The sequence below is a fragment of the Lepus europaeus genome, chromosome 19 (assembly GCF_033115175.1).
Source record: "Lepus europaeus isolate LE1 chromosome 19, mLepTim1.pri, whole genome shotgun sequence".
Classification (NCBI taxonomy): domain Eukaryota; kingdom Metazoa; phylum Chordata; class Mammalia; order Lagomorpha; family Leporidae; genus Lepus; species Lepus europaeus.
This window is the reverse complement of record NC_084845.1, coordinates 61,051,420-61,192,966: the sequence shown is the minus strand read 5'-3', so window position 1 is coordinate 61,192,966 and position 141,547 is coordinate 61,051,420. Positions and strand designations below refer to the sequence as shown.

At 46.6% G+C, this 141,547-nt stretch overlaps 4 protein-coding genes and 1 pseudogene across 17 annotated transcripts; 3 read left to right on the top strand and 2 right to left on the bottom strand.

Annotated features, from left to right (window-relative positions):
• Positions 1–46,705: 46,705 nt before the first annotated feature.
• On the bottom strand, positions 46,706–54,630 carry TERF2IP (TERF2 interacting protein). The gene is made up of 3 exons (XM_062176735.1): positions 53,831–54,630; positions 48,896–49,020; positions 46,706–47,901 (listed from the first exon to the last, which is right to left on the bottom strand). Exons 1-3 carry the CDS (start codon positions 54,501–54,503, stop codon positions 47,506–47,508), a joined length of 1,194 nt encoding a protein of 397 aa, XP_062032719.1. The 5' UTR covers positions 54,504–54,630; the 3' UTR covers positions 46,706–47,505.
• On the top strand, positions 48,068–48,293 carry LOC133748928 (U2 spliceosomal RNA; annotated as a pseudogene).
• An 81-nt stretch (positions 54,631–54,711) lies between the features above and the next one.
• KARS1 (lysyl-tRNA synthetase 1) lies at positions 54,712–71,086 on the top strand. 3 transcript variants are annotated; one of them, XM_062176680.1, is made up of 15 exons: positions 54,717–54,804; positions 57,052–57,228; positions 59,922–60,081; positions 60,875–61,040; positions 63,883–63,976; positions 64,325–64,511; positions 64,621–64,746; positions 66,311–66,430; positions 67,711–67,873; positions 67,976–68,149; positions 68,289–68,374; positions 68,664–68,749; positions 69,346–69,472; positions 70,119–70,262; positions 70,799–71,086. In XM_062176680.1, exons 2-15 carry the CDS (start codon positions 57,086–57,088, stop codon positions 70,895–70,897), a joined length of 1,875 nt encoding a protein of 624 aa, XP_062032664.1. In that variant the 5' UTR covers positions 54,717–54,804; positions 57,052–57,085; the 3' UTR covers positions 70,898–71,086. The 3 variants fall into 3 exon arrangements, with proteins under 3 accessions (XP_062032665.1, XP_062032664.1, XP_062032666.1); XM_062176681.1 differs by lacking the exon at positions 57,052–57,228 and having other exon boundaries at positions 54,712–54,804; XM_062176682.1 differs by lacking the exons at positions 57,052–57,228; positions 59,922–60,081; positions 60,875–61,040 and having other exon boundaries at positions 54,790–54,804.
• A 3,751-nt stretch (positions 71,087–74,837) lies between these two features.
• Positions 74,838–127,032, top strand: ADAT1 (adenosine deaminase tRNA specific 1). Of its 12 annotated transcripts, none has more exons than XM_062177412.1 (10): positions 74,838–74,916; positions 77,531–77,750; positions 78,011–78,079; positions 78,986–79,040; positions 79,468–79,598; positions 84,459–85,068; positions 87,852–87,997; positions 88,471–88,570; positions 99,158–99,244; positions 126,014–126,335. In XM_062177412.1, exons 2-10 carry the CDS (start codon positions 77,582–77,584, stop codon positions 126,258–126,260), a joined length of 1,614 nt encoding a protein of 537 aa, XP_062033396.1. In that variant the 5' UTR covers positions 74,838–74,916; positions 77,531–77,581; the 3' UTR covers positions 126,261–126,335. The 12 variants fall into 12 exon arrangements, 11 of the variants coding, with proteins under 11 accessions (XP_062033396.1, XP_062033398.1, XP_062033394.1 ...); XM_062177410.1 differs by lacking the exon at positions 74,838–74,916 and adding an exon at positions 75,146–75,353 and having other exon boundaries at positions 77,387–77,750; XM_062177411.1 differs by lacking the exon at positions 74,838–74,916 and adding an exon at positions 75,146–75,582.
• GABARAPL2 (GABA type A receptor associated protein like 2) lies at positions 122,853–135,340 on the bottom strand. Its single transcript, XM_062177421.1, has 4 exons — positions 135,200–135,340; positions 134,811–134,866; positions 133,586–133,758; positions 122,853–123,459 (listed from the first exon to the last, which is right to left on the bottom strand). The coding sequence occupies exons 1-4, from the start codon at positions 135,231–135,233 to the stop codon at positions 123,369–123,371; spliced, it is 354 nt and encodes a 117-aa protein (XP_062033405.1). The 5' UTR covers positions 135,234–135,340; the 3' UTR covers positions 122,853–123,368.
• Between the last annotated feature and the right edge of the window lie 6,207 nt (positions 135,341–141,547).

Genomic DNA, 141,547 nt, shown 5'->3' with positions numbered 1-141,547 from the left:
TCTCCCACAGGGATGGCAAAGGCCCAAAGACTTGGGCCATCTTCCATTGCCTTCCCAGGTGCATTAGCTGGCAGCTGCATCAGAAGTAGAGCAGCTGGGAACTGAGCCAGTGGTCTGATATGGGTTGCCAGCAATACAAGCAATGGCTTAACCCACTACACCACAATGCTGGCCCTAACAAAACGTTTTAGGATAAAAACTATAATGGACAATAAAAGGATATTTTATAATTATGAAGCACCAATCAATGAAGAAGATAAATAGATTGTAAATATGTACGCTCCTAGCAACACAACCCCAAAATACATGAAGAAATTGGACAGAATTGAAGAGACAGACAATTCAGACTTACTGGTTGGACTCCTCCAGACATGAAATAGAGAATAGAAAGTCAATCTTCAGGGGTACAGCGGTGTCAGCTCTCAAACCTGAGTGTAGGGCAAAAGAGAAAGGAAATGGAACCTGTGGGAAAACAGGAGAACCACGGAGAACCTGAGGGGGCCAAGTAGACAGAGGGAGGAAGCAGTGTTCAGACAATCACGGAGCGCTGGCCATCCTCCTTGGGGCCACTCCATCCTCAGTGTCTTCTGCTGCCTGCCTGACCCTCCTCTCCTTCAACAGGTGTCACTTGCCTTCCTTCTGCCCCTCTCTCCTCCACCCACCGTTGTCTTCTCCCACTTCCACATCAACCAGCTCGGTCCCAACGGCTGCTTCAATATCCATCCCTCAGCCTTCAAAGCCAGACACGCAGAGACTCCCTTACTGCCACAGGCCTCCCAGCAGAGGGCAGAGAAGCAGACAGGGCTGAGCAGTGGCCGCACAGTCTGGCACAGGCTGCTGCCCTGGGGAATATTTGAGGATATTCTGAAGAGGAAATAAAATGAATAAAATAGAGAAATGTCTCTCTGAAAAAAGCATGCTGGGACTCGGAAGGGGAGAGGGAGGAGAAGGAGGGGTGGGAGTATGGTTGGGAGTGCTGGTATGGAGGGAAGAATAACTATATTCCTAAAGTTGTACTTAGGAAATTTTTATTCCTTAAAAATAATTAATTTTTTTAAATCCTGGGGGCTGGCACTGTGTGGCCTGTGGCAACATCCTATTTGGGAGCCTAACTAGTCCTGGCTGCTCCACTTCCAATCCAGCTCTCTGCTGTGGCCTGGGAAAGCAGTAGAAGATGGCCCAAGTCCTTGGGCCCCTGAACCCACATGGAAGACCCATAAGAAGCTCCTGGCTCCTGGCTTCGGGTCAGCGCAGCTCCAGTCATTGCGGCCATCTGGGGAGTGAACCAGCAGATGGAAGGCCTCTCTCTCTCTCTCTACTTCTCTCTGTAACTCTTTCAAATAAATAAATAAATCCTTTAAAAAAAAGCTACATCTTGCATAATAGCACTTTGGACTGGAGACACTGGTTTATTACTTCCATTACTAAAATAACACTATAGATTTATTTTATTAAAATATATCTTATTTTATTACATACTTATTTTGTTATTTAATATTATATTATATGTCCTTATTTACTTATTTTATTAAAATATAACTGACATTTAGGTTCACAGACAAAGCTCTAAATAAGGTATCTGCCAGGAACTGGGAGCATTTTAAAATGGTTTGGCTGGCCTTGCGCTACTATTGTCACCACTACCAAGACAGAGCCACACTACATCCACAGCCACCAGGAGGCGCCAGTGCCCTGAGACTTTCTCACTGAAAAATGTGATCAGAGCAGCAAATCCTGGGGACCGTTAGCCCAGGGTCTGGTACAATTAGAAAACCTGCTGGCCCCTTACAGAGACCAAGAGAAGCACATGTCACAACCCAGAAAAGAGGATGCAGTAGGGGAAATATGGCTTCCTACCTGTCTCTTTTACAGAAGTAAAGATGCCCGATGAAATACCATCATTTCAAAGGGTTTGGGTGTTATTACTACAGTTGTTAGATATCAGTAATACTCTAGTCATTCCGACTTCACTTCAGCTGAAGTCCTTAATAATAAACCAACTGGAAGTAGAATCTGGAGTCTGAAGCTACCTTACTGTTAATGTTACGTCAATACAGAACTGCAAAATTCCTTCAAAACAAAACTGTAGAGACCATTTCGCTGACTGGCCCTTCACATCGAGAACCAGGAAGAATGTCAAAGAACTTCTATGTTTAATGTTTTCACTGTAAGACACTTTGAGTAATTTGCATTATTCCGATAAATCTGGCACCACCTCAAGTGTTAGTTCTAGTCACAAATGCCTCCATGGAATTTAGCACACATTGTGTTACTACTGCTGTCCCTTCAAAGCGGCTGGGGGCAGTTCTTTGCACAGTCCTTGCAACTTTTTCTCTGATCTTAAAATTATTTCCAAAACTTGTTTTAGTTTTTTAAATGACAAACTAGCCTTGTCTTGAGCTACATTTATATGAAAGGCCAACAAAAAAGTTCATCCTTTTGTGGAATAGGCGGCAATGTTATCTTTATTGTTAAATAGGGTTAGCCCCAACCAGTGGGAACTGTAAGTGGTCTATTATAGACAGAATCTGGAATCTCAGACACAGAATCTCCCCTGTGTGTGTGATATCTACCTGGAAGAATCTGCAAATGAGTCTAGCTTTGGAATCTCACCACCTACACCTGCATTAAATGACACAGTCATAAAATCGATCTCCTAGCTGAGCGGTATCAGGTGGCTGTGCTAAGTCTTCTTGCCCATGAGCATGGCAGAAAGAGCTGCTGAGCTGCAGCTCCTCAATTCGAATTTAAAACAGACATGATTCTTCTCCGTGTAAGCCAAGGCATGTGAATCCACAAAACAGTGACATACACTGTGGAAAAAGTAAGAAACATTTATATGTTTATTCCTCTTTCCTGATTCTCTACAAAATAAGCAGCAATCTAATTCTAAAACTGTACTCCTTCCCACCCCACTTCTTACCTGGAGACCTGATGGGACTGCAGTGTTTAGAACTGCAGTGTAGGCCGGCGCCGTGGCTCACTAGGCTAATCCTCTACCTGCGGCACCAGCACCCCGGGTTCTAGTCCCGGTCGGGGCGCCAGATTCTGTCCTGGCTGCTCCTCTTCCAGTTCAGCTCTCTGCTGTGGCCTGGGAGTGCAGTGGAGGATGGCTCAAGTGCTTGGGCCCTGCACCCGCATGGGAGACCAGGAGGAAGCACCTGGCTCCTGGCTCTGGATCAGTGTGGTGCGCCGGCCATAGCGGCCATTGGGGGGTGAACCAACAGCAAAGGAAGACCTTTCTCTCTGTCTCTCTCACTGACCACTCTGCCTGTCAAAAAAAACAGCAGTGTAGACATGGACAAGGGGACGGACTCTTGGCTCTAACCTCACATCTCACAGGCTCTTAGGGAGCACTGGGCTGATAGGTGATGGTCAGTGTTTGGAGACTCAGACACAAGCTGGGCCCCCTGAGCTGCCACCCCCTGCACAGCTGCAGAGGTTCCTCTCCTGTGAGCGTTTCTGAGTCTGCCGTCACTGCCGTCTCCCTCGGTACGGCTGTATTCATTCAGTGTGACTTGTCTTTACATTGAGGTGAAACAGATACCCACCTTGCCGTGGGATTGGAAGTCTGAAGAGAGGGGTGTTCAGTGAGAACCATGAACTGTGGTACATTTAGCTCAAGCCCCAGACGATGAGGTTGCAGTTGAACTTGAGCACGGCAGTACTGGATCTGTAACTGCCCCAGTGTGCTGTGTGCACACAGGAAGCTCTCGTGGGCCTCATGCAACTCTCAACCAGCACGCCGAGTGTAGGCAGCCAATGGACAAGTCAAGGCCAATCTTGGCTCGTGGAATTCCTGGGATAAGAAAGTCACGTACTCCTATGTTGAAGGAGGATGTTGATCAAGAACACTCTGTTAAAATTGTCTGTGTTACAGGAGGCCTGATAAGCTGCTTGCCTATGTTGTTATCTTTTGTGCTGCTTTGAGCTGCAGCTGGTTATGTATAACTTCTACTGTCTGCCCCCAAAACGCCATCAGGTAAACACAGGGGCTAGGAAGAAGGAGCAGAGGCCTCCATCAGCTCTTCTTTTTAAAAATTCTAATTTGTATTCTTTTATTTCACTTGAAAGGCAGAGAAACAGAGACAGACTGAGAAAGGCAGAGATTTTCCACCTGCTGGTTCAATCCCCAAATTCCTGCAACATCCTAAAACTTCATCACGGTCTCCCACATGGGTGACAGAGACCCAGGTACTTGAGCCACCATCTGCTGCCGCCTAGAGTGCACATTAGCAGGAAGTCAGATAGGAAGCAGAGCCAGGATTCAAGCCCAAGCACCCTGATATGGGGTGTGGGCACCCCGAACAATGACTTCACTGCTGGACGAAACACCTGCCCCACCCTGAGCTCCCCTAACTCAGACCACAAAGGGCATCCTGTTTGGGGCTGCCACAGCCATCTCTGGATATCCACTCACATCCCTGTCTCTTATTTATACCTTCTCTTCCTATTTGTCCCTCATTCCCTGTTTCTTTGTCTACCTCTCTCACCTCTCTGACCCCAATACCTGTCTCCCACCCTCACCTCCTCTGTCTCTTCTCCACCACTGAAGTTTCTGGTAAGCATCCCCCAAGCCCCAATCTTAGTCCACTGTGAGCTGCTCTAATAGAACACCAGGGCCGGCACTGTGGCTTAACAGGCTAATCCTCCGCCTTGTGGCGCCGGCACACCGGGTTCTAGTTCCGGTTGGGGCGCCAGATTCTGTCCCGGTTGCCCCTCTTCCAGGCCAGCTCTCTGCTATGGCCCGGGAAGGCAGTGGAGGATGGCTCAAGTCCTTGGGCCCTGCACCTGCATGGGAGACCAGGAGAAGCACCTGGCTCCTGGCTTCGGATCAGCACGATGAGCCTGCTGCAGCGGCCATTGGAAGGTGAACCAACAGCAAAAAGGAAGACCTTTCTCTCTGTCTCTCTCTCACTGTCCACTCTGCCTGTCAAAAAAAAAAAAAAATAGAACACCACAAACTAGGTAATTTATAAAGAAAAGGAAAGTATTTGGCTCACAACTAGGAAGCAGGGAAGTCCAAGAATGAAGAGCTGCACTCAGTGAGGGCCTTCTTGCTGCGTTATCCCATGGCAGAAGGCAGATGGGCAAGGCAACAGGCATCCTAGAGGAAGAGCTGGGGCCACACTCATTGTTTTATAAAGAATGCACACTCACAAACGAACAGAGTTAATCCATTCACCAGAGCGGACTTCACATGACCTAACCCTCTGTAAGGCCCCACCTCTCCACACTGTCACATGAGGATTAAGTTTCCAACACACAAACTTCGGGGGATGCATTCCAACCGCAGCACCTCTCACCCAAGGCCCCTTCTGCAGCTCTTGGTGGCATTAAGTAAGCTTAGACAGGTCTTTTAAACTGTGACAAGTCATCGAAAATTCCCCAAATCGAAGAAATCTTCTAGGGGCCTGGGATGGACCATGGCAATATGGGGAGTGTAGGGGAGTGCTCACCCTGGCATGGACTCTGAGTCCAACCCAGCCTTGCCCGGGGTGCCTGCCATTGAGCTTCAGCAGCCATGGGTGGGTGTCAGGCCAGCTGACTGCCATTGAGCCCTGATCCCCTGCCTTGCTCATAGCCTTCCGTGCTCTCCCCAGCCCAGGGCTCTTTTCCCCTTTGTGGGGCCCTTGTCTTCTCTGGTCCACTTCCCTGGTCCTCTTCTTCGTTCTCTCTGACTTCTTCCATCCCAAGACAAATGTATTTTGTACCTGACCACAAAAGAATTGCCAAATCCAAGAAACTGTTTTCTTAAACATAAACAAAATAAAAAGTATTTGGTGCAGCAGCTAAAACACCCCCAGGACACTGCATACCATGTCAGAGTGCTTGATCTGCATCCCAGCCCCTCCACTCCCAATCTACCTTTCTACTAATGCACACACCGGGAGACAGCAAATGATGACTCATACTTGAGTCCCTGCCACCCACATAGCAAACCTGGACTGAGCTCCAGAGTCCTGGATTCGGTTTGGACCAGCTCTGGCTGTTACAGGCTTTTGGGTAGTGAACCAGAAGATGGAAGATCTTTCTGTCTCTTTGCCTCTTAAACAAAATGAACATATTTTTAAAGAAATGTTTAAGTATAAAGCATGTAGTAGATGCATTAATATGCACTCTATTCAGAATGTGCCAGATGAGCTACCATCACAATTCTCACTCTCTGGAATCCAGCCAGGACCATGTGCTGAGTTTAGTTGTCGGTTCTTGCTTAGTGTCCTGTTTTCTAGAACAGATCCTGCCTTTGTCTTCATGACATTGCCCTTTTTGTAGAGTACTTGTCACTCATTTCCTGGAATTTCCCACAAGTGGCTTTTTTCTGCCCAATTCCCTATGAGGCTCAGGGTGTGTGTTCTCAGTGGCACCGTGCCAGGAAAGACATTGGGTCCTTCTCAGAGCATCCCAGCAGGAAGCCCATGATGTTCATGTCCCACTGCCGCTGGTGTTTAAATTAAAGCTCTGTTTGCTGAGCCATTGTTTGTCCCTGAGTAGAGAGCAAAACAGTGACTTCTCTCCTATCACTCATCTTACACCATACAGTGTTCTGAAACAATGTTTTTCCATCACTCATGTATGTATGTAATAAGACAGAACCTCAGAATCTGTGCAAAGTGGAATTAAAAGATAAATTTATTCTGGTGTAAAACATTGTTGAAATCATGGAAGCTTCTTACATACTGCAAACTTTTCATGAACTTTTCCAAGACCCCTCTCATATGAATGTGATTTGTGTGTATACATTGATTAAAATCATCTACTCCTGGCTTCTTGACTTCTATGCAGAGTACTTTATTGCTGTATAGCTTATGTGATGATGGAAGTTGGCTGAGTAAGTCCCAAATCCAACCCCTCAAGGGAAACCATCAGGCCAAATCCTGAAGAATTTCTTCCCCACAGCCATAGCCAGTTTCGCCTTTCAAATGATGGGCTATAGCCCACCCAGATAATCAGTTGACTAGAAGTGAAGTCTTAAAGTCAACTCATCTATGACATTGGACACACCTACAAAATAACATCACAGAAACACCTAGATTTTTGGTGTCCATATAACCACATTACCAGTGCAATGTGGCCAACAGCCAGGCTCCTGTGTCCTTTTGACAAATTCTAATGTTCTACTGGGATAGCAGTAGAAGATGGCCCTAGTCCTTGGGCCCCTGCACCCGCATGGGAGACGTGAAAGAAGCTCTTGGCTCCTGGCTTTGGATTTGCCCAGCTCCATAGCAGCGATTTGGGAAAGGAACCAGCAGATGGAGGATATTCATTCTCTGTCTCTCTGTCTCTCTCTGTCTCTTTCTCTCTAACTCCCCCTGCCTCTCTCTCTCTCCCCCTGCCTCTCTGCCTTTCAAATAAATTTTAAAAATCTTTAAAAAAGGCCGGCGCCATGGCTCAACAGGCTAATCCTCTGCCTTGCGGCGCCGGCACACCGGTTCTAATCCCAGTCGGGGCGCCGGATTCTGTCCCGGTTGCCCCTCTTCCAGGCCAGCTCTCTGCTGTGGCCCGGGAGTGCAGTGGAGGATGGCCCAAGTGCTTGGGCTCTGCACCCTATGGGAGACCAGGATAAGCACCTGGCTCCTGCCATCGGAACAGCGCGGTGCGCCGGCCGCAACGTGCTACCGCGGCGGCCATTGGAGGGTGAACCAACGGCAAAAGGAAGACCTTTCTCTCTGTCTCTCTCTCACTGTCCACTCTGCCTGTAAAAAAAATAAAAAAAATAATTTAAAAAAAAAAAAAACCTTAGGTCTGTGGGCCAGCACTTGGTACCACAGTTAAGCTATTGGTTGGGAAGCCTGCATCTCATATCAGAGTGCTGGGTTTGAGTCCAAGCTCTGCTCCCAGTTCAAGTTCTCTGCTGATGTGCACCCTAGGATGCAGTTAGTGATGGCTCAAGTGGTTGTGTCTTTGAAACCCATGTAGGAAACTCAGACTGAGTTCTGGGCTCCTGACTTCAGCCTGGACCAGCTCCAGGTATATTGGGCATTTGGGGCATGAACCCTAAATAGGAGTTCCTTATCCATCATTTATCTATCTCTACATCTATATCTCTGCCTTTCAGAGAAATAAAATGAACAAAAAAATTTTAAAATAATTAACTGGAGGGACCAGTGCGGTGGCATAGAAGGAAAAGCCACTGCCTGCAGTGCCAGCATCCCACATGGGTGCCGGTTCAAGACCCAGCTACTGCTCTTCCAATCCAGCTCTCTGCTATGGACTGGGAAAGCAGAAGAAGATGGCCCAAATGCTTGGGCCCCTGCTCCCATGCGGGAGACCCAGAAGAAGCTCTGGCTCCTGGCTTCAGATCAGCACAGCTCCAGCCATTGTGGCCAACTGGGGGGTGAACCAGCAGATGCAAGCCCTCTCTCTCTGCCTCTCCTCTCTGTGTGTGTAACTCTGACTTTCAAATAAATAAATAAATCTTTTAAAAAATAATCTGATAAAAAAAAAGAATTAACTGGGGTCTGTAGCCAGCCAAGTTGACTATATCTGTGCACACTTTGTCAACCTAGAAACTATAAATATCTGAAACCTCGAATAATTTCTAAATAAAGACAATAACAAAGTGATACTTCTGCCTGACATGATCCTGCCTACAACCAGAAATATGCTAACCCTTTCCCCAAAACGGGATACAGCATCCCTAGGTGATGTGCATCCTCCTCTTTTTGATGCTCCTTAAATAGTGTTAGGACCCAGGAAACCCCAAAGATTGGTGCTTTGACAAGATAAGAAACCTCAGAAGCTGACTCAGAATCAAGATCCTCTAACGTTGTCTTGTTTCTCACTCACTCTGAACACAGGAAGGGGCTCTTCTTGGAATCCCTTCTTGGGATCTGCCTTCAGACTGGACCCACCAAAGAGAAAACAATTCCTTCCATATGCTCCCTGTGATCTCATTATCTACCTAAGATCAGAAGACTGAGGGTGTGGGCTTTTGGTACAATAGTTAAGACACGGCGTGGGAACCCCACACTCATGTTGGAGTTCCCAGGTTTGAGATCTGGCTCTGTATCAGATTCGTCTCCTGGAGGCAGCAGAATACTCCTGGAGGTGAGACAAGATAGAAACAGGACTTGCTAAGTCAAGCCCTTCCCAATCTCACATGTATCCTTCTCCTGGCCTAACTAGGGCTCCATCTCTAGCTCCAAACCAAACAGGAGCAAGAAGAGTCCATACCACAACCGTAAAGACTCCCTAGTGCCTTGTTAGGGATTTCCCCGGTATGCTCACACCCCCACAACAGCCCAACACAACAGATGGGTGATCTTGCTGGGGTGGTGGTGACGTGGGCTAGGGAGTATTAATTTTTACTCCAGGCTCTTGTCTCACACAAAGACAAGCATTCTAAGTGCAGACACATATAAGGTGCACAATATAGTAACAAAATTTGTTCAAGAAGTGAGAAAGATTACCCCCACAGAGAAATACCCATTATGAGTGGGCAGTGAACCAGAGGATTATTGAAGGAAAGGAGGTGTGGGAGAGTAGATATGGCACCTGTGCAGCACCTCCAGCCATGGTCCCCAGCAAAAGGAAGGGAGTGTTTCCACCAATCCTCGCTCTTCTATGAGGCAGAGGGTAGGGGTTGGTGCCTCTACAGGCACAAAACCACCTGAGAATTATATGCACCTCCACAAGTTCCCAGTGAAGCTTACTATCCAAGTGTTCAAGACATCTTCCCTAAGACTGGGGGCTTCTCCCTTGGAAAGAGGGCATTTTGATTGACGAGGAGACAAAATTCCAAATGAGAGCTTATAGCAGACTCCCAGCTCACTGAGACCTAAGTTAGATATCCAGCCACACCACATCATTCTCCCACTGCTCAGAGATTTATGACCCTTAATCTTAGGGGTGTGCTGAGGGGTGCATTCTATTTTCTATATCTACTTCCTTCAGATCTGGGTCATGGGCCCAGCCTATCCCAGATCTGAAAACCTCTATCTATCTCATGGATCCATCTCATGAACTGGAAAATATTTATCAGTTACTGACAACAGTTGTGGCCCCCACACTGCTGTCATTACTTTGAGTCTCTGTCAAATTCTAAAGGAAACAAATTTGTCAATCAGAATGAGCATAATTGGGAACAGAGAAATTGTAGGTGGGATCCCTCTTAGGAAAGGAAAAACATATTCTCTTGTTTCCCAAACAGTGGGAGCTAATAGACTTTCTCTGCCCAGATTATAAAACCCTGTAGCCTCGGTATGAAGATTTGTGATGTCTTTTTCAGTGGACATACTGCTGTTATAGTAAATGTGACATGTTTCATTAATGACCGCACATGTTCCATTAGTAGATTCTAAGACTAGTTGGTTGTCCGTGACTACCTTAGCTAGAGCATCTACATTCTTTGAGTTCTTGCTATAAAAGCCAGCCTGAAGTGTGGTGTAGGTTGCCCTGGGCAATAGGCATTTTTTAAAGTGAGGCATAGCAGGATTTTCCCCTATTATGATGGAAGAACTGCCTATGGAGTTTTCACGCCAATAAGCTTTCTGAGAGAATCGGGAACAGAGGCAGGTAAAACATGCCTGCTGTAAAGTACAACCACCTTAACATGACAAAAGCAAAGACATTACTTACTTTGTGATTTTTAAAGAGATATTTGAGGTCTTCAATTGGCTCACAGAGTAGACAGACTTATCCTGCGCATGCACATGTGAAGACTCAAGAGGTAAGTTTAATTCCTTTTTTATTTTATTATTTTTTTGACAGGCAGAGTTAGACAGTGAAAGAGAGAGAGACAGAGAGAAAGGTCTTCCTTTTCCGTTGGTTTACCCCCCAAATGGCTGCTAAGGCCGGCGCACTGAGCTGATCCGAAGCCAGGAGCCAGGTGCTTCCTCCTGGTTTCCCATGCGGGTGCAGGGCCCAAGCACTTGGGCCATCCTCCACTGCACTCCCAGGCCATAGCAGAGAGCTGGACTGGAAGAGGAGCAACCAGGACAGAATCCAGCGCCCCAACCGGGACTAGAACGCAGTGTGCCGGCGCCGCAGGCAGAGGATTAGCCTAGTGAGCCGTGGCGCCGGCCGTAAGTTTAATTCTTGACAAATTTGAATGCCCTGTAATTGAATTGCAGTGGTAGTACCCAGTAGAATCAGTAGGGCCCCTTCCATTTAGCTGGTAATTGGTCAGAGGCAGAGCCTTCTTTCCAAGTTCTCCTGGCAAGATAGATAGGTTGTTCATTACTTTTGGGATCCGGCATTTGCAGAATATTGTTACCATACTCCCTCAGAACCTCTTGTACCTAACTTGATGGAAAATATACTTTATCTGATCCTGAGTTTTTGAATCAGAGAGGATGTCAGAGGTGAGGAAGGGTCTTCAATGTATCATTTCAATAGACCAAGTTTTAAAGCAGCCTTAGGTGCCATTCTCACCCTGAGGAGAGCAACAGGCAATAACGTAAGCCATGATTCCAAGGTTCCTTGGCAAAGCTTAGCCAGAATTCTTTTAAGACTCTGATTAGCTTTTTTTACTTTACCTGACGACTGAGGTCTCCAAAAGGCATGGAGATGAGACCCCCTAGAGCAGTGGCTAACTGCTTAATTACTTTAGACATAGAAGGGGATCCACTGTCACTTTGGAGTGACTCTGGGAGAAAGGGAGGGAGGATTTCTTTTTGCAAGGTTCTAGACACCTCTTGTGCCTTTTCTGTTCCAGCTGAAAAATTTCTATCTACCCTGTGAAAAGTTAAATAAAGACTAATGGATATCTGTGATTATCTGCTGAGGGCATGTTAGTGAAGTCTGTTTGCCAGTCTCCACCTGGCCTTGTTCCACGCCTTTGTACAGCAGTATGAAGGGTGATGTGAAGTAACCACTAGAGCGCTTTTGTAAACAGAGGGAACTGGACCGAGACACTCCCCTTATGACAACATCCAGTCCCTTCCCTCAAAAGAACCAAGAAACTGTTTGCACTGAAACTCCTCTTCCCAGATGGGTAGCATCATGCACTTCCTTAATAATAGTCCACTGAGAAGCCACTGGGAGCATGACCCTGTGAGTTAAGTCCACCATCTATTGGCATCTTTAGTGCAGTCTCATTGCTGAGCCCATTCTCTCAGTCACTGTGTAGTCACGATTTCCAGTGAGCTCTACAGACTGAGGTATGAGAGCCATTTCTAAATCTACTGTGCAGCAGCTCTTTTTGCTGCCTTGTCTGCTAATGCATTTCCTTTGCTGACTGGCTATCTTCCCTCTGGTGTCCCCGGCAGCTTATTCCAGCCACTTCCAGAGGTTTCAGCACTGCCTGAAGGAGATCTACTATCTCTTTCCAACTTGTAATGGGAGCATTCTTTGCAGTCAGTAGGGCTCTTCCTCTCCAGACTGCTGTATGTGCGTATACACAAGGAAGGCATATTTGGAGTCTGTGTAAATATTAACTCTTGGAACTTTTCCTAATTTTAAGGTCCTTGAGAGCAAGATTTACCATTGACTCTCGTAACTGCACAACTTTCTGAAGATTGGGTCCTGCATGGGAAGTTAGTACAGAGACTCCTGTGTCAATGTAACAAATTAACACTCTCACCCATGACATGAGCCATCACCTGGATCTCTTGACATGAGATGCCTATGCCCTACAAGCCTTCTGCATCCTCAGACACCATCAGTCTCCAGACAAGGCCACGAACAAAGTGGGAGTCTTCTCCTCCCATCAGAAGAGGGGACAGTCCCTCTTCTAGTGACCACTTCACTTGTACTAGGGCATGGACCACAAGTCCTTCATGGAGAGCCAGTCCTTGAGCCACAGCCTCAGTTCTCCACACCTGAGGTACCCTCCTGTGGGCTTTTCAGCCAGACCAGAGTGCATCTGGGGCTGATGCTGAGGTTGCTGAGTGTTAGTTACAGTAGCTGCCGTTGTATGAGCCTCCTGTCAACCGCTTCCCACGCTGCAGTACCCTTTCCTCTGCACCCCTCCTTCCTCTATGACTATACACTTAAAATGCTGTTTTTACCATTTGACTAATGGAACTTTAGGGTCTCATGGCAGTTTCTCAACTGTACCCTTAGAAGTGAGTCTATAGGAATGCCTACAGAGCCACCCACAGTTGAAAAGTCTCTGTAGAACCTGGGAAGACAAAAGTAAACACAGCTGTCTGCAGGCCCAGTTATGCTTACACATATGACCTGAATCCCCCATATTAGCAGAGATCTGGCATCCCAATATCTCTGTGCAACCCAGTGTGGGATTTATTAGTCCAGCCCATCTCGGGACATCCTGCAGGTTGGTACTAGATCTGAGGCTTTCTCCTAGACCTGAAACAACTGCCCAGCACCCCCAAATATTTTGGGGGTCCTTTACCACTTCACCAGGGCATCTAGTCTTTCTTAAGTGTGTCTTGTGCCACCCCAAAGGTTCCAGCAAACCAGAGGAGACATTTGACCCATGCCTAAGATGCATTACTCTGGACTTTTGCTGGCACCCCAAATATTTTTGAGAACCTGAACCACCAGACCTGGGGCATTTCACCTCTATGGGGAATTGAACCCCATGCCTGGAGTCTGCTCCAGGATGACATCAGCCTGTAAAACGTGTTTGAATCTTAAGCCAGGAATCAGAGCTCAGCTGGAACACTGAAGCTGCGCCCCAAACATTTTCCAGGGTTTGCACTCTGCAGCTAGAGCCCTTGACATCTAATAAACATTGAGCCTCATGCTTGGAACCATGCTCCAGAGTGATACCAGCATTGAGCTCAAAGAAAAAAGACAAAGAAAGCACTACATTTGTTGATCAGGCATGATATGGGGGGAACAATCCACCCAACTTCCACCAAAAGAGGATGTCCCACCCTCCGTGGCTGCATGGGGAACTCCTGCCATAGTTGAAGGTCTTGCTTCCTGGGGCCGGGTGTGGTAACTAAGAAACAGAGCCAGTTTGTCCCCCTACTCCCTCCCTCCATACAAAGGGATAGAGTAAACAAGCCACACACTGATTTGAGTCAGAACCTGAAGTGAAAACTGGATCAGGCATGTGGAGTCCATCTGTGATGGCCTAGTGCTAAGAGCTGAGACACTAACTCCAGAAACATACTGTAGGCAGATTGTGGGCAACCATAAACTATAAGCAGATGGCCAGGAGCCAGCCTTCTCTCTCCCTGTGGTATGGTCAGAATTCTCTTAACGGTAACAGCCTGCCATGACTGACCTCCATCTACCATAAGTACGAACAAAAGCACCCAGATTTGCACTTCAGAATGCCTACCTGAAACTCCTAAGACAGTGAGAAGGGGAGAGAGTTTAGAATTTTTTGTAACAAGCAGCTAGGCATCACATGTAACTGAGAGAGAATCAAATTCACTCACCTGCAGCCACTTCTAGGGCCACAGTTGAACGTTCTCAAACTCCTGTCTGGCTTGCCAGTATGATGCAGGCTACCGAATATTAATTTTTACTCCAAACTCTTATCTCCCACAAAGATGAGCATTCCAAGTGCAGATACATATAAGGTGCACAAAGTGGTACAAAATTTTTTCAAGAGGTGACAAAGTGAACACACATACACATATCAGCATGGGTTGCCCCACATGGAGAAATACAGGTCATGAGTGGGCAGTGGGCCAGAGGATTACATGAAGGAGTGTTGTGGGCTAGGTGCAGCCTAACATCCCTATTCCAGGCTCTTGTCTCCCAACTAGAGAAGCATTCTAATTACAGACACAAAAACAATGTACAAAGTGATAAAATTTTTTAAAAGGCGAAGAAAACACATGTGGGCATTGTTCAGGAATACAGGGCCAGGAAGGAAAGATGAGAGAGAGAGAGAGAGACAGACAGAGACAGAGAGAAAGGTGTTTTAGTACATTACATCCTCTGAGTCTATGGGAAGAGAGACAGAGCCCCTCCTCGATGTTGGCCTCTTATGAGGTAGGAAAGGGGAGTGGTTACATGGTACCGCCCCCAAGTCCCAGGTGAGGGGAGGTACATCCTGGGGAAGGGTCATTTGATTTATAGGTGGGCAGATAGGATTAAATAGGGTGAGGGAGGTGTGGCTTCCAGGTGTGACCTTAATCTAGCTACCTGCCTTATCCCATATCTGGAGGAGGGATAAGAGAGCAGATGTGATACTTGTGTAGCACCTCCAGCCATGGTCCCTTGGCAAAAGAAAGGGAAAGCTCTTTTATGAGATGGGGGTAGGAGGTCATCCCTCTACAGGCATGAAGACATCTGGGAATTATATGGTACCTCCACAAGTTCCATGTGGAGCTTAATATCCATATTTTCATGGTGTTCCCCACTTAGATCCTGGATAAAGCAGGCGTATCCCAGGAAAGGGGGTATTTTGATTGACAATAGGAGTACAGAACTACACATGGGGGCTTGCAGGAAGGATTCACTGCACTCAGACCTAAACTGGCTACCCGGGTACACCACTTCAGCGATAGTGAACAACACTGTCATCTTAAGTGTGTTTTGTGCAAATAAATAAACAAAATACAATAAAAATAGCACTTGTACAGAACACAAAGCTGATATCGGACTGCTTATTAATAATTTTCAATATAAATAAGCCTGTGGGCTTTTTTTTTTTTTTTTTTTTTTTGGACAGGCAGAGTGGACAGTGAGAGAGAGGCAGAGAGAAAGGTCTTCCTTTTTCCTTTGGTTCATCCTCCAATGGCCGCTGCAGCTGGTGCACTGCACTGATCCGAAGCCAGGAGCCAGGTGCTTCTCCCGGTCTCCCATGCAGGTGGTGCAGGGTCCAAGACTTGGGCCATCCTCCTCTGCACTCCCGGGCCACAGCAGAGAGCTAGACTGGAAGAGGAGCAACTGGGACGGAATCCAGTGCCCAGACAGGGACTAGAACATGGGGTGCCGGCGCCACAGGCAGAGGATTAGCCTACTGAGCCGTGGCACTGGCCACCTGTGGGCTCTTGCCACATATTCAGAGAATTCTGAATACTGGCTCAAATAGACCAGACAATATGGTAAATTTTTAAGGATTTTATCCAGTCAGAGAAATGTGCAGGAGAGTGAGGACTTTAGGGGAAAAAGAGAAGTCTAGAAACTAAGTTGGGTCCATACCAAGCAGAGAGCAAGCCAGGAGTGAGCCACGTGGAACAAGCATACAGTTATAAGCAGCCATAGGTAGCTTAGCACGAGTAGCGAAGCGAAAGCAGAGATAGCAGGACCATAGACCACGTGTCCCCAACGTCTTCCAGGCCTTTTATCCACTTCCAAAGGGGAGTGGTTACATAGTCTGATTGGCAGGTGGGCATACAGGTGGGGTTAGGTAGGGGCTTGAGGTTACACAGGGGGTGTAGTCTTCCAGATCACAAACCTAATGGACTTTATCTTATCTGCCTGCCTACATCAAAGCCAGGTGCAAACTGAAGTGTCTTGTATCAAGGGGACAAGCCAGAACTCCAAGCCATATGTAGATCAAAATGCCATGTGCTCAGGGGGAAGTACCACATCTTCCCATCTGATTAAAAACCCCTGCCCAGCTTCCCTCACTGAGCACTCGGCAGAACCTCTTCCCACTGTGCTGTCTCCCTGCGTTCAGGATAACCCCCAAGAAACTTCATCTGGGTCCCACATTGGCTTCTTGTCAATTTCCATTGCAAGGGAGTCAGACAACTCAGGGTCAGTGTCTCCTGTGTTCCTGGAACCCACGTGGGAGACCCAAATTGACTTCCAACCTCCTGGCTTCAGCTTGACCCAACCCTGGCTCTTGAAGGAATTTGGGGAATGAAACAGTGTATAGAATTCTTTTTTATCTTTATCTTTGTCTCTATGCCTTTCAAATAAATAAAATAAACATTTTTAAAAATGAAGTGAAAAGAAGACTGAGAAACAGCTACCACACCTGGTTAGACTTTGTCAAAGCTAATATCTGTTTTTCTGGCTCATTCAGATTCTGAGGACAATCATAAGTCAATTTCTGTCCTCCAGAGCTATTCAACGTCCTGGAATAATCATTTACCAGACTTCTAAAACTGCCTCCCTTTGGTCTTTTTTTTTAAGATTTATCTATTTATCTGAAAGGAAGACTCACAGAGAGGCAGAGAAAGAGAAAGAGAGGTCTTCCATCCGATGGTTCACTACCCAGATGGCTGCAACAGCCAGAGCTGTGCCGATCCGAAGGCAGGAGCAAGGAGCCTCTTCTGGGTCTCCCATGGGGGTGCAGGGGCCCAAGGACTTGGGCCATTTTCCACTGCTTTCCCAGGCCATAGCAGAGAGCTGGATCAGAAGTGGAGCAGCCAGGACACGAACTGGTGTCCAGATGGGGTGCCATCATTGCAAGCCCAGCTTTACCTGCTACACCACAGCGCCTGCCCTGGAAAAGCCCCTTTGGGAATAAAGAACAGGATGTTCCTTAATGATGGTGAAACCTGCCATCCATTGACAACACAAAAAACATTGCCCCAAGAAGATGAAAAGACTGATAGGGAACACAATCGGTCCCACACCCATAGGTAACCGTATGAGAAGCTAAGCTCTGGAATTATACCAGAACACACCACAGAGCAGATTGTCTCAGGTGCTAGCAAGTGATCAGATAGGTATAACCTGCCTCAATCATTCAGGTCAACAATATTTCCCAACTGTCTCCTCTCCCAAGTGGCCAACAAGCTAATGTTTATTAACTGGTCAGGAACACAAGAGACATAGAAAAAACAAAGCAGACCCCTGAGGTACTGAAACTCAGGTAGAAGAATTGACCAATCCATATGCACTCCCTATATAAGCTCCCTATACCCAGACCTTGTATAAGGAGCACACAAGACTTGACCTTCTCCAATAGATTCGACAAACCACACCACCCATGACTACACTGCAAGGGGTCTCCCAGGCAAACAAATCAATTAATTCACAAGCTTTTATTGGGATTCCGCTCCTGGGCGAGGTTCCCCGGTCCCAACAGAGCACCAGAGCGGGGGAGGGGAAGTCCACATCAGAGATTGGGAGTGCTCCTTTTATAGATTTCAGGGCATGGGGGTTAAATGTTGAGGCAGGTCTGATCCTCATTGGTTGACCTTTAGGCACCCGCAGGGACCTTGACAAGGACTTTTCTTCCCCGGAAGTACAGATAGGAACTTTCCATTCCCAGAAGTGTAGGCCTTCCCTCCATGCGGATCCCAAAGCTACCATCCACTACCCACCAACAAGAACTGCACACCACCAATAAGGCCACATTGAAGCAAATATAAACCACAAGCAAACCAGGTTCAACAAGACTCTCCAGAGAGCAACAGAGCAAAAGCTCTTCCCCGTATCCTCCGGGTTGACCAGCAGCACTCAGACTTCCCTCGAGAGAGCCTCGCAGCCAGCCCTGCACTCGCCCGATGCCAGGACTCCATTGGCCCTTCCAGACCTGCCTTCTTAGGCCCAGAGGTACCACCCATGCGGACACCTTGAGAATCTGCCCTCTTCAGCTAGGACGCCTAGTGAGGAGCACCGGAGGTACTTTGGGAAACTTGGCCCGGTTGCCCCTCTTCCAGGCCAGCTCTCTGCTGTGGCCAGGGAGTGCAGTGGAGGATGGCCCAAGTCCTTGGGCCCTGCACCCCATGGGAGACCAGGATAAGCTCCTGGCTCCTGCGTTCGGATCAGCGCGGTGTGCCGGCCGCAGCACACCAGCCGCGGCGGCCACTGGAGGGTGAACCAACGGCAAAGGAAGACCTTTCTCTCTGTCTCTCTCTCACTGTCCACTCTGCCTGTAAAAAAAAAAAAAAAAACTTGGGTGGTTGGTTTAACCCAGTGTGTTGTGTGAATAGAAACTGTGATTCTCTATTTGCATAATAAAAGCCTTTATTGGAACCAACACAGCCTCTGTGCCTTTACTACCTCTAGGATACCTTGACGGCCCCTCCCTTGGAGACCACTGCTGGCAAACAAAAGTCTCTGTTTCCCAGTAAAATCTACTTCCACTTGCTTTGCTCTCCCTCCCCACCCCCACCCCCTTTATTGCCTCGGTCGTAGTTCTTCCTTGAATTCTGACTCGGAATTCTTGTAACAATATGATCACAGAATCAAAGTCATCTTTGGAGAGATACCTGGGAAAGATATAAAATCACCCAGGAGAATCTGTCAATGTGATTACTTGTTCAAGTTTCTTTCTACAGCTGCTAAGTATTTAATGAAGTAATTAAGCAGAAGGGTATTTAAGGAAGGGGTGGGTCCTCTGTTCTGGATACATCTTGTTTCTTCCTGGAGGACTGACTCGGTGGCTCCCTGGTCTCTGTGGAATCTGGGTCCTCTTTCCCAAATGGACTTAAACAGTACCGTAAGCGGTGAGTTTCGACCCACTCTGCTCTGCTCTTTGATGACGCCACATGCCTTGTTTATTTTTTAGAGTCTATGGACATGTAAAGCCTGCGCATGATTAGAGAGACAGACCGTTGTTTCACAGGGATGAATGGTTTCAGGGTGTTGATGGATGCTGTGAAGCTGGATTGATTTTCTTTTTTTTTTTTTTTAAGATTTATTTATTTTACTTGAAAGTCAGAGTTACACAGAGAAAGGAGAGGCAGAGAGAGAGAGAGAGAGAGAGAGAGAGGTCTTCCATCCACTGGTTCACTCCCTAGGTGGCCGCAACAGCCGGAGCTGCGTCGATCCGAAGCCAGGAACCAGGAGCTTCCTCCAGGTCTCCAGTCTCGGGTGCAGGAGCCCAAGGACTTCGGCCATCTTCCATTGCTTTCCCAGGCCACAGCAGAGAGCTGGATTGGAAAGGGAGCAGCCGGTTGGCTGGCGCCATGGTTTAACAGGCTAATCCTCCGCCTTGCGGCACCGGCACACCAGGTTCTAGTCCCGGTTGGGGAGCCGGATTCTATCCCTGTTGCCCCTCTTCTAGGCCAGCTATCTGCTATGGCCCGGGAAGGCAGTGGAAGATGGCCCAAGTGCTTGGGCCCTGCACCCGCATGGGAGACCAGGAGAAGCACCTGGCTCCTGGCTTCGGATCAGCGCGATGCGCCAGCCTCAACAGCCATTGGAAGGTGAACCAACGGCAAAAAGGAAGACCTTTCTCTCTGTCTCCCTCTCTCTCTCTCACTATCCACTCTGCCTGTCACCAAAAAAAAAAAAAAAAAAAAGGAAATGGAGCAGTCGGGACTTGAACTGGTGCCCATATGGGATGCCTGCATTGCAGGTGGCAGCTTTACCCACTAAGCCATGGCACCGGTCCCTGGATTGATTTTCAAATGTGACTTTGAGTCCCATGTAGCTAGGTCATCTGCCTAAAGTTTTAAAGTTAACACTTTAAGTGAAGAAAAAAATATATAATATTTTATTAAATAATATATTTTAAATAATATGTAATATTTTATATATAATTTTATTTTATTAAATTTTTTTGAAAGGTAGAGTTTCAGACAGAGAGAAAGGTCTTCCATCTGCTGGCTCACTCCTCAAATGGCTGTAATGGCCAGAGCTGGGCCAATCCAAAGCCAGGAGCCAGGAGTTTCTTCCAGGTCTCCTACATGAGTTTAGGGGTACAAAGAGTTGGACCACCTAATACTGCTTTCCCTGCCATAGCAGAGAGCTGGATCCAAAGAGTAGCAGCCAGGACAGGAACCAGCATCCATATGGGACGCCAGCGCATCAGGAGGAGGCTTGGCATTCTATGTCACAGTGCTAGCCCTATATTTTGTTAAATTTTCATATGTTTATTACAAAGTACCAGTTTTGTGTATTTGTATCTAACCTTCTCTTTTTTCATGAGTTTTACTTTGCTTCATTTATTTTCATTCATTTTCCTTCTTTCTACTGTTTCCTATTTTCATTGTAATTTTGTATATTTTCTGTAAGTTATTTCTCTGAAATCCTGGATTTTTTTTTTTTTTTAGGATTTATTTATTTATTTGAAAGTCTGAGTTATACAGAGAGAGAGAGAGAGAGAGAGAGAGAGAGAGAATTCTTCTATCTGCTGGTTGACTCCCCAATTGGCCGCAATGGCCAGAGCTGTGCCAATCCGAAGCCAGGAGCCAGGAGCTACATCTGGGTCTGCCACATGGGTGCAGGGGCCCAAGCACTTGGACCATCTTCTTCTGCTTTCCCAGTCCATAGCAGAGAACTGGATCAGAAGTGTAAGAGCAGCACAGATTCGAACCAGCAGCCATATGGGATTCCGGCACTGCAGGCAGCGGCTTTACCCACTAGGACACAGTGCCAGGCCCCAATCCTGGATTTCTGATTTCCGTTTTCTAATATGTGTATTTATCCCTTCTGTGTCTAATTTAGCACAACTTCAGCTGCATGCCTAAAGCCTGCAATGCCAGGCTTTCTACTTGGAATAAATATAAGACATTCTCTCGTAACACAGTTTTTTGTTTTGTTTTGACAGGCAGAGTGGATAGTGAGAGAGAGAGACAGAGAGAAAGGTCTTCCTTTTTGCCGTTGGTTCACCCTCCAATGGCCGCCGCGGCCAGTGCATCTCGCTGATCCGAAGCCAGGAGCCAGGTGCTTCTCCTGGTCTCCCATGCAGGTGCAGGGCCCAAGGACTTGGGCCATCCTCCACTGCACTCCCGGGCCACAGCAGAGAGCTGGCCTGGAAGAGGGGCAACAGGGATAGAATCCAGCACCCCAACCGGGACCAGAACCTGGTGTGCCGGCGCCGCAAGGCGGAGGATTAGCCTGTTAAGCCACGGCGCTGGCCTCAACACAGTTTTTAACCCGTCAGTGTCTCCTTATCCTCCTCTCCTTCTTTTCTCTTTCTCAGGCACGCCACAGAAAGAAGCCTTTCAAGGCAGGATTGCTTACACCGAATACCAGAAGGACATACTCTTAGCATGGTTTGAGCAGAACCCCAATCCTAACAAAGCTTCCAGGGAACTACTTGCCAAAGAAATTGGCATTCCAGCATCTAAAATTCAAGTAGGTATTAGATTTCTATTTTATTATTTGTCAGTCAGGTAGAGAAATAAAGCTAGGCTCAGAACTTCAGGGCAATTTTCTCATGTCAGGTGTTTTGCAAAAAAGGTTTCTCCTGTCATAGATATTATGAACAAAAGAGAAACAAGAACTCTGTCCCCTTTACAAAAGGCATAAATACCATGTGGATGTCTCCACTGATGGGAGGAGCACAGTTCTTTGTCTCAGGCTCTGAGTAGGAGCTACCTGAATTTTATTCAGAGATTTTTGAGAACACAGGAAATTGGGTCACCATAATGATGATGTTACTTCCTCAAGTCTTGGAAAGTATACCGCAGGAAAATTATGCATATGTAATCACCAGGAACCTTGGAGGAATAATGCATGTGAATTCCCCATTCTCAGGCTAGTTTTTTTTTCTTCTTTTTTAAATTTGATGTCTCAAATATGATGCACAAACACAAAATGTTTGAAATAAAATCCTATATTGAATTATTGAATTATTTTGAATAGATCTCCTGATGTAAATGTATTTCTAGAGGAAAATAATGAATTTTGGGTTTTATATCAAAGGCAGAATCTCCAATAAACCATTGTCTGCAAGAGCCTTGGTCCAAGGGAATAATAGAGAGAAGAAATTGTACTTATCTCTTTGTGTGTTTGTACTGGGTATGAGAGAAAAGAGTTTACTCAAATCATAGTAATACATGTGTATCTTATAGGAATAGCTGGTGATTGGCTTTGAGAAAAGTAATGGCCCTCAAAATAATGAATTTTGGGTTTTATATCAAAGGCAGAATCTCCAATAAACCATTGTCTGCAAGAGCCTTGGTCCAAGGGAATAATAGAGAGAAGAAATTGTACTTATCTCTTTGTGTGTTTGTACTGGGTATGAGAGACAAGAGTTTACTCAAATCATTGTAATACATGTGTATCTTATAGGAATAGCTGGTGATTGGCTTTGAGAAAAGTAATGGCCCTCAACAACGTGTGAAAGTTGGCCCTCCGTTGGGCAAATTCACTCATTTCCAGTTTCCACCCGTGTTTAAGACTTCCTATCTGAAAATATTTTGCTTGATTGATTTACAGAAGAGCAGTAACCTTTGAGCACAATGCCTACAATACAAGAGTGGTTACTCAGTTACTGGTTATCTTTTAAAAGCCAGAATCTTCTCAAAAATCTTTTCAAGACCAAAATAAAACACTCTGAAGTAATTAGAAAGTTGCAATTCTGACTCCAGTAACAAGGACACAAGCAAAGAGTTCAGTGGATGGCCTGAGTAACTAAGCAAGGTGTTCCAGTCCCTAGGAATCCCCTAGTGTATACCAGCAGTATAAAATACTGCTGACTCAGATGAAATAAGCAAAGGAAAACAGAAGTGAATGTAGCCCAGCTCTTTACCATGGCTAGTTCTGCCACACTAAAGAAAAACTTATTTTTTAAAGATTTATTGTATTTATTTGAAAGACAGAGTTAGACCTAATTCAGTTATCCGATGGGGGGTGTATTTACTGTGATGAAGATGAGACAGATGCCATCAGAGCTTTGTGAATCAGCTGGGGTGTTTTCACTGATAAATAACACATAGCAGGTGTGCATTCATTACAAATATATGTATCTGCCAAGGTGGAGCCACTTTAAAGAGTGAGTTTTGTCTTTATCTAAAGTCGATACAAGCGTATGTTTAAACTGCAAGATTTTTTCTTGCTAGAGAATCTTTTAATATAGTGGTTTGGCCTCTGATTATTTATAGGTTTTATAAATTTTAGAATCAATTTCTCTTTAAGGTGGCTCAGATTTTTCAACTCTTGTGCACATAAAATTGAGTTGAAGTTCATTGTGCCTTTTTTTTCTTTATCCAAATTTTGAGTTAAAGCTTCATATGGTAACTGCATCCTGTTCAGACACGCTCGTCTAAATTTTTGAAACTGCGTGGTGTTCACTAAAAGTAGGAATAACAAAGTCAACACAAATTAAGGTCACAAACTTCAGTGAAACCCTTAAAGTCCAAATCTTCTTGATATTGTGAATTGTACCCCTTCTAGTTTAGTTTCCTCTGGATTCTCCATACTTAACTGACAGTTACCTTTTAAATTTTGCACACATTGAGATTAAAATTGGGCCTCTACTGCGACAATTCCTATTCTTCTTGTGTTTTAAGTGCAAACTAACATTTATTAGTGAACATTAGCATCAAGTAGTGCAGACGTGAGTATGCATTTGCTTGATTCAATTTGTTGTCACCTTACCAGTTTTGAATTGGAATTGCACCATTTTGTAGATAAAGGAAACTAAGTATATTGCTGCACTTTTAAGTTTTCAAAACAGTGTTTTAAAAATTGCATTGTTTTTATTTTTTTAAAACTCAGTTAAAAAAAGACTAAAATGTTCTTTCAAAAGAGGCATCTAGGCCGGCGCTGTGGCTTAACAGGCTAATCCTCCGCCTTGTGGCACCGGCACACCGGGTTCTAGTCCCGTTTGGCGCGCCGGATTCTATCCCGGTTGCCCCTCTTCCAGGCCAGCTCTCTGCTATGGCCCGGGAAGGCAGTGGAGGATGGCACCTGGCTCCTGGCTTCGGATCAGCGAGATGCGCCGGCCACAACGGCCATTGGAGGGTGAACCAACGGCAAAAAGGAAGACCTTTCTCTCTGTCTCTCTCTCTCTCACTATCCACTCTGCCTGTCAAAAAAATAAAAATAAAAAAATAAACTTGCTGAATTCGACCATCCACCAGTATGCACACAGATAATGTGGCAGAGGGCCCAAACACTAGTAGGCTGGGCCTTTTTATATCTTAGGTGGGCTAGTGGTGGGGATGGAGGGCAGTAGGCAGAGGTAAGCTTCTCCATACAGTTTCCTCAAGTTTTTCAAAGGCTTTCAAACCTGGAGAAGAATGCAGGGGGTGGAATGGGGTACAACACAGGGTGTGAGACTGAGCTGGTCTCTTGAAAGAAGGCAGAAGCAAGGGGTAAAATGGCATTCTATCTACTTACAGGCAAGAACTTAAAATGGCTGAGGCTAATGTACTTGTCCATCACTATGCATGGATTTAAAAAAAATAAAAAATTGCACCAGAAAAAAAACATATCCTTATACCACATTTCCACAGATTTTTTTTTAATTTAGTTATTTATTTGAAAGAGTTATAGCATCAGAGAGAGAGAGACAGAGAGCAAGAGAGGAAAGAGATCCTCCATCGCTGGTTTACTTCCCAAACGGCCACAACAACTGGGGCTGGGCCAGGCCAAAGCCGGGATCCAGGAGTTTCTTCTCGGTCTCCCACATGGGCGCAGGGTCCCGAAGACATGAGCCTTCCTCCACTGCTTTCCCAGATTTTTTAGCAGGGAGCTGGATCAACAGTGGAGCAGCTGGGATTCAAACCGCTGCCCATAGGGGACACCGGTATTGCAGGTGGCAGTTTAACCTGTTATGCCACAACGCTGGCCTCTACATGAACTTTTTAAAGCACCTGATACATTGTCTTTCAGTTATGAATAGGATTCTAAGAGCAAATGACCAAATCCATTTTTGTTTAATTGAATTGGCATTTGGAATGCCATAAAATGAGTTATATGATTTTTCACATCTTGTTTTTCGTCTTAGACTTGGTTTAAAAACCAAAGAAGGAAACAGAAGCAACTGGAGAATCGGGGCTCCCAAGGAGAAGATCAAATCCAGGGGAGTCAGGGTAAGAATCCACTAGCCCAGATTCTGTCCCTCAGTGGGTCCTGTTGCGTGGAAATAACTGCATGATGTGCTCAGATTCTTCATGGAGCCGCCTTAGCTCACGAGCTGCTCACAGCTCGTTCTGGGTACGCTGGCTGCAGAACACAAATCCTGTCTCACAGTTGACTGAGTAAGGTTCTTAGCTAGCAAGGCTTTTGACCTTTTGCTTCTTCTCCTGAAATCCACCACAGCCTGCTCTTCTGTCTCTTCAAGGGGATTCAGAGAAAACAGCATGGTCAGTGTCATCTGTGTTTCCTGTTTGAATATGAAAACTGGCCTCAAAGCCCTCATTTGTTCCTGTATTCTCCTTCAGAATGCTTACCCAAAAAAGCCAGGCAAGATCAGTTCCCCATCACAGAAGCTCAAAGAAAGATCCTAACGCAAGCCTTTGAGAGGGACCGATTCCCTGACATTAACAGCATGAAGAAACTGGCCAAGCGAACGGGCATTCGGACATCAAGAATTCAAGTAAGTGCTGGGTGTGTCTTCCCTGGTCACTGGAAACTTGGGGCCTTCTTAGGTTATCAGAGTCATCAAGGACAAAGGTTGGGGAAAACCCCTGGCAGTGCAAGTTGCATTCTTGAAAAGGAAATATTTGCAGACCAGATCCTGAAGCATCCGTTTAGAGTCGCCCACAGTAAACACAGGAAAGGTGATACCTATTCTGAGATAGTTTGGGGAGATTTTCTACAACCTTGTCAGTTTTATCCTTTGGGATGAGGTGTTTTTTTTTTTAAAAAAGATTTATTATTTATATGAAAGAATTACGGAGAGAAGGAGAGAGAGAGAGAAGTCTTCCATTGGCTGGTTCACTCCCCAGTTGGCCACATGGCCAGAGCTGTGCCGATCCAAAGCCAGGAGCCAGGAGCTTCTTCCAGATCTCCCACGCGGGTGCAGGGACCCAAGGACTTGGGCCATCTTCTGCTGCTTTCCCAGGCCACAGCAGAGAGCTGGATCGGAAGAGGAGCAGCCGGGAAACTGCCTTCTTCTCTTCCCTCTCCCTATATGTGACAACCAAAAACATTTACAGACATTGTTAAATGTCCTCTATTTGAGAAACAAAATTGCCCCCACTGAGTGCCTCCACCTACCTGAGTCACGGGAGAGTGACGTGGCCTCTGTCCAGTGCCATGGCTCAGGAGGCACATCCACAAACTTAGAGCAAGGGAATTCTCAAAAACATTTGTGTGTGCTAATCCTTGATCCAAAATTGGGCTGTATCTAAAACACATGACTTTCACATACGTGGAAGCCCGCTGTTAGGCCTTGAGTTGAAAGCCCTTGATGTTCAGAGCATGAGAAGCGAGCTGGAATGACTTCTGTCTCATGACGTCTCCCTTTTTCTCACTTAGATGTGGTTTCAGAAAGAAAGAGCTCTGTGCTCTGTGCAGAACAGAAGAGAACTCCTGAACTTGCCAGAAAGCAAGGCAAATGGGCGGCCAGCCTTGATTGTCCAGCAGAGCCCTAGCCGCCTGTCCACACTCCCAGACAGGGCTCATCATTTTCCTTCCTCCGGTTTTTTCAGCAGCACCCAAACAGTTCTTCCTGTCCTTATGCCCTTTGCCCCTTGGGGTCCCTTCAGTGTCTGTGTGAGCCAAAGGTCAAGTGTTGTGACCACACAGGTGACCCAGGCTGGTCAGGGACAGGAGACCTCTGACCCCACCGTGACTCTCCCCAATCACTTGCTGGCCCTGCCGCCTCTGAAGGAGGACTTCTCAGACCAGGTTCCTTTCACTCTGGGAGAACGCCCAGATCACAAAGAACGTGCTGGCATAGGACTACCACAGTCCTACTCACCTCAGCCTGAGCTCCAGGAACACCACTCTCAGGCTGACTTAGCACACGCTCAGGCGCAGGCTGACTTGGCGTACGTTCTGCAGCATTGGGAAGAAAGCTGCCAGGCTCTGATTGCAGAATGGCGACCTCTGGAAGGGACATGCTGAGAAGCAGGCACAGTCAGCTGGGACAGCCATGCCATCCACTCTGCCAACCACACCAGCAATCTGCAGAAACTTCAAGTGTTCAGATCAACTGCTGCCATCCACAGACTTTTCAGTACAAGGTACAATCTTTTGTGAATCCTGATCTTTAGAAAGTGGACCCTCACGATCTCAACCACCCCTTAGTCAGGAAGATTTTCATGCTGCAAGGCTCAGCAGGGCCGGCACTGCAGGAAGTTAGGTGCCCCCTGTTGTTTCATTGTGGCATTGAGGAGATGGTGCCATTCGGGCCTTAACGGTTGCTGTGGATGAGGCCTCCATAGGGTGAATGCAGACCTGAGAGTCCAAGTGCCTCTGGAATTTGGGTCCAGGACAGCGAGTCACATGGAACCCAGGTCCGATAGAGGCTGTGGCTCAGGTCATCAGATCACCTGTCCCCAGAGGACCCCTGAGGTTCCAGGGAATAAGCGGGTCTCTTTGCTCTCTGGCCTCCTGGGACAAAACTCATGGGTAAGAAGGGCTGTGGAGGAGGTCGCACATCTTACAAGTGCCTCCTGGTACAGGTTGCCAGGGTCCCATGCCAATCAAAGTGAGGATGACACCCACAGAAACATCAGTCCTCAGTTGGCATTTAGCCTCTGGATGGGGGAGTTGTAGATTAGCTGCTTAGTGGCCTTGGTTGGATTATTTTTTCTCTTGAGCTACAATTCATATACCATAGTATTCATCATTTGAAAATGTAAAATTCAGTAAGATTTTTAAAAAATATTTATTTATTTATTTATTTGAAAGGCAGAGTTACAGAAAGGCAGAGGCAGAGAGAGAGAGAGAGAGGTCTTCCATCCACTGGTTCACTCCCCAGATGGCTGCAACGGCTGGAGCTGAGATGATCTGAAGCCAGAAGTCAGGAGCTTCTTCTGGGTCTCCCACATGCGTGCAGGGGCCCAAGGACTTGGGCCACTCTACTGCATTCCCACGCCATAGCAGAGAGCTGGATCAAGTGGAGCAGCCTAGATTCAAACCAGTGCCCATATGGGATGCCGGCACTGCAGGCGGCGGCTTACCTACTATGTCACAGCACAGAATATATGCATTTCCATTTACTTTTTGAAGACCATGTATGAACAGATTGCCAAATTTCTGTCACAAAGTAAGGTTATCTTTTAGTTCTACTTTTCAACAATCATAATTTCACAAGGTTATCACCAAAACATGGTCATCATTGCAAAAATATATCCCATGTCCCTTAGCAGTCGCTCTGAGCTCCCTAACTCTGCCCTACAAACCTGGCAACCCCTAATCTTCTCTCTGTCCCTACAGATTTGCCAGTTCTTGCCATTTTACATACATGAAGTAACAACCTCAGGCCATTTGTGTCTGGCTTCACTTAGAATGTTTGCAAAGCCAGGGGCCAGCACTGTGGCACAGTGGGTTAACACCCTGGCCTGAAGCGCCGGCATCCCATATGGGCACCGGTTCTAGTCCCGACTGTTCCACTTCTGATCCAGCTCTCTGCTATGGCCTGGGAAAGCAGTAGAAGATGGCCCAAGTCCTTGGGCCCCTGCACCCATGTGGGAGACCCGGAAGAAGCTCCTGGCTCCTGGTTTCGGATCAGCACAGCTCCAGCCATTGCAGCCAACTGGGGAGTGAACCATTGGATGGAAGGCCCTTTCTCTCTTTCTCTCTCTGTCTCTCTTCTCTGTGTAACTCTGACTTTCAAATAAATAAAAATCTTATTGTCGATTCTTCATTCCTTTTTATTTATTTATTTTTGTTTACTCATTCAACATTTGGGTTGTTTTCACTTTGGACTATTGTAAATAATGTTACTGTGAACATCTGTGCACATGTTTTTGTATAAACATGTATTTTCAATTATATAGTGTATATGACAGAAGTCCAAGTCTGGAGCCACATGGCAATTCTGTATTTTGCTTTCTGAGCACCAAACTGTATTCTTACCATAATTTTTAGTGAATAATAAAAGCTTTGACTATTTCTGGATTCATACTGCAATCCACATATCTCATGTTTGATCCTTGGGCATAAATATTTAGAGAAAAATTAAATTATGATTTGTCAATAAAAAGAGCTGCTTTACTTAAAACTATACCTTTTCAGCAGCCATTGTACCAGCCCCTTGAGTCTCACAAGGCCAGATAACATTGAGAGCACTGAGAGCAGATGGGATCCAGCTTCATTAATCAGTTATTTGAGAACGACAGAGTCCAATGAGGCATGACTGACATTAACACATCATGCAGCAGACAGCAGTTCATGGAAAAGCTGCCATTGTGGAGAGGCTGCGTAGCCTTCCCTTCCAGAAACTCCAGCACAACATACAGTGTAGAACCACCAGCCACTCCAGCAGCTCCAGGCCCACGGATGCCTCAGCACGGGGTCTACCAGATGTCCCCACTAAAGAACACCAGCAGTGCTTGGGTCTGCACCAATGATACATTCAGGCTCACCCTGCACAACTTCATCTGACCACCTGTAGCCACACGCTCACACTGTTTCCTCTTTCCCCACTCCCAATACTATTCACATTCCCTGGGTGCTCTGAATGTCATGCACACACATGCAAGCGGAGCACAGTAGGCCTGGACACGCTGTGCATGACATTTGGACAAAGACTGGCTGTCTCTGACAGAAGCAGTTTGTGTCGTACCAGCACACATCTTGCATAGATGCCAGTAATTAGAAGGTTGTTCTTGTTGCTTTGTTCCCTGTGTTTTTTTTTTAAAGATTATTTATTTATTTGAAAATCAGAGTTACACAGAGAGAGGAGAGTCAGAGAGAGAGAGGTCTTCCATCCAATGGTTCACTCCCCAGATGGCCGCAACGGCCAGAGCTGTGCTCATCCGAAGCCAGGAGACAGGAGCTTCTTCTGGGTCTCCCACATGGGTGCAGGGGCCCAAGGACTTGGGCCATCTTCTACTGCTTTCCCAGGCCATAGCAGAGAGCTGGATCAGAAGTGGAGCAGCCAGGTCTCGAACCGGTGCCCATATGGGATGCCGGCGCTTCAGGCCAGGGTGTTAACCCACTGTGCCACAGCACTGGCCCCTTATTTTTTATTTGAAAAGCAGAACGACAGAGAAGAAGAGGGGCAGAGAGACAGAGAGTGAGAAATCTATTCACTGGTTTATTACCCAAATGGCTGCCACTGCCTGGGCTGGGCCAGGCTGAAGCCAGGAGCCTGGAACTCCATCCAGTCTCCCATATGGGTGGCAGGGGCCCAAGTACCTGGGCCATCTTTTGCTGTTTTCCCAGGCACATTAGCAGGAAGCTGGATCAGAAGCAGAGAAATTAGTACTGAATCAGCACTCCAATATAGGATGTTGAATTCACAAGCAGTGGCTTAACCCACTGTACCACAGTGCTGGCCTCTCAACTGGTATCTTAACTACTAGGCCAAATGCTGCTCTTCTGAGTGGCATTTTATATCATTATAGGAAGGCATACAGAGATAAGAGGGAGTGGTGAGGATGAACAAGCAATGTTCTGTAAATAATACCTTTACTGTTTGTAAAACCAGGTTCCTTCTGGGCATTTTGGTTTAAGAAATCATTTGTACTTATACAAACAATGTGTACATAATAAATATATGTGTGCATGTATGTGTGTGTATATACGTATATATATATATATGTGTGGGGGGGGGTGTGTGTGTATATATATACACATACACATACACACACACATATATACATACACACATACATGTTTTTTAAGCTGTGTACCTTGCCTCACTGACTGCTGCTAAAAATAAAAGTGACTTGGGATGGGCTTTGTGGCACAAGCAGGTTAAGCACAGCTTGGGACGTCTATATCCAACTCGAGTCCTGGCTACTCCATTTCCAATCCAGCTCCCTGCTAAGGCATCCTGAGATGCAGGAGAAGATGGCCCTAGTGCTTGGGCCTGACACCCTTCTGGGAGACCTAGATGGAGTTCCGGGCTCCTGGCTTAGACCTGCAACAGGCTATTGTGGGTATTTGAGGCATAAACCAGTGGATAGATCATTCTGTGTGTGTGTGTGTGTGTTCTGCCTTTCAAGCAGATGAAAACAAATCATTTTTTAAAGATTTATTTATTTATTTGAAAGTCAGAGTTACACAGAGAGAGAAGAGGCAGAAAGAAAGCAAGGTCTTCCATCCGCTGGCTCACTCCCCAGTTGGCCGCAACAGCTGGAGCTGCGCCGATCCAAAGCCACAAGCCAGGAGCTTCTTCTGGGTCTCCCACGTGGGTGCAGGGGCCCAAGGACTTGGGCCATCTTCTACTGCTTTCCCAGGCCATAGCACAGAGCTGGATAGGAAGAGGAGGCAGCCAGGAGTCGAGATGCAGGCACTGGTTTTACCTGCTATGCCACAGCATCAGCCCCCTAATTTGTTTAACTTTTATATTTTCTCTATTGTTTTTCCATTTTCCATTTCATTGCTTTCTTCTTTGATCTTTTTATTTTCCTTTTTCTGTTTACTGTGGGTTTCATTTGCTATTCTTTTTTTTTTTTAAGGTAGAAAATGTAATTTTGGGGGGACTCTTTTTTAGACCTATACATTATTTTGATGGGCTTTTAACTTTATTCTGTTCAAAATACAGGTTTTAGTCACTGGTAAAGCAAACACTCAGAACCAGCTGTGACCATTACAGATGTCCAGTCTCCAGTGGTGTACAGAATCACTGCAATAAGTGTGTGATGAGGAGCCTGGGATCGGCCGTCAGTCTGCAGGGGTCAGAGAACCAACTCCAGGTGCTGAACCTGGTCCTCAAAGGTCCTCAGTTATAAAATAGGGACAAAACATTGTAGAAGTTGAACATTCCTAATTCAAAAAGCCCAAACCTGAAACTTTGTATCAACATGATGTGACAAATGGAAAGTCCCTAATTTTGTGTGACAAGTCACAGTCAAAATGCAGGAACACTAAATATGTTGCATGTAATTATCTTCAAGCTACATGGATAAAGTGTATATGAAACAAACACAAGTGAACTTTGTGTTTAGACTTTGGCCCCATCCCCAAATATTGTATAAACAAATACTCCAAAATCCAAAAAAAGCAAAAATCTAACACACTCTGATCCCAACCCTTTTGTATTAGATAATTAAAGAAGGAAGCTATTCTTTGTGGATGCTTAACAAAGGAGGCCAGGGTTTAGACGCTCTGTAAAGGAATGAAAACAACAGGATTAGGGTGGAGGTGAGACTAGGGTGGGCACCTCTGAGGTCTTATAGGAGCTTCAGGGTTTACCTGACCACTGCAAAAGGTCATGCAGAAGAGGTCCTACACGGTTTCCAGCAGTAAGTGCCTTTGGTGGGAAGCTCTAGTGTGTTTCTTTGCAAGAAGACAGATTCCCTCAATATTAAGGTTTTGTCAGGGCAAATCTTTTGTCTTTTAATAGTGAAGGTTGTGGCCAGGCTATTCCACTGTTGTTATTCCCTGGGGTTGGAATTGGGCACTGGAGCTTTCAGATGAGACTACGAATTTTTTAAATTGACCTCAATTATGTTTGCTGTTTATGAAATCCTTATCTTTTAGACAGACAGAAAGAGTAACTGAAGCTTTAGTTTCAATGTACAATTCCATTTTGTTTTTTGAAAGGTACTTCAAAAAGCTTGTAGAAATTGAATTGAAAGATGTTTATTTTGGTGGGAAAAAAACTGATATCATGCATAGTTTTTTCATAATACACATTTCCCACAAACCTTTTAGAGATGTTTCATGCATGGATTTCAGAACTTTTTGCGCCAGGACGGGTGATGTGGCGTAGCTGGTAAAACCACCACCTGCTAAGCCAGCATCCCCTATGGGCAATGTTTAAGTCTCGGCTCCTACACTTTCAATGCAGCTCCCTGCTAATGTGCCTGGGAAAGCAGCACAAGATGGCTCAAGTTCTTGGTCCCCTTCCACCCACGTGGGAGATGCAGATGGAATTCCAGGTTCCTGCCTTCAGCCTGGACCAGTCTCAAACATTGCAGCCATTTGAGTGGACCAGCAGATGGAAGCTCTCTCTCTCCCTGGCTCTCCCTCTCTCTGTGTAACTGTGCCTTTCAAGTATATCTTTAAAAAAATTTTTTTTCCACCAAAATAAGCTTATCTGTTAGTTCAATTTTCCACAATTTTTTTGAAACTCCCTCATATAAACTTTTACATAATAAATTTTTTTCAAAAAGAATTGTTGGGGCCAGTACTGTGGTGTAGCAAGTAAAATTGATGCCTGCAGTGCCAGCATCCCATATGCGTGCCATTATGAGTCCTGGCTACTCCATTTCCAATCCAGCTCTCAGGCTATGGCCTAGGAAAATAGTAGAAGATGGCCCGAGTCCTTGGGCCCCTGGTACCTGTGTGGGAGACCTGGAAGAATCTCCTGGCTCTTGGCTTCGGATCAGCACAGCTCTAGCTGTTTCGGCCATCTAGGGAGGGAATCAGTGGATGGAAGCTCTCTCTCTATTTCTCTGCCTCTGCTCATCTGTAACTCTGCCTTTCAAATGAACAAAATAAATCTTAAAAAAAATTGTCAGGCATCTTGAAGATTTTATTAGACATATAAATGTCCTGAGTACTTTTTTTCCTAGTTCACAAATGTGGCTATTTAATATTCTGTGATTCATTTAGAAATATTGTGGAAACTTAGACCTGAAGTGTGCAAGAGGCTCGTCACTCTTTCCTTGAAAAATCAGTCTCCTTTATTGCAAAAAATTTAAATAATTTTGGGGTACAATATAATGCTTTGATACATGTATACATTGTGTAATGACTGAATTGGAATAATTAGCATATCTACCACCTCATACATTCATAATTTCTTTGTGGGAAGAACAATCAGAAACATCTCTTCTAGCTGTTTTGAAATACAAAATATTACTGTTAACAAGAACTTACTCCTCCTGCTTGTAACCTCTCCCCATCCTGCTCACAGTCTTTTTTAAAGATTTATTTATTTATTTGAAATCAGAGGGAGAGAGACAGAGAGTGACATCTTCCATCTACTGGTTCACTCCCCAGATGGTCACAAAGACCAAGGCTGGGCAAAGCCAAAGCCAGGAGTGAGGAGCTTCTTTCAGGCCTCCCATGTGGGTGCAGGGGCCCAAGCACTTGGGCCATCTTCTGTTGCTTTCCTAGGCCACAGCAGAGAGCTGGACCAGAAGAGGAGCAGCCGGGACTAGAAACAGCATCCATATTGGATTCCAGTACTGCTACGTCATAGCACTGGCCCCTCCCCAAAGTCTTAAAGCATCAGACTTCAATCAAATTGATGAGCTCTGGATGATATGAGAAGGGTCACATTTTATGTTTAGCTCATCCTATGTTTCAAATTTTTCACATCTGGTTCCTCTTAGTAATATTTGAGTAGGTTAAGAGCTGTTCTTAGGCTACAGAAGACTAATGGAGGCCACAAGCCCCACCATGATACTTGTCTTGGTGGCAAAATCTAGAGCAAAGAGCTCTAAGCCTCACAAGCATTCCAACCATAGGGACTTTGGGACTATGGATCCCCCAGAAAGCTTCCAAAATGGCCTCCAGCTTCAGCCCCAGAACTTGAAGTGTGGTCTGCAGGTAGCCTCAGTGAATGACAACTATTTGATTCTCTAGGACAAGACTTCCAAAAATGTTGTCTTCTCCTGTGAATTTTTGTGTCTTTCTTCTCTGGAAAATTCAGTTTCCCAACACAATTTGTTGAAGACTGTTCACTCACTCTCACTCTTGTCAAAAATCCATTGACTGGAGAGTTGGCCGGCACCGCTGGCACCCCGGGTTCTAGTCCTGGTTAGTGCGCCGGATTCTGTCCCGGTTGCTCCTCTTCCAGTTCAGATCTCTGCTGTGGCCCGGGAGGGTAGTGGAGCATGGCCCAAGTGCTTGGGCCCTGCACCCGTATGGGAGACCAGGAGGAAGCACCTGGGTCCTGGCTTCGGATCAGCGCAGTGCGCAGGCCATGGCAGCCATTTGAGGGGTGAACCAGCGAAAGGAAGACCTTTCTCTCTGTCTCTAACTCTGCCTGTCAAAAAAAAAAAAAAAAAAAAATCCATTGACTGGAGAGTGACACTTTATTTCTTGACTCTTGGTTCTAGTCCATTGACCTACATGTATATCCTTCTTATGCCACACTGTATTACTTATTGCTGCAGCTCTGTATTAAGTTTTGAAATCAGGAAGCATAAGGCATCCAACTTTATTCTTCTTTATGTTTGTCTTGGTTATGCTGGGCCTCAAGAATTTCCAAATGAATTTTAGGATCAACCTGGCAATTTTTGCAGTGTAGTTCACTATTATTATGATAGGAATTTGGATTTTGCATTCAATCTATGGATCAGTTACTGTGGTAATACTGTTAACCACAGTAACAGTATTACATCTTCTGAACTTCCTTTTCATCGCACTAGGTCCACTCTAATTTAATTCAACAATATTTTGTCATTTTCTGAAGATAAATTTTGCACTTTTGCCAACTTTATGACTAGGTATGTCTTTTTGATGCTATTGTAAATGAATTTTTTCTTCATTTTTATGTCATTCACCCCAAGTACATAGAAATATAATTGCTTCCCTAATTGCTCTTGAATCTGCAATTTTGCTGATTAGCTTGCATAGTTTTTTTTTTTTTGTTTTTTTTTTTTCAGATTTATTTTATTTATTTGAAAGACAGAGTTACAGAGAGAGGGAGAGCCAGAGAGAGAGGTATTCTATCTGCTGGTTCACTCCCCAAATGGCTGCAACGGCCAGAGATGAGCTGCTTCTTCTTGGTCTCCCATGCGGGTGCGGGGGGGGGGGGGGGAGGCAAGGACTTGGGCCATCTTCTGCTGCTTTCCCAGGCCATAGTAGAGAGATGGATTGGAAGTGGAGCAGCCGGGATGCAAACCAGCAACCAAATGGGTTGCCGGTGCTGCAGGCCAGACCTTTAATCTGCTGTGCCACAGCACCAGCCCCAAGTTTGCATAGTTTTTTAATGAGTTCCTTAGGATTTCTTATATACAGACATGTCATCTGCAAGTAGAGACATATATTTTTACTTCTTCTCCTGTCTTGATGTTTTTATTTCATTTTCTTGCCTACTTACCTATTGTTGGCTTATTTGCATGATTGCATCTTTCTTTTATTTAAGATTTACTTATTTATTTATTTGAAAAGCAGAGTTAGAGCCTCACAGAGAGAGAGAGAGAGATCTTCCATCTGCTAGTTCACTCCCTAAATGGCCACAACAGCCAGGGCTGGGTCAGGCCAAAGCCAGGACCCAGGAACTTCGCCAGGTCTCCTATTGGATGCTCATATGGAATGCCGTTGTTGCAGGCAGCAGCTTAACCTGCAATGCTACAGCACCAGCCCCAACTCCACTTTTTTTTTTTTTTTTTTTTTTTTTTTTTTTTTTTTTAAGATTTATTTGAAAGTCAGAGCTACCAGAGAGAAGGAGAGGCAGAGGTCTTCCATCTGCTGGTTCACTCCCCAATTGGCTGAAATGGCTGGAGCTGTGCCAACCTGAAGCCAGGAGCCTCTCCCGGGTCTCCCTCATGGGTGCAGAGGCCCACTGACTTCGGCCATCTTCTACTGCTTTTCCAGGCACAGCAGAGAGCTGGATTGGCAGTGGAGCAGCCGGGACTCAAACTGGTGCCCATATGGGATGCTGGCACTACAGGTGGCATCTTTACCTGCTACACCACAGCACCAGCCCCTCAACTCCACTTCTAATACAGCTTCCTGCTAACGTGCCTAGGAGGCAGCAGATGATGCCCCAAGAAGTTGGGTTCCTGGTCTCCCACATGGGAGACCAGGATGGAATTCCTGGCTCCTGGCTTTGTACTGGCCTAGGCATGTTACCGGCATTTGGGGAGTGAAGCAGCAGCTGGAAGACCTTCAATCTCTCCCTTTGCGTTTCAAAAGGGTTTTGCACCAAAATAAACTTATTTTTTACTCCTTTTTTACCCACAAGCTTTTTGAAATGTTTGGTATAATTAATGGATGTTAGTATGGCTTCCTAAGAGGTGGTAAAGACTGCCTTCATCCAGGATCACCCAGGATGTGAAATTCACCAAGAAGCTGAAGCCCTAGACAACTGCATTTTGTGTTTCAGCTGCAAAACCTACCTTTGCCTGCTTGCTTCTATCTGTGATGAGCCTATGTGGGTCAAGTTGGTGGAAGCCCTTTTTCTTGAACATCAAATAGATCTAATTAAGGTTGATGACAATAAGAAACCGGAGCAAAGGGGGTGGCCTGTGTAAAAATGACACAGGGAAAACCCGATAAAGTAGACGGACACAGTTGTGTAGTAGTTGAGGACTACAGCAGAAAATCTCAAGCCCAGAATGTCATTAAAGTGTACTTCAAATGCAAGAAATGAACAAATAAAAAAATGTGGCTCATATTAAAAAATAGGACTTTTTATTGAAATCTGCCACACATACCACAAGCAAAGCACACATTCGCTATTGTTCAGTTTAATGAATTCTCAGGAACCAACCACACTCATGAAGTAGGCCTCAGATAGAGTACTACGGCACCTGGAAGTCTACGACATACTCCCTTGCGGGCTCTGACGCCCTTCCGTCAGTAGCTCATACTCTGCCGTCTAAGCAGCATAGATCAACTTTGCTTGTCATATGGTCCTGAGCTGTGTAATGACAGTTTGGTCAACAATGGACCACATACATGGCAGTGGTTCCATAAGATTATAATGGAGGGGCCAGCACTGTGGCATAGCAGGTAAAGCCGCCACCTGCAGTGCCGGCTTCCCATATGGGCACTGGTTCGGGTCCTGGCTGCTCTACTTCTGATCCAGCTCTCTGCTATGGCCTGGGAGGGCAGTGAAAGATGGCCCAAGTCCTTGGGACCCTGTACCCCCATGGGAGACCCAGGGGAGGCTCCTGCTCCTGATCGACACAGTTCCGCCCGTTGCGGCCAATTGGAGAGTGAACCATTGGATGGAAGACCTCTCTCCCTGCCACTCCTTCTCTATCTAACTCTTTCAAATAAATAAATCTTTTTTAAAAAAGATTATATAATGGAGCTAAAAATCTGTTAGCATCTAGTGATGTTGTAGCTGCTGTGACATCTTAATGCAATATGTCATTCACATGTTTGTGGTGATGCTAATGTAAAAAATCCTGCTGTGCGGCCAGTTGTATAATATAGCACATACCACTATGTAGAGTACAAAACACTTGACCATGATAATACGCCACTATGTTACTGGTGTACATGTTTAATATATTTTTAAAAATAGCTGTAAAACAGCCCCAGGCAGACCCTTCAGGAGGGGCCCTGAGGAAGGCATTGTTGTCATAGGAAATGAGAGTTATATGTGATGTTGCCCTTGAAGATCTTCCAGTGGGATAATATGTGGAGGTGGAAGACAGTAACATAAGCTAAGGCTAATTTATTATCAAAGAATAATTTTTAAAATAAATTCAGTGTAACCTAAGTATCTAGTGCTTACAGTCTACAGTAGCATACAACATCCCTAGGCCTTCACATTCATTTACTCACTAGCTAACTCACCCAAAGCAACTTTTAGTCCTGCAACTCCATTCAAACTCCATTCATAGTAAGTGTACAGATGAACCATTTATTTTATACCACATTTTTACTATATTTTTTGTATTTAGCTATGCTTACATGTACAAATCTTTATTACCATTGCTTACAGTATTTAGCACAGGAATATGCTGTACATGTTTGTAGACTAGGAACAATAGGCTAAACCAAAGAATCTTGGAATATAGTAGGCTTTTACACTATCTAGTCTTTTTTCTTTTTTGACAGAGTTAGACAGTGAGAGAGAGAAAGAGAGAAAGGTCTTCCTTTTGTTGGTTCACCCCCCCCAAGTGGCCGCTACAGCCAGCACACTGCACCGATCCGAAGCCAGGACCCAGGTGCTTCCTCCTGGTCTCCCATGTGGGTGCAGGGGCCCAAGAACTGGACCATCCTCCACTGCACTCCCAGACCACAGCAGAGAGCTGGACTGGAAGAGGAGCAACCGGGACAGAATCTGGCGCCCCAACTAGGACTAGAACCCGGGGTGCTGGCACCGCAGATGGAGGATTAGCCTAGTGAGCCGTGGCGCCGGCCTACACTATCTAGTTTTCTGTAAGGCCAGTCTACAATGTTTCACACAATGAAATCACCTAACAATGCATTTTTCAGAACTTATCTTCATTATTAAGTGATGCATGACTGTAACAATAGATTTGTAAAATATTTTCCTACAATTACTTGTAGCTTTAAAGATAAATTCTCCAATCTAGATAGTAAATATTTTAGGCTGTGTGGACCATGGACAAACTCAAGCCTCAGCTACTTAATTCTGCCATTGTATCTTAAAACCCTTAAATGTATCTTGAAAGCCATAGATGATATATAAATGAACGGATATGGCTGGAGTTCCCATAAAAGTATATCTACTGCTTAGGTATGGCCCATAGACCCTTAGCTTGCTAATCTTTGCTTCTATTTGTAACTGAATTGTGGCTATGTGGTCAGGCCTAGATTCTATTGGATGGGTAGTCACTTGTACTCTTTTTTTGAAGTCTTTTCTTTGGTCTAGTTATTACCAACATTCTCCAGTGGTCTCCTTACTTATACTTTTGTCAGGTTTCCCAGCTGAAGAGGATGATCATGACAACATTAGAGAAACAAAGAAAAGAAGAAGAAAAATAAAAGACTGACATAAGTTTACTAAGGAAGAATTGTGCAAGCTTCCTAACTTGGTTACACAGAACCCTTACCCTGATTTTATAACCAGAGAAAACCTGGCCAAAATATCCCACTGTCATATGGATGTAATTAATATAAGTTCCAGACCTCATATGTATGTTTCTTACAAAGTAAAAGGCAACAGGTACCAATGAAGGCACAAACTGTGAGGGTGAGTTGGAAAGCATGGAGTTCAAAGAGATGGAAATAACCTATCAAAACACATTCATGCACAGGGGCTGGTGTTGTGATGCAGTGGGTTAAGCTGCAGCTTCCCATGCTGGTATCCCATGTCAGAGTGCTGGTTCAAGTCCCAGCCACACTGCTTCCATTCCAACTTTCTGCTAGTGCACCTGCGAAAACGGAGGAAGGCAGCCGTAGTGCTTGGGTCCCTGCTGCTCATGCGGAACATGGTGTAAAAGGGCGCTGCAAAACTAGTCTTCAGTGAGGCAAACTTGGAGGCAGTGGCTAAGTTGCTATTGCAGTTTGTGATGGAGACTGCTGTGGGCCAGTTGGCTGTGCAGGTCCATAGGACTAATGAGACTCCTAGAATATTTTAGAGATGAAGGTGACAGTTTACTGTATTGGATATGCAGAAAAAGAGAAGGTGGACTCACAGACGACTTCAGTGTTTTGACTTGAGTGTATGGAAAGAGGGTTACCTTTTACTAAGGGGGAGGACCTAAGACTTTAGTATGGAGCTAACACAATTAGTGAAGAGTGTATCAGAGAAACTGGAAGTTACTCTTTGGACATATGAAGTTTTAAATGCCAGATAAGCATTCAAGCGGAGATATTAAGTGAACAGTTGAACATTTGGCTGGAGACACAATTAGTTTTTAAAGATTTTATTTATTTATTTGAGAGAGAGAGTTACAGACACCCACTTTTAAACCATACAGACAGAGAGAGGGAGAGACAGAGGTCTTCCATTCGTTGGTTTACTCCCCAAATGGCCACAACGGCCAGAGCTGGGCCAATCTGAAACCAGGAGCTTCTTCAATGTCTCTCACACCGGTGCAGGGGCCCAAGCACTTGATTCATCTTCCACTGCTTTCCCAGGCCTTAAGCACAGAGCTGGATCAGAAGAGGAGCAGCTGGGACATGAAACACTGCCCATATGGGATACTGGTGCCACAGGATACAATTCGAGATACAATTTGAGAGCACTGCTGGTGCCCCAGTATCTGGCATAGGCCCTTAGAGAGTGATAGGTACCTCGTAACTAATTGCTGTATGAACCAATCACTCCTACACCTCAGCTTTCTCTAAAACAGGTCTAATTCTCAATGTTATAGTCATTGTGAGAAGAATGTGTTCGGAGGCTCCTAGCTCATTGTGCAATCACCAATAAAAAATCATATTGGTATAGATTAAGATCCTTGTAGTTTCAGTGCTATTGATGGCCAAGCAATGCTGAATGCAGTGGCACAGGAAATGGAAATACAGAAACAACGGTTTCCTGAAATCATTTTATGCAACTAACTGATTCCATTGCCCTAACTACAAGAATCCTCTTTCATTCAAACCATAGCTTATTGGGATAGTGTGGTTATACAGAAGCATTTCCTCATCTCTGCCTAACTCAAAGCCCTGAAAATATGGAAGACATATATCACTCTCCTTTGAGGGGGAAAAAAGTGAGGATTAAAGAAGTTAAATGGAATGGTTAAGGTCATACAACACATATATGACCACACAATGACTCAACTGACTTAAATGACTCACTTGACTTTGGCCTTTGAATCTAATGTATTTAGGAATTATGAATAACAGAGTATAGGATATCTGAAAGTATTTCATTATTGCACTTTAGTGGAGTAATTTGAGTAAAATCATAGAGTTGTGGGAAGAATGTATTTTTGGTAAGACAGCTGGGAGCTTCCTATAGCATAAAGTGGGAGAGACCATAGATGTGTCACTAACAGTTCAGAACGAGATTCAGAACAGCTTTGGTTTGAATGTAAACCACAGGTTTAGTGTCTCCAGTTGGGGAGGTTATGGTTCTAGAAATGTACAATGCACAACCTGCAGTCCTGGGAAAGATTTCTTTATATTTCACATACTTAGCATCAGAATGTAGTTAGGGACCCTGCTGAATAGAGGCTTAAGCAGAAAAATCATTCTACATCAAGGAAATACATGGAAGAATATAATCAGATAAGTAAGCCTGGTAAAAATAACATCTTTTCCCTTTAGAAATGGTTCCAAAATCAGAGTCACACTTATACCTGAAGAGAAACAAAGAATAATTGCTGCTTGGAAACAAAACTTCCTAGCCCAAAGCCATCCACTTTTAAACCATCAGGACACCCACACTGCAGCTCCCAGCTACATAGAGCATAGTTTCTCCTGTGCCCAGGACAGAGCTGGTTGCTCTTCTCTGGAGAAAGAAGGAACTACCATTTAGCATGTGGGCTCCAGCTACTCTATGTCTCAAAAGCAACCAGGCTCTGATTTGCAGTACCGAGGTAACACTGGAAGAAGGAATTCTCCTACTTGTCCTTTTCCCAGCTCCAGCTCAGATAGGCCTTCATCCACCAACATCTTCTGTGCAGAAATTTGACACAGACAAGAATGAGACCAGAGAAAGCCTATGTGCAAGTCCCTTCCTTTTCCATTTCGCTCACAGTGAGTAGAGAGCGAGGCAGCAGCAGGAGGAGCCAAAGAACGACACTTGGCTTTGCTCACTGCTGCAAGGATAGAATTATGATTTCTGATGAGGTCATCTGCAACAGCATCCACAGCCTCAGAATTATCAAGAAAGCATCATAATTCCAGGAGCAGCTGCCAACGGGGAGAGTCACAGGGAGCTAGAACAGCAGTTGCTCTCCCCTCAGATGTAACTGCAGGGGCCATTTCTTCAAGCTCATGGAAACCTCTTGTCCTCTCAGCTGCAGTCAGTGCCTCCCCAGTTAGTTGCCAGCTCACCACGACCACTTCCTGGGCAAGACATGAGGCAAGGGTTTCAGAGAAATCCAAGGCTCAAACAGAACAGTTCTGGGATGAGGGATCTACAAAGGTCCAGCTCAGGGACCAGTAAACACAGCTCCAGGACACAGCACTCAATAGGCCAGCCCACGGTCACCCACAGAAGCCCTGAACAAAGCCCTCTCCAGAAGCCTCCATAATAAAAACCAAAATATCAGGAAGGCCCCATGAGATACCGGTCCCTTCTGGTTGAGCAGCAGCATCCATGTGTTACAGCCCCTGGCTTTACCCTTTATGGTATCCTGGAAAAGCCTGATACAAAGCTCAGAGTACAAAACCAACCAATCCAAAGGTACAAGAGCAGCCCCTGAACAGCACGTCCAATGAACTAAAGCCTCTTCTCCTTCAGCAGGCTCCTCCTCAGCCTTTATACCAGACACTGTTCCCCTCAGAGACAAGACACCTACTAAGAAATACAAGAGTACTAAGGAATCATAGTAGCTCTTTTGTTGGTTTTTTTAATTTGACAGGTAGAATTATAGATAGTGAGAGAGACAGAGAGAAAGGTCTTCCTTCCATTGGTTCACTCCCCAAATGGCCGCCATGGCTGGCGCTGTGCCGATCTAAAGCCAGGAGCCAGGTGCTTCTTCCCGGTCTCCCATGTAGGTGCAGGGGCCAAAGCACTTGGGGCATCCTCCACTGGTTACCCAGGCCACAGCAGAGAGCTGGACTGGAAGAGGAGCAACCGGGACTAGAACCTGGCACCCATATGGGATGCCGGCGCCGCAGGCAGAGGATTAACCAAGTGAGCCACAGCGCCAGCCCCACAGTAACTATTTTGAACAGAAGTCTAAAGGCTGCTATTGCATGGGCAGGCATTTGACAAAATGTTTAGAATGCTGCTTGGGACACCCCCCATCTCACTGGTTTCTGTAGTCTGTTCATATGGTGATTTAAATTGATTTTTCATTTTTAAAAAGTATGATTTTTAGAAAAAAACAGTATGATCTTGACATATCCTTTTTATATGGTTCTGGATTAGAGTCGCCAGTATAAGATTTTGGCATCTGTGTTCATGAGCGACACTGATCTCATTTATTAAATGTTTGAAATTCGAAGCAACTCTGGGTATGAATATCTCTTTATAGAAGAGTGATGTCTACTGTTTCCATACTTTAAATGATGATAGTACAATCATTTCTCTTTTTATCAGTTTAGGGAAATTAAATTTTTCTAAGTAGATGGTCATCTAAATTTTTAAATCTGTTACAAATTTGTTTTCAAATATTCTTTTACCAATCCTAGAGCATATATAACAGTGTCTTTCATGTTTATATTTGTAATTTTTTTTCTTGATTTGCATGCCAGACATTTGTCTTTTCAAAGAACCAGTATTTGAGGCAAAAACATGAGTAACATGGCACCCTTAAGGCTCCATGTGCAAGGGGCTTGCTGGAGCAGGAGGAGGTGCTGCCAGCCAGGAATCCTGTAAGGCTGGGTTCCAGGGCACTGCAAAGGACACTCAGTGACCATGCACCCGCCAGTAGGTGCCCACTTTTTCCCACCCATGGAGAGTTTCCAAAAAGGCACCTGAGCAGTCTCAGTAGGCCCTGTCACTGCACAAGTGATTCCTGGAGCTTTTAGACTCAGCCTCCCAAAAGTGGAAGCTAAGCCAAGGGCTGCTGCAGGCTGATTTATGGCAGAGTCATAATTCAGTTTAGCACAGTTCGGTTTAGTCCAGGTTCCTGTCCAAATACATCCCTCTACTTAGTAGTAAAGACTGACAAACCCAGCCAGCAATTTCCAGTTGCATCCTCCTAGATGTCTAGTGCCTGGGAGCCACAGATGGGAAACATCAAGGATGGGGTACCAGATTGGTCCTGGTCATGTGGGTTGTTAGTCATCAGCCTTGAAGCTTTAGCAGGCTCAATGGGGGTCTTTACTCTAGCAGGCAAAATCAGAATTAAGTTCTTCAAGCAGAATTATGCTCCTCCCTCCTCACCCCAACCCAGATGCCACAGATTAAAAATTGAAGTCTCAGTTCCCAGTACCTCCAGTTGTGACTATACTTGAAAATAGAGACTTTGAAAAGACAAAGTCAAGTCAGGTCACTGGAGTGGACCCTACTCCAATCGACTGGCATCATAAGAGGAAACAAGAACATATCAGATATCACAGATGTGAGGACACAGTTGGAAGGCTGCAATGTGCAGGCTAAGGCACAAGGCCTTAGGAGAGACCAAACTTGCACACATCTTGATCTTGGACTTCTGGCCTCCACAACTGTGAGAAAATGAATTTCTACTGTTTAAGCCTGTGGGTTTTTTGGTTAGGGCAGACCTAGAAAACTAACATAATGGGGAACTGGGCATATTGTAGGTACCCAGACTGTAAGCCTAGGAGAAAGATTGGTCTTTGTTTCTGGTGCGAGTGTTGGAACTCATTTCCTGGCAGAGGAAGGCAGGATACACTTAGAAAACGAGAGGTGATTCATGAAGTCTAGAAATGGAAAAGCTAAACAAGAATCTGGCTTTTCAAGGGAAAGGAATCCTGACTTCAAGACTTAAAACACTGGTCTGTGGAACAGATGCAGTCATAGCTCAAAGGTATCAGCATTAAGATGCGACTCTCTTCCCTTGTTTATATCTGTGCTCCCAAACCCTTGAAATTTTGTCTTCTCACACATTTCTCCCAAGCAGGACAGCTAAAATGACCAAGGATATCATACAACCAAATGATATTTGAAAGCTACTGGTTTATAAGAGCATCATAAATTGGTGTGCATTTTGGTTTAAAAATGTTTTTTTCAGAGGCTAATAAGTCCAATAAATCAGGCCCCTTTGCACATTATTTGACAAAACTGGAATATCTGGCCCTGTAAAGCCAACAGGCTACAGTGACCTTACTAAGGTATGGACATTCCAGGTGTCATCTCCAATTCATATCTAAAGCAATGATTTTTAAACAACCTCATCTCCTATGAAATGCAGAATACATTTAAACAAAAGGCCACTACTGAGCATGAGTGATATGCCTCCAAAACACTGAGGAGAAGGAAAGGTTAAGCTTTGACTTAGTCCGAGTTCCACCAGCAGTGAACTCGAAGGAAAGAATCTGAGTACAAGTGATGATTCAAGATTTACTATTAAGAAATAGGGGGGGGGGGGGGGGACAACAGAGGGAGGTGCAGAATTTCACTAGACAGCAAGGAAGCATCCTCTAATTCCTACTCACCCTTCATTCCCATGGGCATTAACCCCACAGCACTTGAAGGAGGAGGAAAGCGTCAAGTAGTTGTTTACAGAGGACTCCTGTTGGTCGCATGTGCTGGGATGGTGACTGCCCGGGGGATACTGGTGTCACAGCACTGACACTTGCTGCTACACCTGCTAGTTCCTGACTATCTTCTCTCAGTATTTCACCATATTTTACTGTTTCTCCTAATCCTTGATGAAGATCTTCTCTTTGCTCCATCCAGAGGAACTAGCCTCTTTCTAAGGGCCAACTAGTTTTAAAATGGCACTTGACTAGTTGTAATTAACACAGCTAAAAACATTAGTTACTTAGTAGTTTTGATACCTAAAAGGTTTTGTGTACATAATCAAAGAAACACTGGTTGACAAGATTCAAATACAAAGTTATATTTATTTTCAATAACAAAAGCGACACAACAAAGTGGAAGTGATCCCACTAATTTTTAAGTCTAGCACAGTCTTTAGCACAAAACTATTCTCAATAAATAAAAACACATTACTATTAACAGAGTAAGACTGTTCTTCAAGACTCTTGAGAGTTCTGTGTATGTGTTAAACAAAACCGAGTGGTATGTAAAGAAACATCCTGGAGACTTGACTGAGAAGGGATTGAAGAAAAGGACAGCAAAGCAAATATAGGATTTTCAAAGCAGTCTAAAATAAGAGCTCATTGGGAGAATACAAGGATGTGGGATATTTCATGTTTAAGACTTTGCAATTAGATCTTTCCATATTTCTAGATTATTGATTTGGAATATATCACAACCTAGAGGAGCTTCTGCAAAAGGAAAGGGGAGGTTCTTCATACATGCTACCTAAAAGATGTATGCCTCCCAATTTCCTCCTTTGACTTTGTCACTAGCCTGTCACCAATGCAGCAGGGGTCCCGATTCCACAAAGAACTACTACTATGTAAACCAACCCCTCACTGGGTTAGATTTTCCTTTCATAAACACTGATACTTGCCAGGGACAATTATAAATACACATACCAACTGCTCTGACTTTTTATCCTTCTACACAACTCTGCTTGTTATAACCTGTAATTCACAGAGCAACGGCAGCATTGGTCAGAAGGTAAGTGTCAATGCAAGAGCTCTCTAAATTTCAATGGTCACAATTTTTAATAGTCCCACCTGCCACATCATTTTTCTTTCCCATTATATTGCCAATTATTTTTTTCGGAATTCAATTCTCCGAGCTACATTCTGAGCACCAAATTTTTTAACCAATGCATTCCTGGTATCCTCATCATCTTTCTGCAAATCTATGTCATCCTGTCGGGACCAAATTGGGTATCCATCAGCTCTCTGACCAGACTCTAAAAAGGAGGAAGTAGCCTCCAACTCACCACTGTTTTTCAGAAAGGCTTGTGTAACTGTTGACAGATCTAAGTTAAACTTTTCCATTAACTGCCGGATGATCTTAATGGCAGCTCCCACCTCTGGTGCAGAAACTTTTTCTTCTTCCTCTTCCTCTTCAGGTTGTGCTTCTGAGTCTTCCTCAGGTGTAGATGGCTCATCATCACACATTGTGATGTGTATTTCAAAATCGGGGCTCTCCTCCACCTAGAGAAAATGATGAGTAAGACTAGTTACTAATTACCATGTCTTGAGCTCTTGCAATACCTGATGTCTCCTAACTCCCATTCTCTTGCCCTTCCTCCAAACACACTGGACTTCCTTCAATTGCTCTAATATGCTACATTCCTTCTTACTTTTATTTGTGCTACATATCGCTTCTCGGCCTTTTGGCTAAGATCAAGTGTGTGCTGGATGTGTCAGTCCATAAGTGGTAAATACACATGTGTTTGTCTATATTTGTATAACTGACTATAGTATTCCAACAGAATATTAGATATTACATCAAATATGGAAAATATATTTGTGAATGTGTGTGTATACACACATATATATGTATGTATGTATTATGCATATACATACACACGATGGCACTTCCAAATGGAAAAATGGATGGTACTTCCATGGAAAAATGGAATTAAGGGCAGGTATTTGGTGCAGTGGTTACATCATAGCTTGGGACATTTGCATCCCATATCAAAGAGCTCAGGCATTTGAGTCCTAGCTACTCTGCTTCTAATCCAGCTTCCTGCTAATGCCTGCCTCAGGAAGTAGCAGATGATGGCTCAACTACTTGGGTCCTACCACTCATGTGAGAATCTCAGACTCAGTTCCAAGAGCCCAAATTCAGCATTATCCAGCCCTGGCTGCTGTAGGAACATGGGGAGTGAAGAGTGGATGGAAAGATCAGTTTGTCTCTGCCTTTCGAAAAAAAAAAAAAAAAAAACTTAAAAATAAGTAAACTTTATAACCACCCCTATTCTTTGACCCTTCAAATCGTCCTGACCAAAACCAAACCCTTGTGTAGCAAAGCTTCAAGACACACCGTAAGCCCAGAACAGTCCCACTTTCCATTTTCTCTTCCTATCTTGAATTTCTCTTACCTTCCTTGGCCTTAGATGGTGACAAAGGTAGACAGAAAATCCAGTTTCAAATAATGGAAGCAAAGAAAAGACAAATAAATAAATCTTAGCCAACATACCACAACCTCCTCAAACTCCCGGGTGGCCTCCATAAATATCTTTTTGACTGCTTCTTCATTCTCTTTCATCTCTTTTTTCACATATTCTCCTTCAGGCAAGTCTGGAGTTCTCTTATTCTGTGGTTCTATTGAAGAAAAGAATAGCATAAATTAACACTTTTGCATAAATCAAAAATACAATGCACGCTGTATGAGGTCTGGATGAGAAGTGAGCCTGTACTTTTCTTTTTTCAGAAGACATATTTTTGATTCGGAAGGGTAAGAAAAGCATACGACATTCATGTTTAACAATTTCTATGCTTGCTTCCAAAAAGCTGTACTACCCAAATGGGGATACAAATGCCAGGCTCTCACACATGAAAATACCCTTGAGCTTAATTCATTTTTTGCTTTGTATTTACAGATTTTGCAAATTAACAAAAATGTGTCATAAACTGGTTCTCTGAGAAGGAAAATGGAGTTTATTATTAGAAAGTGCTCTTAGGAAAACACTGTGGAAGAGAAGGAAAGCGGAGTGGGCAGAGTTGTGAAGGAGTTGCAACAAGCGAGGAAGCTCCTTCAGAGTTGACTGCGCTGGAGCAAAGAGGCAGAGACTTCATTCCTCTGCATTGATCAGCCACTGGATGCTGATAGACCTAGAACGGGACTTTGGGCAAGTCATCTCTCCTAGAAGCTTAAAGTAGATCTGGGTAGTGCATCACAGCATTTACAAAAAAGGATCCTCTTGTTTCCTCTTTCCACATTGTTGCCTCAGGATTTAACTATGTTATGTTCCACTTACTAAAATTTACTACAAAGTGACAAGTTTTCTTGTGACAGAACTGTTTCTTCATTATGGGGGTGGTTACACAAATCTGTATGTGTTAAAACACAAGTAAATGGGGGACCAGAGTTGTATAGCAGGTTCAGCTGTGGCCTACAATGTCAGCACCCCATATGGGCATAAGGGAAGTACCAGCTATACCACTTTTTCTTCTTTTTTTTTTAATACCAACTCTGACCCAGCTCCCTGGTAACAAAGTGAGAAAGCAGTGGAAGATGGCCCAGTGCTTGGATTCCTGCACCCACGTGGGAGACCCAGATGGAATTTCAGGCTCCTGGCTTCAGGTTTGGGCTTTAAAACACACGCACACACACGTAAATGAAACAGAGTATGATAGTTCCTCAAAAAATTAAACATAAGGGGCTAGTGATATGGCACACAGTAGGTTAAGCCACAGCTTGCTGTGCTGGCATCCCATACAGGAGTGTCAGTTCAGGTCCCAGCTGTTCTGCTTCCAACCTAGCTTCCTGCTAATGTGCTGGGGAGGCAGCAGAGGATAGCCCAAGTACTTGGGCTCCTGCCATCCACTTGGGAGACCAGGATGTTGTTCCTGGTTTCTGGCTTCAGTCTGGCCCAGACTCAGCTGTTGTGGCAATTTGGAGAGTAAGCCAGCAGATGGAAGATCTCTGTTTCTCCCTTTCTCTGTTCCTCTGCCTTTCAAATAAATAAAAAAAAATTTAAAGATTAAACATAAAATGACTTGATTAAACACAAAATGTGTATACTTCTGAGTATCCACCAAAAAAGCTGAAAGTAGGGTCCCAAACAGCAGCATTATTTGTAACAAACAATGGAAACAATTGTCTACTAATGGATAAAAGATAACAAAAATGTGATATATACAATGTGTTATTATTCAGCCTTAAAACGAAAGGAAATTCTGACACAAAATATAGATGAACCTTGGAAATATTAAGTGAAAAAAAATATCTGAGGGTACTTAAAAATTTTTTTGAAAATCAAAAGCTAACTTTAGGGGCTAGCACTGTAGCACAGTGGGATAACCCACCATCTCCGATACTGGCATGATACAAGCACTGGTTCCAGCGCTGGCTGCTCCACTTCAGATCCAGCTCCCTGCTAATGTGTCTGGGAAAGCAGGAGAAGAGATGGCCCAAGTACTTGGATCCCTGCCACTCACATTGGAGACCCAGATGAAGCAAGCTCCTGGCTCCAGCCTAGCCTGGCCCCAGCCATTGTTGCCATTTGAGAAGTGAACCAGAGGACAGACCATCTCTTTTTCTGTCACTCTTTCAAATAAATAAGTCTTTTTTTATTATTATTATTAGTTCCAGGGGTGTGTTTTGTGACTAGAACTCCAGGACCCCAAGGCAGCTCAGAGATCCCCAAAGGGAAAGCAAAGTCACTGGCAGAGCCTGGATCCGAGTCACTGCACCAATGTAAGGCCACCACAAAACACACCAAACACCGGAGTAAGGGAAAGCGGTTATTGGGGGAAACCCAACAGACTGGAGGGAAGGGGCAAAGAAGGAAAATAGAAGGAGAGCGTGGGGCCGGTGCAGTGGTGTAGTGGGTGAGGATGCTGCCTGCAGTGCCAGCATCCCAAAAGGGCGCCAGTTCGAGACTTCCGATCCAGCTCTCTGCTATGGTCTGGGAAAGCAGTGGAAGATGGCCCAAGTCCTTGGGCCCCTGCACCCACATGGGAGACCTGAAAGCAGCTCCTGGCTCCTGATCAGCACAGCTCTGGCCGTGCTAGGGATTGAACCAGCAAATGGAAGACCTCTCTCTCTCTCTCTCTCTCTCTCTCTGTGTGTGTGTGTAACTGTGACTTTCAAGTAAAATAAATAATCTTAAAAAAAAAAAAAAAAGGAGAGCCTAAGAGAGATATCGAGAGAGAGAGAACAAGAGATAGAGAGATCAAGGGAGAGAGATATCATGAGACAGAGAGAAAGAGAATAAGTTTTTAAAAATCATCCTGTATGAGTGGTGGTTCAAATCTGGGGTGTTCCACTTTCGATCCAGCTCCCTGCTAATGCACCTGGGAAAAGCAGCAGAGGATGGCCCAAGTGCTTAGGCCCTTACCACTCAGGTAGGAGACCAGGAGAAAACTCCTGACTCCTAGCTTTGGCCTGACCCAGCCTCAGCCGCTGCAGCCATTTGGGGAGTGAACCAGTACATGGAGGATCTCTCTCTCCATAAATGTGCCTTTCAGATAAATTAAAAAAAAAAATCTTAAAAATAAATCTGATAAAAGCATTATTTTTTAAAAGATTTATTTTCATTTATTTGAAAGAAAGAGTTACAGAGAGAGATAGAGACAGAGAGAGAGAAAGTCTTCCATTCCACTGGTTCATTCCCCAAATGATAGCAATGGCCAGAGCTGAGCTCACCTGAAGCCAGGAGCCAGAAGCTAGGAGCTAGGAGTTTCTTCCAGGTCTCCCACGTGGGTGCAGGGGCCCAAGGAGTCGGGCCATCTTCCAATGCCTTCCCAGATAGATGGGAAGTGGAGCAGCCAGGACTCGAACCAGCGCCCATATGGGATACTGGTACTGGGGCTTTAACCATCTGTGCCACAGTGCCGGCCCCAAAAGCATTATTTTGAACAGTGTTTTGTCAAACTTTGCTTTAAATCTTTTTCAAACATATTAATATAAACTTTACACACTCTAGTTTTAAGATTTTTTTTACTTTATATGAGTGAAGATGAACATCTTTTCATTTAATTATTATCCACTGTCCTTATACTTTCTTGCTGGACTATGGTCTTTTCTACTTTTTATTTATTTAACTCTTTATGTAGTAGAGCCATTAAGCCTCTGACTATAATATCTTAAAAATTAAAATATTAAATTGATAAAACTGTGCATGTAGCTTTTAAAATAAAAATGTGTACATTTTAAAATATCATTTTGATAGATAGGTTGAACCCAGCTAAATTCTATCCGAAGTTCCAAACAGCTTGCCAGTAGTCCCAACATCACTGACCTAACAGCAAGGCCCTCCCTACCTGATGACCTCCTTCACCCATACCCCCAGCCCTGACCTCATCTGCTAGAACTCTCCCTCTGGCTTCCTCCTGTCTAACCACTGTTGTCCTTGGATAGAACACACCAACCATACTCTCATCTCAGGGCCTTTTCCTTTTTATTTCCTCTATCTGGAACACTCTTCCCCAGATAACCATCCGGGTTAGCCTTTCATGACTTTTAATTTCTGTTTAAAAAGCAATTTATTACAGTGCCCTTCCCTTACCATCCTATAGAAATCAACCTCCTCCCCAACGCTTACCCTGATTTCTTTTTCTCTACAGCACTTACCGAAACTGCCCAGCTAGCATGTTAAGCTCCATGACCGCGGGGCCTCCTACTTACTGTTATATCCCAAAAGGAAAACAGTATCTGACACTCAAATATCTGTCGAATGAATGAATCTCAAATGTCACTTTTACCAAAAACAAAGTTCCTACTGTGCATGCCGGATAGGAGAAACCGATTTCACCTCCCCAGGACTCAAACTGTTGAAAGGAATCGGGAAAAGCGAAGCAGCTGGGGGCAGCAATGCCTCTGTAAACAGCAAGGTCTGTCACAAGCTGGCGGCACCAGTTCCATCCTCACAGTTTTGCACTGTGTCCAATCACACCTGCATCTCAACTTGAACGTCAACTGCGAGTTCAAAATCTCACTCGAGGCAAGCAAGCCAGGAAGGGACCTTCCAAATCCGACCATAGCCTCTTAGGTGAGTGCGCACTCAATTCAGCCAAAGCATGGAAATAAACGGGTCTGACATGCTTTCAAAACGGCCTCCACGGACTCGACCACAAAGCAGGAGAGACCTTTTTTTTTTTTTTTTTTTTTAATTTTTTTAAAGTGAGCCTCTGAAAGCTCTGCCAAGGCACCCACGAAGCCGGATGGAGGAGAAAACGGGTAGCTGGTGGGGTGGCAAGGGGGCGACTTCCCTGTAAACGACCATGCCAAAACACTAGCTCCTCGCAAAGGACATTAAAACGGGGGAGCGGTGCGGGGGAGGGGGGGGAGGAAAATGGTGCAAAATCACCCGAATGTCACAGAGGGGTGCTACCCAAAGCGCCAACACGGCCGTCGGACAGCGCCGCGACCTGCCCGCCGAGACCCCCGCGCCGCCGCAGACCTCACCCCCGCTGTCCGCGGCCTCCGGGTCCTGCTCGGCCTTCCGCTTGAGCGTCTGCGAGGACGGGCTCACCGGGGCGTCCCCCAGCAGGTACTTATGCTCCTGGCCCCGCAGGTGCTTCAGGTAGCGGTCCTTCAGCGCCTGCCACGAGTGCGGCGTGAGCGCGCTCTTCTCCATCGCCTTCCACAGGGCATTGCCGGTCACGGAGCTGGGCGAGCGCGCGTTCTCCTTCACGTAGGTCAGGATGGCCACGTCGTCCGCGTCCGAGAAGGAGATCCGGCCCGCCGGCGGCTGCGGCTCGGGCTCCGCGGCGCCCTCGGCCGAGGAAGCGCCGGGCTTCGCGTCCGCGGCCTGGCCGGCGCCTGAGGCCAGGCCCAGCCGATAGGCCTCCAGCTCGAGCCGCTCGTTGCGCTCCACGCAGTCCAGGATGTACTGCGTGGAGATGAAGTCGCCCGAAGCCTCAGCCAGCGCCTCCCCGGGCTGGGCCAGCAGCACGGCCCCAGGCTCCTGCACTCGGCACACGGTGCCGCCGCCGTGCAGGATGAGCGTCGACAGCCGGCGCTTGGCCGGACTGGGCCGCACGTAAAACGACATGGAGCTGCCGTCCTCCCTCACGAAGAGAGTCGAGGAATGGGTAGGCCCGTTGGGGTCTTTGCCCAAATCCATCGCTTCCGCCATGTCTGACAACAGGCACCAGAGGAGCGGCCCTCTGAAGAACCGCGGCGCCGTACGCGGAGCAAGGCTGACAGAAAGCAGCCACCACAGACCCCCGCGACCGCCGAGCCTCGAAGTGCGCCTGCGCCAGGAGCCGCCTCCGCGCGCCGAGAGCGCCCCGCGCCCTCTCTCCCGGAAGGGGCGGGGCCTCGAGCCCTGACCCGGAAATTGTCGCGTCGCCGCTCTGGGTCTGGCCCTCTGGGAAGATGGCCGCGGTGCAGGCGGCAGAGGTGAAAGTGGATGGCGAGCCCAAACTGAGCAAGAAGTAAGTGTTGCTGCGGGTTGCTAAGGCCTTTGTGGTCGGAGAGTGCGGGCTGGGATGGGTCTCGAGGTTTTTGTCCGGGAGACCGCGCCGGGAGCCGTCCCGCGGGCTCTCGTGGGTGCGCACATGCTGGGACGCAGTGGCTGCGCGCTGGAAACTACATGGCCCGGGATGCCCTGGGGCCGCGGAGCCGGGGCCGGCGCCGGCGGGTCCCCAGCCTCGGTACTGCTGGAGCGAGAGGATGCGGGAGAACCGGGAGGGGACCGGGAAGTGAAACTTGGAGCTTGGCGTCCGTTCCCTCCTGCTTGCCGAGAAAGGCAGTCTTTCATTACTGAGAAGGTCTAGAGGGGTGTTACCTAGCCTGGCTCTTCATCATTGCCTTGGCCTCACCAAGGGCGTTCTGAGCCTTGCGCGTTTAGAGAGGGGTTAACTCTAAAACGGCGTCGGGCGTCTGCCCACAGGGGTTCTGCAGGGCATTAGTGATCATCGAGCGAATAATCGATGTCTGATTGACTGCTCAGCCGCAGACGCCAGGTCGGCCCTAGCGCTGCTGGACGTGTCGCTGTTCACCGGCCCAAGAGAACGTGACAAAATCAAGATGAGCTGCAGTGGCTTCTCTGTGCTCAGAAGGATGATCCATAATCAATACCTTTCCAGGGGCGTAGGAGAGAAATTAAAGTATTAGGTATCCCGGCTGCCTTAGTGGGGCTCGCGGCATAGTCTGCTTGTTGAACCCTGAGGGAGTCGCTGTAGCCGTTCCTTCGATAAGAATTTATAAAGGATTCCTTATGTGTACCTGTGTTTAAGTTTCAGATAGTTTAGAGAAGTGTCCAGGTTTGTAGTTTGGTAGCAGTCTACTACGAGGCCCCCCAGAGTGGTCTGATTCATCAATACCAAATTTTATGTATTTTTAAGGATTGATTGATTTATTCAAAAGACAGAGCTTTCATTTGCTGGTTCACTCCTCAAATCACCACAGTAGCCCAGGCTGGGCCACTTAGAAGCAAGGAGCCCAGAACTCCTTCCAGGTCTCTCAGGTGGGTGGCAGAGGCCCAGGCAGTTGGGCCATCTTCCACTGCCTGCCTGGGCACCTTAGCAGGGAGCTGGATGCGTTTGAACCAGTGCTCTGATATGAGATGCCGAAGTTGCAGGCAGCAGGGTAACCTGCTGTGCCAAAACACAAGCCCCGATAACTGAATTTTAAGACTCTGTGCCTTGAAAGCATGGTTTCCATTTGGGAGTGCAGTTTTAAGGTAAATTGTTTTGTAGATATGAACCCCTCCGCTTGTTGAGGAAGTTTTACGTACTAGATCTATACAACATTTCTAAGTAATCTCACTAATTACCTTGTATGAGAAATGTTGGTGTCTGTTTTTCCAATTACTGAACTGAGGCTCTGGGTGAGTAAAGGCGTGGCTGAAGTGTGCATGCCTGAAGTGGAGTGTAGCGCTGATGGAGATCTAACGTCATCTGTAACTGCGGCCCGCACCGCAGGTGCTGACCACTCTACTGCCTCACATTATCTCAGAGAATCTGCTGTTGACATTCCGAAATAATTTTTTATGATTAACATTTCCGTCTGTTTATTAATTGCTCTTGGAACTTCCCTTGATCTGAAATCTGTAGTGAGCATGATTTGATACTGGATATTGTCCCCAAGATTAAAATATATCAGCCGCTTATCCAAATGACACATTCCCCAATGAAAAGTTACCGCCTCCCAAATTCACTAGAACACTGTAATCTGGTCACCTTCTGCTGTCAGTGATGCATACACATAAGGAGCATAGCTTCTGTCTGAAGTTTTCCTTTCCTCCTCATCCTTGGATCTCCAGTCTTGCCTTCGATTCACAAGTGTGTTTGTGTAGGAGCTTTTAGCTTCATCTAGAGTTTGCATTTAATAATGACATTTTCCTGTTGTCTTACATGCTTTCCCATTGCCATCTTGTGGCCGGATAGTTCATCTCCTAGAGAGAAATCACACACTTCTGGGGCTTCAGAAACATATTCCACAGTGTTGAGATCGTTTCTGCTTGTAAATTGTTGACATATGACCCCAGTTAGGCATCTCTTCCCTAGCCAAGAGTGGGTACCTTGTCAGGTGACATTTGCAGCACAGCGAGTGTTGTAAGGTTGCTGTCAGTTAAAAAGGTCTTGAGTTAAATGGGACACTAAAAGGTAGTACAAGCAAGACCTCCCTCCCCTAACCTGTAAGAGTGCTGGATCTGACATCTCTGTGTTTTCCGCTAGGTGGTGGTAATCATTAGTTCCGGGGTGTTCTGCCATGTTGACGCAAGCTGCTGTAAGGCTTGTTAGGGGTTCCCTGCGCCAAACCTGGGCACAGTGGGGTCAGAGGGAACCGCAACTGTGTCAACTTGCTCAGTTCTCAGCGCTTCACAAGGACAAGCCACTTTCTGATAAAAGAAGGTTGGTGCCTGTTCCCTTCTTTCATGCTCTAAGAGCAAAAATCTACCTGTACTTGCTTCAGTATCTGTTAAGACATGGCTGACTCTTTGGACTTGCTAAGGAAACAAAGAGCTCCACTACTCCAGTCCTTTCCATTTTCTTTTTAAGGAATTCGGATTGTCTCTCCATAGAGTCTTGAGATGACTTGAGGATCTTATTCCAGGACAGTACTGAGAACAGAACCTTGTTTGAATAAGGAATTTCTAATCCTATTTTCTTTTTTGTATCTTGTTAGGGTTTTGTTGGCTGTTGAGGTTAATTTGGTTTCTAGACTTGCTGCTCTCCCTAAAATCTTTTTGGATTACCTTTGGCATTGATTGGAGATAAGTGCTAACACCTTAACTGATTGGAAAACAGTTTACCTTAATCCTAGATAGCCTTAGGTGCCCACTTAGCTGAATTACAGCATAATAGGCTACCACACTGTTTTTGGGAAGATTGACTTTAGAACTGTTACAAAACAGATTATATATTGAAGCCATCAGAATCAGTTTTTCTTACTTTAAAAATGATCTGTTCAGGCCAGCGCCGTGGCTTAACAGGCTAATCCTCCGCCTTGCAGCGCCAGCACACCGGGTTCTAGTGCCGGTTGGGACTCCGGATTCTATCCCGGTTGCCCCGCTTCCAGACCAGCTCTCTGCTATGGCCCGGGAAGGCAATGGAGGGTGGCCCAAGTCCTTGGGCCCTGCACCCGCATGGGAGACCAGGAGAAGCACCTGGCTCCTGGCTTCGGATCAGCGAGATTTGCCGGCCGCAGCGGCCATTGGAGGGTGAACCAACGGCAAAAAAGAAGACCTTTCTCTCTGTCTCTCTCTCTCACTATCCACTCTGCCTGTCCAAAAAAAAAAAAAAAAAAAAAGATCTATTTAAATCCTTGTTATTGTTATTTTAGTTATTTTGAACCCATCTTGAAAATGAAGGTTGTTTACAAAAGCCAGGCAGCATGCAAGCATGACTTAAACTTTTTTACCATGGTGCACTGTTAGAGAGTATTCTGTTACCATTGTAGGTTTGAAAGGATAATCAGTGGATTCTCTTTGAAAAATAAGGGTATCCATCTGTCCCCAGTCTCTTCTTGTTTCTAGGTTCAGATAGCAAGTTCAGATCCTAAGAGAAATACCACATTGTTCAAAGTGCTTTGTTTTGTTTTAAGATTTATTTATTTGAAAGACTTAAAAAGAGAGGGAGAGGCAGAGAGAGAGAAGCTTTCCATCTTCTGATACATTCCCCAAATGGCTACAATAACCAGGGCTGGGCCAGGCTGAAACCAGGAGCTTCCTCCAGGTCTCCCATGTGGGTGCAGGGGCCCAACCACTTGGGCTGCTCCCTGCTGCTTTCCCCCGTGGATTAGCAGGGAGCCGGGTCGGAAGTGCAGTAGCCAGGACTCAAACCGGCGCCTCTATGGGATATTGGCACTACAGGTGGTACCTTAACCTGCTACACCACAGCATCGGCCCCCACAGTGCTTTGGTTTTTGAGTCCCAGGTGACTAGTGTCCAGAAATTGGATCATGAGGGATTTGACCAGAAATGCATCCAAAACTACGGTTTCTGTCCTGGAGCAGAGAGTGAAGTGGTAAGATAGGGAGACCTAGGACACATTTGAGTGCTAAGTAATGCTAGGTCAGGGTCAACCCTTAAAAGCATAATCTCAGTCCACACAGCAGCGGCTGGTGGGTGTGTCTGTTTCTGTTTTACAGGTGCTAAGAGGTTAAGTCACTTCCCCAAGTTCACATAATTGTTAGGTGTGTCAGAATTTAGTCCCAGGCACTATGAGTAGAAAGGCAGAACACTGTCCCCATATTATGCTGCTTTGAGTGTGCTACTCTTTATTTTTCTTTAAGATTTATTTATTTATTTGAAAGGCAGAGAGACAGAGAGGTCTTCCTTCGCTGATTCACTCCCAAAATGGCCATGACAGCCAGAGCTGAGCTGACCTGAAGCCAGGAGCTTCCTCAGTCTCTTACGTGGGTGCCGGGACCCAAGGACTCGGGCCATCTTCTTCTGCTTTCCTAGGCCATAGCAGAGAGCTGGATCGGAAGTAGAGCAGCTGGGTCTTGAACTGGTGCCCATGAGTGTGCTACTCTTGCCAGAGTCAGGCTCACGTGGACAAAATGAGACCAATGCTGAGAGTCATTCTTGGAGAGATTGTTGTTGGATTGTATCCCAAAGCTCTGAAGAGCCAGCTCCTCCCTGTTCCCCAACTCATTCCTCCACGATGCAGAGAGAGGTGGCAGATAGAGCTAGGGATATTATGTTACCACATGTTGGTCTGGTACCATAGGGACTTGTCTTCTACAGGGGGTGCCAAACAACTCAGATTTAATCCCTGCCCTCAAGGAACTCCTTAGCCACAGAAAGCTTATCTTCCTGGTTTTCTAGAAAACCTGTAAACAACCATGTAGGATTTCCTTTGCCCTGTTCCGTCTTTGCGTTAGTTCCAAGAACCTGAGACTGGAAAGCAGAAGAATGAGAATGTGCTTTTGCATCTTTGTTCTAAAGTTGTTTTTCCCTTTGTCTCCCTGCATGTAGAGTCGAGTGGTTAAGAGACAGAGTGGAGGTCAAATGTAAGGCTGAGCATTTCCCTCAGGTGTTGGTGGTTTGAGAAGTGACCTCAGGTTGCTGTGGCATTGACTGCTTTCATCTTCCCAACAGTGAGCTAAAGCGACGCCTCAAGGCTGAGAAGAAAGTGGCGGAGAAGGAGGCCAAGCAGAAAGAGCTCAGTGAGAAACAGCTAAGCCAGGCCACTGCTGCTGTCGCCAACCACGCCACTGACAATGGTGTGGGTGCCGAGGAGGAGAGCCTGGACCCAAACGTGAGTCCTCTGGGCCACGGCGTGCCTGGACGTAAGCAAAGCTTTTGATGAGGCCATGGCCGATTCCTTGGAACCATACAGTAGGAGGGACCGGTGATTAAGAAAATAAATAGGAGCTGGAACAGGCTCCGGGCCCTGGGCATCGCCATGGTAATAGAGGGCCTGCCACTTGGGGCATTTGGGAGACTCTAGTACCCCCAAGTGACTAGTTAATCTTTTTTGGAGTGACCCCAGAGAAAGTCCAAGAGTTGCCCTAAAGATGGACTTGGTTTACTTTAGTTGATAAATTTCCATAGGCCAAGTCCACTTTTGCCTCTCTCTCTTGCTTCATCCCACCCTTCTGGTTGAGAAGTTGCATCAGAAAATGTTTGTTGATCCCTTCTGTAGAATATTCCCTATTACATCCTCCGTGGGTCTGCATTGTTGAAAAGTCTGATATATGGCCAGGGGTAAAAGAATAGTTAAGGAGATAAGTGACTCACCATGCAGATAAGATCTCCAAAAATGGAAGCCGAGACCAGTTAAACTTATTTTTAGGCAGAGCTCTTTTTTTAATTTTTGGTGAATCTTGCATTTTGGAATTGTAATCTTCATTTCCAGCTGCAGATGTGGCCACCCTGCATATTTTAAGCCCACTTCTCACTCCATATTCAATCCAGTGATCTCAGCCGTGCAGAGTGCTTGGTTAAAGGATAGTTGAGTGCATCGGTGGCACGCTCTGAGGAGGAAGACTCTGCCAGATGGGCTGTGGGTCTGACCAGATTCGGCTTCTCATGGCTTCTTTCTTGAACAGCAATACTACAAGATCCGCAGTCAGGCAGTTCACCAGCTGAAGGTCAACGGGGAAGACCCGTACCCACACAAGTTCCATGTAGACATCTCGCTCACTCACTTCATCGAAGAATACAGTCACCTGCAGCCTGGAGACCATCTGACTGACATCACCTTAAAGGTGGCAGGTAGGACTCGTCCCTCGAAGTTCATTGAGTTCTTTGAGTGGTCAGGCCTCTTGAGTAGCATAAGGAAGGTTGCCTATTCACAGGAAGAAGTGGAGCAGCCCTGAGGCATGGAATCACCTTCCAGATGAAGGCAGCTGGGTCGGGGCGCTCTGAGGGAAGCATGGTTTATGAGGACTTCTCCTCCTCAGTAGGAACCATGGCCTCAGACTCCTAGGAATTCTAGTCCCTGGCTTAGGAATGCTTTGCACTGAGACTGTTTCTGGAACATTATTGTTTTGGAGTTACGGTATCTTGTGTGGGGTCTTCTTTTCCTTAATTAAAAAAACTACATCTTTTTCCTATCTCCTCATCCCAAGAATACTAAATCATTTAGTAGTAGGAAATTTAGAACATTCAAAGAAACAGAGTTTAATTCTCCATAATCCTATGACCTCTGCCAACATCTGAATACCCAGAGTTCCTTCTTTTTAAAGTCCATTAGTCTTAGTAAAATACATCTTATGTTAGTCATTCTAGTTCATTATTCTCAGGTACATGGTGTGCCCTTTAAATATTTTTAAATCTTATAAAGATTTATTTCTTATTTGAAAGAGTGATGTACAGAGAGAGAGAGAGAGAGCTTCCATATGCTGGTTCACTCTTCAAATGCCAGCAATAGCCAGGGCTGGGCCAGACTCAAGCCAGGAGTGCAGAACTTCCTCTGAGATCTCCCAAGTGGGTGTCAGGGACCCAAGTACTTGGGCAGTGTTCACGGCTAGAAGCTGGATCCAGAAGCAGAGTATTGGGGAGTTGAACCAGCACTCCCGTACAGGACTCGGGCATCACAGGCAGCAGTGTAACCACTGCACCGTGACTCCCACCCCATAAATTTTTCTTACTTTGGAAAATTTTTCACAAATAAAGTTTTGTGGTTCTTTTTTTTTTTTTTTTTAATCTCTTTCTTCCTTGCTTTCTTCCTTCCTTCCTTGTTTTTAATTTTTGTTTATTTGAAAGAGAGAACTGCAGAGAGAGGAAGATACAGAGAGGAATCTTCCATCTGCTAGTTCATTCCCCAGATGGCTACAAAGGTTAGGGCTGGACCAGGCCAAAAGCAGGATCCTGAAACTCCATCTGGGTTTCCCACGTGGGTGTATAGCCTCAAACCTTGGGTCTTCTTCTGCTCCTTTCCCAGGAATATTAGCAGAGAAATGGTTCAAAAATGGAGCAGCTAGGACACAAACCACTGCCCATGCGGGATGCCGGGGGGGGAGGGGGTGTTAACCTGCTGGTACCACAACACTGGCCCCGCACTTGTTTTCTTATTTTGGATTTCTTTGAGGACTCATTATCCATATGTTGAATCTGTTTTATCTCCCACTGGTGGGTCCACTCCCCAAATGCCCACAATAGCCAACTGGCCAGACTGAAACCAGGACCCCAGAACTCAGTCTGGGTTTTTCATGTAGGTAGCAGGGACCTAGGTACTTGTAGCCATCACCTGGGTGCTTATTAGCAAGACCCTGGATCAGAAGTAGAGTAGGATTAACTGGAACTCAAACTGAGGGACTTCAGTATGGGATGTTGGCATCCCAAGCTATGTCCTAACTACCACCCCACATGCATGCTCCTGTTGCTCATATCCTTCAGCCCCTTGTGACAGCAAGACTTTCGTTTGTTTTTGTGAGCCAGTCTTTCTTAAGTGTGTTCATTTTGATAGTAGGGATGTGATTTTTATTTCTTTTTTTTTTAAATAATAACTTTCTATGGTATTTGATTGCAGTGCTTTTATGTTGCTTATTTTTATACAAAATTAGCTTTTCTTTATGTTGAAAAGAAGCATGATTTAGATAGCTTTTCCAACCTCACTGAGTTTCCTCTTCCGTTGTTTTTGTAAAGTGTTCAGAAATGGAGCAGCTTGCTTTCTGAAATTTCCTGACGCTTTCCCTTCCCTTTTATTGGGCCTCTTCTTTCCCTAGTCTCTGTTTTCCTTGTGGTGTTCAATTTTGCAGAGCCTGGCCCTAAGAGGGAGCCTGGCTGTTAAGGTTGGAGAGTGTTGTGAGCACACTGCTGCATCCCTATGTACTTTACTGATACAACCCTGCCCTACGTGGAAACGGCGCATTCCCTCCCCATTCCAACTGCTACCCTCCATCCTCCTCCTGCCTCCTTCCTCCTGCTTCTTCCCCATGTGTGGCTCTTGGGGGATTGTCTCAGCACTTACATTTGACAGTTCCTGGGAATGTCTTCCCACAGAATTTTGCTGTGAATTTTGTCCATGTAAATTTGTCAATTTTTACTTTGCCTATCCAGTTGTACTATGTTTATTATGTGTGGGTTCATGGATCCAAAAGTGGTGCCACCATCAGCATAGACATCCTCAGGAATCCAGTGAACATCGTTAAAGCCAGATCTTCCTGCACATCTTTAACTGATTTAAGGGGCCAGCATTGTGGCACAGCCAGTTCAAGTCTAGGCTGCCTCACCTCTGATCCAGCTCCCTGCTATGGCCCAAGTGCTTGGGCCTCTACACCCATGTGGGAGACCTGGAAGAAGCTCCCAGCTCCTGTCTTCAGCCTGGCTCAGCCCTGGCTCTTGGGGCCATTTGGGGAGTGAACCAGCAGATGGAAAATATTTCCTCCCACCCATCTCTCCCTCTCTCTGTAACTCTTCCTTTCAAATAAATAAATCTTAACAAAAAAATTTTAAAAGGTGGTTTGAGTGAGGATCATTGCCGTGAAGAAAAAGGCAAGACTTACACACCAGGCAACAGTTAGATTATTCTGTTTTATTTTCTACACTGACCAAAAAGAAAAAGAAAAAAAATACTGCTTGTCAGTCAGTATTTTTGCTGTTCTTTTGATAGGTAGGATCCATGCCAAAAGAGCATCTGGGGGAAAACTCATCTTCTATGACCTTCGAGGAGAGGGGGTCAAGTTGCAAGTCATGGCCAATTCCAGGTTTGTAGAACAATACCCAGTTACACAGCTGGGGACAGAGGCTGATGTTGTCTTATTTTCCCACTGGTGTTTGCAGGTTAGGGTAAGAAGGAGGGGAACATGGTTGAGTCTGGCTGAGAGGATGACGTAAAGGCCATCTCTTACCTAGAAAGTAATGACTGTTCTAAATTGTATGGTAGTAAAGAAAATAAAAAATTGAAAGATGATCCTTCTAACAGTTGCCCCTGAATGTGAGAATCTTCTCAGGTTCACATTAACTAGGTAGTAATAGTTGATTGAGGGTTCCAGAGAAAACTGGTGATCATTATTAATTGGAACTGTTTTATATTGAACATGCTGTCTTTTCAGGAATTATAAGTCAGAAGAAGAATTTACTCGTATCAATAACAAACTGCGTCGAGGAGACATAATTGGAGTCCAGGGAAATCCCGGGAAAACCAAGAAGGGCGAGCTGAGCATCATCCCCCACGAGATCACACTGCTTTCTCCTTGCTTGCATATGTTACCTCACCTTCACTTCGGCCTCAAAGACAAGGTAAGCGCTCATGGCCTCCTCGCTGTGGCTCCAGGATGCAGCCCCTTTGTTTTTATCGCACCGTTGAATCAAACATAGCAGTGATCTCTCCCTTCTGCTTTTGGTTTAGGAAACACGGTATCGTCAGAGATACTTGGACCTAATCCTGAATGACTTTGTGAGGCAGAAATTTATCGTCCGCTCTAAGATCATCACATATATAAGAAGTTTCTTGGATGAACTGGGGTTCCTGGAGGTGATGGAGGATTCCTTCCTTGGCATTACTAGCTGCCCTGCTCTGCTTTGCTCACTGTCCCTTCCCTTCGTTTGCTGAGGCCTATCCTGTGTCCGTTTCCCTCCTGAGACTGTCCTCTTTCTTGCCAATGTCTTTATTAGGGCCCTGATTAAAATATCAGACCCTGACTTCACCATAATGTACAAGGTATGGGGCCATCTGCACGCCGATGATGCCACATTCAATGTGTCATCAAATTGTTTTGCTTTTTTTTTTTTTTTTTTTTTGTAGCATTAAAAAATATCTGTAGGGGCTGATGTCATGGCATAGTGGGTAAAGCCACCACCTGTGACACTGACATCCCGTATCAGTGCCAATTTGTGTCCTGGCTGCTCCATTTCCCACCCAGCTCCGTGCTAATGGCCTGGGAAGAGCAGCAAAAGATTGTCCAAGTGTTTGGGCCCCTGCATCCTTGTGGGAGACCTGGAAGAAGCTCCTGGCTCCTTGCTTCAGCCTAGTTCAGCCTTGGCTGTTGCAGCCATCTAGGGAGTTCACCAGTAGATAGAATCTCTCTCTGTGTGTGTCTGTCTCTCCATAGCTCTGACTTTCAAATAAATAATTCTTTAAATTTTAAATGTGTATTTTTAAAGATTTATTTATTTATTTAAAAGAAAATCAAATATTAAAGAAATAAGTAAAAGCAAAACTGAAAATACCCTTTCACTCCTGCCACCTAACTTCCCTTCCCAGAGTGGAGTTTGGTGTGCACCCTTCTTTGCATCCTGCTGTGCATATGCACATGCATATGTCCCACGTGGAGTACATGTGTATACATGGTTTGGCTTCTTAATGCTGCCTGATTTGTTTCCCCTAGTGATAGTTCTATTTGTTGCTGATTTTCTTCTATGGTAGTGTTCCAGCAAACATCTTCTAGAAGTACAAAACCTGGGACCGACATTGTAGCATAGTGGGTTCAGCTGCAGTTTGTGATGCAGGCATCCCATATCAGAGCACTGGTTTGAGTTCCATTTGATTTGCTTTTAATCCAGCTCCTGTCTAATGTGCCTGGAAAAGCAGCGAGTGATGGCCCAGTACTTGGGCTGCTGCTATCCTTGTGGGAGACCAAAACAGTTCCTGGCTCCTGGCTTCAGGCTGGCCTACTCCAGGCCATTACAGCCATTTGCAGATTAAACCATCAGATGGAAGATCTCTTTCTCAGTCTTTCCCACTTTCTGTCATTTTGCCTTAAAATAAATAAGATAAATCTTTAAAAATTTAAAAACTAAGTCAAAATATATAATCATTTAAGCTTTTAATAAATATTACAATAAATTATACCCAAAAGAAAGCTGTATCCATTTGGAGTCATCCCATTGTCAGCTTGTGAGAGTATGGTAGCGTGTTAGGAGTGTTTGGTATTCACAGAAGCACTCTGTTTTAGTTGGGTACTTGCACATTATCATTGAACTTAGTGACTTTTACTTAAGGATGTAACAAGCTTGGACTGTGTTACCTGTAAAGCCTGAGGTGTCCCCAAAGTCTTTGCTTGTCTGAGGACTAAACATTTCTCCCTGTCTTTTTTTAGATTGAAACTCCCATGATGAACATCATCCCAGGGGGAGCTGTGGCCAAGCCTTTCATCACTTACCACAATGAGCTGGACATGAACTTGTATATGAGAATTGCTCCAGAACTCTACCACAAGGTAATCAATAATAAGACACCTGTTCATTTAAAAAAGCAGAATGCTGGAAAACCACTGGCTAGACAGGTGCAGCAAGAAATAGCAGTGAGAGTAAAATAGCCAAGAGTATTCTGATTCTTCAGGTTTGTGAGTGTTAACACAGAATTTCTCTGCAAGACCAATAGAACATTGCAGGACAGAGGGCAAGGGGTTACCTTTCTTAGTCTTTTGTAAAAGAAATAAGTATCTCTGAAAGTTCAAAATAAGTATCTACGTATCAGATCAAATCACTGTGAAGGCGTATCTTCAAATCACCAAAGTAAATATCGCGAAGACTGTCATTCAAGTTTCTTAGTTGCAGACAACGGAACTGGTTATAACTAGTTGAAGCAAACATTTTATCCAGCTACATGACGAAGCTCTCAATTTCTGGAGAACCAAAGTGTTAGACCATTTTCCATTGCTGAAATAAAATACTTGAGGTTGGGATCTTTAAAAGAAAAGAGGTTTATTTACCTCCCCATTTGGGAGGCTGATAATCCAAGATCAGGTGGCTCCATTTGTTCAGTCTCTGCTGCATTGCATCATAGCAGATGACATCATGGTGAGAGCACATGAGAGGAAAATCACATCAAGACTGGAAGCCAGAAGGCAGGAAGAGGCCCGTCTTGCCCTTTTCTTCAGTCTTGCCCTCTTGCTGGAACTAACTATGGTCCCACGGTGAATCTTTTCTGAAGGTAGCACTGCCATTGATGAAGTTACCTTGCTCCAGCAGGCTCCACTTTACAGGTCCCACCACCTCCCAGTGTTGTCAGACTGGGGACTAGGCATCCCACACATGACATCCAAACCAGAGTAAGCAGAGTGTTGGGCTTGGAGACTACACAAATAGAAAGGATTCTGAGTCGTATCACTGGACTGTTTTTGTGGAGAATCCAGCATCTTTTCCACTAAGCAGCACAGCTCTTAATCCTGGCTCTGTGGACAGGTCACTGCTGGTGGGATATTTGCAACAGCTACCTGTAAAAGGCCACGTAATGCTGTCCTCCCTGCCAGCACAAATCCCATGCAGTACTTACGTCTCTCAGTGCCGTCCCAGTTGAAGTCTCAGAGCTCTGAGGTTTAGAAGGTGGGGAATACCAAGACTTACTGAGAACATTCAGAAGTCCTGGGCAGCTGGGAAAGGAGGCCAGAGAACCACTCTGAGCTGACCTGAAAGCATGCCTGAACTGTGACAGAGATGTCCCAGAACTGGTAAGACTAGCTGCCAGACCATAGCCGTCACCATCTGTTGTCACCAGATGCTGGTGGTCGGTGGCATTGACCGGGTTTATGAAATCGGGCGCCAGTTCCGGAATGAAGGAATTGATCTGACTCACAATCCTGAGTTCACCACCTGTGAGTTCTACATGGCCTACGCAGACTATCACGACCTCATGGAGATCACGGAGAAGATGATTTCAGGTGACTTCCTTTCTTGGTCTTTCACGCTTGTCTGGAGGACTCGTGTGCGGTTCTCAGAGAATTTCCTGTGGTCTGTCCATTAAACGCTGATTTGTCTCCCAGGGATGGTGAAGCACGTTACAGGTGGTTACACAGTCACCTACCACCCAGATGGCCCGGAAGGCCAAGCCTATGAGATTGACTTCACCCCACCCTTCCGGAGAATCAGCATGGTGGAGGAGCTCGAGAAAGCCCTGGGGATGAAGCTGCCAGAAACTCGCCTCTTTGAAACAGAAGGTAATGTGACAAGTCCCCCCATCATGGCTTTCAAATTTGTCTGGGTCAGAGTTAGAGTTCACAGGAACTATTCTCTTCATATACATTTTTACTGAGCCAGTGTGATGTTTAAGTCCTAACTTGTACATTTGTATTGCAGAAACTCGCAAAATTCTTGACGATATCTGTGTGGCAAAAGCTGTTGAGTGCCCTCCGCCTCGGACCACAGCCAGGCTCCTTGATAAGGTGAGAGGCTCTGCCCTTACCCCCTTACCCTGCATGTCCTCATGCAGTGCTCACTAGTCCCCTACCCCCTAGGAAAATGGACCCCACTGGGGAGCAGTTGTTTCTGCAGTTTCATAGGAAAACACTAAAAAGAGGAACAAAGCAATGAACAAACTTTGAACCATCATAGTAAACCCTGACAAACCTTTCAAGTATACTATCTCAGTTAAGCCTTTCCAGCTTTGAAAGGCTGTGATGTATCCGTCTGGGTGGAAGCTGACGTCTGCCTCTGCTGTGCCTTTTCATTAAGCTTGTCGGGGAATTCCTGGAAGTGACGTGCATCCATCCCACATTCATCTGTGATCACCCGCAGATCATGAGCCCTCTGGCTAAGTGGTAAGATAAAGCATGGTGTCTCAGTTACCCCAAAACTTAGTGGCTTAAAACAGCTCCTGTTTTAGAAGAGTAACCTTTCTGCTTCCTGTGGTGCTGCCTGGGGTGATTCAGGTGCTTCTTGTCAACTGGGAGCTCTGCTTGAGTGCTTTGACTCTCTTCTTGTGTCTAAGGCCTCTTCACAAAGCGGCTCTGGCAGCACAGCCTGGGATTCCCTTCAGCATGGCGGTTGGGTTCCCAGAGAAGGCTCTCCAAAAGACCTAGCCTAAGTGCACAACACTTAGAAAGCCTCTGGTTGTATCCCGTTGGCCATACTATGTCATTTGGCCAGCCTAGAGGCCGTGTGAGAGGAGTGAAGTGTGGCTCAATGTAATGGTCTACCGCACTGCTCGTTGGGAAAATAATTGAGTCCTCCTGGTGTGTGTCTGTCTCTTGTCTGTCTCCTCACTGTAACATCAGAAGATTTGGTGCCAACAGTGCATGTTGGCTTCAGGTTGCAGTCTGCAAAACTTCTGAGTCCATTCGCATTCACGAGTCCTTATACCAGATGTTAGATATCAGGGGCCTGTATAATCGGCCTCCTCTTGTGTTTCCTGTAGGCACCGCTCTAAGGAGGGTCTGACTGAGCGCTTTGAGCTGTTTGTCATGAAGAAGGAAGTATGCAATGCCTACACTGAACTGAATGACCCTATGCGGCAGCGGCAGCTTTTTGAGGAACAGGCCAAGGTAGGGAAGGGCAGAGAGCCAAAGCGTGGATTTAATCCCTGTACCTGCTCACCAGGAAATGCCAGCCTTAACTCTGGTTTCTGTCACCTGCACATTCTTGTGATTTCCGCAGGAGTAAAAGATAACACCATAGGCTTTGCTGGGGAAAATCACATTTCAGGATGAAGGCCTTGACTGGTTTTGACCATACAGTACAAGAGAGCTTAGTTATCATTATCTGCAAGGGGGACATGGCACTGCCTTGAAAGTACATTTGCCTGTTGTTTTTCATAGATGGTTCGTTATCGAGGTGGCTTGAGGATGAGAGGCAGATAAAGATAAATGAAGACGACAAAGCCCACATGACACCTACACTATCACTGCCATGATGAGTGCTTTGAGGGAAGGGGAGAGAAACTCTTGGGAATTGTCATAGCGTCTCTGAGAATCAGGCTAACTGGGGTCCCAGACCCCTGCGTCCAAGGTGTTAGAAATGTGTGTGTGTTCTGAGATAGTTTTTGTCAGTCCTGACTTTGCATGTCTCTGAAAGAGATGGCCTGTCTCAGCAAGTTCCAAGTGTCAGGCCCCCTGGGGTAATGAGCACTCAGTGTGTTCACTTGAACACGGATGTCCTGGAAGAATGCTTTGGTTCTCTTTCCTCTTTTAGGCCAAGGCTGCCGGTGACGATGAAGCCATGTTCATAGATGAAAACTTCTGCACTGCCCTGGAATACGGACTGCCCCCCACTGCTGGCTGGGGCATGGGCATCGACCGCCTCACCATGTTTCTAACAGACTCCAATAACATCAAGGTACAGAGCAGCCCTAAAGCACCACTGTGCTGGGGGCGGGGCATCCGCAGCCTGGCAAATAAAGGGCTTTGGGCTTGCAGCGGAATGGGCACAGGAGTGACACACCACCTCACAGGCCAGGGTTGGTGTGCTGTCTGACTCCTCCCTGAGGCTGGGAGACTATTAATTGATTGCATTTCTTGAGGATCTAGGAAGTGCTAAACTTTCCACATGCGTTATCTTCTTTAACTTAAGTCAACCGCATGAGGTGTGGCAACTCTTGTTACCCCATTTTTATGAGTCAGGACATCCTATTTCAGTGGAACAAGGGTTTATTCATCGTTTTAATACAGTGCCCCAGACACCGCTGTGTGCTGTTCTTTTCCATCCTCTATACCTGGGAAGGGACTGACTTGAAATGAAAGAACACAGCTGCCTTTACAGCCAGGATGTACAGACTATGGGTTTGGGTGGTAACAACAGAGGCAAAAGCAATGGGTGGGTTGCTGTGAAAATGTGCTGAGTACTTCGCTACAGATGCGTTCTTATCTCCACAGGAAGTGCTTCTGTTTCCTGCCATGAAACCTGAAGACAAGAAGGAGAGTGTAGCAGCCACTGATACCCTAGAAAGCAGCCCAGTTGGTACATCTGTCTAGAAAATAGTAAACTACAAATAGAACAACTCAGGCATCTTTGCATTTCTGCAAAACAGCAAGGAATTCCTGTGTGTTGCCATCCATTGTACCACAGTTCAGCTGGCACCAGAAGAGAGAAGAGGAATTCAGAATTCCTTTTTACTCCTTGTTACCAAATAAACCGTTTGTCTCTTCTGTTTACCTTTGGAATATCCGCTTTTTCCCTGATTGCTAGCCTATTAATATCTACTGTGTGCAGATGTTCTAAGAAGTTGGGGACACAGCAGAGAACAAAAACCCAAGTCACTGGTTTCATGCGATGCACATTCTTTGGAGTTGAGTGGGGAGGTGAAGAAAAGAAACAAGTCAGTACATACTTTGTTGGTATTCTAAGAGAAGTAGAGCCAGGTCTGGGGCCAGGGTGGATGGGACAAGCGCTGGTGTAACTGCAGTAGTGGGAAGACCTCCGTGAGGGGACATTTAAGTGGCAGACTGGAGACAGCCAGGGAGTGTGTGGGAAAAGGGTGACCCAAGTAGAGGACCACATTTTGGAGGAACAATAAAGGGTTGGGATGACTGAAGCCAAGTGAGAGATGCTCAGTGATGGACCGGGCTCACACAGAGGGGTGTTTTACAGTGGGTGAAGCCACTGAAGGATTTTAAGCAGAAGAAGTGATTTTGTTTTTGTTTTGTTTTAAGTAATTATTCTAGTTAGTACGTGGAGGGCAGGAGTGAAACTGGAGAGCAGGTGGGCTGGGGAGATGGCTTGGCTAGGGCGGTAGCAGTGGAAGTGGGGTAACAGTGGAAGTGGTTGGATTGCCTGTGTCCCTAAGGGCAGCAGAATTTGGTGATGGACTGTGAGTTGGGCGGGGGTGGGGGGATGAGTCCAAGGTTTTGGGCCTGTACAGCTGGAAAGCCAGGGGTGCCATTTACTGATGGGAAAAACAGCAGAGTATGTTTGAGAGGAAAGGCTGAGAATCTGGTTTTGGACATACTTCCCATGCTTGTTGAGACATCCAGGTGGAAATAATAATACGTATAATAGAACCTGGAGTAGTAAGTCAAGTTTTCTCGTGATACTGCACCTCAGCTGAACAGGGCTCAGAGTGTGACAGGTTGCAGCTGAGGTCCTGTTGTAATGGAGCCCCTATTTCCAGACGCGGGCAGCGGGGGAGACTTTTATTCAAATGAGTCACAACAAAGAACTTACCCTTTGCACCTCAGCAGAACCTCTGCAAGCACCCGGTGTGGGAGTTGCCACCTGCTTTCACACAACAGGCTTCCGCTTCTGTAACAAAATGATCTGAAGTCACCTAACGGAACTATGTGATGGGGCGGGGGGCGGGACTGAGCCAGGTGTTAATCAGGAGATGAAGAAACACTTCATATAACACACTTCTGCAAGGTAGTGGTGACTAAGGTGGAGAAATCATCTCCCCAAAGGAAAGGGTAGAAGGTCAAGACCAGATGAGGGCCTGGACTTCAGGCAGTAATGTCAGTGGAGACCACTGGGAAAATGGAAATGGATGGGGTCACACAGGATCTAAAGATCTGTTGAGTAGGAGACCAGAGAGAAAAGGCAGCTATTTGTCCTTAAGTAGGTTGAGGATAGAGGAACTGCATTTACAACTTCTATGCCGGGTTTGACAAGAAAAAGGATGGGTAGAATGAAAGAAGGGCCGGCGCTGCGGCTCACTTGGCTAATCTGCCTGCGGCACCAGCACCCCAGGTTCTAGTCCCGGTTGCTCCTCTTCAAGTCCAGCTGTCTGCTCTGATCAGGGAAGGCAGTGGAGGATGGCCCAAGTGCTTAGGCCCTGCACCCACATGGGAGACCAGGAGAAGCACCTGGCTCCTGGCTTTGGATCTGCGCAGTGCACCGACCATGGCAACCATTTGGGGGGTGAGCCAACAGAAGGAAGACCTTTCTGTCTCTCTCTCACTGTCTAACTCTGCCTGTCAAAAAAAAAAAAAAAAAAGGAATGAAAGTTATAAGGATGATAAAGTCCTCATTTCCTCAAAATATTGAAGGGTCATAATTTGCTAGCTGCTCTACTGGAATGAACGGAATCAGACATGTTCCCAAGCTTGCAGGGAAAAGTGCTGGGAAGCCCTTGAATTTAAGGGACGGATGACCTTGCCATTTGAAAATTGCTGTCTGGGGCTGATGCTGTGCCCTAACAGGTAAAGCCACTGCTTGCAATGCCGACATCCCATATGGACACTGGTTCCAGTCCTGGCTGCTCCATTTGCTTCTGGGGCGCGAATACCAGACAGAAGACTGACTGACTCACTCTCTCTCTGCCTCTGCATCCCTGTAACTCTGCCTTTCAAATAAATCTTTCAGAAAAAAGAGTCTGCTGTGAGAGGAAGTGGAGTTTGGAAAGAAAAGATGAAAGTGTAGCAATCAGTTCAACATGGGTCAAAGTGGCTTAGCTTGCTGCCATAGGAGTGGATGGGAAGTAAAATATACAGGACTTGGCCGGCGCCGTGCCTCAATAGGCTAATCCTCCGCCTTGTGGCGCCGGCACACCAGGTTCTAGTCCAGGTCGGGGCGCCGGATTCTGTCCCGGTTGCCCCTCTTCCAGGCCAGCTCTCTGCTGTGGCCCGGGAAGGCAGTGGAGGATGGCCCAAGTCCTTGGGCCCTGCACCCGCATGGGAGACCAGGAGAAGCACCTGGCTCCTGCCATCGGATCAGCACGGTGCGCCGGCCACAGCACACCAGCTGCGGCAGCCATTGGAGTGTGAACCAACGGCAAAGGAAGACCTTTCTCTCTGTCTCTCTCTCTCACTGTCCACTCTGCCTGTCTATATATATATATATATATATATATATATATATATATATATATACAGGACTTGGTAATGAGTGGTGGGGTGAGGGTTAGGGAAGGGAAATGACATGGATTGATGGTAAAACCAGTGTCCATCATACCCTCACGCCTACGTCACCAGGATCAGTGTTAGCACAGAGGAGGGATTCTGTTGTGGATGAATGATGTTAATCCTTAGCAGTGGGTTAAAGCTCTTCTTGGGATTCTTGTCTAGGATAGAGTCCTGCTTCCAACCCAGCTTCCTGCTATTGGGCACCGTAGGGAGTAGGAGATGTCTCAAGTACCTGGATTCCTGCCACCCATGTGGGAGACCTGGATGGAGTTGCTGGCTCCTGGCTTCAGGCTAACCAAGCTCTGGCTGTTGTGGGCACTTGGGGAGTGAGCCAGCAGATGGAAAATCTGTTCTGCCTTTTCAGAGAGAGACTTGGGAGAAGCAGGAACAAGGAGCAAGCAGATCTTTAACCAAGGAGTAGGGCCATGGCCCCCTTTCCTCTGTAATAACGAGAAGGATGGAGTTAAGAACTTTGCTCTGTCTCCTCTTAACTTTTGGGAGATAATAAGAAAACTGAGTTGTCTCTTCTTTAGCAATTGAGGTGAACAACTGCTGATGAGTGGAGTTTCCAGAACTATCCCAGAGTGCTGTACCACCCATTCCTGGACATCTGAAGGTGTTACTCCTGAGCTTCTGCCACAGTAGCTACATGTGGCTATTGACGGTTTGAAATGTGGCTGATCTGAATCGAGATGTAAAATATACACCAGATGTCTTAAACACAGGATAGAAAAAACAATGTACAATACCCCAGTATTTCTTAAAACACTGGTTACACGTTGAAATGAGATTATTTTTGATATACATGTCTAAGTAAAATAAATGAGCAAAATTAATTTCACGTATTTCTTTTGAACATCTTTTGGGTTACAAGAAATTTTTAAATTACATAATGACTTATTTCCATTGTGCAGCACTGTTTTGAAAGTTCAGAGTAGTGCTACCAGATACATCATTTTATTTCTGCACCTCTAACCGGACAGGCGGCCCCTCAGCCTGTTGTGAGCATCTCAAACTACACCACCAGGAGGATCCCAGACTCTAGGATCGAGTACCGCGGCTTTGGCTCCGCCCCCACCGAAGACTACAAGGGCCAGCGTGCACTGCGCGCGCCCGGAAGGGACGGCCTCTTTTTACGTCATGTCTCCGCGACCCCGGTATTTGGCTGGTTCCCTCGGCATGGGAGGTGGGAGGGCGTTTTGTGTGTTGGGGTAGCGGGTCCCGGCCCCGAGTCAGGAATCTGCGGTGTGACTTTGCCGAGCCCATTTCATGTGGGAAAATGATGTCAGGACTTTCCCGGGCGCGTGTCTCGTGGGAAAGTTCCCTCCGTCCCCGGAAGTGCCAGCAGCCACCGCGTGCGCGGAGAGCTCTGGCGGCCAGCGCTTGCCGCGTGACCCCGTGAGTCGGGCGCTCACGTTGTCCCCAGCCCGCGCCCTCAGTGCCCGGTCTGGCGTTTCCCCTTCTTCGGGGGGCCCGCCCCGGGCTCTCGAGTGGCCAAGAGGGCTGTGTGAGCCCCGCTGAAGCCGCGTTGCCGCCTGGCAGCCGACTTTTTTCTGGCCGGGGCTGTTGGTACTGCGGCCCTCTGGGCCGACAGGTGCGGTGCCTTCCTCTGGAGAAGTCCCTCAGGATCCAGGGGGAGCGCAGGCTTGGGTTCTGATGGACAGGATTCGTTCGTGGCAGCAGCTGCGTCCTCCTCCAGTCGACTGCCTGAACGAGATCTGCTTCGGGCTGCTTCATGGCAGGGAGTCATTTCTCCTGGGAGAGTCGGCCTTGCTGGGCTTCTAGCTGATAGCGTGCGGGGTGCTTCTCTGGTTTAGTATCAGGTTGGTGGCCGGATACCTGCCCTCGTTAAAATTTACCGCTTGGGGGTGCCTCCCCAGAATGTTTTTTGTTTGTTCTAAGAGATGCAAGACGACTTCCGGTTCTCTGATTTTAAAGTCACAGTTTCTGTCAGTTCCTGCCAGATTTTTGTTTTAAATCCCCATGGTCTGACTTAGTATTACCGTTTACTGCGATTTCAGGCCTGCACATTGTAATGCACGGGTCTCAGGGTGGAAGGGTCTTTCAAAAGTGACGTGCATTGAGGGCTGCAAACTTTATTTTTGGTTACAGTGCTTAGCTCTGCCCATTGCCACATGATCTCATCTTCTACCAAGAGGCTTTGGATATAATTGAGCCCACATGAGGTTAGGATGAGTCTAGTGAGTGGTGATACAGAGCCAGGAGTGGGAGAGTTTCCAGTAAAGTGTCCTAAGCCTCTTTAAGGTCTGATCTGCCTAATGTGTTTTTTTTTTTTAATTCATGTTTCTAATTTGCCAGTTACAGTCCTTTTGCTCTGCCCTCCCACCACCACCAAGTACCTCAAAGTAAATTAAATGTTATTTTTTGTCATTTTAATCACAGTTGATGTTAATTACTCAACATCATAGAATTTGCTGTTATTTTTTAATCTTCACAAGAACCCCAATAGATTAGATATTATTACTATTAGTTTTTTGTTTTTTTTGTTTTGTTTTGTTTTTTGTTTTTGACAGGCAGAGTGGATAGAGAGAGAGAGACAGAGAGAAAGGTCTTCCTTTTTGCCGTTGGTTTACCCTCCAATGGCCACTGCGGCCGGCGCATCTCACTGATCCGAAGCCAGGAGCCAGGTGCTTCTCCTGGTCTCCCATGCGGGTGCAGGGCCCAAGGACTTGGGCCATCCTCCACTGCCTTCCCGGGCCATAGCAGAGAGCTGGCCTGGAAGAGGGGCAACCGGGATAGAATCCGGCGCCCCAACCGGGACTAGAACCCAGTGTGCCGGCGCTGCAAGGCGGATGATTAACCTGTTAAGCCACGGCACTGGCCTTTTTTTTTTTTTTTTTTTTTTTTTTTTTTTTTTTTTTGAGAGACAGAGCTTCTGTATACTGGTTCATTTTAAATGCTCACGAAGGCTGGGCGTAGGCTGGGCTGAAGCTGGGAGTTAAGAACTCAATCCTGGTCTCCCGTGTAGGTGGCAAGACCTTACTACTTCAGTAATCAACACTGCCTTCCACGTTTGCGTTAGCAGGGAGCTGGAGTCAGGAGCCAGAACCCAAATCCAGGTTCTCCATTTTGGGAAGTGGGCGTCTTGTCATGCTAACTGCTAGACTGGACGCCCACCCCAGCCATATTTAAACAGATGTAGAGGGGTTGGGAATCAATGTCACATAGGGTTAATTAGTGGCAGAACTAGAATTAGGCCCCAGAAGGGGTGACTCGAAAGCCCATACCCTTAAGCATCACTCCTGTGAAAAGGAGAACACTTGGCCCGTAAGGAACTTCTTGGTTGAGATTTATTAGAGGGAGACAGAGAAAACCACTTTTCCATAGGGAAAGGAGAGAAAGTGCCTCAAAAGGAGGGTAGAAAAGGACAACTATCGTGAAGAAAAACCTTGGATGGTGAGGGTCTGTCCGAAGCTAGCTGACGTCTGCAACTCTGGGTTTGCTCTTTCCCAGGCGTGGGGGTGCTTCCTTCTCACATGCCCTTGTGTAGAGTAAGATTCAGATTTGTTACAGGTTTGTCAGCTATCTAACGTTTTTAAAAATCTTGAAAAATAAGGTGTCTTCTGGGGTTGATGGGACTTAGGGCTTCTTTGCTTTTTCGTTAAGGATGGAAAGGTGACAAGAAGATAGTGGAAAATGATTCCGTGGAGGTGAAGGTAGAGGACACTCCATCAGAATAGTCGGGCTGCATTTGAAAGACTGTCGAAGCCCTGGTGTGAGACCAGCATCTTCCGTTGGTTCCCCTTTCAGTACTTCTGATGGTTGTGACTCCTGATCAAGGCCTCAGTACGAACTCTGACCATGTGGACCGCTGACGAGATTGCTCAGCTGTGCTATGAGCACTATGGGGTCAGGCTGCCCAAGCAGGGGAAACCTGAGCCAAATCGCGAGTGGACGTTACTGGCAGCCATAGTGAAGATACAGTCTGCAGCTGACCAGGCCTGTGACGCCCCTGGTAAACCAGCACAAGGTGAGATCTCTTCTCCTTGGACCTCTCCGTCTGTCTGTCAGTGATGGTAGAATTATGCACTGCTGTACAGGGACAGTTGTGGGCAGGGTGTTGATTACAGCGTTTGGACTGTTTCCCTGCTGTCTACCAGGTGCCCCGGGACCACCATGCTGGAACTGCAGCCCTGTCGTGTCTACCGGAGGAATATGTAGACATCAGCTGAATGCTGGGGAACATGTAGCCTCTGAGAGCTCACTTAATGATTTGTTTTTTTCCTTCAGTGACAAAGGAAGTTGTCTCAATGGGAACAGGAACGAAGTGCATAGGCCAGTCCAAAATGAGAAAGAGCGGTAAGCACAGGAGGGGATCTAAGCAAACACTGTCTCTCTGGGAGCCTTAGAAACCAGTGTCCGGGATAACCTTTTCACTTTGGGAAAGGGGGCCATATTGCTCAGGGTGACTGACATTGCATTTCCTACTGACTGTTCTTCCAATTGGAATGACAGTAATCATTTCCAGAATGGTACTCCACCAGCAAAGCAAAGACCTCCTGAGTGAACCGAAAGCTAGCTGTGTAGGGTCTACAGCAAGTAGGGAATGCGACTTGAGTGAATTCAAAAGTCCAGAAAGGAAAGGAATCTGAAATTAAATGGAGCTTTGGGCACCAACAAGAATGTGGAAATTTCTTAGGGATCCTGGATCTTGACTGTCGGCGTCCTGTTATCAGCTTCCTTCATCTCCCTTAGCCTTGTCTCCTATGTGTGAGGGAGCTGTTTCAAGAACACTGTAGCCTGAATTTAATGGAATTTTATCCCCGTGAGCAGGAGTTGCTACCAGGGTACAAACGATCTGGACTTCACTCCTTCAGATCTCTCTGTAAATCATTGGTTCTCAACTGAAAATAAGTCAGCACGCCATGAGATGTTTTGGAATGTCTAGAAGCTTTTTTGTCACAGATTGGGAGGAAGGAGGTACTGTTGGCATCTCATGTGTAGAGGCCAGCAATGCTGTTGAGTGTCCTGAAACACATGGAATAGACCCCACGATGAAGAACATTCTATCCTAAAATATCTGCAGGGCTGAGTTACACCCTGCTGTAGACTCAGTGCCAGTAATGATCGCTACACTTTCTGGCCGAGGCCTCTGGTAGGTTTCTGGCCATCGTGGGTGCTGGGAGGCCTGTTTTGTTGTGCCTCTAGAAACAGGGCCTGTCCAGGTCCCACATGTCTTCACCGTGTGTCTTGTCTTTGCCCCAGGAGACATCCTCAATGATAGCCATGCGGAAATCATAGCCAAAAGGAGTTTCCAGAGGTAAAGCTGCATCCCGTGAGAATCCAATTCAGCATGTCTTGGGTGAGGCCACAAAATCTGCATTTCTAATAAGTACCCAGGTAATACACGTTATATACTCTGTGAACTACACTTCTAATAGTGCTGTGGCCTAGGCTAGTGCTTCTCGAACTAGAGTGTATCATAGAATCACCTGGCAGGTCCCTTAAACTCCAGATTTCTGGGTCCATTTCCATGGATTCTGAGTCAGCAGATCCAGGGTGGAGCCTGAGAAATTGCGTTTCTGCCAAATTCCCAGGTGATGCTGATGCTTCAGGTAGAGGGCCCACACTTTGAGAATCATTGGTCTAAATCACGCTCATAATTTCAGATCACTGCCTGTCCCATTGATCTACAGTAACTCAGTCATCAGACAGTTCTTCATTTTCATCTTGTTGTGCAACTTTAGGTATCTTCTCTATCAGCTCCAAATGGCAGCCACAATGGAGGAGGGGAGTATCTTTGTCCCAGGAACGCAGAGAGGACTGTGGAAACTCAGACCAGACCTCTCTTTTGTGTTTTTCTCCAGCCATACACCCTGTAAGTATAATCAGGCCTTTGGATTAGTATTGCATCATCTATTTTTTATGTTTGTCTTATCCATAGATGCATTTCTCAAAAAAAGAAAGAAAAGAAAAACCACTCTGGCTGAAGTGTAGCTGCAGCTAGTGACAGGGCCTTTTTGGGGACTTAGCCAGTGTACCTCATCGCTTCTCTACTGAAGGGAAGGCACAGGGCAAAGCAGAGGGTGCAGAGTCTTCTTGATGCTGTTACTTGGTTCTCAGAGTCAGGACTGGGAAGTCTAAGATGGAAACCCGGCAGTATGTGAAGCCAAGAGCAAGGCATCTCATTCCAGAATCCTATTATAGTGACTTGCCCTGAAACTTATTCACTCACTCATTAAAAAATATTTTCTTTTTTTTTTTTTTTTTTTTGACAGGCAGAGTGGATAGTGAGAGGAAGAGAGAAGGAGAGAAAGGTCTTCCTTTTGCCGTTGGTTCACCCTCCAATGGCCGCTGCAGCCGGCGCACTGCGCTGATCCCAAGGCAGGAGCCAGGTGCTTCTCCTGGTCTCCCATGCAGGTGCAGGGCCCAAGCACTTGGGCCATCCTCCACTGCCTTCCCGGGCCATAGCAGAGAGCTGGCCTGGAAGAGGGGCAACCGGGATAGAATCCGGCGCCCCAACCGGGACTAGAACCCGGTATGCCGGCACCACAAGGCGGAAGATTAGCCTGTTAAGCCACGGCGCCGGCCTAAAAAATATTTTCTACTACTTGTCAGGAACAGTATGACATACTGGGTGTATAGCAGTGAATGAGACTAGCACAGTGCTTAGTTTTATAGAGTCTTTTAGGGAATGTGGATAGCCACAGAGTTAATTCTGATGAGTTATAAGAGGATTGTATTGTAGTTGTTTAAGGCGAGAAAGTCAGACCTACTCAAGAGGATCAATTCTATGCTGTTTTTCAGTTCTATTCCCTGTTTTCCTTTCCTGAAAATTGAAAATAATCCCCACCTTTTACAGATAACAACTCAGGAATGGCTGTAATATTTCCTCACTTAAAAACTTTGAAATGGCCGGCGCCGCGGCTCACTAGGCTAATCCTCCACCTTGTGGCGCCAGCACACCGGGTTCTAGTCCCGGTCGGGGCACCGATCCTGTCCCGGTTGCCCCTCTTCCAGGCCAGCTCTCTGCTGTGGCCAGGGAGTGCAGTGGAGGATGGCCCAAGTCCTTGGGCCCTGTACCCCATGGGAGACCAGGAGAAGTACCTGGCTCCTGCCATCGGATCAGCACGGTGCGCCGGCCGCAGCACGCCTACCGCGGCGGCCATTGGAGGGTGAACCAACGGCAAAAGGAAGACCTTTCTCTCTGTCTCTCTCTCACTGTCCACTCTGCCTGTCAAAAATTTAAAAAAAAAAAAAAAAAAAACTTTGAAATAAGGATATAAGATTATATTAAACTTTAAAACTAATACATGTAATTAGAACAAAGATAAATATTCACTATAAAGAAAGAGAATAGGGCCTAGCGAGTAAAGCTGCCGCCTGCAGTGCAGGCATCCCATAGTGGGGCTGGTTCGAGTCTTGGCTACTCCACTTATATACAGCTCTCTACTAATGCACTTGAGAAAGTAGCAGAGGATAGCCCAAGTACTTGGGTCTCTGGACCCATGTGGGAGACCCGGAAGAAGCTTCTGGCTCCTGGCTTCAGATCGGCCCACACTGGCCTTTGTGGCCATTTGGGAAGTGAACCCGTGGATGGAATTTCTCTCTGTCTCTGTCTCTCTCTCCCTCTCTAGAATTCTACCTTTCAAAATAAATAAATAATTCTTAAAGAGAATAACTGTCACGATTTGTTGGTAACTAAAATTGAAAATAATGTCATAGCTTAAGAAAGAAGCAATACGAGAAAGAACTGGTTCAGAGTTGAAGGCCAGAAGAATGATGGAGGTAGACAGGGCTCTTCCTTGCCCCATTCCTAGTAGTGGGTGCCCTGGTCCAAACAGATGGATGCTTCCTAGTCAGTGCTTCTGAAACTGTAAAATGCACAGATCACACTGGGTCTTGTTACAATGCAGACTCAGATTCAGTGAGTCTGCAGTGAGGCCTCAGGTTACGCATTTCTAACCAACTTCCAGGTGTTTTCAGTGATGTTGGTCTGTGGGCCATACTTTGCATAGCCAGGTGGTCCCACAGGTCAGCATCATCTTGTTGTGGATTTAGTGCATCTGGGATCACAGCCTGATGGCCTAAGCAGACTAAAAGTAGTTGCCCACGGACCTGCTGATCTGTGGAAGTTCCTGGTAAAACAAGAAAAATCAAGACTATGTAGTAAGTTTTTCAACATTAATTTCCTTTACTTTAAAGGTTATGAAATTTTTCTTTTTCAAATGGTATTAATTGGTACTTTTTTATTTATTTGTTTTATTTTTTGACAGGCAGAGTGGACAGTGAGAGAGAGAGACAGAGACAAAGGCCTTCCTTTTTCCGTTGTTTCACCCCCCAATGGCCGCTGCGGCCAGTGCACCACATTGATCCGTAGCCAGGAGCTAGGTGTTTCTCCTGGTCTCCCTTGCAGGTGCAGGGCCCAAGGACTTGGGCCATCCTCCACTGCACTCCTGGGCCATAGCAGAGAGCTAGAATGGAAGAGGAGCAACTGGGACAGAATCCGGCGCCCCAACCGGGACTAGAACCCGGGGTGCTGGCACCACAGGCGGAGGATTAGCCTAGTGAGCCGCGGCGCCAGCCTAATTGGTACTTTTGAAAAAAGATTTATTTATTTGAAAGGCAGAGAGACAGAGAAAGAAGGAGAGACAGAAAAAGAACAAGATCTTCCATCTACTGGTTCACTCCCTAGATGGCCACAATGACCAGGTCTGAGCCAGGCCAAAGCCGGGAGTCTGGAACTCATCTGGGTCTCCCATGTGGTGTCAGGGGCCCAAGTTGGACTGTCTTTTGCTGGATTTCTAGATGCATTAGCAGGGAGCTGAACAGGAAGCGGAGGTGCTGGGACTTGAACCCGCACTCCAGTAGATGCTGGCATTGCAAGTAGTGGCTTAACTGGCTGCACCATAATGCTGGTCCCTAATGGGACTTTTGAAAATCTCAACTTGATATACTAAAAAGTTGGCAGCCTTCTCTTGGTCTTAAAAACTTCTGGAAATTTTGGTGGTCCATGAAACCAAAATCTGAAACCACTGATGTAGCTCCCTTGAGGAATCTTTTAAGTTAGGCTGTCCCTGTGGAAAAAAGCATACTAACTAGAGAATTTGATTTTCTGGTTCCCTTAGAATTTACTTTTTGTTACTAATTAATAATCTGATGCCTTGATTAGCTACTTCAGACTCCCACTTGTGAGTTTTATTGGTGTGAGTCAGCCTCTTGGATTCAGGCATTCTGTCAAGATCTGATCTCCAAGCCTGCAAAGTGGGAGGTGAGCACCAGCAAACTCTCAGAAGTCACTGTCACTCTGTGAGGTCTCTGGAAGCCATCCAGCCAGTCTCCTGGCAACACTCCCTCTTCATCTCTTGCCCTTCCCACTCGTAGGTTATAAGGACTAGAGATGTATTATTTACATGCTTTTAAAAAGCACCACATCTTAAGTTAGTTTGTGAAGAAACAGCTCACTTCTCAAGAGAGGATTGTGCTTCATACTATTGTCTGCGTTTCCTTGGCTCACTATAAGCACAGAGTGGATTGGAAGTCTATACCAGCACAGGGAGACACTGGAGGTTTTGGAAACACTGGTTTAGACCAGGTTGTGTACTTTACTGCAGTCTTTTCTGTAAGGATATACATCTTAAAATCTCTAAGACGGGGATATTTGAACAGTGTTTGCCAAATTTAACCATGAAATAAACCGTGCGCTTGTGTTTTTCAAGGCATCTTGTTGGATAGGATTCTGCAAAATGCACTTGGGGAAACCTTGCTTCTTAATCAGTAATTCTCAGCTAGGGACAATTCTGTTCCTGTGGGGACATGTGACACATCTGAAAGTAGTTTTGGTTTTCAGACTTGGGAATGCTCTTGGTGTCTCCCGTTAGAGACCAGGGAGGCTGCTAAATATCCTATGATGTACACACGAGCTCCACAGCAAAGAATTATGTGACCCAAAATGTCGAAAAACCTGTCTAATCCAGTGTCCCCTAAGAATAACTTGTAATAAGAATAACTTGAGGCTGGCACCGCAGCTCACTAGGCTAATCCTCCGCCTGCGGCGCCAGTACTCTGGGTTCTAGTCCCAGTTGGGACGCCGGTTCTGTCCCGGTTGCCCCTCTTCCAGGCCAGCTCTCTGCTGTGGCCCTGGAAGGCAGTGGAGGATGGCCCAAGAGCTTGGGCCCTGCACCCCATGGGAGACCAGGAGGAAGCACCTGGCTCCTGGCTTCAGATCGGCGCAGTGCGCCAGCCGTAGTGGCCATTTGGGGAATGAACCAACAGAAGGAAGACCTTTCTCTCTGTCTCTCTCTCTCTCACTGTCTAACTCTGCCTGTCAAAAAAAAAAAAAAAAATGACTTGAAATCTTTGTTTAAATATTCAGTTTTTTAGACCTCTCTTCTGTAGAAATTCCAGCGTTCTGGGTCCAGGAAAGGATCTGCAACAAGTGTCCCAGAAGATCGTTACTAGGGAAATGTGTGTATGCCCTCTTAACTCATCTTGGGTCTGCTGAGAGAATAGATTGAACTTCATTTACAGTAATTCTCAAACTTGAGCTTACATCAGAATCTCTCAGATGGCTTGTTAAAACACATGACTGGGCCTCAGCTCCACACTTTCAAGTTCATTGGTCTGTTGTGGATCTCAAAAATGTGTATGTCTAACAGGTTCCCAAGGGTTGCTGATAAGGCTGCTCTAGGGACCTCACTTTGAGAACCACTGGTTTAAGGAGTTCTTTCTCCTACAGGTGGTGATGCATCCATTATTCCAATGCTTGAGTTTGAAGAACAGCCTTGTTGTCCTGTCAGCAGAGATTGGGCCAACAACTCATCATTAGAAGCCAGTGTTAACCCAGAGTCTCCTGAAAATAAAAGGAGATGTGACAGTCCTGACAGTCCTGTATCTAAAAAGATGAGGCTTGAACCTGGAGCTCCCGTTAAGGAGGTGGCCAATGGTACGGCTCCCTGTGGCAGGCAGGAAAGTAGCTCATTCCCAGCAGGTGATAGCAGTTCTAATAGCACTGCAGAGAGATCAGCCACTGTCACCGGAATGGACCTCAGGGGCACCAAAGTGGTGGACATTTACAGAACTGGAGCCAAGTGTGTGCCTGGAGAAGCTGGGGACTCGGGGCAGCCTGGTGCTGCCTATCACCAGGTGGGGCTGCTCCGAGTGAAGCCAGGCCGTGGAGACAGGACGTGCTCCATGTCCTGCAGTGACAAGGTCGCCCGATGGAATGTCCTTGGTTGTCAAGGTGCGCTGTTGATGCACTTCCTGGAAGAGCCCATCTACCTGTCAGCTGTGGTCATTGGGAAGTGCCCATACAGCCAGGAAGCAATGCAGAGAGCACTGCTCGGGAGGTAAGAGGGCAAGGGGGGAGGGCTCAGCTGGAGGCAGTCTAGCAAGTGGTCTGAGAGGGGCTCCAAAGAGTCTTAAAAGTCTTCAGTATTCTGATCAAGTTCAGCTTCTAGGAGTCCATCCCAAACAAAAGAAGGTACTCAGACATTTAGGTTTGTGCAAAAATAATGTTAAAAAATGAAAAATGAAACTTGAAATACCTGGCAGCAGGAAATTAAGTGATTTGTTTTTTTTTTTTTTAAATCTTATTGATGAATTTTTAATGTGGAAAGACATCCGTAAGGTTTCAGGAATGACTTAGAAGATAAAAAATGAGCTCATTTGGATCTGAAAGTATATATGTACAAAGAAAACTGTAGCAGGATGTGCACCACAATATTTATAATGATTTATCTCTACGGTGTGATATTATGGGCAGTTTTTCTTTTTTTGATACTATATTTTCTGATTTTTCTTCAGTGTACTTTTATCACCATTAAATTACATTTAAATTATAAAAATCCCCAAGTATTAGTTTTAACTTTTAAAAAAGATAAAAAAACTAAGGATGACCACACTTATGACTGTTCAAATAGAGTCTTCTTAGAGGAGGGAGCCAAATCTGTTATGGCTGTGATAAATGAGGGACAGGCAAGGCCGTGGCCAGGGGAAGCATTGTGGGGCCACGGCCAGCATACTGCCTCTGAAGCAGACTCCAGTAAACAGCCGTAGACTATGACTCAGCAGTTCCATGCCCAGGTACATAGCCAAGAGAAATGAAAACACACAGCCACACAAACACTTGTACACAGATGTTAATAGCAGCATTACTCACATAGCCAAGAAGTAAACTGACCCAAATGTCTATTACTAGAAGAATGGATAAACACAATGTGGTATATCCAGACAATAAAATATTCAATTATATAAAGGACTGAAGTATTGATACACACTGTCACATGAGTGAACTTTAACAATTGGTGCTAGGGGCCAGCTTTGTGACGAAGCATGAAAGCCTCTGCCTGTGACCCCAGAATCTCATAATGCATGCTGGTTCGTGTGCTGGCTGTTCCACTTTGAATCTAGCTCCCTGATAATGGCCTGGGAAAGCAAAGGAAGATGACCCAAGTACCTGGGAATCTGCCACCCACATGGGAGACCCGGTGGAAGCTCCTGGTTTCTGGCTTCAGACCGGCCCAGCTGCTGTTTGTATGTGTGTGTGTGTGTGTGTTTTAGATTTATTTATTTATTTGCAAGTCAGAGTTACACAGATAGTGAAGGAGAGGCAGAGAGAGAGAGAGAGATCTTCCATCTAATGCTTCACTCCCCAGCTTGCCGCAAAAGCCGGAGCTGCGCCAATCCAGAGCCAGGAGGCTGGAGCTTCTTCCTGGCCTCCCATGTGGGTGCAGGGGCCCAAAGACTTGGGCCATCTTCTACCACTTTCCCAGGTCATAGCAGAGAGCTGGATGGAAAGTGGAGCAGCTGGGTCTCGAACCAGCGCTGAACCAGCGCTTCAGGCCAGTGTGTTAACCTACTGGGCCACAGCACCAGCCCATGTGTTTGTTTTTTAAAAGACAACCCTTACTATGCCCACGGGGCTGTTGCTGTGGTGTGGTGGGTGGGGCCACCACCTGCAGTGCCAGCATCCCCTGTGGGCGCCAGTTCGGTCCTGGCTGCTCCACTTCTAATCCAGCTCTCTGCTATGGCCTGGGAAAGCAGTAAATGATGGCCCAAGTCCTTGGGCCCCTGCCTCACATGGGAGACCAGGAGGAGGTTCCTGACTCCTGGCTTTGTATCGTCGCAGCTCTGGCCATTTTGGCCAATTGGGGAGTGAACCGGCGGATGGAGGACCTCCTTCTGTATAACTCTGACTTTCAAATAAATGGATAAATCTATACTAGGAAACACACACACACACACACACACACACAAAAAAAAACACACTACCACCATGCCCAGGACATTTTCTGTGTTTTTCCTAATCTGGGAATAGAAGTTGATATCTGCTGAGTTCTGGACCCACATCACGTTGTTATCTAGTTTGTGAGTAAGATACAGAGAGAAAAAAATGAACCTTTTGTATGATAGGATAATTTTGTTTTCTGCTGTATTCGAAGGATTCCCTAGGAAATAGGTGCCAACAAGTTTATATTTCTGATTCAGATTTTCAGTGATCGCAGTGCTATATCAGAAGTGTAGTTGGATGTTAGTGATGTCACTGAAGGGGATTGATTGTCCCTTCAGAGTAATGGAGAAGGATCTTCCTCTATCTGTAAGGTTCTTTTTTATTGTTTTTTTAAAGATTCATTTATTTACTTGAAAGGCAGAGTTATAGAGACAGAGACACAGAGAGAGGTCTTCCATCCATTGGTTCACTCCCAAATGGCCATAATGGCTGGAGATGGGCTGATCCAAAGCCGGGAGCCAGGAGCTTCTTCCCGGTGTTCCATGCTGGTGCAGGTACCCAGGGACTTGGGCCATCTTCCACTGCTTTCCCAAGAGCATTAACAGGGAGCTGGATCAGAAGTGGAGCAACTGGGATGCGAACTGGTGCCATGTGATGCTGGCCCCACAGGTGGCAGCTTAACCCACTTAGCCATGGTGCTGGCCCCTCCAAACAGTTCTAACGATCTAAATTCTATTCTGATACAGTCTTGTCCTGGCCTTAATACTTAAACAGATCCATACATCTCCCAAGGCCTCTGGCTGCCACTCAGACTCAGGGATGATGATGTGGTCCACAGTCCTAGATGTTCCTTTTCTCTGGGAATATGCCTAAACTGAATAAATTTTCTTTCACATTTAGGTGTCAGAATGTTTCAACTCTACCCAAAGGCTTTGGTGTTCAAGAACTGAAAATACAGCAGTCAGATTTACTGTTTGAACAGAGCCGCTGTGCAGTGCAGGCAAGAAGGGCTGACAACCCAGGCCGACTTGTTCCTTGTGGGGCAGGTAAGGGATCCCCTTAGACTTACCCTGGAGCAACTTCTCTGACCAAGAGAGGCCCAGGAGAATTTGCATCCTACCAGCCCAAGAAGGCAGTTTACCACGCAAGTGCTAGATAGTGTGGGCTTTGAGGATACTCAGCATGTCATCCTCTTGCAGCCTCAGTTTCTCTTCAGATTAGAAGAACATTTCTGATTGGGGTTATTGTGAAGTTTGAGAAATTCTGTTTAGTGCATTTACTCTGTGTCCAGCATATACTAAAGCTCAGTGATTGGTAGGTGCTATAATGATGGTAGTGAATCATGAACCTTTTTCTGTTATACACTGGAGGCCAAGTGCCAAAGAAGCAGTCGCTATCTCTGATGTCCAGCTCTCATAGGCCTGCAGAATCAGAGAAAACAAGTTTTTTTTTTTTTTAAATACTGATGGCACTCAAGGAAACTGAACAGATTTAATCCCGGAATCTTATCTTTTTGTAGCCATCAGCTGGAGCGCAGTTCCTGAGCAGCCATTGGATGTTACTGCCAATGGCTTCCCACAGGGAACCACAAAGAAGAGAATAGGAAGCCTTCAAGCCAGGTACAGCTGATTAGGGCAGAAAGGGATGGTGGCTGTGCACTTACACTTTACCACTATCTAATTCCAGAACATTTTCACCCCAGAAGAAAAATGGATAGCAGTCACTGCCCGCTCCTTCCTCCTCCTCACAGTCTCCTGAAAAGCTGTAATTTACCTTCTACCTCCGTGGATTTGTCTGTTCTGGGCAGTTCACATAAATGCAGCCATATAAAGTGTGGCCATTCGTGTCTGGCTTCATTCACTTAGCATGTTTTCATTGTTCATTCGTGTTGCAGGATGGACTAGTACTTTGTTCCTTTGTGACTGAATAATAGTATTCCATTGTATGTATATATTACACTTTGTCCATTCATTCACTGATGGACATCTCACACATTTTGGCTATTATAAATAATACTATTATGAACATTTTGGACAAGTTTTTGTGTGGATGTGTGAGGTTTTTCAAATGAGGAGACAGGACATGGGAATATCCATTTTAAGAGTGTGCCACTGGATAGCTTTGCATTCCCACTTTTATTTAGAGGGTACTAGCAAGTCTGCAAGTTAGCAGGCAAGGTTTACATCAACTTAAGGATTTGGGAAAAGGACCTTGGTCTGGTAGTCTAAAATAGGGATTAGAGCTACATTGTAAATCTTTGGAGACAGGCCCATTTAGATGCAAATTTACAAATTCCTGAAAACACTCCAGGTACCAAGTCATGTCACATTCCTTCGGGGCGAGGGTGCCCATCGCTGACCTGTTTTGGCTTGAGTGGAAACTACAGCCATGCCTCTAATTCCAGGGGGTGAGTGCCCCTGAGAGGCACTCATGCAGCATCTTGACATTTATGTAGGTTTTCATTTCTTTGGGGTACTGTGTATCTGGGAGTGGAATTGCTAGGTCACATGGGAACCATGTGTTTAACTTCGTAAGGAAATGTAGAACTGTTTCCGTAGCAGCTGTACCATTTTACATGTCTGGGAGAATGAGAGTTCCATGTATGGGTTTGTTACTCTGCATCCTTTGCAGCATTTGTTATCATCTTTTGTATTGCAGTTCTTCTGATTGATGTGAAGTGGTATGTGATGCTGGTTTTGATTTGCATTTGCCTAATGACTAATAGTGTTGGGCATCTTCTTATGTACTTTTATTTTAAAGATTTATTTATTTTATTTGAAAGAATTACACAGAGGCAGAGAGAGAAAAAAGAGAGGTTTTCCTCCGCTCGTTCACTCCTCAGATGGCTGCAACAGCTGCAGCTGTGCCCATCCAAAGCCAGGAGCCAGGAGCCAGGAGCTTCCTCTGGGTCTCCCACACTAGAACAGGGGCCCAAGCACTTGAGCCATCTTCCACTGCTTTCCCAGGCTGTAGCAGAGAGCTAGATCAGAAGAGGAACATCCGGGACTCGAATTGGCACCCATTTGGGATGCTGGCACTGCAGGTGGCAGCTTTTTTTTTTTTTTTTTTTTTTTTTTTTCTGACAGGCAGAGTGGATAGTGAGAGAGACAGAGACAGAGAGAAAGGTCTTCCTTTTTGCCATTGGTTCACCCTCCAATGGCTGCTGCGGCCGGCGCACTGCAGCGGGCGCATTATGCTGATCCGAAGCCAGGAGCCAGGTGCTTCTCCTGGTCTCCCGTGCGGGTGCAGAGCCCAAGGACTTGGGCCATCCTCCACTGCCTTCCCGGGCCATAGCAGAGAGCTGGCCTGGAAGAGGGGCAACCGGGATAGAATCCGGCGCCCCGACCGGTACTAGAACCCGGTGTGCCGGCGCCGCAAGGCGGAGGATTAGCCTGTTGAGCCACGGCGCCGGCCCAGGTGGCAGCTTCACCCACTACACCACAGAGCTGGTCACTGTGGGTAATTTTTTGATAGTATCTTTTAAAGTATAAAAGTTTTAAATCTTGATAGTCAAATTTATGATTTTTTTTTTCCTCTTGATACTTGTGCTTTTGGTGTCTTTCTAAAGAAACCATAGCCTAATCCAAAATCACAAAGATTTATTCCGTTTTCCTCTAGCAATTTTCTAGTTTTAGCTCTTATTTTTAGTATTGTGATCCATTTTTTTTTTAAGATTTATTTATTTATTTATTTGAAAATCAGAGTTACACAGAGAGAGGAGAGGCAGAGAGAGAGGTCTTCCATCCGTTGGTTCACTCCCCAATTGGCCGCAACAGCCGGAGCTGCACAGATCCGAAGCCAGGATCCAGGAGCTTCTTCCCGGTCTCCCATGTGGGTGCAGAAGCCCAAAGACTTGGGCCATCTTCCACTGCTTTCCCAGGCGATGGCAGAGAGCTGGATGGGAAGTGGAGCAGCCGTGTCTCGAACTGGCGCTCATGTGGGATGCTGGCGCTTCAGGCCAGGGCGTTAACCCATTGTGCCACAGTGCTGGCCCCAGACTTTGATCTATTTTGAGTTAATTTTTCTGTGTGGTGTGAGGTAGAGATTCATCTTCACTCTTTCTTTGATGTAATGGATAGTCCATTGTTTGAGCAACATTTTTTGGAAAGACTATTGTTTACCCTGGGGAGATTTTTAAAAGAATTCTTTCTTGGGTTTTGCTGTTAGGGATTCTTCTATAATAGGTCAGTGCTGGAACCTGGGAATCATTTATGAAGCTCTGCAGCATTTGGAGAGGTGAAAAGGACTTTTGCTGAGGTGTAGGGCCTTGGGCTGCTGACATGACACAGTGTTTCATCCCTGGAGGTTCGTGCACCCGCTTTGGGTGCATCTCTTACCAAAGCCTTGGCCAATCTCACCAGCACTGCCTTGCCCTCCCGGTGAGCTATCGGTGGACTTCAATAGCCAGAGGGTGGATGGGGCTTCTGGGGAGTAGCCTGTGCATGAAGGATTTCCATCTCAGTCTGGGTCGAGCTGCTAGCAGCAGGCAGTTTTCGGACTTCCACATTTACAGCTGGTTCTCTTTAAACTAACATTCTCTACTCTTTCTTTTCCGTGCACTTATACAAATATATTTTATAATTAAAGCTCACAGATGGATTTGTTTTTGTTTCTTATTGACATGCTCTTTGGCCTGTCTCAAAACAACAAAAAAATCCAATTTAGATGTCTTCAGCCTTTTTTTTTTTTTTTTTTTTTTTTTTAAGGTTTTCTTCACACCTACTGAGTGCTGGGGCTCAGGTAGGCTAGACACTAAAGCCTGCCAGCATCCTGGCAGCCAGACTGTTGAATTGAGAAATATGTACTAAATTGTTGGGTGTAGGGATTTTCGCATGCTTTCTCTCAAGGGTCTAGCTAGTGTTGACCCCTTTTTCCTTTTCAGGAGAGCGGCCCTCAGCCGCAGACCACAGTGAATGAGCAGAGCAGGTCCCCTGTTCTCTGCTGAGTTCTGCCGTTCTCGGCCGTGACAGCCCTGCCGCTTCTTCTGTGCCCCTGCCCAGCCGACTGTGCCTTCAGTTTGCTGCTTTGCTCAGAACTGAACTGCTCTTCTCTGCTGAGTGCATACCCTCTTAAAACTACTTCAGCTCCACTGCCTTTGGCTCAGAGTGATCATCTTTTCTCCAAATTCCCAAAGCTGTTCTCTGGCGTGTTCCAGCGTATCGGTGTTATCTGTATGATTAGAAGTGCCCATGTTCTAGCCCGGCTCTGTCTCCCAGACACATCCTTGAGTTGATGACCTGAGGTCTTTGACACATGGCTTTCTCTCCATTTAGAGAGCACATTTCATACCAGGAGAAAGTGTGTTGTGGGAAGAGCAGAAGCTTTGGGGTTAAAGAGATCACTATTTATCCTGGCTCCTTTTCTCCCCATCGTTTGAACTTGAGCAAATTACTCAACTTTTATGAGTTTCTATTTCCTCAACTATAGAGTAAGGGTGACTGACAATATCTGTCATATGGGCACATTTTGAGAACTGAGCAATATCCATGGTGCATGGCGTGAAAGAGACATCCCATTAAGACTGATTTCCCTTTCAGTTATCAAATTAAGCTCCTTTAAGTGTGAAGGAATCAGAATTACTCTCATTCTAAGACCAACAGCTGCTGGAGGGAAAATAGATTTTCTCCTCACTGCTCACCCTTGAATGCTGGCATCATGGGGACATATTCTAAGACTTTTTTTTAAGATTTTTATTTATTTCTTTGAGAGATGTAATTTCACACCGACTGAGGGAGAGACAGAGTAAGGTCTTCCATTCTCTGGTTCACTCCCCAAATGGTCTCAGCAGCTGGAACTGAGCAGATCCTAAGCCAGGGCCAGGAACTTCTGGGTCTCCCACACAGATGCAGAGGTCCAAGCAGTTGGGCCATCTTCCACTGCTTCCCCAGGCCACAAGCAGAGAACTAGATCAGAAGAGGAGCAGCCAGGACATGAACTGGTACCCGTATGGGATGTCGGCGTCTCTGGTGAAGGCTTAGCCTTCTATACTACAGCACCAGCCCCAGACTTCTTTTTTTAAATAAACAGGTAGTAACAAGAACTGGTGAAAGGACCCTTATTTGTAAGATACTTTATTTTACTCTCCCTCATACAGGGAAACTGTCTTTTACCTAAAGAGACAAATCCTCTTCCCATGCCAGTCAAGATCTTACAGTATCCTGGATAGACCATTACAAGGCTCATTGATGGGGGCCAGCACTGTGGTGTAGCAGGTGGGGCCGCCGCCTGCAGTGTCGGCATCCCATATGGGCACTGGTTCTATGGTTCTATGGCCTGGGAAAGCAGGAGAAGATGGCCCGAGTTCTTGGGCCCCTGCACCCAAGTGGGAGACCCGGAAGAAGCTCCTGGCTCCTGGCTTTGGATCAGCGCAGCTCTGGCCATTGCAACCATCTGGGGAGTGAACCAGCAGATGGAAGACCTTTCTCTCTGTCTCTACCTCTCTCTGTAACTCTGTCTTTCAAATCAATAAAATAAATCTTAAAAAAAAAAAAAAACACTCATTGATGTATAAATGAAAAGGGTGAGGGATTTAAAAAAAATCTAAAAGTGTCTACATATGTTAGTAAAGACATGGAAAACTTGAAAATATCAATATGATATTTTTAAATTTTTAAAAATTATATATGTGTATATGTCTCTTGTCTTTCTGGTGTACCTGTAATGACCCAATGCATGATGATATGTAAAGACTTCTGTATGCAATGCAAACTTCCTGACAGACAAGCTTATTTTATTTTCTAATCTTTGAAAAAGTGAAAACTATATTCATTTTATTGCAGTCTGCATGTTTTTAAGTGAACACTTGTGTTGAATCTAGGAATCATACTTATGTCCTTATGTGTGAGTTTCTAGGCCATCTATTTTTTCCCTTTGTTCTGTTTATCCCAGTACTAGAACCACACTCTTACCCTATTAGGGCAGTTCCCCCTGCCGTGCCTTCAGGAGTATCTTGGCTATTCTTGGATTTTAAATGTAAAGATCAGTTTGAGGAGAGTTTACGTCTTTTCAGTATCATCTTACAAATCAGGAACCTGGTATATCTGTAACACTGGTGCCAGTTGGCGTCATGCCTCAGATTTACAAGTGATAGTTTTGAGTGTTCACTGGTTTAAGTCTTCCGTATGTATTACAATAGAGTTTTATCATTCTACTTTATATAAAATCTTGCACTTTTTGAAATTCAAAAGCATTTATTAATTCATTAAATAACAATTAACACATTACATGTTAATATTTTCAAATGAAAAATTTTGTGAGAAGTAGAATTACTCCATATTTTAGCAAATCTGTTCAAAGTCTGTCTTAATAGTATTTACTGGATTTAATATAGATTTATTTTTCAGTTTGAATAAATTATTATAGAGGGTCACTTCTCTCAACAATTAGTTGGCTATTCCCGTGGATATTATTTCCCCCCCTAGAAACCTTTTGTTTAAGGTACACAAATTCATGCATTTCTTAAATACAACTTTAGGAACACAGTGATAGTGACTCTTTCCACCATACCCACTCTCCGACCCCCACTCTTACCTTTCTTCCTCCTTCCTCTCCTATTCCCATTCTTATTTTTTACTAAGATCTATTTTCAATTAACTTTATACACAGAAGATAACTATACTAGTAAAGACTGCAACAAATAGTATGAAAAAAACCTGTTCCTGAACAGTTTGTTGATTTCTCTCTCTCTTTTTTTTTTAAAGATTTATTTTATTTATTTGAAAGATAGAGTTACGGGGCGGCGGGGGAGGGGGGGGTCTTCCATCCACTGGTTCACTCCCCAAATGGTTGCAACAGCCAGAGCTGAGCCAATCCAAAGTCAGGAGCTGGGAGCCTCTTCTGAGTCTCTCAGATGGGCGCAGGGTCCCAAGGATTTGGGCCATCGTCCACTGCTTTTCCAGGCACATCAGTGGGAAGCTGGATTGGAAGACGAGCAGCTGGGACTCAAACCAGCACCCATATGGGATGCCAGCACTTCAGGCTAGGGCTTTAACCCCCAAACCACAGTGCCAGCCCCAATTTCTCTTTTGATTTCTTTTATGATCCACTGTTCATTCAGGATCATACTGTTTAGCTTCCATGTGCTTGCATGTGTTCTAGAACTCTCGAGTTTTTGATCTCCAGCTTCATTCTGTTGTGGTCAAAGAAGATAAAAAAGGTATGATTTTGATTCATTTGAATTTGCTGCGACTTGCTTTATGGCCTTGCCCTGACCTGTGGTCTATCCTAGAGAAAGTTCCATGCACTGGTCAGAAGAATGTATATTCTGCAACTGTAGAATGAAAAGTTCTGTTGATTCCATTAGGTCCATTTGGTCTGTAGCATTAACTGTTGTTTCCTTGTGATTTTCTGTCTGGTTGATCTGTCCTTTGCAGAAAGTGGAGTATTGAAGTCCCCCATTACTATTGTATGGGAGTCTGTGTCTCCCTTTAGATCTATCAACATTTATTTTAAATAGCCAGGTGCCCTGTAATTAGGTGTGTATACATTTATTATAGTCACATCTTCCTGTGAATTGACCCCTTAATCATTGCACAGTGCTCTTCTTTGTCTCTTTTAACAGTTTTTATGTTGGAGTCTTTTTTGTCTGATATTAGGATGGCTGCACCAGCTCTTTTTTGGTTTCTGTTAGCATGGACTATCTTTTCCATCCTTTCACTTTTAGTCTGCATGTATCTTTTTTGGTGAGATGTGTTTCTGGTAGGCAGCAAATAGATGGGGTTTTGGTTTTTTTCCCATTCAGCCAGTCTGTGTCTTTTAACTGGAAAGTTGAGGTCATTTACACTCAAGGTGACTGTATAAGCAACAACTTGGCCCTGCCATTTTTCCATAAATATTCCTGTTGTTTACTTTGCATTTCCCCTGTATTTTTACTGGGAGATTTTCTGCCTTCGCCTGCTTGCTTGCTTGCTTTCTTTTTTTTAAAGATTTATTTATTTGAAAGTTAGAGTTACACATAGAGAGAAGGAATGGCAGAGAGAGCATGAAGAAGCCAGGAACTTCTTCCAGGTCTCCCACGTGGGCCAAGGACTTGGGCCATCCTCCACTGCTTTCCCAGGTGCATTAGCAGGGAGCTGGATCAGAAGTGAAGCATCAGCCGGCGCCGCGGTTCACTAGGCTAATCCTCCGCCTTGCGGCACCGGCACACCGGGTTCTAGTCCCGGTCGGGGTGCCGGTTCTGTCCCGGCTGCTCCTCTTCCAGGCCAGCTCTCTGCTGTGGCCAGGGAGTGCAGTGGAGGATGGCTCAAGTGCTTGGGCCCTGCACCCCATGGGAGACCAGGATAGGCACCTGGCTCCTGCCATCGGATCAGCGCGGTGCGCTGGCCGTAGCGCGCCAGCCGCGGCGGCCATTGGAGGGTGAACCAATGGCAAAGGAAGACTTTTCTCTCTGTCTCTCTCACTGTCCATTCTGTCTGTAAAAAAAAAAAAAAAGAAGTGAAGCAGCCAGAACTTGAACCGGCGCCCATATGGGATGCCAAGACTGCAGGCCAAAGCTTTAACCTGCTGTGCCACAGCGTTGGTCCCCATATATGCCATTTTAAGTAGGTCCTTTTATCTCATTTTCTGGTTACTATTGTTACAATTTTTCTGTTCTTCTTTTTGGCAGTTAATGTTTGTATCCAGAAACTTTATCAACTCTTCTTATTTTGTTTGGGAATTCTTTCGGAGCTTTTTGATACAGACAGTCTTCTACAAATAGTGTTTCTTCCTTTCCAATCCTCCATTCCTTTTGTTTCTTTTTCTTGTCTTGCTGTGCTGCCTAGAGCTGCAGTATCACAGGCATCTGCAAATAATCACTTGATTTTCATTTTTCAATTCTTATTTTTATTTCTTTTTTCTTGCTGACTAGAATCTTCTATGTGATGCTGAATAAAAGCATTGATAGCAAGTATACTTGTCTTATTTGTGATTTTTAAGAACATGTAGATGCTATAGGGCTTTATAAGAGATATTCTTTATGAATTTAAGTACTGTCAAGCCCTAGTTTGCTTAAAGTTTTTAAATAATTGAGTGGATGTTGAATTCTACCAAACACTTTTTCAGCATGTGTTTTCCTCAGAATTGTGTTACTGTTCTTCTCTAACGTGGTAAAGGGCATTCTGTTTGTTTTTGTTAAGCAGCCATGCGTTTCCGAGGCCCAGCAGCCTCTCCTGCACAGTTCAAGCCTAGGGAGCGTAGCATGTGCGCTCAGGGTTCCCCTTTAAGCCACAGTTCCTGAAATAGGCGGGACCCCAGCCAGGGACAGGAACCTTTTGGCAGCCTTACAGTTCTGCATTTCTTTTTTTTTTTTTGCATTTCATGTTCCAGGTATGGTCACTCAGTCCAAGCTGAGGGTGGATGGTTTGCTAGAGTAATGTGGGCTATGGTATTTAAAAGACAAACTGCACGTTATTGACACACACAGCATTTCCCGTTTTCTAGAGGTGTCTTATGAATTTGTATATGAGGGAAGGGAGGTAACATATTCATCCATACAGTTAAGGCCACGTCTGAACTGAATAAGCAAAAACCAAGAAGGTGTAGGTGGGCTCCTGAGAAATCAGCACGCACTCCCCTATGAATCCCCGAGCATGGCTGCGCACCAGGAGTTTGTGGTTCCCAAGCAGAGCCTGGCCTCTGGACACTCAGGGTGCTCATGTCGGGGAGTCTGGAGATTTGGCCTCAGACTTTGCAGTTGCATTTCCCACTGGGAACAGCACTCAAGTCTCTGAAACAGTTTTTCATTTCTTTAAAAAAAAAAAAAGATTTATTTGAAAGGGTTGGCCACCGCGGCTCACTAGGCTAATCCTCCACCTGTGGCGCCAGCACCCCAGGTTCTAGTCCTGGTTGGGGCTCCAGATTCTGTCCCGGCTGCTCCTCTTCCAGTCCAGCTCTCTGCTGTGGCCTGGGAAGGCAGCGGAGGATGGCTCAGCTCCTCGGGCCCTGCACCCGCATGGGAGACCAGGAGGAAACACCTGGCTCCTGGCTTCGGATTGGCACAGCACATCAGCCATAGTGCGCCAGCCGTGGCGGCCACTTTGGGGGTGAAGCAATGGAAAAAGGAAGACCTTTCTCTCTGTCTGTCTCTCACTGTCTAACTCTACCTGTCCAAAAAAAAAAAAAAAGGGGGGGGGGTTTACAGAGAAAGAGGGCGAGACAGAGACAGAGAAAATCCTTGTATCCACTGGTTCACCCCTCAAATGGCTGCAATGGCCAGGGCTGCCTAAGTTGAAGCCAGGAGCCACAAACTCCATCTAGGTCTCCCACATGCGTGACAGGAGCCCAAGTACTCAAAGCGTCTTCTGTTTTCTCAGGCACAGTAGCCAAGATCAGAAGTGGAGCAGTCAGGACTCAAACTGGAGTTCATATGGGATCCCAGCATTGCAGAACACAGCTTAACCCACTGTGGCACAATGCCAAATTTTAGCCAATTTGCTTATTTGTTCATTTGTTGCATTTGAAGTACTCTGGGCCTGAGATTTTTTTTTTTTTTTTTTTTTTTTTTGCTGTAGTCCTCAACCACTACACAGCACTATCCACCCGCTTTTTTTGCTCTGTCACTTTTACATAGACACTCCATTTTCCCAGCTTCTTGTCATCATCCTTAATTGATGTGGTGTTCAGCCAAAAGATCTCCACCAACTTAGCCTACACTGGCTCGTCACAGCTGGACACAAGCACAGAAGGATGGCTTGATGTTTGTCCTAATAGGCTTTGGTAACTTCACAGAATCACCTTAGGCCGTCATGGAGGAGGGCAGTCTTCAGCACTCTGTTGGAGCAGCGTGCACGTCCATTACACCTCCAGCAGCTGCGCCTTCTTTGGCCTTGTCAGTGGATTATGGCTAAGACCAAATTTTGAACACAGCCAGCCCTCTGCCTTCGTAACTCGGGGTGCTTTCCATTGCTGGTAAGCATTGTTACCCATTGTTACCTTGAAAGAAAGTAGCTGGAAGTGTCTCATAGAGACCTGGGGGCCAGAATTTAGCAATTGCACTGAGCGTGCCGTATATGATCGCACTGCTGATGACATTCTTCAGAGGAGATTCATTTTTCTCTCTCAGCCTGCTTGGACATCCCCAGGTCCAGATTTCCCGCTTGCCAAGTACAGGTGAAATGGGGGCTCTGGCACTGTCAAACCTAAACACCAAGTGAAGCCTGGTGTCTTTGTTAAGGCCTGATACGTAGTAAATGTTCAATAAATCATCTCTGCCTTCTTTTTCCAAACAGATCCCGAATCAGCAAAGTGGAACTCTTTAGATCATTCCAGAAGCTTCTCGGCAGCATGGCGGAGGACAAGTGGCCAGACTCCCTCAGGTGACGCTGTTGACACAGGGTTTGTCACATTTGGGAAGCCTTCTGATTCGAGTCGGCTGATGAGTGACAGGAAGCTTTGGCAGGATGATGGTTCAGCGAGCTGATGGGCACTGTTACTGATCACATCTTGTGCTGTCCCTTCAGCCCTGCTCTGCATTGGATAGGAGTTTGGAGGGTCTGTGTCTAGCATTGTCACAGGTGAACAGGATGGGTATCCATGACTTTTATCTAAGTCATTCAGGAAGGGTAGGTTCTTTGCACTCACTGAGCTATTTCCCAGAACACATCAGGGTGAAAGGGAGAATCTGGAACCACAGCAGTTTTCTAGGAGCTCAGGGCTCACAGGAAGTTTAATGCTGACATGTGTATAGATCCCACCCCTTAGCCAACAAAAACCTGAAGGAAATTGATCAAACAACTGCAATCAATATTTGTTACAAGAAGCAACTTTTCTCTGTGCTGAGTGGAACTAAGAAACAACTTGGTTCTCCTCCAATCTCCCTGAAGAACAAGAGTAAGAAACAGGATAAAATTGAAGCAATAAGATATGAGTTTCTCTCTTTTTTTGGATTTACTTATTTATTTATTTATTGAAAGAATTATTTCAAAGACAGTTACAGAGAGAGAGAAAGAGAAAGATCTTCCATCCCCTGGTTCACTGCCCAAATGGCCACAATGGCCAGGGATGGGCCAAGTCTAAGCCAGAGGCCTGGAACTCCATCCAGGTCTCCCACATAGGTGGCAGGGGCCCAGGTGCCTGGGCCATCCTCTGCTGCTTTCCCAGATGCATTAGCAGGGAGCTGATTCAGAAGTGGAACAGCCGGTACTCAAACCGGCGCTCATGCAATGCTAGGGTCACAGGTGGCAGCTTAACCCCCTGCACTGCAGCACTGGCCTCAGACATCAGTTTCTTCACTAGAAGATGGCGGTAGTTACAGTAACTATGAAGTGAACAGAAGGTTTAGGGACAAGGGTTTAAAGCACCTGACCCAGGTCTGACTTATAGTAGGGTTTTGATAACTGGTTGCTGTCATTTTACTTTGATTAACACCCATGGCAAGGCTGAGGTATGTGGTTCCTGAGTGTTAAAGAAAAATATTTAGACACTTTTTAAAGATGGTAAGGAAGTGAGGTATTGTAGGAGGGGAAAGAGACTGGGCTGAATTCCAAATAGGACAAGGAGCAGGGTGTAGGGGTCAGTGGGCAGAAGATACTAAGGGAATGTCAGAGTTAGGGGTATTCTGGCTAGAGCTACTCACCAAGATTCTTGCTGAAGTCAGGCCAGGGTGGTAAGATGCTAAAAGTAGGGGCTGAGGATCCAGTATTGATGCTGATCGAAGAACAAGAGTAAGGGATTTTTAGCTTAACTGACTCCACAGGATTCCTAATAAAACTGGACTAAGTGCACCAAGGGCAAAGCCCAAGGTCAGGCCTAGTAAAAGAGGACTCAGAATCCTGACTCAAGTTTGGTCAAGGTTGTCAGAAAATATTTTGTTTGTTTGTTTAAGAGTTATTATTTATTTACTTGAGAGGCAGAGTTACAGAAAGAGAGAGGGAGAGACAGATCTTCCATCTGCTGTTTCACTCCCCAAAAGGCCGTAAGAGCTGGAGCTGGGCCAATCAATACCAGGAGCATCCCACTGGGTGAAAGGGCCCAAGCAGTTGGGACATCTTCTGCTTTCCTAGGCCATCAGCAGGGAACTGGATCAGAAGTGGAAGTGGATGCTTACCCTACTGTGCCACAGTGCTGGCCCCTGTCAGAAAAATCTTTTTTTTTTTTTTTTTAAGATTTATTTAATTACTTGAGAGGCAGAGCTACAGACAGAGAAAGGGAGAGAGATCTGCTAGATCACTTCCCAAATGACCGCAATGGCCGAAGCTGGGCTGATCTGAAGTCAGGAGCTTCCTTTGGATCTCCCACATGGATACAGGGGTCCAAGTTCTTGGGCCATCCTCCATTGCCTTCCCAGGTCATTAGCAGGGAGCTGGATCAGAAGTGGAGCAGCTGGGACTCCAACCACCACTTATACGGGATGCTGGTGCCACAAGCGGATGCTCAACTCACTATGCCACAGCACCAGCCCCCAGAAAATCTTTTAAGTGGTTGAGTATTACAGATAATACTTTAGCAGTCAGAGATGGCTGTACTGAATAGCAGTATAATGAAGGAAGAAATAGGTAAGATGGAAAGTTCTTTGTTAGAAAAAACATAACAGGAAGTTTCTTTTCTTTTTCTTTTCTTTTTTTTTTTCACAGGCAGAGTGGACAGTGAGAGAGAGAGACAGAGAGAAAGGTCTTCCTTTTCCGTTGGTTCACCCCCTAATGGCCGCTGTGGCCGGCGCACCTCGCTGATCCGAAGCCAGGAGCTAGGTGCTTCTCCTGGTCTCCCATGTGGGTGCAGGGCCCAAGGACTTGGGCCATCCTCCACTTCAATCCCGAGCCACAGCAGAGAGCTGGACAGGAAGAGGAGCGACTAGGACAGAATCCGGCACCCCAACCGGGACTAGAACCCAGGGTACCGGCACCACAGGCGGGGGATTAGCCTATTGAGCCACGGCACCGGCCAACAGGAAGTTTCTGATCTAGATCATGGTAGAAATTGTAGACCCTTAGAAAACATTAAACCAAAAAAAGTTGAAAATCCTGTTGAATGTGGTTCTACCAGGACCTAAGAAAACTAGCATTCTGTTCATTCTTGTTTTAATCCATGTTGCTTTCTAGTGAATTCCCTACAGTGGAGTCAGAGGTGCTCTAGAAAAACATAGTAAATCCTTGTTCTTAAGTTTCTTGTTGTAAATCTGTCCAGAGGTTTGTCTGGGTGTCTTCTTGGCCCCAGGGTGAGCTGTCCAGTGAGAACCTGTGTGCTTGGCGTTAGGGCGCGGAAGCTGGAGACCTACCAGGAGCACAAGGAGGCTGCTGCTGCCTACCAGGAAGCCTGGCGCACACTCCGAGAGCAGGCATTTGGACCCTGGATCAGAAACCCACCGGACTACCACCAGTTCAAGTGAGAAGAAAACATTTTTAAAATGCTTGCTGGGAACAGCCTCCTTCCTTTATGCTGGACAAGCCCTAGCTTTACTGGTGGCTAAGTCAGGAAAGAAGAAGAAAAAAGAAAGAAAGAAAACCTTCTCCCAGAGCACTGTACCTCTTAAGTGTAATACAGATGAAATCCAGAACATAAAGCAGTCTGTACTCAATTGATGTAACTCTCAGCTTAAAATGGCATCTCACTAATTCACTAGTGACTTTAGCATCTGACTTCAAGTTGTGTTTTATGTCTTCTCTGAAATATAAAATGAGAGTTTGGAACATAACACTCTTAAAAAGTAGTCTGCAGCAGCTGTGTTTTAGGTTTTCCTACATTGATTCAACCAGAATCTTTGGAACTGAGATGATGTTTGACTCCACGAGCCTTTCAACTTTGCCTGGCATAGTGAACGTGGATTTTGTGTTCCCAGCCTTTCTTATGGGGAGCCATCATTTTCCAGTCTCCAGTGATCCTGCTCTGTCCACTGGACATGGCTGAAGCCAGTCTCACACTCTGGCTCGGGATTGAGTCCTGGACAATCCTGAAATTATCCTCAGAGCTGTCGGGAAAGAACCTTTTTGTGTGGAGCTGTAAGAGGCATGTGATCTTGTAACTGCCAACCACCGTCTTTTCCTACCACATAGACAGCTGGCTGAGAATGAAGATGGCAAAGAAGGAACCAGCCAAGGGAGTCAAAGCTCAAGGGACACTGTTTGGATACCTGAAGCCACTGCCCAGCGTGGACTTCAGTTATGTGAGACAAATCCCTGCTATTGTGTTGATGTAGGCTGTTTGAATTGGTTTGTGACTTTGAGCTGAAGGAATTCTGTCAGAAGGCCCCAAGCTTCTACAGCAAATCAGCAACAGACCCAGCAACCAATCCTGTTTAACATCTAATACTTAACTCTCAGCTTCTTCAGATCTGGAGTGATTGACTGAAAATGGAAGTTCTCCATGTTTGGATTATTTAAGGTTAGCAATTTTTACAGCTTTAACTGTTTTTTATTAACTGTTTTGAGGTATAATTTATATACCATAATATTCACCCACTTAAAATACACAATATAGTGGTTTTTCATGTATTCACAGTTATACAGTCATCAGCTTTAGGACATTTTCATCAACCTAAAACAAAACGTTGTGCCTGTATTAGTTTCCTAGGGCTATCTTTTTTTTTTTTTTTTTTTTTTTTTTTTTTTTTTTTTTTTAGGGCTATCTTAACAAAGTCCCATAAACTGGATGGCTTAAAACAACAGAAAATCATTCTCAGTTCTGAAAGCCAGAAGTCCAAAACCAAGTTGTCGGTGGGACTTACGCTTCTTGGAAAAGTTTTAGAGACTAATCCTTCCTTGTCGCCGTTCCTCATCCCCTAGTGGATCCTGTCAGTCCTTAGTACTCCTTGGCGTATAGCTGCATCGCTTCAGTCCCTGCCTCTTTCCACACCGGACCTTCTTGCCTGAGTGTGTCTCTGTCCTCACGTGGCCTTCTTAGGAGGGCCACAGTCATTGGATTTAGGTTCTCTGCTAATCTGGTCTGGTCACATCATAACTATATCTTCAAAGACCTTTTTTCCAAAAAAAAAGTCACATTCTGAGGTTCCAGGTGGACCTGAAATTTTGGAGGAAACTATTCAACTCAGTCCAGTACCCATTAGCATCCACTCTCCTGTTCTCATCAACCAGTAATTGACTTCCTATCTTTTTGGACTTGCCTTTTCTAATATACTGTGTAAATGGAATCATAGATTATGTGATCATTTATCACTGCCTTCCTTTTACTTAACATAATGTTTTCAGTTTCATCATCTTGTAGCATGAATTAGTGTTTTTTTTTCCTTTTTATGAGATAAAAATGATATTCACTTGTATGAATATGCTGTGTTTTTTGTGTCTAGTCATCAATTGATGGAGTGCTTTTACTTTTTGGCTTTTGTGACAAGTGCTACTTTGAACGTTCATGTGGAAGTTTTGTTGTGAATCTGTATTCTTAAAATTTTTAGGTGTTATTTATTTTCATCTACCTGAAAAGCAAAGAGAGAAAGAGAAAGAGAGAGATTTTTTGTGAAATTTCCCCAGATGTCTGCAACAGCCAGGACTGGGCCACAATGAAGTCAGGAGCCCAGAAGTCCATCCAGGTCTCCCACATAGGTAGCAGGGGCCCAACCACTTGAACCATCTTCTGCTGCCTCCCAGGATGCATTAGCAGGAAGCTGCATCAGAAGTGGAGCAGCTGGAGCCCAAAACTGCCACTCCTGTATGGGATGTGGGCATCACAAATAGTGACTTAACTTGCTGTGCCAAAATGCCCACCTCTTAAATTTTTTAAAATTACCAAAGTAGTATGTGAGGGGACTTTAACAAGTTCATGGAAATGGTATTAAGGAGGCCGGCGCTGTGGCTTAACAGGCTAATCCTCCGCCTTGCGGCGCCGGCACACTGGGTTCTAGTCCCGGTCGGGGCGCCAGATTCTATCCTGGTTGCCCCTCTTCCAGGCCAGCCCTCTGCTGTGGCCCGGGAAGGCAGTGGAGGATGGCCCAGGTCCTTGGGCCCTGCACCCGCATGGGAGACCAGGAGAAGCACCTGGCTCCTGCCTTCGGATCAGTGAGATGCACCGGCCGCAGCAGCCATTGGAGGGTAAACCAACGGCAAAAAGGAAGACCTTTCTCTCTGTCTCTCTCTCTCTCACTATCCACTCTGCCTGTCAAAAAAAAAAAAAAAAGAAAAGAAAAAGAAATGGTATTAAGGTAAAAATTTTAAATGTAAACTTTATTTCTCAACATAAGCTCCATTGAGTTCAAGATATTTTTGCAAGTGATGATATCAGCCGTTTAGTTCATCCCTAAAAAAACTGAGTGTCCTGGAAATTTATCCCTGTCAATACAGTCTGTGTTATAGTGACTGAAAAATAATGTGTGCCCTTCAAAGATTTTTTTAAGATTAATATGGGCTGGCGCTGCAACGCAGTGGGTTAAAGCCCTGGCCTGAAGCCCTGACATCCCTTATGGGCTCTGGTTCAAGTCCTGGCTGCTCCTCTTCTGATCCAGCTCTCTGCTGTGGCCTGGGAAAGCAGTAGAAGATGGCCCAAGTCCTTGGGCCCCTGCATCCGTGTGGAGGTCCCGGAAGAAGCTCCTGGTTCCTGGCTTTGGATCGGCGCAGCTCTGGAGGTTGCGGCCATATGGGAGTGAACCAGCGGATGGAAGACCTCTCTCTCTGTAACTCTTTCAAATAAATAAAATAAATCTTTCTAAAAAATGATTAATAAGCAAAAGAAGTGATGAGCCAAATCAGGACTGTAAAGCAGATGCCTAATAATTTCCTATGGAAACTCTTGCAAAATGAGAACAACGAACAGAAGCATTGTAGTAGTGGAAAAGGATTCTATGATGAAGCTTTCCTGGCATTTTTCTACGAAAGTTGTGGCTCAGTCTATCAAAACACTCTCCTGACAAGTGTTGTTATCATTCTTTGGCCCTCCAGAAAGTCAGCAGTCAAAATGTCTTGAGCATTCCAAAAACTTGTTGTGTAACTTTCACTCCGACTGAACTACTTCTGCCTCTTGGTAGCCATTGCTCTGATGGTGTTCTTTCTTCAGGATCATACTAGTAAAGTAGTAGTCCACTTTTTGCTACTTTAACTAAATACCCAGGAGATGCTTCTTGGGAAAGAAAAGGTTTATTTCAGCTTACAGTTTGGAGGTTGCAGTTCAGCATCCGGCAGCCCCGTAGCCCCATGTCTGGCGGAAGCAGATCATGGTGGGTACATGGGAACTATCACATGGTTAGCCAGGAAGCAGAGATAGAAGCTAGACCAAACCTGTACTCAAAATAACCAACTCTTTTGTAAGAGCCCCACTTCCAGGGCTTAGCCCCAGTGACCTGAACACCTCCCACCAAGAACCACTTCTCAGATGCCATAATTGGAATCTCCATCCTAATTCTATCAACCATTAGCAGTAAAATATCAGAGTTTAAAAAATGCCATCACCCATTAACAGTAAAACATCAGAGTTTTAAAAATGTTTTGCATAGTTTTGGGAAGACAACTCCTACTTAACCTGTAAGAGCGTGTTTCATATCCTTTTATACTTCTCAGAGGAAATGCTTCAGAATCCTCATCCCACTTACTTAAAATTCCCACTGAAAGGTCTGCTCTTGTCTGAAGTTGATCTGGGTGCAGCAGTTTTGGCAGCCTGTTATCTGGAAAGTTTGCTGCACTTTAATTTTTCAGTCAGAATTGTGGAGGTTAAACCAGTATCCGTGGTGTTAGCTGTTGTATGTCTGCTGTCAATCATCAATCATTTTCAACTAAGACATAAGTAAGATTAACAGTTCCTCACAAATTGATTTGGGTCGTCTGCCACGGCAGGCTTCATCTTCAATAGCATCTCACCCATTTTAAAAAGAGTTATCCACCGGCTGCCCCTCTTCCAGGCCAGCTCTCTGCTGTGGCCCGGGAGTGCAGTGGAGGATGGCCCAAGTGCTTGGGCCCTGCACCCCATGGGAGATCAGGATAGGCACCTGGCTCCTGCCATCGGATCAGCGCGGTGCGCCGGCCGCCACGCACCAACCGCGGCGGCCATTGGAGGGTGAACCAACGGCAAAAGGAAGACCTTTCTCTCTGTCTCTCTCTCTCTGTCTACTCTGCCTGTCAAAAAAAAAAAAAAGAGTTATCCAGGGGCCAGCGTTGTTGCACAGTGGGTTAAAGCCCCGGCCTGTCTCACCGGCATCCCACATGGGCGCTGGTTCGAGTCCCAGCTGTCTTACTTCTGATCCAGCTCCCTGCTAATGCTCCTGGGAAAGCAGGGGAGGATGGCCCAAGTCCTTGGGCTCCTGGACCCACATGGGAGATCTGGAGGAAGCTCCTGGCTCCTGGCCTCAGATCAGCTCATCTCTGGCCATTGAGGCCATTTAGGGGAGCGAATCAGCAGATGGAAGACCTCTCTATGTCTTCCTCTCTCTGTAACTCTGTCAAATATTTAAAATAAATTTAAAAAAAAATTATCAAGGGTAAAGCGTCTGCCTGTGACACTGGCATCCCGTATGGGTACCAGTTCATGTTCCAGCTAGTCAACTTCTGATCCAACTCCCTGCTAATGTACCTGGGAAAGCAGCAGAGGACAGCCCAAGTATTTGGGCCCCTGCACCCACATGAGAGACCTGGAAGAAGCCCCAGGCTCCTGGCTTTGGCCTGGCACAGCCCTGGCCATTGCAGCCATGTGGGAAGTAAACCAACAGATGCAGGATCTGTCTCCGAAACTTGGACTTTCAAATAAATACATAAATCTTTAAAACAAAAAAAAAGTTATCCAGGTGCCAGTGTTATAGTGCAGTGGGTTAAGCCACTGCTTGAGAAGGCAGCAGATGATGGCCCGAGTACTTGGGTCCCTGCCACTCACGTGGGAGACCCTGAGTTCCTGACACCCGGCTCTGCCTGACCAAGCCCCTGCCACTGTGGCTGTTTGGAAAATCAACCAGCAGATGGAAATTTCCCACCCCTTCCCCCTACCCCACCACCTCTCTTTCTCTCTCTCTCTTATTCTGTCTTCTGCATAAAATAAACCTTTAAAAACATTTTTTTTAATTTAAAAAGTTGTCAGTTGGTAAAGTATTTCTTTGAAAAATTTCCCCATAAATGTTCATAAAGCATCAGTGATTTCACCATTGTTTGATCAAGTTTCGCCATAAGTTCGATGTTTGTTCTTCAGTTTTAGCTGAATCCATGTTGCTCTGAAAAGGGGTCTTTTCAAACTGATACTTTATCCTTCTTAGTGCCTCAGACTAGATCGTGTTTAGACATGTTATAAAAAATGTTTATTTTGGTGCAAAAGAATTTTGATATCCTTGCAAGTTTGTTTTTCATATTACACATTTTCCACGAACTATCTGAAGGTTCCTTGTTCATGTTTATCCTAAATTAGCCTTGATTTTTTTTTTTTTCATAAGAAATCCCTTTAGATATTAGGAAAGAAAGGCAAAGCCATCACTACGTACAGGTCAGGCTTTTCTGTATTCTACTTTAAGCAAACAGTTTCTTTTGCCAGACTCTTAAGTTAGGATCCCTGGACTGGCACAAGATTTTGTCCAAAGAGGATAATGCATCTCTCTCGCTATGAGATTTTTTTTTTACATAAGTACATTAAATACATTTTTAAATTTTTATAAATACATGTGTGTGTATTTATTTATTTGAAAGGCAGAGCTACAAAGAGGCAGAGACAGAAAGAGAGAAAAAGAAATCTTCCATCCACTGATTCATTCCCCAAATGGCCACAACAGCCAAAGCTGGGCCTGTCTGAAGCCAGGACTCAGGAACTTCTGGGTCTCCCACATGGGTGCAGGGACCTAAGGACTTGGGCCATCTTCTGCTTTCCCATGCCATGGCAGAGAGCTGGATCAGAGTAGAGCAGCCAAGACTCAAACTGGCACCCATATGGGATGCTGGTACTGTAGGCAGCTTTACCTGCTATGCCACAGCTCTGGCCCTAAGATATTATTTTACAGGATAAATACTTATATTAGAATGTAAAGAATAATGTCTTTTTATTTCTAAATTTTATGGTAAGTTTGTATATTTTCACTTCAAAAACCCCTAAATGTAAGAACCATCTCTAAATATAAACTTCAGTTTAGAAACTGGAAAAACCCTGAAGGTGAGCAACCGGAGGCAACTTCACCCTGGGTTGCTGTGTCAAGGACTGACAGTGGTTCTTAAGCACCTGACATCCTGTATTGTATTTCATTATTTTGAAACCCAAGTTTAGGGCCAGTATTGTGTCACTACAGGTTAAGCTGCCACCTGTGACACCAGATCCCCAGTTGGAGCACCGGTTCAGGTCCCAGCTGCTCTACTTCTGCTTCAGCTCCCCGCTGATGTGCCTGGGAAAGTAGTACAAGATGACTCAAGTGTTTGGGCTCCTGCACCCACACGAGAGACCCAGGTGAGTTCCTGGCTTTGATCTGGTCTAACCACAGTCGTCACGGCCATGTGGAGAGTAAACCAGTGGATGGAACATCTCCATCCCTCCCTCTCTGTGTGTCACTCTGCCTTTCAAATAAATCTTTTATTAAGAAAGTAAAACCCAAGTTTATAACTTCATCTAAGCCTTAAAATCACATCTCTGCAGTATTGGCATTTCTCTAATTTCATACATTTAATTAGATCATATATTTTTACTGTTTCTTAACCCATATTTGATTGACCTCTAATTTTCAGATACATTTTGATTTTTTCTAACTTGTTTAAGTCTTTTAGAGGTTTTTATTTTATTTGAAAGGTAGAGCAACAGAGTGAGAGGGAGAGACATCTTCTATCCTCTGGTTCACTTCCCAAATGGTTGCAACAAAAGCCTGAAACTCCATCTGGTCTCCCACATGGATGGCAAGGGCCCAAATACTTGAGCCATCTTTCCCTGCTTTCCCAGTTGTATTAGCTGGGAGCTGGATTGGAAGTAGAGCACCTGGGACTTGAACTGGTGCTCATAGGAGATGCTGGCATCAAAAGCAACAGCTTAGGCCGGCGCCATGCCTTAACAGGCTAATCCTCCGCCTTGCGGCGCCGGCACACCGGGTTCTAGACCCGGTCTGGGCACCGATCCTGTCCCGGTTGCCCCTCTTCCAGTCCAGCTCTCTGCTGTGGCCAGGGAGTGCAGTGGAGGATGGCCCAAGTGCTTGGGCCCTGCACCCCATGGGAGACCAGGAGAAGCACCTGGCTCCTGCCATTGGAACAGCGCGGTGCGCCGGCCGCAGTGCGCCTACCGTGGCGGCCATTGGAGGGTGAACCAACGGCAAAAAGGAAGACCTTTTTCTCTGTCTCCCTCTACTGTCCACTCTGCCTATCAAAAATTAAAAAAAAAAAAAGCAACAGCTTAATTCATTGCACCACAATACCAGTCCTTATCTAATACCTGTTTTTAAAATTAAAGAATAAAATAAAAAGTAATGTGAAAAGATTTTTCCTGTGTGTGTGTGTGAGTAGAAAGTGGAGTGGAGTAGAAAATGGCTCTGTGTGTGTGTGTGTGTGTGTGGTTTATTTATTTAAATTTGAGAGAGAGAGACATACAGAACTCCCATATACTAGTTCACTCCCATTTCCAGGAGCCAAGAGCTCAGTCTAGGTCTCTCACATGGGTGGCAGGGGCCCAGGTCTTGGGTCATCACTAAGTGCACATTAGCAGGAAGCTGCAATCAAGAGCAGAGCCAGGCGTCGGACCCAGGCTATGGAGTGGGTGTGTCTCAACCAGCATCTTAACTGCTAAACCAAACCCCTACCCCAAGTTTCTTTCCTATAAACTGTGGAGATACCGGAAACCATTCAGAATTAGTGTTTGTATATAGGGAAGAGGGAATCTCACAACGTTCTGTAGGCAGCCCAGTCTCAATTCTGCAGAATTGTCTCTACTCACAAAGTGCTTTCTGGAATTTGACTCTTTCAGGGAAGTTAGCACTTGGAGAATGGCTGCTACTTTGTTCTTTGTCCATAAGTAGGTTCTAATGTAGTGACTGTGTGTGTGCACAATTTTATTAGAATCTTTAAAACAGCTTGATTTAAGTCATGTGTATATTTCCTTCCTACTTTAGAGCACGGGGTTAAACGCCTTGTTTTATGGAGTTTATCAGTGCCAAGCGTGAGCTCACTGTCTGGGTAAATGAAGCTGCCGTGGAGAAAGTGACCCACGCTGGCCGCCTGGGCCTCTGGTTGGAAGAAACGCAGGCCCTGTCTGATTCAGTTGTGTCTGTGGCTGGTGGAAAACTGCCTGCCCTTGACAACATTTGTTGCTTTAAGATGGTGTTCCTGGCAAATCTTAGCCAAAGTTTTCCAGTTCCTAAAACCCAGTTCCCTTCCCGGCTAGTTAAATGGCTTGGGACAGTGTTACCATTTCAACTGCCACTGCCCTCCTGTGTTGGTTGATGTCTGGGCTGTTAGGATGAGTCCCAGTGGAGCAGAAAAGTTCTGGAAACCAGGAAACGGCTGCCCAGTAGAAAGATGACGTACCTGTGCTCACTTCCAAGGGCTCAGACAGCTCTTTCCATGGAAACAGGCAGCTCCCTGCAGGAATGGTTGGCTACAGAAAGAGCCAAGGAGGTGGAGGTTTTGGAGCATCTTTATTTTCCAGGAAGAAGGGTTCTTTGTACCTCAGGTGGAGGAATCACAGTTAGCCTTTGCATCCTGTATGAATCCTCTAAACCTCAGTGTGTCTATCCTGGGGCTGACTGACTTCCTGTCAGGCTGTCCAGATGGATCCAAAACAAATCTGAAGTATACCTGTTGTCCAGCAGCAAGGGGAGGATTGTGTAGAGTCACGGCAGGGCTTTGGGTATTTGTGTGAGTTCAATTTTTATTCCCTCAACCTGGAGCCCCAAAACAAATCAAAAGTGAATAGAAATCAGAGCAGTGGTGGCTGTGACAAGAGAGGGAGTAGGGTGGGAGGGAATGGAAAGTGGAGTGGAGTAGAAAATGGCTTTGTCAAGTAGGGTGGGAGGGAGTAGAAGTGGAAAGAAGTACAAGAGAACTCTGCTGGAGCATTCTACATTTTGATCAGAATATTGGTCACGTTTGTGAACATTTGTCAGAATTTATTAAGGGGCCGGTGCCACGGCTCAGTAGGCTAATCCTCTGCCTGCAGTGCCGGCACACCGGGTTCTAGTCCCAGTTGGAGTGCCGGATTCTGTCCCGGTTGCTCCTCTTCCAGGCCAGCTCTCTGCTGTGGCCCGGGAGTGCAGAGGAGGATGGCCCAAGTCCTTGGGCCCTGCACCAGCATGGGAGGCCAGGAGAAGCACCTGGCTCCTGGCTTTGGATCAGCGAGGTGCGCCAGCCACAGTGTGCCGGCCACAGCAGCCCTTGGAGGATGAACCAACAGCAAAAAGGAAGACCCTTCTCTCTGTCTCTCTCTCACTGTCCACTCTGCCTGTCAAAAAAAAAAAAAAAAAGAATTTATTAAGGTATATACTTAAGATTGTGTACTTTGTTACATGTAATTATACTTCCTTTTCAGAAGATTTATTTTAAAGGCAAAGTTACAGAGAAGGAGACACAGAGAGAGAGAGATGTCTTCCATCCACTAGTTCACTCCCCAAATGGCCACAACGGCCATGGCTGGAGTTAGGTGCTTCATCCAGGTCTCCCACATGGGAGCAGGGGCCCAAGCACCTGGGCCGTCCTCATTTGCTTTCCCAGGTACGTTAGCAGGGAGCTGGATCAGAAATGAAGCAACTGGGACTCACTTAATCTACTATACCACAACGCTGGCCTCCTCTACTTCCATTTAAAATGTAAAAAACCATAGTCCTTATCAATTACTTGGTATAGTAGAATAAACTTGTATCTGAGTAATTGTGTTCTGATACCAACTTGATCACTGACTTCCTTTGTGGATGTGGGGAGGGTCACCTGTGCTGTCTAACCTCTCATCTTTCCTGTTAAATGAGCTACCAGCTATGAAGTTGCTCTCTTTGTCAACTGTAAAATAGGATTTTTCATAAAAGCTCTTGGCTGGATACACCATGCAGAGAAACATTTTCTCCATTCGTGCTGTGAGAGACATATGGCTTCTGGCATGTTGGTGACAAGAGAGAGGTGGAAACAGCTTCTGTCTTAATCTCAAGCTGGGCTCTGAGTTTCGGTTTGAAGTCTTTGCTCCTCATCCAGGTGAGCCAGCCAGGTTAGGGTGCACTCTTAGAGCTGAGCCCACGCCACGTGGCTTCTCAGTAACACGTGCAGGGAGGAGTCTGTGGGAGAAGAGGCAGAGGCAGAGAATCACTCCAGGCAGGGACCCAGGCTGCCAAAAGCTGGGCTCCAGCATATGTTCCCTCATCTGGGCTCCGTTCCCGAAGGGGAAGAGCTCACAATAGAACAGTGCTGGCCCTTTGCTCCAGCAGCCAAGAGAATGAAAAGCGCATTGAAACCGGGCCGAGTCTCGGCAGGAGAGGTACACTGGGCCCCTTGGTGGCCAAACCAACCTGACGCAGGGCGGGATTACAAAGCCCATTCCCAGCATCTTGCTTCCGTTCAACAAGACCTCCCTGTGCTGCCTCTCAGGCAATCTGAGCAACGCCGTGGGCAGCCCAAGCTTCACCCCGCAGTGGACACACATACTCAGTGGCGTTTGCCTCTGTTTGCCTTGAATATGATTTGGTTCACTGAGAAAATCAAAGAGCTCTGCTCGGTGTCAGTTGCAGGACCGCCCCTTCCTCCCCACCCCCACCCCCTTGTGGGTGTGTACACGTCCTCCTCCCAAGATTTCATCAACTGCTAGGCACTCTTGCGACCTCTGTTGAGTGCCTGTTCAGCTGGTGGTCCATGCTGTGCTTTTGTTCCTCAGCTCACCCAGGGCCACTGGGAACGTCAGTAACTGCAGGGCTGAGAAACCGGCTGGCCATGGAAGAAGCTGTCATGGGCTGAGGGCATGGCCTAAACCAGCGGGGACCATGCTGGAGCAGGCAGACAGTGCAGTCAAGGTCTCTGACCCACTCGGGAGAACGAGAGCTGCTTAGGGTCTGAATGTTCGTGTGCCTCCTAGAGTCCTTTGTTGAATTAACTAACTCCCAGTGTGGTGGCTTTAGCAGGGAATTAGGCCTTGAAGGAAGAGCCCTCAGGAATGGGATTCCTTAGAATCCCATTAGAAAGGAGACTCCAGGGGCTGGCGCTGTGGTGCAACGGGTTAATGACCTGGCCTGAAGCGCCAGCATCCCATAGGGCGCTGGTTTGAGACCTGGCTGCTCCATTTCCGATCCAGCTCTCTGCTACGGCCTGGGAAAGTGTTAGAAGATGTCCCAAGTCCTTGGGCCCTTGCACCCACATGGGAGACTCGGAAGAAGCTCCTGCATCCTGGCTTCAGATCGGCACAGCTCCGGCCGTTGTGGCCAATTGGGAAGTGAACCATCGGATGGAGGACCTCTCTCTCTCTGCCTCTCTCTGTGTAACTCTTTCAAATAAATCTTTAAAAAAAAAAAAGAAAGAAAGAAAGAAAGAAAAGAAAAGAAAGGAGACTGCAGAAAGATTCCTCACCCTTCTGGGTATGTGCAGATAGAGCAAGACGATGGCTATGAACCAGGAATCAGACCCTCACCAGATACCAGAGCTGCTGGCACTTTGATCTTGGACTTCCCAACCTCCAAAACTGAGAGAAGTAAATCCAGTGTTAATTAGGTTACAGTGTTTTGTTGCAGCAGCCCAAACAGACTCAGACAAGGGCCAACATGGGCATTTTGCTTACATTGACTTTGGGGGAATTCTGTTCTGAGTTTAAGTGGTAGTGCAGAATCCATGGTTAAATGGTCACGAAGCAAAACATCTTCAGGAGAAGACACTTAAGCAGAGAAAGCAGGCAAAGTAAACTGGAAAATGTTCGCCTTGTCCACAGAGGAGCCACTTTTTGTCCCAGCTGGTTAGTGCTGAATCTTAAGAATTTTTTCAGGAGAAGCAAGAAAATTGGGTCTTTGTGTGTATCTGTGAGTCACATTCACAGACTGGCCTTTAGTGCTGGCTGGCTGGTCTAGAACAAGAATGGGTTTTGGCTGCAGACCTGAGTTGGAACTGTGGCTTCAGGATGCACTGGCTGTGTGGTCTCGGGAGGTAACTACATTCTCAGCATGTCCGTGTCCTCACCTTTGGCAGTGGGGCTGTGACAATGAAATGGGACAGTATACAGCCCAGATGCGAGGAGGGTGCTGCCACTCGTACAGTGACAACCACATAGGACTCTAGGCTGCTCTGCCTGCAGGACTGCAGCTCAGAAGTGACTCTTTCCAAGGGCAGGCGTTACGGCACAGCAGGATACCCGCATCCAAACTGGAATGCTGGTTCAAGTCCCTGCTACTCTGCTGCTGTTCCAGCTCCCTGCTAATGCACTTGGGAAGCAGCACATGATGGCTCAAGTACCTGAGTTCCTACCATCCGCATGGGAGACCCAGATGGAGTTCCTGGCTCCTGGCTTCAGCCTGACCATGCCTCAGCTGTTGTGGGAATTTGAGAGTGAACCAGCAAATGGAAAACCTGTCTCTCCCTCTCTATCATTCTGCCTTTCTTTCTTTCTGCCTTTCTTTCTTTCTGCCTTTCTTTCTTTCTTTCTTTCTTTCTTTCTTTCTTTCTTTCTTCTTAAGATTTTATTTATTTATTTGAGAGGTAGAGTTATAGACAGTGAGAGGGAGAGACAGAGAAAGGTCTTTCTTCCATTAGTTCACTTCCCAAATGGCCTCAATGACCCGAGCTGCACCGATCCGAAGCCAGGAGCCAGGAGCTTCTCCCTGGTCTCCCATATGGGTGCAGCACTTGGGCCATCTTCTACTGCTCTCCCAGGCCATAGCAGAAAGCTGGATTGGAAGAGGAGCAGCCGGGACTCGAACCAGCGCCCATCTGGGATGCCAGCACCGCAGGCGGAGGATTAACCTATTGCACCACGGTGCCGGCCCCATTATTCCACCTTTCTAACTAATCAATTAATTATTTTTTTAAGATTTATTTATTTATTTGAAAGTCAGAGTTACACACAGAGAGAGGAGAGGGAGAGAGAGAAAGAGGTCTTCCATCTGCTGGTTCACTCCCCAGTTGGCTGCAACAGCCGGTGCTGCACCAGTCTGAAGCCAGGAGCTTCTTCCGGGTCTCCCACGTGGGTGCAGGGGCCCAAGGACTTGGGCCATCTTCTACTTCTATCCCAGGCCATAGCAGAGAGCTGGATTGGAAGAGGAGCAGCCTGGACTAGAACCAGCGCCCATATGGGATGCCGGCGCCTCAGGCCAGGGCATTTACCTGCTGCGCCATAGCGCCAGCCCCGTATTAATTAATTTTAAAAGTTATTTTTCCCAGTTTGCTATTCCAGACCTCCAGTGCTTTTACTAAAAAATGTAGGAGATTGTCGTCAGGAAAAACTTATTGGGCAAGTGTTAGTAGAGCCTCTTGCTGCCCAGTGGGTGCTTGCACATTTGCTTGCGTGTCCTGCTCCATCCCACATCTGGAAACCACAGCTCGTCTCTCGGGCCGCAGTCAGGGAGCAAAGCTGTTGTTCACAGAGGACTGGATAGATCCTCCTGCCTGACTTGTGGCTGGCATTCTTTGTTGCCAGCCACCTCTGTTGTGTTTTTCTCCCAAAGAAATAAGGGTGAAAGGGGAATTGTGCTTTTTGAAAGTTTAAGGAAGAGTGAGTCTTTTGGGAATAATAACATTTATCTTATCTCCTTCCAAATTCTCCTGGAAAGAGACTCTCAGTTCACCTTTGAAACTGCTAAACCCTGGCACACAAGCCTACCCACGCCCTTTGTGTGACCAGTGTGTTTTAGCCACAGATGGAAAATGAAGCTGCATTCGCACTCGCTGGCATGTGCTCGGCTCCAGGTAAGCTCAGTCACCCGTGTGTCTCCAGCACCACTGTTGTGCCAGGCATTGTGCTGCCCTTGAGGCACAAGGTGCCCCTTGACTGACAGGGAGGAGGGAGCATGACCGTGACGGGGGCCTAACACCCAACCTGGGAGAAGAACACAGGGTCCTTAGGAGCAGAACGGTTAAGGAAAGCATCAGGGGTTCACAAGCAAGAAGAAGTGGCAGTGCAGATGGGGACAGTTTTGAGAAAAGAGTTTTATTTAGTTATGTGAAAGGCAGAGAGAGATCTGCCATCCATTGGTTCATCCCAATAGCCACAACAGCCAATGCTGGGCCAGGCCAAAGCCAGGAACCCGGAGCTTCTTCCAGGTCTTCCACATGGGTGGCAGAGGCCCAAATACTTTGCTCATCCTCCTACCTGCCCAAGTGCATCAGCAGGGAGCTAGATCTGAAGCCCAGCAGCTGGCACTGGAACCGGAGCTCCACTAACAGATGCTAGGATTGAAAGCCGTGGCCTGACTGACTGCTGCACCATGTGTAGGCCGCAGGAGCAGAGCTCTGAGGTAAAGAGAAAGGTCAGTGCACAGGCCAGAGATGAGAGCGTGGCGCGTCTGGGCTGGGCTGGAGGACTCGGGGAGGCCAGAGGTGCGGCTGACTGAGGCACTTGGGTCACAGCAGGGGGGACTTTGTGCTGTGAAGCAGAATGGTTTCAACCTGGTGACGGCGCCCATATGGGATGCCAGCACTGCAGGCAGCGGCTTTACCTGCTATGCCACAGCGCTGGCCACAAGCGTTGTCTGTGGTACTGATCACAGTCGTTACTCTGTATATGGATTCTTTATAATTGATTATGTTTCATTTTACTCCATCTGTAACTTGTATTTTTGTTTATAGTGCCATTTTTGTATGGAAGTTTTCTTTTTAATGTACTTAAGTGTGTCAGTCTTTTCCTTTATAATTTTTTTTTGAAGATGTATTTATTTTACTCAAAAGGTGGAGTTACAGAGAGGGAGAGGGAGGGAGGGAGATGGTGAGAGAGGGAGAGAGAGAGAGAGAGAGAGAGAGAGAGAGAGAGAGAAAGGTCTTCCATCTGCTGGTTTACTCCCCAAATGGCTGTGACTGCTGGAGCTGGACTAGTCTGAAGCCAGGGGCCAGGAGCTTCTTCCAGGTCTCCCACGTGAGTTCAGGGGCCCAAGGACTTGGGCCATCTTCTACTGCTTCCCCAGACACATTAGCAGGGAGCTGGATTGGAAGTGGAGCAGCCGGGACTCGAACTGGTGCTCATAGGGGCTTAACTCACTACGCTACAGCGTCAGCCCCTGTTTTAATTTCTTACCTGAGAACTCCCTCCCTATTCCACAGAGAGACACTAATTTTTGTCCTAAATATTGCTTAGGTTTCGCTTTTTGTACATTATGATCTTTAATTTACCTTGAATTTATCCATGATACCGATATGAGATATATAAAATCAATTACAGAATCATGGATCAACGACATTACCATTTCTCCTTTTTCACACCATTGCTGTTACCCTTTGAACATGGATCTCTTTCTGTTGTGTTCCAGTTTTGTCTCTCTCTGGATCACATGATACCCACCACCTAAATTGCTATTAATTCCTAGTAATATCATACTGTCTGCTAAGACAAGGCTCCCTAGATTGGTTTTGTTAACACTCTCTTGGTTATTGGTTCCTTGTTCTTCTATATGGATATAAAAATTATTCTTTAAAAAAGGATTTTTTTAATCTTTATAATGCTAGGTATTCTCATCTTTGAATAGGGTATATTGTTATATCTCCTTTATTTAGGTCTTCTTGTGTGTTCTTCAATAATATTTTATCATTTTCTCCATGAAGGTCTTACATATCTATGTTAATTTCCTGTTTTTAATGAGACTGCCCTTAGAGTTTTGTGAAATATAAGTAGCCAGTTGTCATAATACCATTTATATTTATTGACTAGTTGATTTCCCTACCCATTTTTCATGCCACTTCTGACAACATGGATCTGCTGAGTTGTGTTCAATTCATGTTTTTGTCCCAATGTTGTTATCATACTAGATTACTGTAACTTTAAACTCATGTAATAATACACATTTCTGCTTTAGATTTTCTACTGATTCTCTTTATCAAATTAAAATAAACTTGTATTCTTAAATTGTCAAAAGTTTTATTTGTGAATGAGTTTTCAGTAGATATGTGTATTATTATGTGTTTAAAGCTAGTTTCTTTATCAATGAATTTTATTTATTAATATTTAGGCTATTTCTATATTGATAAATGGGCTCAATCTAATTTTTATCTTTTATGTTGTTTTTGTAAACCTTTGGTATTGATTCTATGTCTCAAAATTAATTTGTGATTATTCTCTCTTTTTTTTTAAAGATTTATTTATCTATTTGAAGGGTAGAGATACAGAGAGAAGGGAAAGAGAAGAGCACTTCCATCTGCTGGTTCACTCCCCAAACGGCCACACAGCCAGGGCTGGGCCAGGCCAGGAGCTTCTTCCCAGTCTCCCACATACGCAGCGGGGGCCCAAGCACTTGGGCCATTTTCTGCTGCTTTCCCAGGCCATAGCAGAGAGCTGGATCAGAAGTAGAGCAGCCAGGACTTGAACCTGTGCCCAGCACTGCAGATGGAAGCTTAACCTGCTACGCCACAGTGCTGGCCCTCTTTTTTTTTTTTTTTTTTCTTAAGAAAGGAGTCAGGCTGGCGCCGCAGCTCACTAGGCTAATCCTCCGCCTTGCGGCGCCGGCACACCGGGTTCTAGTCCCGGTTGGGGCACCGATCCTGTCCTGGTTGCCCCTCTTCCAGGCCAGCTCTCTGCTATGGCCCTGGAGTGCAGTGGAGGATGGCCCAAGTGCTTGGGCCCTGCACCCCATGGGAGACCAGGATAAGCACCTGGCTCCTGCCATCGGATCAGCGTGGTGCGCTGGCCACAGTGCGCCTACCGCGGCGGCCATTGGAGGGTGAACCAACGGCAAAAGGAAGACATTTCTGTCTCTCTCACTGTCCACTCTGCCTGTCAAAAAAAAAAAAAAAAAAAAAAAGGAGTCCCTTACATAGTTTAATAAATTTCTTCTGCAAAATCTTATATAGTCTTAAGTTGGAAGGAGACTTGGATGCTTTTTTAAAAAGATTTATTTATTTATTTGGAAGTCAGACTTAAAAAGAGAGGGAGAGCTTCTGTCTATTGGTTCATTCCCTAGATAGCCACACTGGCCCAGACCAGAGCCAAAAGCTTCACCTGAGTCTCCCATGTGGGTGGCAGGAGCCCAAACAGTTGAGCCATCTTCTGCTTTTCTCAGGCCATTAGCAGGAAGCTGGGTCAGAGATAGAAAAGCTGGGACATGAACCCATGGTACCCACTGACTGCCTTGCCACCGTTTACCATATAGACACAAGTTTGTGTCCTAGTTGCTTTGGATTCAGCTTCCTGCTAATGTTCCTGGGAAGGCAGTGAAAGATGACCCAAGTGCTTGGGCACCTGTACCCGTGTGGGAGACCCAGGTGAAGTTCCTGGCACCTGGCTTCAGCCTGGTCCAGCCCTAGCCGTTGAAACCATCTGGGGAGTGAACCAGTGATGGTAGATCTCTCTCCTGTAACTCTTTCAAATAAATATTTGAAAAGTAATAAAATACAATACAGTCTTTATTATTTGCTACATTTTAAAGGCAAGATTGACAAATCCTTGTGCTTGTACTGATACTCCAAATAAGGCTGCTGTCCAGTGGTTGGTTTGTAGCTAATAGCTACTCCCTCCTCTATTCTAATACTTTCTACTTTTGTACTTAAAACATTGCTTCGCAATTATGTTTATGTTGGTTTTAAGCTTCTGGAGGATGGAGTAATGCTGTATCCGTATTTGTGTGCCAGTGTCCAGCCTGCTGTAGTTCTGCAGTTCTTATATTCTGTAGGATTCTGTATCATTCTGTAATGTTCACATGGTTAGAGAGGTTCACCATTCGTTCCCACAAATCCCTGCCCCAAGCAGGGCTGTTTGGTAGTTGAAGCAAGGCCAGAGTCCTCCAAGGGATTTTGTGTTAGTGCTTCCAGAAGAGGTGCTGTTCATTCTTAGTAGACTCGCTAAGCTGATGGGTTCATCTTTGCCATGAAGGGAATCTGCCTGGGAATGAACTCAACACAGAGGAAAACAAAACCAAGAAATGGAGAGGTTTGATGTTATCAGCTGATGCATGGTCCTGTGCCTGAAGCCAGTGAACCATCCCTGTGACACCTGAAATAATAAATTCTCTCTTTATTGCTTGGGCCAGGTTGAGTTGAAGGCAATCAGACAAGATTTCTGGTAAGACAGCTTAGCTTGTTTCTTCCTGTTACCTTGCTCACTCTTGGGTCAGTTTCTGTCAGCTCCAGGTTTCAAACTACCAGCAAAAATACACATAAAACACTACTGATTCAAGTTAAAGACCAAGGTGTTTATGGTAAGAATATTTCTTCTGATACCAACTGGGAAGTTGACATCATTAGAGAGTTTTGATGAGCTGCTTATAGAATTTGGTTAAGATGAAACTGAAGAGCTTTGTTTCTTTCCAATAGAAAAAAAATTTTTTAAGATTTAATTAGGGGCTGGCACTGTGGCAAAGTAAAGCCACCACCTGCCGTGCCAGCATCCCATAGGGTCGCCGGCTCAAGTTCCACCTGCTCCACTTACAATTCAGCTCTCTGCTGTGGCCTGGGAAAGCAGTAGATGTCCTAAATCCTTGGGCCCCTGCACCCACGCGGGAGACCTGAAGAAGCTCCTATCTCCTGGCTTCAGATCGGCACAGCTCTCGCCATTGAGGCCATTTGGGGAGTGAATCAGCAGATGGAAGACCTCTCTCTATCTCTGCCTTTGCCACTCTGTAACGCTGCCTTTCAAATAAATATTTTTTAAAAAGATATCTTTTTAAAAGACAGAGTTAGAGATCCACTGGTTCACTCCTCAAATGGCCACAATGGCCAGGGCTAGGCCAGACCAAAGTCAGAAACCCAGAGCTGCTTCCGGGTCTTCCACGTGGGTGCCTAGGCCCAAGCACTTAGGCCATCCTCCGCTGCTTTCCCAGGTGCATTTGCAGAATTGGAAGTGGAGCAGCCAGGACTTGAACTGGCACCCATATGGATGCCAGTGCTGCAGGAAGCAGCTTAGCCCACTGCGCCACAGTGCCAGCCCCATATTCCCATTTTCCTTCCAGCCCCCAAGCCACAGAACCACTGACTTAGAAATGGGACATGTATCCAACTCGAATCCCACATTTTTTGGAACAGTGAAGAAAAGGGAAGAAACTAAGCATGAAGCCACAAACCAGTCCTCTAATAGAAACTCTAAGTAAGACAGTCTTTTTTTTTTTTTTTTTTTAAGATTTATTTATTTGAAAGTCAGAGTTACAGAGAATGTAGAACCGGAGAAGGAGGGAAGTCTTCCATCTGCTGGTTCACTCTCAAATGGCTGCAACAGCCAGAGCTGAGCCAATCTTAAGTCAGGAGCTTCTTCCAGGTCTCCCACGCAGGTGCAGGGGCCCAAGGGCTTGGACCATCATCTGCTGCTTTCCCAGGCCATAGCAGAGAGCAGGATCAGAAGTGGAGCAGCTGGATCTCAAACTGGCGCCCATATGGAATGCTGGTGCGGCAGGCCAGGGCTTTAACCTGCTGTGCCATAGCACCAGCCCCAAGGGAGTCCTTTTAACAACATGTACTTAGATTAACCTGGTTTCTTTACTCTGGTGGTCTCTATAGGGCTCTACAGTAGACTCAAGTAAGTAGGCACTTCCTCTCGGATGCTTTTGTGTCCTGGCAACTACACATCTCTAGTAATTTGTGAGAAATTAAAATCTCATTCTGACTCTTGGGAAGAAGGAGAGCAGCACCCTCAAGAATGTGGGTACATGTAAAAGGATGTGTGTATAAAACTGATATGGAAAGATCATTCAGGATATGGTCGATTATAATGTTAAATGCAAAATAGCAATGAATTTATGTTTTATGTAAGAAAATGATATATATTCATATTTAATTGTATTTCTAAAAAATACTGATGAGAAACAAGAAGCCAGTAAAAGTAGTTTCCCACAGTGGGCAGAGGTGGTAGGAAAACAGTGGAAAGGGCAAGGCTTCTATTTCTCAGTGGATCCTGTGACCTATATGATGTACTCGTCATGCACTGCTTCCTGTCCAAGGCTCCCCCAAGCCCTCCTCCTGGCCTGGCAGATGCAGAAGCCACTTCTCTCACCCCTGCCAATGAAGGTGAATAAAGGACATGGTCACACAGCAATGCCTTTATAAGAGGAAATTTTATTGTTAATTATTTACCTTAATAGTTTCAGAAAGAGGAACAGGTTTAGCTCAGTCCAACATGATTGGCAGTTGGCAAAATCTAGTGAAGCAAGTGTTCTGATTGCTAAGGATTTAATTTGGATGCTTTTACTACTTAGCCATCTAACACTTCAAACATAATCCAGAGTAAATGCAGCATCTCCTTCCCTTTCACTTTAATACAGCACCTACCTCATTTCAGTATGGAAATATCTTCATTAAATACGATGCCCAGAGGAACACGTTCCCTGGACAGTACAGCCATGAGGACAGTGCACAAAAAGAAAAACTCAAAATAAAACTCTGTATGATAATTTACTAATCTAAGGAAACAAAACCTTCCAATATATTAAGAAATAAATCCAGTTACAAATGCACTAATAGGTCTATGTGAAGAGGTCTGGTTTAACTGAAAATGGCCGGCTATTTACAAGATACACAAGCAGGAACGGTGCACCTAACCCAGCACTGGCCCTCAGAAGCCAAAAGTATTCTCTCCGCTGTAGGCCACATACAAGAATCCATCTTCATCTTTTTCTTTCTCATAAAGCTGTCCCATGGTTAGGCTTGAAAGAGAAAAACAGAAAACATCATTGAAAACCGGGGTCCAGGTGTCAGGGATAAGGAACTTGATCTTCAGTGTAGGTAGTAAAAGGAATGTGGCCCATAATCCTGTTTTACAAAAGAGAAGTAGAGCCCTGTAGAGCCTGGGGATAAATTAGGAATCCAGAGGTGATGCCAGGATCAAAGTTTCTATCTTCCAGCCCAGAAACATTCCACTCACCCTAACATTAAGCAAATCCTATAAAGCCAGCAGTAGACAGGTTCTGGTTAGCGCCTAAATTTTCTTTTTCTTTTCTTTTTTTTTCTTTCTTTGTGAGGCAGAGAAAGAGACCTCCTATCTACTAGTTCACTCCCCAGATGCCTGCAATGTCCTGACCTGGGCCATTGCCAAAGCTAGGAACAAAATTAAGGTCTCTCACATGAGTGGCAGGAACCCAGTTACTTGAGCCATCACCACTGCCTCCCAGAGTCTACACTGACAGAAAGCTGGAGTCAGGAACGGACCCCATGCACTTTGATACGGGACACAGATGTCTCAACAATTAAGCCAAATGCCTCCTCCTGAATGCCTTTTATTTACATATTTGAAAAGCAGAGTGACAGAGGATAGAAGAGATCTTCCATCTGCTGGTTCACTCCCCAAATGCCTGCAACAGCCTGGTCTGGGGCCAGACCAAAGCTGAGAGCCAGGAACTCCAAGTGGGTCTCTCATGTGGATAACAGGCATTCATCTGCTGCCTCCCAAGTGCATTAGCAGGAAGCTGAATCGGGAATGGAGCAGCCAGAAGTCAACCCCAGGTACTGCAATACAGGATGCAGGCATCTCAAGGGGCAGCTTTGGAGCAGGTACACCATAATGGCCACCTCTCCTGAATGCCTTTTAAATGACAAGGACTTAGGGAAAAAGGAAAAAAAAAAAAAAAACAACAAACAACAACTAAGCATAACGAAGAGCCCAAGAGGCCATTCCTGTGTGGGTGAAGAACCCTGGTAAGGGAGAATATATTGAGCTGTCTTCTTCAGCCGATTTAACTGAACATTCACAATCTGTCCTTTATATGATCGGCAGTAGTGGGGTCACTCCTGTAGAATCTCCTGGGCCCAAACCCCTGCACCCTCAGAAATATGTATCAGCATCACCAAAGAAAAGTTAATTCCTTCACATATCATGCAAAAAAAATTCCATTTTATCTGAGATCCAGAAATAGACACGCCACAGCTACACACGTGTGGGTGAGAAAGCTGGCTTTCCCTAACTGTAAAACAGACTGCAGCAGAGACCTAACCGAGCTCTGCCATGAAACGGAGTGATCCAGAGTGAGACTAGTAACACTGGGAAGCCTGTGCGAGCCCTGGCCACGTGATTATACTACTTGAAATGAGCACGTGGCAAATGTTAGCGTGACCAAGAGTGGTGAGATGAACCAGAAGTAGCAGTGAGAGGTCCAATCCGAGAGCTGGCTCAGGATGTCTGGAGTCACCAGCCCAGAAGACTGATGATAACATCCAGGTCTCAGTAAACCAAGGCCAGAGGGAGGATCAGAGGGGTCAGGAGCTTGGTAATGACTGCCCCACCGTGCTGCTTTACTCCTGGGGGGCTGGGGGTGGGACCAACATGTGAACAGGCGCTCAGGTCACGCCTAGAAAGGGGGAGCTTTTCCTTTCCTATTCTCCCTGCCTCCTCTGCAAGTTTAGCTTGGATGGCTGTGTGGGCAGATGAATTATTAAGTAACAACGCAGGGGTGTGAATACAAAATGGCCTGCCCTCGGCATCTTCTGCAAGAAACCGAGTGCTCCCTGCGAGCATTTCTTAACCTACAATTTGTGAAATATCAGCCCCCTTGAACAGCACCATCTAAAAGAAGTGTCTATTGGTAGAAATGTCCTGTGGCATCGCTGTCCAGCTCAGCAGCTGCCAGCTACGTTCAGACTTGAAATGGGGCTCATATGAACTGGATGTGCTTTGTGAATCACACACAAGGATTCAAAATATCTCCACTGGTTACATGCTGAAATCACAAAATTTTGGTTAAATAAAATTTACTAATTTTACCCAGTTTTACTTTTTTAATGTAGCTACTAGATGTTGAAGTTACATGTAGAGGGAGGAGCCCGTGCTCACGAGAGCTAGAACGGTGGATTCAACCATTGCACTTCACAGCCACTGGGGAGCTTTAACATCACGCCTGAGCTCCAGCCTGGACCAGTCCAATCACCATCTCTGGAGGCATACCCAGGCATCAGTGTGCTTCTAAGTGCCCAGATGAGCCCGTGTGTAAGCAGGTAGAGAAAGAGAAGCCTGACACCTACTTCTACATGAGTAGGAAGTAGGGGCACAAGCCAGGAAGTGGGGAAATGCCAGCAACTAGCAGAAAAGTTTGAACAAGCAGCTGAGGCTGCCAAGATTCCCACATGGAGTTTGGGAATGCCTACATTCCTAGGAATAAGGCTAATGGGAAAACAGCTACAGCTGCTGCCCCCACTCTATCCCACTTAGAGTAAGTGTCCAGGATGACCTTAATGACAGCTTTTTTTTTTTTTTTTTTTTTTTGACAGAGACGGAGAGAAAGGTCTTCCTTCCGCTGGTTCACCCCCCAAATGCCGCTACGGCTGGAACTATGCCGATCCAAAGCCAGGAGCCAGGCGCTTCTTCTTGGTCTCCCATGTGGGTGCAGGGCCCAAGCACTTGGGCCATCCTCCATTGCACTCCCGGGCCACAGCAGAGAGCTGGACTGGAAGAGGAGCAACCGGGACTAGAACCCAGTGCCCACAAGGGATGCCAGTGCCGCAGGCAGAGGATTAACCAAGTGAGCCACGGTGCCGGCCCCAATGACAGCTATCTTAATACCTCACCTCAACTATTATCAATTGAGTAGCAATTAGCAGTAGTAGACATGTGTGCTTGTGATAAGTCTGGTTCCATTTGAGTAAGTTTCTGTTCTTTTTTTTTTTTTTAGATTTTATTTATTTGAAAGGAGTTACAAAGAGAGGTAGAAACAGAGAGGTCTTCCATCCACTGGTTCACACCCCAGATAGCTGCAACGGACACAGCTGTGCCAATCTGAAGCCAGGAGCCAGGAGCTTCCTCCAGGTCTCCCACACGGGTGCAGGAGCCCAAGGATTTGGGCCATCTTCTACTGTTTTCCCAGGCCATAGCGGAGAGCCAGATCAGAAGAGGAGCAGCTGGGACTAGAACCGGCGCCCATATGGGATGCCGCTGCTTCAGGCCAGGACACTAACCTGCTATGCCACAGCACCAGCCCCTAAGTTTCTGTTCTTTTCCTGACAAGTTGGAAGCCCCAGGGCAATGACTCAAGTCCCACTGCTAACGCAGACATCCTTAAAGGGCTTCATAAACACCAGGGGCCTGTCCCAGACTCCCTAGCTGGGATGATACTAAGGCAGGCTGAGATCCGAGCCCTGATCCTTGGTAGGAAAGAGGACACATATCATGTGGCCTTCATGCCTTTCTACCTTTAGATTCCACTGTCTTTTTTTTTTCTTTTTTTATTTTAAGGGCATTGGTTGGAGGGCAAAGTCTGTGGGTCATAGATTCTTTTTTTTTTTTTTTTTTTGACAGGCAGAGTGGATAGTGAGGAGAGAGACAGAGAGAAAGGTCTTCCTTTTTGCTGTTGGTTCACCCTCCAATGGCCGCTGCGGCTGGCGCATCGTGCTGATCTGAAGCCAGGAGCCAGGTGCTTCTCCTGGTCTCCCATGCGGGTGCAGGGCCCAAGGACTTGGGCCATCCTCCACTGCCTTCCTGGGCCATAGCAGAGAGCTGGCCTGGAAGAGGGGCAACCGGGATAGAATCCGGCACCCCAACCGGGACTGGAACCCGGTGTGCCGGCGCTGCAAGGCGGAGGATTAGCCTGTTAAGCCACAGCGCCGGCCTAGATTCCACTGTCTTTTAAGAAAAAGTTGAGGGGCTGGCACTGTGGTGTACTGGGTAAAGCAGCTGCAGCTGCCTGCAGCGCCGGCATCCCGCATGAGTGCAAGTTTGAGACCCAGCTGCTCCACTTCTGATCCAGCTCTCTGCTATGGCCTGGTAATGCAGCAGAAGATGGCCCAAGTCTATGGGCCTCGGTATCCATGTGGGAGACCCAGAAGAAGCTCCTGGCTTCGGGTCTGCCCAGCCCCAGCTGCTATGGCCATTTCGGAGTGAACCAGCGGGTGGAAGAGATTCTCTCTCTCTCTCTGCCTCTTCCTCTGTAACTCTGCCTTTCAGATAAATAAATCAAAAAACAAAAAAAACTCAATGAGACTAACATTTTTAAAAAAAATTGAGTGTATCAGCTTGTTTAAGCAGTACCTTGGCAGCTAGAGAAGCTAATAATAAAAATCCTAATTACAATAGCAAACACTTAGGTGCCAGGCACTGCTGTGTGTTATATCTACTAACTTTATCCTTGCAAAAGTCTTACAAGGTAGGCACTGTTGTAATCCAGAGTTCGCAGGTGAGAAAACTAAGGCATAGATGAATTAAATAATTCACCCCAGGCTACAAGACCAGGAGACCTTCTAACCACCGAGCTGTGCTAACTCCCACCGTGTTCTACTGACCCAGCATCAGTGGAGTCCTTGTACCTCCTGCAGAGTCTTCCTGAGAACAGCGCTTCCCAGGTGTACAAATGTGTACACAGTCACCCAGCTGTCCAGCTCCCAGCTAGGGTCACTGCTGCCAGCCACTGTAGCACTAGATAGCACGGTCTTAGCTCTTTCCTTCAGATCCTGTAACTCAGCTACCAGATGGTATGCCTAATGACTTAAAGAGCCCCAAACCCTTCTTTTTTTTTTTTTTTTTTTTTGATAGGCAGAGTGGACAGTGAGAGAGAGACAGAGAGAAAGGTCTTCCTTTTGCCGTTGGTTCACCCTCCAATGGCCGCCGCAGTAGCGCACTGCGGCCAGCGCACCGCACTGTTCCGATGGCAGGAGCCAGGTGCTTATCCTGGTCTCCCATGGGGTGCAGAGCCCAAACACTTGGGCTATCCTCCACTGCACTTCCTGGCCACAGCAGAGAGCTGGCCTGGAAGAGGGGCAACCGGGACAGGATCGGTGCCCCGACCGGGACTAGAACCCGGTGTGCCGGCGCCGCAAGGCGGAGGATTAGCCTGTTGAGCCACGGCGCCGGCCCAAACCCTTCTTTTCTGTCCTCAACCTCATGTGGAAACCTCACTTAGCTGCCAGCAGCACTGTGTCCTTACTTTAGGGATATCCCTGGGCAGTGGTGAACACCTGCCAGACTCAGGTTTCACTGACCGCCATGAAACATCTACAGTGTACTGGTTTGAAATTAGCACTTAAGGGATTGGACCACATACATGCAGTCAGACTGACTTGGCCTGGAGCCAGAAGGGGCTGGGCCGCATACTCAAGTGCATGTAGGCGTGGAAGGGGGCCACCAAGATGTGACCCTAGTCAGCAGGCAGCTGGTGTGCCAGCCTAAGACACATTCTACAAACCTCTCAGAATCCTAAGGCCTGAGCCACACGGCACCGGGCAGGCCACAGAGCGCTGCTGGAATGCCCCAGGGCCTGAGGCAGGGGCAGCTCTGTGTTACCAGGAGGTGGCTGGAGAAGACAGAAAAATGGCCTCTGACCCCCGTACTAATGCCCACTCCACACTGTGACACCAAGGACTCTTGCAAACACTGCCTCCTTCCAAACTCTGGTCTAATGAAAGAAAGGGGAAAGCCAATGGCAGGTTTAAACCATGAAGCCTATCTGAAGTGAGAGGCCCTTGACGTATTAAGTGAGGTGAACCTAAATTGCCCCCTAAAACCGTACTCTCCCCTACTCCATTCAAGGTAACATGGATCCAGGAAAAACCATGTCTCCAATGGGGAAACTAACCAATAAAAACCACAAATGTAAGTAGGCACCATCTCCAGGAATGACCACATTGCTCAGGGCAAACACTAGTTTTCTGCTACTCAAAATTCTGTGAATTATGAGAGGTTGACCTACGATCCTGTGGCACCTGAGCCCTGGCTCTGACCAAGGACAAGTCATGGAGGCTGTGCGCCCTGCCTGACTGCTGAGCTGGCTGCGCCGGGGAGCACATCTGGCCAGCCATCTGCAGAGGAGCTGATAGGTTTCCTCTCAACCTGGACTTCTCTGCCAGCAGAGCAAGGGGGCTGGGTGAGGAAGAGACCAAGGACCACTACCATGGGTCCTGGGAAGGCACTAGCCACAAAGTAAAAGTGAATGCGGGCCTGAAGATTGTAAAATATAAAGATTAACTATTAGTTGGTTGTTTTTACCAGATTTTTAAAATATAAACTTATTGAAAAGGTATTTACCTATAAATTTTCGAAAGTGCTGATTTAAGCACATTTCTTTCTTTATTCTTTTTTTTTTTTTTTTTTTTTTTTGACAGGCAGAGCAGACAGTGAGAGAGACAGAGAGAAAGGTCTTCCTTTGCTGTTGGTTCACCCTCCAATGGCTGCTGCGGCCGGCTGGCTGTGGCCAGCGCACTGCGCTGATCCAAAGCCAGGAGCCTGGTGCTTCTCCTGGTCTCCCATGGGGTGCAGGGCCCAAGCACTTGGGCCATCCTCCACTGCACTCACAGGCCACAGCAGAGAGCTGGCCTGGAAGAGGGGCAACCGGGACAGAATCCAGCGCCCCGACTGGGACTAGAACCTGGTGTGATGGTGCCGCAGGCAGAGGATTAGCCTAGTGAGCCGCGGCGCCGGCCAGCACATTTCTAAATATAAAAGATGGACTATAATATATGACATCCTTTTACTTAAGCCCTCTTTTAAAGATTTACTTAAAAGGTAAAGCAACAGAGAGATCCTTCATTCACTGGTTTTCTCCACACATTGCCTCAACAGCCAGATCTGGGCCAGGCCAAAGCCAAAAGTCAGAAACCCCATCCTGGTCTCTCACATGGGGGAAAAGGGCCCAAGCACTTGGGCCATATTCTGCTGCCTTCCCAGGAGCATTAGCAGGAAGCTGGATTGGAAGCAGAGTAACTAGGACTTGAACCGGCACATATGCCAGCATCACAAGCCACAGCTTAACCTGCTGCACCCAAACACAAGGCCATATTTAAGACTGGAGTCTTGGGGCCAGCACTGTGGTGTAGCAAGTAAAGCTGCCACCCGCAGTGCCGGCATCCCATATGGGCGTTGGTTCAAGTCTCAGCTGCTCTTCTTCCAATCCAGCTCTCTGCTATGGCCTGGGAAAGCAGTAGAAGATGCCCAAGTCCTTGGGCCTCTGCACCTGCTTGGGACACCAGGAAGAAGCTCCTGGCTCCTGATCGGCACAGCTTTGGCCATTGTAGCCAACTGGGGATTGAACCAGCGGATGGAAGACCTCTCTATCTCTCTCTGCCTCTCCTTCTCTTTCTGTGTAACTCTGACTTTCATATAAATAAATTAAAAAAAAAAAAAGTCTTAAGATTGAGAAGCAGCTAAACATCACAGGTTTCCCCATGTCAAATTATAACATCCTGGAGATTTTGTTTTAGTAATATACTACAGTTTCTTTTCTAAACAAGGGAGCAACAGGACTCTTATCTGCATTCTAAACGAAAGACCAAAGACTAGGTCTGGGTTCCCTGTAAGGCCACAACTGGGATCCTTGTACACTGGTGTTCTTTCTCAAGTTCCGTCTGTACCAAGGCACAGTTCCCCTTCTGGTTTTCACCTGATTCTGATGCGGGAATCTAGGCAGAGAATTCAGCTTTGCAATGCTGAAGGGAAAGGCAGTTGAGATTCCCCCCAGTTACAGCAAAACAAGAACTCTGAATCAAGGAAGTGAAACAGGGATTTGCCTCGGCCTCTGTTTCGAGAATCAACATTTCATACTACCTTCACAGTAACGTGACATTTATGCGGCGAGCACCTGTGTCCCTCTGTAGCAGAAATACCCGAAGTCACTGCCTCTGGCTCAGGCATAAGTGATCCTCGTGCAGACCTGCCAGTGAGGGGAGGGATGGGCTCACAGGTCTGGATACACCCTTTCTCTCCTCTGACCTTCCCCACGCTCTCGGTAGACGACAAGCACTGGGAGGAGGTTTAAGGAAGCTCCTCTCTCCACTAAGGAGGGCTGGAAGAGCTGAGGTGGAGGCCGCTAACTGCCTGGGGGGAGCGGGGGAGGAGGAGGAGCTGAGTCACACTTGAAGGGGACCCTGGCACCCTGTGTTGCTAAGGGGTAATTATATTTGCATATAGCCTGATGACGTCACATGCCTCTTTTGTTTATAAACAAATTTGTAAGAATAAAATCCTCAGATGAACAAGTGGCTGCATCGGTGCGGGGTGAGAAGTCATTACTGGGGCCAGAAGTGCTGAGGGGCTGGGCAGAAGGGCGGTGGCTCCAAACACCCTTCACTCCTGCAGGGTAGGATCTGGGCTCCTGGCAGGTTTGTCCTAAAATCCTGACAGCAGTCTACCGCACTCAGTTTCAGGGTGGGTTCTCCGCAGGTCAGAAAGGCAAATGGGGTGAAAAACTGGCCGTGAAGCAGCCCTGAGAAACATTTTTCATTTCCAATTCTATTTATACCTCAGGGGTACAGGGGGAGGAGCAGTTGGTAAGACTCGTAGCCATTTTAATTGCTAGACTTCTGTGGAGCCCTCGGAGTAAGCTTAATGTCTCCAGAAGCCTGCTTCATTTCCTTCAGGTACTAGAGACGCAGAATCAAGGAAAATAAACTGTCGCAGCCCAGGCTCCTACTTCCCCCACTAAGCCACCACCCCCTGCGAGGAGGAAACACAGGGTCAGCAAGACTGCAGGAGTCGCAGGGTTCTCAGGAAGATTCGCCTCCTCCGCTACCTTAAGGGAAGCTGAGTGACCACGGCTGCCCAAGGCTTTCTCCCCTGAGGAGGAGTACACCCAGGAACACAGTGCCCAGAGGCCCGCAAGGAAGAACCGACAGTGACAAGATCCCTCAGAGGTAGCAGACCAGTGGTGCCCAGCACCAGTGGTGCTCCTCAAGCTGGATGCTGGCCTTAGCATAGAGGCCTCCATTTCTCCCCGCTCTGCCTCGCTACCAGCACTAGGAAGCAGAGCTAAGTGGAGATCAGGAAGGAGGAAGTAAGACCAAAGCCAGAGCGTTCCAGCTGTAGCAGAAATAAGGTCTGGAATCTGGCTTAGGCCTCTTCTGGGTATTTCAGATTTTTAAAAGGAACGCATTTTAGCGACACTGGTCTAGTTCCTAGGGCATCTCAAAGCTTCAGTTTTTAGAATTACTACTCTGCAGGACATCAAAGGAAACCTTGTTTGGGTCACTAAGGGAAGATGTGGCCAGGAACTCATATTCAGCAAAAAGGTGGGGTCCAGAATCTGGCTCCAGACCTGGAAGTGCCCAATCAGTAAAGGCAATGGAGTGACCAGGAGTGTAGGCTGAGCCAGTCCCTGTGCCCCATTCCAAGAGGACTGAGGCCTGGCCTGTCAATTATACCAAAAAGGGGAACTGTGACAGTCCTGCCTAGATTCAGGCCCCAAGTTACAACTGAATCCCAAGGGCGGCTTCCAGGCAGCACAGCACTCTGACAGTCAAAGCACGAGGTGCCAAGGCCGGCAAAAGTGCATCAAGAGACCTCACAGCCTTCACTGAACAGCAGCCATTTCATCAGGCACGTCACGTGCCTCGTGTTTATAAACACACTTGTAAGAATAAAATTCTCAAATGAGCAAGTGGCTGCATCAAGTGTGGGGTAAGAAGTCATGGACTGGGGCCAGAAGTGCTGGGGCTGGGCGCTAGTCTCACCAAGGCAAAGAGCTGACGGAACTGAAGGGAAGCAAGCAGGTGACTAACTGAAGCTGAGCCCAGGAGGGCCCAGAGCTCTTGACAGAGCAGCAGGGGCGACTGCATCAGTCCCGTGGAGAAACCTCGTTCTACCTACGGCTTACGCCGACGTGCGTGCTCGACTATTTTTCAATATTCTTGGGTGGCTGAGCTGGGTTTCTTTCTTTCTTTTTCTTCAGTCTAGGCTTCATTCTATTTTCTTAATCCAAAGTGCACTCCCATTTATTGCAGCCCTTTCTTGTTTCCCGGGCGCTCCTGGTGTCAGGGACCATAAAACCCAGATTCCAGTCAGATCCCGAGGCCCCCAAGGTTGGGTCGAGTTAAGCAGCCGAGCAGACATCCCCCTCAGAGGTCTACGTGGCCAGTGCCTCTCACCTGGACTGTGGGACCGTCTTGTCCACGAACAGGAAGATGGCCTTTTCAGAAGGGAGCTGGATCCTTTTCCTGATGATCCACATGAACTGAGCCACAGTAATGTCAGATGGAACCAAGTACTTCCGTTTGTCAATGTCGACAATCTGGGAGCCTGAGACTTTTTCCACAATCACCTGGGAAAGTAAAGAGAAGTCAAGGCTGGGTTTCTTCCCGTGAGGCTCTTCCCTCACGTTGGCGGGGCGCTGATGGGCAGAGTGTGGGCAAGGCGGTGGGTGGGAAACTGCCGAGCCTGGCCAGACCCCGCTGGCTCCAGCAGCCACACGCTCTGGACGTTAGGAGCTGCTACACATCTATCACGGAGAAACAGTAAGTGCTTCTCTGTGGTCAATTAAGCCTCTCATCCTGATCGCGGCATGCCCAACAAACAGCTACCAAGGCTTTCAGCATCTCATCTGGGCAGATCTGAGCATACCTGGTGGGTGTTTCCTGTACAGCCTCTTCCTTCAGGACCCCAGAATGGACCCACCTCCACGCTACAGAGCTGAGGGCCCACGGACACAGCAGGCAAGCACGGATGCGCTGCTGGGCTGCCTGGCAGGCTCCTCGGGTGGCCTGTTGCTTCTCTGGACAGCTTTCAGGTCTGTGCCCTCCCCAGGGGAACTGTACGCAAGCGAAGAGATGCAAGAACAGGCCCTGACGGCCTTTCCAAACCAACACGGACCACAAACTACAGGCGCGAACGCATCACTGATTAAAAGGAGACCCGGGAGAAGGGACTCCCCGCAGCTGGGCCGCGACTTCGGTCAGGCAAGATGACATGGTCCCTGTGCGTAAGAGGAACCAGAAGTCCGCGAACCCGAGACGCAAAGTGAAACATGCGACGTCCCGAAACCGAAGGGCCGCTTCCAGGACCACGGCGATTCCCTCGGCCACCGTTCCCAAAAGTGGCAGTGACCTGTTGCCCTGTCCTAGAACATCGTTCCTTACGTAATTGGCCAGGGAGCCCTGGGGCTGTAGACAGCTCGCTGGCCTAGATCGGGAGATTCAGCACTGAGGCACCTGAACAGCACCAGCCCCAGCCCCTCGCACCCCGCCCGACCGCCCAACCCTGGGCGGGGGGCCGCCGGCCACGCCAAGCGGGGTCCGGAGCCTCAGCGCGTCCAGGGCTGCACAGCTGGGCCCGGTCGGCGCTCCTGGGCGAGGGGGCGGGGAGTCCCACACTCACCGGGACCCGGTCGGGGTATTTCGCTCGGATCTTCGCCGATTCCACGCATCTGTGTTCTGCGAGAGAAACACACCGGGCTGACGGCGGCGCCTGCCCGCCGGGCCGGGCCCCAGGCCCTCGCGGGCCTCCTCCCCCGGCGACCTGCGCAAGCCCCGGCCCTCGTCCGGCTGTCTCCGCGAGCGCGGTCCTCCGCCCCCCGGCTCCCGGAGAAGGGGCCGCACCGGGCCGCACCGGGCCAGGGGGCGGCTGCCCGCGGCCCGGGCCCCCGCGACCCGCGCCCGGAGCGCAGCACCTGCCCCGCCCGGCCCGGCCCAGGGCGGCCCGAGTGGGGGAGGGGGCCCCCGCCGCCCCGACTCCCCGCGGGCCCCGGCCGGCGGCCGAGAGCTTACCGAGCGAGTGGTCCTCCTTGAACATCCACTTCATGGCGGCGGCGGCGAGGGGACGCAGCCGGCTCTCGGGAGCCGCGGAGTTCAGCGAACCGACCACAACAACAACGACGGCAGCGACTACACGGCAGGCGGGACTTCCGGCTGCCGGAGCCTAGCAACTGGCAGGGGGCGGGGCTTCCGGCGCCGCTCTAGGGGGCGGGGCCGCACTCGGGGCGCAGGGGGAGAGCGGGCTGTGGCGCTGGTGGCCCGGGTGTCTGGAGGGCTGCTGGCTCCTGGGTGGGGGGAGGACTGCTGGAGGACCTGTGACGGGGTGGGGCGCCAGGGCAGGCTAGGTCTGATGCGGAAGGCTTTTGGGGGGCGTGGCTGAGAGGCGAGGGCTCTCAGGGTTGTTCATAGGGGGAGTCGGTGATGCCCAGAAGGGTATTTAGGAATATGAGTGACAGAAGAGTGGTCTCTCGTTAGGGCGTTGCCAGTTTGGGGGGCATTGTTTGCAGCGGTGAGGGGTGGGGGGCTCAGCACAGGGGAGTGTTGGCAGCTTGAGGGCTGTGTGTGGGGAGGGGAGCTGATGACATCCAGGGGGTCTTGCACAGAGGTCAGCCATGCTAGGTTACCTGGAGTCCAGAACTCATACAGAAATCCCATTTCCTTCCTTTATCCACGAATACATATTCGTGAATAAATACTGAGGGTGTCACAAATGTTTGTATGACATCAGCCACCACACAGCGATCCCTTAACCTTCACCGGCAGGGAAGTTAGAGGTGACTGCCAGGCCGGAATTCCTCTGAGTGCTGGTCACGGGGCAGGTTTCCTTGTTGGGCAATGGGAGTGGCTTAGCAGTCACAGCCGGGCCCTCTGTGTCACCTGCCTGCACGTAGCCTTGAGGTTCTCAGTGATGCGATTCCTTTCTTGCAAGCAGAGTCATCAGGGCAGGGTGTCCTGGGTCACCATCTGTTTATGAGCTGGTGAACATGGGACCGGAACATTCATCTAATTGGGCACATGACCCCTGCTACATGCTTGTGCTTCTGATGCATCTGTGAGGCCTGTGTCTTTGAATAATGTCATCCATCACTTCCTACAGATGGAATTCCCACGGGTGCTGTGGAGTGCAGGATCAGTCTACAAGTATTTCTGTGCGTTTACGGTTGTGTGTCTCAACAGCCAGAGGAGGGCTTGTTTGTTAACCAAGTGGAAAATCCTCTGAGTTTCATACTTAGACACTGGTGCTGTGGTACACAAACACACTCATTGCCCAAGGCGCCAGGGAGAGAGCGGTGAACAGACAACACCGCTGCTCCCATGGAGGCTACATTCGCACGAGACAAGGCCAAAAATAAATACGTGACGTGCTAACAAGTGCTGGTTAGAAGAACGAAATGAAGTAGATGACTAGACAGTGATGGTGGGATAGAGTGCTGACTAAAAACCCTGCCGCAAGGCAGGCCCTGTGACACAGGAGGTTAAAGCCCTGGCCTGCTGTGCCAGCATCCCATATGGTGGCCGGTTCGAGTCCCAGCTGCTCCACTTCTAACCCAGCTCCCTGCTAATGCACCTGGGAAAGCAATGGAGGGCTCTGTGGGCCCCTAAAAGCCCTGCCACTGAAAGCAAGTAAACAATGAGGAGATGGGGTCAAAGTCATCTAGAACACAACTGTGGAACTTTGAATTTCTTTTTTTTTTTTTTTTTTTTTTTTGACAGGCAGAGTGGATAGTGAGAGAGAGAGAGACAGAAAGGTCTTCCTTTTTGCCATTGGTTCACCCTCCAATGGCTGCTGCGGCCGGCGCATCGTGCTGATCCGAAGCCAGGAGCCAGGTGCTTCTCCTGGTCTCCCATGCGGGTGCAGGGCCCAAGGACTTGGGCCATCCTCCACTGCCTTCCCGGGCCATAGCAGATAGCTGGCCTGGAAGAGGGGCAACCGGGACAGAATCCGGCGCCCCAACCGGGACTAGAACCAGGTGTGCTGGCGCCGCAAGACAGAGGATTACCCTGTTAAGCCACGGCGTGAACTTTGAATTTCTTGCAAAGAACTTTGGATTTTATTTACATTTAGATGAGCAGGGGAGGATTTTAAGTACAGGCATAATGCAATCTCCCTTTTTCAATGACCAGGCTAGCTTCTGTGTTAACAGTAGACTATGGGGGCGTAAAGGTGGAAGCAGGGAAATAGTTAAGAGGCTACTGTGAAAATCCAGGTGAAAAATCATGTTGGATTAAACCAAGATGGTATCTGGGGACACGCTGGGAAGCACTTGTGCTCTGGATATACTTTGAAGGTAGAGCTGATAGATTTTCTGACAGACAGGTTGTGAGATGTGAGGGGCAAGTTAAAGTCAACGTTTTTTTCAAGGATGGAATGGCCATTTACCGAAATAGGGTGGAGCTAGCATGCAGGATTAGAATCAAGAGTTTGGTTTTATTTCTTTTTTTTAAAAAAAAGATTAACTTATTTATTTGAAAGGCAGAGTTACAGAGAGGCAGAGGCAGAGAGACAGACAGACAGACAGAGAGAGGTCTTCCATGCGCTGGTTCATTCCCCAGATGGCTACAACCACCAGAGCTGCGCTGATCAGAAGCCAGGAGCCAGGAGCTTCTTCCGGTCTCCCACATAGGTGGCAGGGGCCTGAGATTTTGGGCCATCTTTGGTTTCTTTTCCCAGGCCATTAACAGGGACCTGGATCAGAACTGGAGCAGTCAGGAATCAAACCAACGGCCTTACGGATGCCAGCATCACAGGTGGTGGCTTTTCCCACTACGTCACAATGCCAGCCCCAAAAGTTTAGTTTTAGACGTATTAAAGATGAGAAACCCAAGAGACACATCCAAGTGAAGCTGGAGAATGGATGAATGGCCCTAGGAGTCTGAAATTCAGGCAAGAAGTATGTGAAGCTACTGAACTGGATGAATTTAGCTACATCATGAGAGAATAAATGAAAGTAGCTATTTTGCAGATAAAAAATTAAACACTGAGGTCAGTAAATCAGTGGAGGAATTAGAAGTTGGACTCAAGACCTCTGTTTGCCTCTACCGAGCTGGATTTGTGTCACAGTCCCAGGGATGTGTTTATCACGTCCCCTGTGGAGGTGCCTAGTACCCTTTTAGGGGCAAGGTCGCTGCTCATGAGCTCGTAGGCATGTCTCCCGATGGTCCCAGTGATGACCAGCATTGTCTTTCCGTCTTCCATGCTTACTACTTTCCTGCTGTGTTTTTCCTGTTCATCTTTCTAAATGGCTTCTCTGAGCCGCCTTGATGAGGGGCATCCATCGCCTTCTCGGCTCATTGTAATGAGCCCACGGAATGTTCCAAGGACACTGGATCTGTCCTTGAGGGGGTGCTTAGTTGAGGAGGGGTCAGGAGGAGAAGTAGGATAATGAATCCGTGCGATTCCACGTTAACAACCTATAGGACGTGCAGGATGAGTTGTTAAAATGCTGGAGAGATGTGCACGCACAGATACCCGAGGCACTGCCAGGGCAAGGGGTGGGGCCAGCACAAAGCCAGGTGAGGCTTAGGGAGAAGGAGTTCGCAGGGACTGTGAATCTGAGGACACAGAGGAGCCGGTGCCTGTTTCAGAGGGCAGCCTTTCCTCTCCAGACACAAACAAGGCCCCCAGCGGAAGAGGAGCTGCACAGTGATGGGTGCCAAGGTGAAAGAAGTGCTGGACAGCCTGGAAGCCAGTGCTGAGGACTCCAAAGCTGACTCCGGAGACCCGGAGCAGAAGCTCCTGAAAAGGAGAGGAATGTGATCAAGACATCCAGCCTGAAGAGAACGACTGTTCTTGGAGGTAAACTGTATGAAACATGAGGAATAGTATGGAGGTGGAAACTGAGCAGTCAGTTCTCAGCCTTAACTGTGTGAAAATGACATGAAACACGCAAACAAGTGGCATGTTAAAATGTAATATTCTGTCTTAGGCCTGCGCCGTGGCTTAACAGGCTAATCCTCCGCCTTGCGGCGCCAGCACACCGGGTTCTAGTCCCGGTCGGGGCGCTGGATTCTATCCCGGTTGCTCCTCTTCCAGGCCAGCTCTCTGCTATGGCCCGGGAAGGCAGTGGAGGATGGCCCAAGTCCTTGGGCCCTGCACCCGCATGGGAGACCAGGAAAAGAACCTGGCTCCTGGCTTCGGATCAGCAAGATGCGCCGGCCGCAGCGGCCACTGGAGGGTGAACCAACGGCAAAGGAAGACCTTTCTCTCTGTCTCTCTTTCTCTCACTATCTACTCTGCCTGTCAAGAAAAAAAAAATTAATTAATTAATTAATTAAATCTCATTTATAAAAAAAAAAGAATTGAAATAAAGTCACAAACACCAGCTGCTTTAAATCATGGAAGCCAGGACGCTGCATTATTGTCCAGTGCTGCTATTTACTTTTGCAAGGTTTATGACATCTCGGGGGAGACGCAAGCATTTCCTACACCTGAATCCCTAACAGTCACCTCCTCCTGTCTCAGCAGTGACTTACTACGGTGTGTGTTCCTTCTGTTGAAAGAAGAAACCCTGGAAGCACAGGCGTCCTTCTTACCCTCTGAAGTCTAGGCCCATCGGTTCCACAACCACCTTCGTTGAGTGGTTATTTAAGTAGGTGCAAGTTGTCCACTTAACTCACAGATACGGCAGAACCATGCCACAGATCTAACAAAGAGGTGCTGTATCTAAGAACTATATGAGCAGGGGCCGGCGCCGTGGCTCACTTGGTTAATTCTCCGCCTGTGGCGCTGGCATCACATATGGGCGCCAGATTCTGGTCCCGGTTGCTCCTCTTCCAGTCCAGCTCTCTGCTGTGGCCAGGGAGTGCAGTGGAGGATGGCCCAAGTGCTTGGGCCCCTGCACCCACATGGGAGACCAGGAGGAAGCACCTGGCTCCTGGCTTTGGATCAGCGCAGCACCGGCCATAGCGGCCATTTGGGGAGTGAACCAACAGAGGGAAGACCTTTCTTTCTGTCTCTCTCTCTCTCACGGTCTATAACTCTGTCAAATAAATAAATAAAAATCTTTAAAAAAAAAAAAAGAACTATATGAGCACCCCTTTCCCACTAAAGCTTTCAAGCAACGATGAGGAGAGGGTCTATCATTATTATGACTCGTGACATTAATTATCAGCTTGGACTGCAGTGAGGACCCTGGAATGGTTCTCTTCACTGGACAGGGCTCGACCCCTTTCTGTTGGCCTGTGCTGGCAGCCTCGCAGCTGTTCTCTTCCTGGGAAAGCCACTTCTAGGCTTTTTTCTTTCTTTCTTTCTTTCTTTCTTTTTTTCTTTCTTTCTTTCTTTCTTTCTTTTTTCTTTTTTTGACAGGCAGAGTGGACAGAGAGAGAGAGAGAGAGAGAGAGAGAAAGGTCTTCCTTTGCCATTGGTTCACCCTCCAATGGCCGCTGCGGCCGGCGTATCTCGCTGATCCGAAGCCAGGAGCCAGGTGCTTCTCCTGGTCTCCCATGCGGGTGCAGGGCCCAAGGACTTGGGCCATCCTCCACTGCACTCCCGGGCCACAGCAGAGAGCTGGCCTGGAAGAGGGGCAACCGGGATAGAATCCAGCATCCCGACCAGGCTAGAACCCGGTGTGCTGGCGCCACAAGGTGGAGGATTAGCCTATTGAGCCACAGCACCAGCCTTAGGTGCTTTCAAAATAGGGCATCAACTACTGCTGCTAAGCACAAACCTTCACACTGATTTTTTTTGAATATTTATTTTATTTATTTGAAAGGTAGAGTTACAGGAAGGTACAAGCAGAAAGAGAGAGAGGTCCTCCATCCACAGGTCCACTCCCCAGATGGCTACAATGGCCAGAGCTGCCTCAGTGTGAAGCCAGGAGCCAGGAGGCTCCTCCGGGTCTCCCACGCGGGTGCAGGGGCCCAAGGGCCTGGGCCATCCTCCACTGTTTCCCAGGCCATAGCAGAGAGCTGGATCTGAAGTAGAACAGTCAGGACTCGAACTGGTGCCCATATGGATGCTGGCACTGCAGGTGGTGGCTTTACCTGCTATGCCACAGCACCAGCCCCCACACTGACTCCTGATCCTGCAACTGGAGCCTTCAGGGCCTCTGGATGGAGAACTTGGCTGTGGACCATTGCTTTTACTATTTTTTTTTTCTTTTCCTTTTTTTTTTTTTTTTTGTTTACTCCTATTTTTTTTTCTTCTCCTTTCTTTTGGATCGTAGGTTTTAAAAATCCTTCCACCCTGTTCAAAATACTGGCTTGGCAGAGAAGGCGGTGGGCAATCAATTGAGCGATAAACCAATGTTACCTTTGGGAAGTAAGACTTAACTCCCTGGGGCCAGCGCTGTGGTGCAGCGGGTTAAGCCACCATCTGCAGGGCCAGCATCCCATGTGGGTGCCAACTGAGTCCCGGCTGCT

Bases quoted from the DNA above. Each gene is read 5' to 3' on its own strand.
- TERF2IP (XM_062176735.1), bottom strand. From the start codon at position 54,503: ATGGCGGAAGCGATGGATTTGGGCAAAGACCCCAACGGGCCTACCCAT. The intron at 49,021-53,830 runs GTGAGGTCTGCG...TTTCTTCAATAG, and splicing joins GGAGGCCGCGGACAGCGGGG to AACCACAGAATAAGAGAACT. The intron at 47,902-48,895 runs GTATGTTGGCTA...CATTTTCTCTAG, and splicing joins GGGAGTTTGAGGAGGTTGTG to GTGGAGGAGAGCCCCGATTT.
- KARS1 (XM_062176680.1), top strand. From the start codon at position 57,086: ATGTTGACGCAAGCTGCTGTAAGGCTTGTTAGGGGTTCCCTGCGCCAA. The intron at 61,041-63,882 runs GTAGGACTCGTC...TTCTTTTGATAG, and splicing joins CATCACCTTAAAGGTGGCAG to GTAGGATCCATGCCAAAAGA. The intron at 67,874-67,975 runs GTGACTTCCTTT...TTTGTCTCCCAG, and splicing joins CACGGAGAAGATGATTTCAG to GGATGGTGAAGCACGTTACA.
- ADAT1 (XM_062177412.1), top strand. From the start codon at position 77,582: ATGTGGACCGCTGACGAGATTGCTCAGCTGTGCTATGAGCACTATGGG. The intron at 78,080-78,985 runs GTAAGCACAGGA...TCTTTGCCCCAG, and splicing joins GTCCAAAATGAGAAAGAGCG to GAGACATCCTCAATGATAGC. The intron at 99,245-126,013 runs GTGACGCTGTTG...TTTTTTTGACAG, and splicing joins AAGTGGCCAGACTCCCTCAG to AGACGGAGAGAAAGGTCTTC.
- GABARAPL2 (XM_062177421.1), bottom strand. From the start codon at position 135,233: ATGAAGTGGATGTTCAAGGAGGACCACTCGCTCG. The intron at 134,867-135,199 runs GTAAGCTCTCGG...TTTCTCTCGCAG, and splicing joins CAAGGAGGACCACTCGCTCG to AACACAGATGCGTGGAATCG. The intron at 133,759-134,810 runs GTGAGTGTGGGA...TTACTTTCCCAG, and splicing joins AATACCCCGACCGGGTCCCG to GTGATTGTGGAAAAAGTCTC.